Source organism: Oncorhynchus clarkii, unplaced genomic scaffold (genome assembly GCF_045791955.1).
Source record: "Oncorhynchus clarkii lewisi isolate Uvic-CL-2024 unplaced genomic scaffold, UVic_Ocla_1.0 unplaced_contig_13609_pilon_pilon, whole genome shotgun sequence".
Classification (NCBI taxonomy): domain Eukaryota; kingdom Metazoa; phylum Chordata; class Actinopteri; order Salmoniformes; family Salmonidae; genus Oncorhynchus; species Oncorhynchus clarkii.
Window position 1 is genome coordinate 1 of NW_027261096.1, and position 104,580 is coordinate 104,580.

Sequence of the window (104,580 nt, forward strand, 5' to 3'; positions counted from 1 at the left end):
CACCTGTTGTACTCAGCATTTCACTGTAAGGTCAACTACACCTGTTGTATTCAGCATTTCACTGTGAGGTCTACTACACCTGTTGTATTCAGCATTTCACTGTGAGGTCTACTACACCTGTTGTATTCAGCATTTCACTGTAAGGTCTACTACACCTGTTGTATTCAGCATTTCACTGTGAGGTCTACTACACCTGTTGTATTCAGCATTTCACTGTAAGGTCTACTACACCTGTTGTATTCAGCATTTCACGGTAAGGTCTACTACACCTGTTGTATTCAGCATTTCACTGTAAGGTCTACTACACCTGTTGTATTCAGCATTTCACTGTGAGGTCTACTACACCTGTTGTATTCAGCATTTCACTGTGAGGTCTACTACACCTGTTGTATTCAGCATTTCACTGTAAGGTCTACTACACCTGTTGTATTCAGCATTTCACTGTAAGGTCTACTACACCTGTTGTATTCAGCATTTCACTGTAAGGTCTATTACACCTGTTGTATTCAGCATTTCACTGTAAGGTCTACTACACCTGTTGTATTCAGCATTTCACTGTAAGGTCTACTACACCTGTTGTATTCAGCATTTCACTGTAAGGTCTACTACACCTGTTGTATTCAGCATTTCACTGTAAGGTCTACTACACCTGTTGTATTCAGCATTTCACTGTAAGGTCTACTACACCTGTTGTATTCAGCATTTCACTGTAAGGTCTACTACACCTGTTGTATTCAGCATTTCACTGTAAGGTCTACTACACCTGTTGTATTCAGCATTTCACTGTGAGGTCTACTACACCTGTTGTATTCAGCATTTCACTGTGAGGTCTACTACACCTGTTGTATTCAGCATTTCACTGTAAGGTCTACTACACCTGTTGTATTCAGCATTTCACTGTGAGGTCTACTACACCTGTTGTATTCAGCATTTCACTGTAAGGTCTACTACACCTGTTGTATTCAGCATTTCACTGTAAGGTCTACTACACCTGTTGTATTCAGCATTTCACTGTGAGGTCTACTACACCTGTTGTATTCAGCATTTCACTGTGAGGTCTACTACACCTGTTGTATTCAGCATTTCACTGTAAGGTCTACTACACCTGTTGTATTCAGCATTTCACTGTAAGGTCTACTACACCTGTTGTATTCAGCATTTCACTGTAAGGTCTACTACACCTGTTGTATTCAGCATTTCACTGTAAGGTCTACTACACCTGTTGTATTCAGCATTTCACTGTAAGGTCTACTACACCTGTTGTATTCAGCATTTCACTGTAAGGTCTACTACACCTGTTGTATTCAGCATTTCACTGTAAGGTCTACTACACCTGTTGTATTCAGCATTTCACTGTAAGGTCTACTACACCTGTTGTATTCAGCATTTCACTGTAAGGTCTACTACACCTGTTGTATTCAGCATTTCACTGTGAGGTCTACTACACCTGTTGTATTCAGCATTTCACTGTGAGGTCTACTACACCTGTTGTATTCAGCATTTCACTGTAAGGTCTACTACACCTGTTGTATTCAGCATTTCACTGTGAGGTCTACTACACCTGTTGTATTCAGCATTTCACTGTAAGGTCTACTACACCTGTTGTAATTCAGCATTTCACTGTAAGGTCTACTACACCTGTTGTATTCAGCATTTCACTGTAAGGTCTACTACACCTGTTGTATTCAGCATTTCACTGTAAGGTCTACTACACCTGTTGTATTCAGCATTTCACTGTAAGGTCTACTACACCTGTTGTATTCAGCATTTCACTGTAAGGTCTACTACACCTGTTGTATTCAGCATTTCACTGTAAGGTCTACTACACCTGTTGTATTCAGCATTTCACTGTAAGGTCTACTACACCTGTTGTATTCAGCATTTCACTGTAAGGTCTACTACACCTGTTGTATTCAGCATTTCACTGTAAGGTCTACTACACCTGTTGTATTCAGCACTTCACTGTGAGGTCTACTACACCTGTTGTATTCAGCATTTCACTGTAAGGTCTACCTACACCTGTTGTATTCATCATTTCACTGTAAGGTCTACCTACACCTGTTGTATTCAGCATTTCACTGTGAGGTCTACTACACCTGTTGTATTCATCATTTCACTGTAAGGTCTACTACACCTGTTGTATTCAGCATTTCACTGTAAGGTCTACTACACCTGTTGTATTCAGCATTTCACTGTAAGGTCTACTACACCTGTTGTATTCAGCATTTCACTGTGAGGTCTACTACACCTGTTGTATTCAGCATTTCACTGTGAGGTCTACTACACCTGTTGTATTCAGCATTTCACTGTGAGGTCTACTACACCTGTTGTATTCAGCATTTCACTGTGAGGTCTACTACACCTGTTGTATTCAGCATTTCACTGTGAGGTCTACTACACCTGTTGTATTCAGCATTTCACTGTGAGGTCTACTACACCTGTTGTATTCAGCATTTCACTGTAAGGTCTACTACACCTGTTGTATTCAGCATTTCACTGTGAGGTCTACTACACCTGTTGTATTCAGCATTTCACTGTAAGGTCTACTACACCTGTTGTATTCAGCATTTCACTGTGAGGTCTACTACACCTGTTGTATTCAGCATTTCACTGTGAGGTCTACTACACCTGTTGTATTCAGCATTTCACTGTGAGGTCTACTACACCTGTTGTATTCAGCATTTCACTGTAAGGTCTACTACACCTGTTGTATTCAGCATTTCACTGTGAGGTCTACTACACCTGTTGTATTCAGCATTTCACTGTAAGGTCTACTACACCTGTTGTATTCAGCATTTCACTGTGAGGTCTACTACACCTGTTGTATTCAGCATTTCACTGTAAGGTCTACTACACCTGTTGTATTCAGCATTTCACTGTGAGGTCTACTACACCTGTTGTATTCAGCATTTCACTGTAAGGTCTACTACACCTGTTGTATTCAGCATTTCACTGTGAGGTCTACTACACCTGTTGTATTCAGCATTTCACTGTAAGGTCTACTACACCTGTTGTATTCAGCATTTCACTGTGAGGTCTACTACACCTGTTGTATTCAGCATTTCACTGTGAGGTCTACTACACCTGTTGTATTCAGCATTTCACTGTAAGGTCTACTACACCTGTTGTATTCAGCATTTCACTGTGAGGTCTACTACACCTGTTGTATTCAGCATTTCACTGTAAGGTCTACTACACCTGTTGTATTCAGCATTTCACTGTGAGGTCTACTACACCTGTTGTATTCAGCATTTCACTGTAAGGTCTACTACACCTGTTGTATTCGGCATTTCACTGTGAGGTCTACTACACCTGTTGTATTCAGCATTTCACTGTGTGGTCTACTACACCTGTTGTATTCAGCATTTCACTGTAAGGTCTACTACACCTGTTGTATTCAGTATTTCACTGTAAGGTCTACTACACCTGTTGTATTCAGTATTTCACTGTGAGGTCTACTACACCTGTTGTATTCAGTATTTCACTGTGAGGTCTACTACACCTGTTGTATTCAGCATTTCACTGTAAGGTCTACTACACCTGTTGTATTCAGCATTTCACTGTGAGGTCTACTACAGTAATACATGTAGGAGTACTGTAGTGCATGTAGGAGTTCTGTAGTGCATGTAGGAGTTCTGTAGTGCATGTAGGAGTTCTGTAGTGCATGTAGGAGTTCTGTAGTGCATGTAGGAGTACTGTAGTACATGTGAAGTCAGATCAATGTTATTTCACCAGCAATGAAATCATAAACCTGATATACATCAAATGGCACAGTGAAACTATAACTAGCACTGTCAATGTGACCTCAGGCTAACCTCTCCTCTCCTCTCCCGCAGAGATCGTCGACGGCAATGCTAAAATGACCCTGGGAATGATCTGGATCTGTTTCACAGTGAAACTATAACTAGCACTGTCAATGTGACCTCAGGCTAACCTCTCCTCTCCTCTCCCGCAGAGATCGTCGACGGCAATGCTAAAATGACCCTGGGAATGATCTGGATCTGTTTCACAGTGAAACTATAACTAGCACTGTCAATGTGACCTCAGGCTAACCTCTCCTCTCCTCTCCCGCAGAGATCGTCGACGGCAATGCTAAAATGACCCTGGGAATGATCTGGATCTGTTTCACAGTGAAACTATAACTAGCACTGTCAATGTGACCTCAGGCTAACCTCTCCTCTCCTCTCCCGCAGAGATCGTCGACGGCAATGCTAAAATGACCCTGGGAATGATCTGGATCTGTTTCACAGTGAAACTATAACTAGCACTGTCAATGTGACCTCAGGCTAACCTCTCCTCTCCCGCAGAGATCGTCGACGGCAATGCTAAAATGACCCTGGGAATGATCTGGATCTGTTTCACAGTGAAACTATAACTAGCACTGTCAATGTGACCTCAGGCTAACCTCTCCTCTCCTCTCCCGCAGAGATCGTCGACGGCAATGCTAAAATGACCCTGGGAATGATCTGGATCTGTTTCACAGTGAAACTATAACTAGCACTGTCAATGTGACCTCAGGCTAACCTCTCCTCTCCTCTCCCGCAGAGATCGTCGACGGCAATGCTAAAATGACCCTGGGAATGATCTGGATCTGTTTCACAGTGAAACTATAACTAGCACTGTCAATGTGACCTCAGGCTAACCTCTCCTCTCCTCTCCCGCAGAGATCGTCGACGGCAATGCTAAAATGACCCTGGGAATGATCTGGATCTGTTTCACAGTGAAACTATAACTAGCACTGTCAATGTGACCTCAGGCTAACCTCTCCTCTCCTCTCCCGCAGAGATCGTCGACGGCAATGCTAAAATGACCCTGGGAATGATCTGGATCTGTTTCACAGTGAAACTATAACTAGCACTGTCAATGTGACCTCAGGCTAACCTCTCCTCTCCTCTCCCGCAGAGATCGTCGACGGCAATGCTAAAATGACCCTGGGAATGATCTGGATCTGTTTCACAGTGAAACTATAACTAGCACTGTCAATGTGACCTCAGGCTAACCTCTCCTCTCCTCTCCCGCAGAGATCGTCGACGGCAATGCTAAAATGACCCTGGGAATGATCTGGATCTGTTTCACAGTGAAACTATAACTAGCACTGTCAATGTGACCTCAGGCTAACCTCTCCTCTCCTCTCCCGCAGAGATCGTCGACGGCAATGCTAAAATGACCCTGGGAATGATCTGGATCTGTTTCACAGTGAAACTATAACTAGCACTGTCAATGTGACCTCAGGCTAACCTCTCCTCTCCTCTCCCGCAGAGATCGTCGACGGCAATGCTAAAATGACCCTGGGAATGATCTGGACCATAATCCTTCGCTTCGCCATCCAGGACATCTCTGTGGAAGGTACCAGGATGTAGACATTATAAAGGCTTATTCATGCTTACAACATGTTATAACACATTATATCCACATGGGTACAATCCACAGGGGTACTTGGCCTGTCCACAGGGGTACTTGGCCTGTCCACAGGGGTACTTGGCCTGTCCACAGGGGTACAATCCACAGGGGTACTTTGCCTGTCCACAGGGGTACAATCCACAGGGGTACTTGGCCTGTCCACAGGGGTACTTGGCCTGGCCACAGGGGTACTTGGCCTGTCCACAGGGGTACTTGGCCTGTCCACAGGGGTACTCTCTTTTTAAAACCCCCTACAGCCTCTCTTTTTAAAACCCCCTAGAGCCTCTCCTTTTAAAAACCCCTACAGCCTCTCCCTTTAAAACCCCCTACAGCCTCTCCTTTTAAAACCCCCTACAGCCTCTCTTTTTAAAACCCCCTACAGCCTCTCTTTTTAAAACCCCCTAGAGCCTCTCCTTTTAAAAACCCCTACAGCCTCTCCCTTTAAAACCCCCTACAGCCTCTCACTTTAAAACCCCCTACAGCCTCTCCCTTTAAAACCCCCTACAGCCTCTCTTTTTAAAACCCCCTACAGCCTCTCTTTTTAAAACCCCCTAGAGCCTCTCCTTTTAAAAACCCCTACAGCCTCTCCCTTTAAAACCCCCTACAGCCTCTCCTTTTAAAACCCCCTACAGCCTCTCATTTTAAAACCCCCTACAGCCTCTCATTTTAAAACCCCTTACAGCCTCTCCCTTTAAAACCCCCTACAGCCTCTCCTTTTAAAACCCCCTACAGCCTCTCCTTTTAAAACCCCCTACAGCCTCTCCTTTTAAAACCCCCTACAGCCTCTCATTTTAAAACCCCTTACAGCCTCTCCTTTTAAAACCCCCTACAGCCACAAATGTGATTAGTTTGAACTGGCTCAGCAGAAACAGTCCAGGTTAAGGATATGTGTCAAATGGGATGCCGTTTGGAACCAATCCTATGTCACAGCACGATTTTAACTAACTCATTTCTCATTGATTTGTTTTTCCGCCTACATCCTCCCTTCTCCTCTCCTCCCTTTTGCTCCTCTCCTCCTCCCCTCTCCTCCCTTCTGCTCCTCTCCTCCTCTCCTTCCCTCTCCCCCCTTCTGCCCCTCTCCTCCCCTCTGCTCCTCTCCTCCCCTCTCCCCCCTTCTGCCCCTCTCCTCCCCTCTCCCCCCTTCTGCTCCTCTCCTCCCCTCTCCTCCCTTCTGCTCCTCTCCTTCCCTCTCATCCCATCTCCTCCCTTCTGCTCCTCTCCTCCCCTCTCATCCCATCTCCTCCCTTCTGCTCCTCTCCTCCCTTCCTCTCTTCTCCTCTCCTACCTACAGAAACATCAGCCAAAGAGGGTCTTCTTCTGTGGTGCCAGAGGAAGACTGCTCCCTACAAGAATGTCAACATTCAGAACTTTCACATTAGGTAATAGAAGAACCCTACGTCCCAAATGGCACCCTATTATATAGCACTGGTTAAAAGTAGTGTACTATATAGGGAATAGGGTGCCATAGGGCCTTAGTTAAAAGTAGTGCACTATATAGGGAATAGGGTGCCATAGGGTCTTAGTTAAAAGTAAATCAAATCAAATCAAATTTTATTTGTCACATACACATGGTTAGCAGATGTTAATGCGAGTGTAGCGAAATGCTTGTGCTTCTAGTTCCGACAATGCAGTAATAACCAACAAGTAATCTAACTAACAATTCCAAAACTACTGTCTTGTACACAGTGTGAGGGGATAAAGAATATGTACATAAGGATATATGAATGAGTGATGGTACAGAGCAGCATAGGCAGATACAGTAGATTGTATCGAGTACAGTATATACATATGAGATGAGTATGTAAACAAAGTGGCATAGTTAAAGTGGCTAGTGATACATGTATTACATAAGGATACAGTCGATGATATAGAGTACAGTATATACGTATGCCAATGAGATGAATAATGTAGGGTAAGTAACATTATATAAGGTAGCATTGTTTAAAGTGGCTAGTGATATATTTACATCATTTCCCATCAATTCCCATTATTAAAGTGGCTGGAGTTGAGTCAGTGTCAGTGTGTTGGCAGCAGCCACTCAATGTTAGTGGTGGCTGTTTAACAGTCTGATAGCCTTGAGATAGAAGCTGTTTTTCAGTCTCTCGGTCCCAGCTTTGATGCACCTGTACTGACCTCGCCTTCTGGATGATAGCGGGGTGAACAGGCAGTGGCTCGGGTGGTTGATGTCCTTGATGATCTTTATGGCCTTCCTGTGACATCGGGTGGTGTAGGTGTCCTGGAGGGCAGGTAGTTTGCCCCCGGTGATGCGTTGTGCAGACCTCACTACCCTCTGGAGAGCCTTACGGTTGAGGGCGGAGCAGTTGCCGTACCAGGCGGTGATACAGCCCGCCAGGATGCTCTCGATTGTGCATCTGTAGAAGTTTGTGAGTGCTTTTGGTGACAAGCCGAATTTCTTCAGCCTCCTGAGGTTGAAGAGGCGCTGCTGCGCCTTCTTCACAATGCTGTCTGTGTGAGTGGACCAATTCAGTTTGTCTGTGATGTGTATGCCGAGGAACTTAAAACTTGCTACCCTCTCCACTACTGTTCCATCGATGTGGATAGGGGGGTGTTCCCTCTGCTGTTTCCTGAAGTCCACAATCATCTCCTTAGTTTTGTTGACGTTGAGTGTGAGGTTATTTTCCTGACACCACACTCCGAGGGCCCTCACCTCCTCCCTGTAGGCCGTCTCGTCGTTGTTGGTAATCAAGCCTGCCACTGTTGTGTCGTCCGCAAACTTGATGATTGAGTTGGAGGCGTGCGTGGCCACGCAGTCGTGGGTGAACAGGGAGTACAGGAGAGGGCTCAGAACGCACCCTTGTGGGGCCCCAGTGTTGAGGATCAGCGGGGAGGAGATGTTGTTGCCTACCCTCACCACCTGGGGGCGGCCCGTCAGGAAGTCCAGTACCCAGTTGCACAGGGCGGGGTCGAGACCCAGGGTCTCGAGCTTGATGACGAGCTTGGAGGGTACTATGGTGTTGAATGCCGAGCTGTAGTCAATGAACAGCATTCTCACATAGGTATTCCTCTTGTCCAGATGGGTTAGGGCAGTGTGCAGTGTGGTTGAGATTGCATCGTCTGTGGACCTATTTGGGCGGTAAGCAAATTGGAGTGGGTCTAGGGTGTCAGGTAGGGTGGAGGTGATATGGTCCTTGACTAGTCTCTCAAAGCACTTCATGATGACGGAAGTGAGTGCTACGGGGCGGTAGTCGTTTAGCTCAGTTACCTTAGCTTTCTTGGGAACAGGAACAATGATGGCCCTCTTGAAGCATGTGGGAACAGCAGACTGGTATAGGGATTGATTGAATATGTCCGTAAACACACCGGCCAGCTGGTCTGCGCATGCTCTGAGGGCGCGGCTGGGGATGCCGTCTGGGCCTGCAGCCTTGCGAGGGTTAACACGTTTAAATGTCTTACTCACCTCGGCTGCAGTGAAGGAGAGACCGCAAGTTTTCGTTGCAGGCCGTGTCAGTGGCACTGTATTGTCCTCAAAGCGGGCAAAAAAGTTATTTAGTCTGCCTGGGAGCAGGACATCCTGGTCCGTGACTGGGCTGGATTTCTTCCTGTAGTCCGTGATTGACTGTAGACCCTGCCACATGCCTCTTGTGTCTGAGCCGTTGAATTGAGATTCTACTTTGTCTCTGTACTGACGCTTAGCTTGTTTGATAGCCTTGCGGAGGGAATAGCTGCACTGTTTGTATTCGGTCATGTTACCAGACACCTTGCCCTGATTAAAAGCAGTGGTTCGCGCTTTCAGTTTCACACGAATGCTGCCATCAATCCACGGTTTCTGGTTAGGGAATGTTTTAATCGTTGCTATGGGAACGACATCTTCAACGCACGTTCTAATGAACTCGCACACCGAATCAGCGTATTCGTCAATGTTGTTGTCTGACGCAATACGAAACATGTCCCAGTCCACGTGATGGAAGCAGTCTTGGAGTGTGGAGTCAGCTTGGTCGGACCAGCGTTGGACAGACCTCAGCGTGGGAGCCTCTTGTTTTAGTTTCTGTCTGTAGGCAGGGATCAACAAAATGGAGTCGTGGTCAGCTTTTCCGAAAGGGGGGCGGGGCAGGGCCTTATATGCGTCGCGGAAGTTAGAGTAACAATGATCCAAGGTCTTTCCACCCCTGGTTGCGCAATCGATATGCTGATAAAATTTGGGGAGTCTTGTTTTCAGATTAGCCTTGTTAAAATCCCCAGCTACAATGAATGCAGCCTCCGGATAAATGGTTTCCAGTTTGCAAAGAGTCAAATAAAGTTCATTCAGAGCCAACGATGTGTCTGCTTGGGGGGGGATATATACGGCTGTGATTATAATCGAAGAGAATTCTCTTGGTAGATAATGCGGTCTACATTTGATTGTGAGGAATTCTAAATCAGGTGAACAGAAGGATTTGAGTTCCTGTATGTTTCTTTCATCACACCATGTCACGTTAGTCATAAGGCATACGCCCCCGCCCCTCTTTTTACCAGAAAGATGTTTTTTCCTGTCTGCGCGATGCGTGGAGAAACCTGTTGGCTGCACCGCTTCGGATAGCGTCTCTCCAGTAAGCCACGTTTCCGTGAAGCAAAGAACGTTACAGTCTCTGATGTCCCTCTGGAATGCTACCCTTGCTCGGATTTCATCAACCTTGTTGTCAAGAGACTGGACATTGGCAAGAAGAATGCTAGGGAATGGTGCACGATGTGCCCGTCTCCGGAGTCTGACCAGAAGACCGCCTCGTTTCCCTCTTTTTCGGAGTCGTTTTTTTGGGTCGCTGCATGGGATCCACTCCGTTGTCCTGTTTGTAAGGCAGAGCACAGGATCCGCGTCGCGAAAAGCGTATTCTTGGTCGTACTGATGGTGAGTTGACGCTGATCTTATATTCAGTAGTTCTTCTCGACTGTATGTGATGAAACCTAAGATGACCTGGGGTACTAATGTAAGAAATAACACGTAAAAAAACAAAAAACTGCATAGTTTCCTAGGAACGCGAAGCGAGGCGGCCATCTCTGTCGGCGCCGGAAGTTCAGTAGTGCACTATATAGGGAATAGGGTGCAATTTGGGACGCACACAAGGCCTCTGCTAGAGGTTTTACAGGCAGTGTGATTCAGCCTCAGGACTGGTGTTCATAAGATGGAGGACAATAATTGAACAGAGAAGGGGGAGGAGAGGAGAGGACTCAGAGGCTGGTCAGACCCGGCTCTATGAACACCAGTCCTGACTCCGAGGCTGGTCAGACCCGGCTCTATGAACACCAGTCCTGACTCCGAGGCTGGTCAGACCCGGCTCTATGAACACCAGTCCTGACTCCGAGGCTGGTCAGACCCGGCTCTATGAACACCAGTCTTGACTCCGAGGCTGGTCAGACCCGGCTCTATGAACACCAGTCCTGACTCCGAGGCTGGTCAGACCCGGCTCTATGAACACCAGTCCTGACTCCGAGGCTGGTCAGACCCGGCTCTATGAACACCAGTCCTGACTCCGAGGCTGGTCAGACCCGGCTCTATGAACACCAGTCCTGACTCCGAGGCTGGTCAGACCCGGCTCTATGAACACCAGTCCTGACTCCGAGGCTGGTCAGACCCGGCTCTATGAACACCAGTCCTGACTCCGAGGCTGGTCAGGCCCGGCTCTATGAACACCAGTCCTGACTCCGAGGCTGGTCAGGCCCGGCTCTATGAACACCAGTCCTGACTCCGAGGCTGGTCAGACCCGGCTCTATGAACACCAGTCCTGACTCCGAGGCTGGTCAGACCCGGCTCTATGAACACCAGTCCTGACTCCGAGGGTGGTCAGACCAACAATGTGTTCTGTGATGTGCATCAGAGTGTTAGAGCTCGTTGTTGTTTTAATGAGGACCTGATGGCACATGAATGTAGCTCATCTATCAGTCCACATAGGGTAGATTCTCTGCCATGGCAATGCCTTCTGGAAGGATGGACAGGGAGAGAAGGTCAAAGTGAATTTAAATAGTGTGTAGGTTTAGGGATTCCTCAGTGCTGCTCTATAGTATATGCTCCATGGTTTGGTGTGTTATGATTCATCCTAATGTTCTCTTATATCTCTCTCTCTGTCTCTCTCTGTCTCTCTCTCTCCCTCTCTTTGTCTCTCTCTCAGCTGGAAAGATGGGTTGGGATTCTGTGCTCTCATTCACAGACACCGTCCAGAGCTCATTGACTATGGCAAGCTGCGCAAGGTGAGGCTACTGCTACTGTTTTACCTTAGCAGTCTTTCCACCACTAATGCAAATCACGTCTAACGAGATGGAAATTATCCTCTATCTGTTTTTCCTCTCGCCTAATAACACGTCTGTATCGGGTCACAAGGCCAGACACAGACATGGCAGGCAGATGGAGGCAGATGCAGACAGATGGAGGCAGATGCAGACAGATGGAGGCAGATGGAGACAGATGGAGGCAGATGGACTCTTTGATATTTATTGTGATCCAAAAGGCAGTAGGCAAGAGAATGGTTGTGGACGGGCAGAAGGTCAAAACCAGTTCAGAGTTCAGGAGGTACCGAAGGGCAGGCAGGTTCGAGGTCAGGGCAGGCAGGTTCGAGGTCAGGGCAGGCAGACTGGTCAGGCAGGTGGGTATAGAGTCCAGAAACAGGCAAGGGTCAAAAGGAGGACGAGCAAAAGAGAGAATAGAAGAAGCAGGAGCGCGGGGAAAAACACGCTGGTTGACCTGAAACAGACAAGACGAACTGGCATAGAGAGACAGGAAACACAGGGATAAATACACTGGTACAGAGAGACAGGAAACACAGGGATAAATACACTGGTACAGAGAGACAGGAAAGACAGGGATAAATACACTGGCACAGAGAGACAGGAAACACAGGGATAAATACACTGGCACAGAGAGACAGGAAACACAGGGATAAATACACTGGTACAGAGAGACAGGAAACACAGGGATAAATACACTGGTACAGAGAGACAGGAAACACATGGATAAATACACTGGTACAGAGAGACAGGAAACACAGGGATAAATACACTGGTACAGAGAGACAGGAAACACAGGGATAAATACACTGGTACAGAGAGACAGGAAACACAGGGATAAATACACTGGTACAAAGAGACAGGAAACACAGGGATAAATACACTGGTACATAGAGACAGGAAACACAGGGATAAATACACTGGTACAGAGAGACAGGAAACACAGGGATAAATACACTGGTACAGAGAGACAGGAAACACAGGGATAAATACACTGGTACAGAGAGACAGGAAACACAGGGATAAATACACTGGTACAGAGAGACAGGAAACACAGGGATAAATACACTGGTACAGAGAGACAGGAAACACAGGGATAAATACACTGGTACAAAGAGACAGGAAACACAGGGATAAATACACTGGTAGAGAGAGACAGGAAACACAGGGATAAATACACTGGTACAGAGAGACAGGAAACACAGGGATAAATACACTGGTACAGAGAGACAGGAAACACAGGGATAAATACACTGGTACAGAGAGACAGGAAACACAGGGATAAATACACTGGTACAGAGAGACAGGAAACACAGGGATAAATACACTGGTACAGAGAGACAGGAAACACAGGGATAAATACACTGGCATAGAGAGACAGGAAACACAGGGATAAATACACTGGTAGAGAGAGACAGGAAACACAGGGATAAATACACTGGTACAGAGAGACAGGAAAGACAGGGATAAATACACTGGTACAGAGAGACAGGAAACACAGGGATAAATACACTGGTACAGAGAAACAGGAAACACAGGGATAAATACACTGGTACAGAGAGACAGGAAACACAGGGATAAATACACTGGTACAGAGAGACAGGAAACACAGGGATAAATACACTGGCACAGAGAGACAGGAAACACAGGGATAAATACACTGGCACAGAGAGACAGGAAACACAGGGATAAATACACTGGTACAGAGAGACAGGAAACACAGGGATAAATACACTGGCATAGAGAGACAGGAAACACAGGGATAAATACACTGGTACAGAGAGACAGGAAACACAGGGATAAATACACTGGTACAGAGAGACAGGAAACACAGGGATAAATACACTGGTACAGAGAGACAGGAAACACAGGGATAAATACACTGGTACAGGGAGACAGGAAACACAGGGATAAATACACTGGTACAGGGAGACAGGAAACACAGGGATAAATACACTAGTAGAGAGAGACAGGAAACACAGGGATAAATACACTGGGGAAAATAAGCGACACCTGTAAGGGGTGGAGACAATCACAAGGACAGGTGAAACAGATCAGGGTGTGACAGTATGTCTACCGGTCTGTGTACCTGTCTCTCTACCTGTCTGTCTGCCTACATGTCTACCTGTCTGTCTGCCTACATGTCTGTCTGTCCCTCTACCTGTCTGCCTACATGTCTGTCTGTCCCTCTACCTGTCTGCCTACATGTCTGTCTGTCCCTTTACCTGTCTGTCTACCTGTCTGTCTGTCTGTCTGTCCGTCTGTCCGTCTGTCCGTCTGTCCGTCTGTCCCTCTACCTGTCTGTACCACAGGTAGGTAGGTAGGTGGACGGACGGGAGGGCGGACTGTCTGTCTGTATTCCTCCTCCTCTCTCCTGTAGGATGACCCCTGACCTCTATCGCTCTGTCTCTCCTCTCACCTGTAGGATGACCCCTGACCTCTATCTCTGTCTCTCCTCTCACCTGTAGGATGACCCCTGACCTCTATCTCTGTCTCTCCTCTCTCCTGTAGGATGACCCCTGACCTCTATCTCTGTCTCTCCTGTAGGATGACCCCTGACCTCTATCTCTGTCTCTCCTCTCTCCTGTAGGATGACCCCTGACCTCTATCTATGTCTCTCCTCTCTCCTGTAGGATGACCCCATGACTAACCTGAACACAGCCTTCGACGTGGCAGAGAAGTACCTGGACATCCCCAAGATGTTGGACGCTGAGGGTAAGACCAGGAGGGTCCAGGGTCAAGGGTTAAGGAAGTGTTTCCCAAACCCTTTTATTATTTGAATCGGGTGTTAGTGCTAGGGCCAAAACGAACATGTGCACTCCTTTGGGTCCCCAGAACCAGGATGAAGAAACACTGGGCTAAGCAGACGGAAGTGGGGACTGACATTCATTAAAAATGACCTTAACAGTGTTGTTTGGTGTTTAACTAGATACAAATCAGAGCAGCTGGCACCCTATTCCCTATTAAGTGCACTACTTTTGACCAGCTTTGGTGAAAAGTAGTGCACTATATAGGGAATAGGGTCCCATTAGGGATGCTACCATTGTCTTTTTTTCAGTGGTATTTGTTTATACCAAGACATTTTGACCCCACAGAGGTTGTCTGGTCCTCTCATTTTTCAGGAAGCTGAACAGAGGAATACAGTCAGATGACAGACTGCTCTCTCTATTCCGTTCCTCTTGCCTTGTCCCAGTGTCTCTGGTTATCTCTGTACATAAATATACATGTCATAGAGGGTTAGAGAGAGAGAGAGAGTGTGTGTGTTTGTGTGCGAGTGCGTGCGTGTGTGTGTTTGCGTGCGAGTGCTTTTTTTTTCTAGAATTTTCCCTAGATTAGCACCCTGTCTGGAGTTACCCAAAGTGGAGTTTTTCTTCCTGGATATTATTATCCTGTTTATCAAGCTGTCATCGTGTTATCGTGGGGTGGAGGTTCTTTACCATAGAGTTGGATAGAGCAGGAGGTCTAAAAAAATAAAAAAAATGGGGGGGGGGACCGGGTACCCCCCCCCCCCCCCCTCATAATCAGAACACTTTTTTTTTTTTTTAAATAAATAAGAATAATAATTAAATGTAGAAACATAATTCCACTTTGACATTATGGGGTTTTATTGTGTGTAGACCAGTGACACAAAATCTAATCTTAAAACATTTTAAATTCAGGCTGTAGCACAATGTGGGAAAAGTCAAGAGGGCGTGTGAATACTTTCTGAAGGCTCTGCTGTCACTGAAGCTATTATTGCAAAGATCCGCCCTCTATTTCAACTCTATGGTCTTGACTCATTTTGTCTGTTGTGTGTTGAACCTGTCCAGAAGTAGTATACTGTATATAGAGAATAGGGTGTGTTTACCATTCACCCCCAGTCTTTACGACATGTCATTTATCTGTTGTGTTTAACATGATCATTACCATACCCCCTTCTCCCTCTCCTCGTTCCTCCACCCCCCCTCCCATCCACCCTTTCTCTCCACAGACATCGTAGGCACAGCCCGCCCAGATGAAAAGGCCATCATGACCTACGTGTCTAGCTTCTACCACGCATTCTCTGGCGCTCAGAAGGTATCCCAGGATGCAACGCTCCCCTCTCCTCCTCACCTCTTCCTCACCTCATCCTCCTCCTCACCTCTCATCCTCCTCCTCACCTCTCCCTCCTCCTCCTCTCCTCCTCACCACCTCCTGGTTGTTCGGTTCCTGCTCCTCTATCTGTCCTCTAACACTAACCATATTCTCTCTCTGCAGCTGCACCGCCCCACAACAGGAGGGAACCGCTCACGCTCTTCCTCCTCTCTCTCCGTATTGGTTCACAGTTTCACACTTTCCAAATGCATGATGGGAAAATAAATAGTCTATCTCTGGTGCTATAACAGGCACCAGTCAGACAGACCAGTCTACCACAACTAACTCAACTTCTAGTACACAAATAACTCAACTCCTAGCGCACAACTAACTCAACTCCTAGCACACAACTAACTCAACTCCTAGCACACAACTAACTCAACTCCTAGCACACAACTAACTCAACATGTAATTGTTTGATTGGATTCATTACTTTATGTAGTGAGGGAGGGAGGGAGGGGGGGAAGGGGGCTCCTTAACCTCAACTACCGCCAATGTGTACTTGGTCACCTTTGAGTTGAATGGGTCATGTTTTCATTGGATCTCTCTCCATCTGGTTCTGCAGTGGTTGATCTCTTATCTGATACCATCTGGTTCTACAATGGTTGATCTCTTATGTGAAACCATCTGGTTCTGCAGTGGTTGATCTCTTATCTGATACCATCTGGATCTGCAGTGGTTGATCTCTTATGTGAAACCATCTGGTTCTGCAGTGGTTGATCTCTTATGTGAAACCATCTGGTTCTGCAGTGGTTGATCTCCTATCTGATACCATCTGGTTCTACAGTGGTTGATCTCTTATCTGATACCAGAACTATAGAAGAAGAGTTGTGTAGTTATATAAGGACCAGAACTAAAGAAGAAGAGTTGTGTAGTTATATAAGGACCAGAACTAAAGAAGAAGAGTTGTGTAGTTATATAAGGACCAGAACTAAAGAAGAAGAGTTGTGTAGTTATATAAGGACCAGAACTAAAGAAGAAGAGTTGTGTAGTTATATAAGGACCAGAACTAACGAAGAAGAAGAAGAGTTGTGTAGTTATATAAGGACCAGAACTAAAGAAGAAGAGTTGTGTAGTTATATAAGGACCAGAACTAGAGAAGAAGAAGAGTTGTGTAGTTATATAAGGACCAGAACTAAAGAAGAAGAAGAGTTGTGTAGTTATATAAGGACCAGAACTAAAGAAGAGTTGTGTAGTTATATAAGGGCCAGAACTAAAGAAGAAGAGTTGTGTAGTTATATAAGGACCAGAACTAAAGAAGAAGAGTTGTGTAGTTATATAAGGACCAGAACTATAGAAGAAGAAGAAGAGTTGTGTAGTTATATAAGGACCAGAACTAAAGAAGAAGAAGAAGAGTTGTGTAGTTATATAAGGACCAGAACTAAAGAAGAAGAGTTGTGTAGTTATATAAGGACCAGAACTAAAGAAGAAGAGTTGTGTAGTTATATAAGGACCAGAACTAAAGAAGAAGAAGAGTTGTGTAGTTATATAAGGGCCAGAACTAAAGAAGAAGAGTTGTGTAGTTATATAAGGACCAGAACTAGAGAAGAAGAAGAAGAGTTGTGTAGTTATATAAGAACCAGAACTATAGAAGAAGAGTTGTGTAGTTATATAAGGACCAGAACTAAAGAAGAAGAGTTGTGTAGTTATATAAGGATCAGAACTAAAGAAGAAGAGTTGTGTAGTTATATAAGGACCAGAACTATAGAAGAAGAGTTGTGTAGTTATATAAGGACCAGAACTAAAGAAGAAGAGTTGTGTAGTTATATAAGGACCAGAACTAAAGAAGAAGAGTTGTGTAGTTATATAAGGACCAGAACTAAAGAAGAAGAGTTGTGTAGTTATATAAGGACCAGAACTATAGAAGAAGAGTTGTGTAGTTATATAAGGACCAGAACTAGAGAAGAAGAGTTGTGTAGTTATATAAGGACCAGAACTAAAGAAGAAGAGTTGTGTAGTTATATAAGGACCAGAACTAAAGAAGAAGAAGAGTTGTGTAGTTATATAAGGACCAGAACTAAAGAAGAAGAGTTGTGTAGTTATATAAGGACCAGAACTAAAGAAGAAGAAGAGTTGTGTAGTTATATAAGGACCAGAACTATAGAAGAAGAGTTGTGTAGTTATATAAGGACCAGAACTAAAGAAGAAGAAGAAGAGTTGTGTAGTTATATAAGGACCAGAACTATAGAAGAAGAAGAAGAGTTGTGTAGTTATATAAGGACCAGAACTAAAGAAGAAGAGTTGTGTAGTTATATAAGGACCAGAACTAAAGAAGAAGAAGAGTTGTGTAGTTATATAAGGACCAGAACTAAAGAAGAAGAGTTGTGTAGTTATATAAGGGCCAGAACTAAAGAAGAAGAGTTGTGTAGTTATATAAGGACCAGAACTAAAGAAGAAGAGTTGTGTAGTTATATAAGGACCAGAACTAAAGAAGAAGAGTTGTGTAGTTATATAAGGACCAGAACTAAAGAAGAAGAGTTGTGTAGTTATATAAGGGCCAGAACTAAAGAAGAAGAGTTGTGTAGTTATATAAGGGCCAGAACTAAAGAAGAAGAGTTGTGTAGTTATATAAGGACCAGAACTAAAGAAGAAGAGTTGTGTAGTTATATAAGGACCAGAACTAGAGAAGAAGAAGAGTTGTGTAGTTATATAAGGGCCAGAACTAAAGAAGAAGAGTTGTGTAGTTATATAAGGACCAGAACTAAAGAAGAAGAGTTGTGTAGTTATATAAGGACCAGAACTAAAGAAGAAGAGTTGTGTAGTTATATAAGGACCAGAACTAAAGAAGAAGAGTTGTGTAGTTATATAAGGACCAGAACTAGAGAAGAAGAAGAGTTGTGTAGTTATATAAGGACCAGAACTAAAGAAGAAGAGTTGTGTAGTTATATAAGGACCAGAACTAAAGAAGAAGAGTTGTGTAGTTATATAAGGACCAGAACTAAAGAAGAAGAGTTGTGTAGTTATATAAGGACCGGAACTAAAGAAGAAGAAGAAGAGTTGTGTAGTTATATAAGGATCAGAACTAACGAAGAAGAAGAGTTGTGTAGTTATATAAGGACCAGAACTATAGAAGAAGAGTTGTGTAGTTATATAAGGACCAGAACTAAAGAAGAAGAAGAAGAGTTGTGTAGTTATATAAGGACCAGAACTAAAGAAGAAGAGTTGTGTAGTTATATAAGGGCCAGAACTAAAGAAGAAGAGTTGTGTAGTTATATAAGGACCAGAACTAAAGAAGAAGAGTTGTGTAGTTATATAAGGATCCGAACTAGAGAAGAAGAAGAGTTGTGTAGTTATATAAGGGCCAGAACTAAAGAAGAAGAGTTGTGTAGTTATATAAGGACCAGAACTAACGAAGAAGAAAAAAATGTAAAAAAATATTCTCTCTATTTATAATTGGAAGAGAGGATTCAGACACTGCCTGCCTTTTATTATGGCATGTAGAAGAAGGGGAAGAATGGGGTCAAGATCAAGAGTATGAGCAGTATATAGTGAACCTCACATTACCTCACGTAGCTCAGATTACTGTATAAAGAAGGCTACATCAAACAAATTCACACTATCAACAAGTATGATGAATACAGTCAGAAATATTACTAAATGTGGACGAGCCAACTCCTACCCACCTGTTTAGTGGTGACACCAGGAATACTAACCATTGGGACAATAACAGCTAAACCGCCAATAGAATCCAAACAGACAGATAAACTAACAAACCAACCAACCTGATCAGACTGGTGCCTGTTGTCTCCTCTCTCCCTGGTGTCTGACAACCTGGTCAGACTGGTGCCTGTTGGCTCACACTTTTACTCTGCGCTTCTCTCTTTTTTCCATCTCTCCTTCCCTCTCCCCTTCTCCTCCTCCCTTTGTTCCCTGGGCAGACATCGTTAGCACGTTGAGGCCGGATGAGAAGGCCATCATGACTTATGTGTCGTGTTACTACCACGCTTTCTCAGGCAAGCAGAAGGTACAGTACCACAGTGTTACTACCAGGCCTTCTCAGGCAAGCAGAAGGTGTGCGCCTCCCTCTAGTCTCTAGTCCTTCTAGACCACTAGAGAGCATAATAGTCCTGTACCACTAGAGATCATAATAGTCCTATACCACTAGAGACCATAATAGTCCTGTACCACTAGACCACCATCCCATAGTCCTATACCACTAGACCACTATACCATAGTCCTATACCACTATATCATAGTCCTATACCATTATATCATAGTCCTATACCACTAGACCACTATACCATAGTCCTATACCACTATATCATAGTCCTATACCACTATATCATAGTCCTAAACCACTAGACCACCATACCATAGTCCTATACCACTAGACCACCATACAATAGTCCTATACAACTAGACCACCATACCATGGTCCTATACCACTATACCACTATACCATAGCCCTATACCACTATACCATAGTCCTATACCACTAGACACCTATACCATAGACCTATACCACTAGACCACCATACCATAGACCTATATCACTAGACCGCCATACCATAGACCTATACCACTAGACCGCCATACCATAGTCCTATACCACTAGACCACCATACCATGGTCCTATACCATAGTCCTATATACCACTATACCATAGTCCTATATACCACTATAGTCCTATACCACTAGACCACCATACCATAGTCCTATACCACTAGACCACCATAGAATAGTCCTATACCACTAGACCACCATACAATAGTCCTATACCACTAGACCACCATACCATAGTCCTATACCACTAGACCACTATACCATAGTCCTATACCATAGGCCTATACCATAGTCCTATACCACTATACCATAATCCTATACCACTATACCATAGCCCTATACCACTATACCACTATACAATAGTCCTATACCACTACACCACCATACCATAGTCATATACCACTATACCATACCACTATACCACTATACAATAGTCCTATACCACTACACCACCATACTATTATAGTCCGATACCAATAGACCACCATACCATAGTCCTATACCACTAGACCACCATACCATAGTCCTATACCACTACACCACCATACCATAGTCATATACCACTATACCATAGCACTATACCACTATACAATAGTCCTATACCACTACACCACCATACCATAGTCATATACCACTATACCATAGCACTATACCACTATACAATAGTCCTATACCACTACACCACCATACTATAGTCCGATACCAATAGACCACCATACCATAGTCCTATACCACTAGACCACCATACCATAGTCCTATACCACTACACCACCATACCATAGTCCGATACCAATAGACCACCATACCATAGTCCTATACCACTATTCTTTAGTTCTGGTCCTATACCATAGTCCTATACCACTATTCCATAGTCCTATACCACTATACCATAGCACTATACCACTATACCATAGTCCTATACCACTAGACCACCATACCATAGTCCTATACCACTATACCATAGCACTATACCACTATACAATAGTCCTATACCACTACACCACCATCCCATAGTCCTATACCACTACACCACCATACCATAGTCATATACCACTATACCATAGTCCTATACCACTACACCACCATACCATAGTCCGATATCAATAGACCACCATACCATAGTCCTATACCACTATACCATAGCACTATACCACTATACCATAGTCCTATACCACTAGACCACCATACCATAGTCCTATACCACTATACCATAGCACTATACCACTATACAATAGACCTATACCACTACACCACCATACCATAGTCCTATACCACTAGACCACCATACCATAGTCCTATACCACTAGACCACCATACCATAGTCCTATACCACTAGACCACCATACCATAGTCCTATACCACTAGACCACCATACCATAGTCCTATACCACTAGACCACCATACCATAGTCCTATACCACTAGACCACCATACCATAGTCCTATACCACTAGACCACTATACCATAGTCCTATACCACTATACCATAGTCCTATACCACTATACCATAGCCCTATACCACTATACCACTATACAATAGTCCTATACCACTACACCACCATACCATAGTCCGATACCAATAGACCACCATACCATAGTCCTATACCACTATACCACTATACAATAGTCCTATACCACTACACCACCATACCATAGTCCGATACCAATAGACCACCATACCATAGTCCTATACCACTATACCACTATACAATAGTCCTATACCACTACACCACCATACCATAGTCCGTTACCAATAGACCACCATCCCATAGTCCTATACCACTACACCACCATACCATAGTCATATACCACTATACCATAGTCCTATACCACTAGACCACCATACCATAGTCCTATACCACTACACCGCCATACCATAGTCCTATACCACTAGACCACGTTACCATAGTCCTATACCACTATACCACTATATCATAGACCTATACCACTATACCATAGTCCTAGACCACCATACCATAGTCCTATACCACTACACCATAGTCCTATATACCACCATACCATAGTCCTCTACCACTAGACCACCATCCATAGTTCTATACCACTAGACCACCATACCATGGTCCTATACCACTAGACCATAGTCATATACCTCCATACCGCAGTCCTATACCACTAGACCACCATACCATAGTCCAAATCCACTAGACCACCATCCATAGTTCTATACCACTAGACCACCATACAATAGTCCTATACCGCTAGACCACCATACCATGGTCCTATACCGCTAGACCACCATACCATAGTCCTATACCACTAGACCACCATACCATAGTCCTATACCACTAGACCACCATACCATAGTCCTATACCACTAGACCACCATACCATAGTCCTATACCACTAGACCACCATACCATAGTCCTATACCGCTAGACCACCATACCATAGTCCTATACCACTAGACCACCAGACCATAGACCTATACCACTAGACCACCATACCATGGTCCTATACCACTAGACCACCATACCATGGTCCTATACCACTAGACCACCATACCATAGTCCTATACCACTAGACCACCATACCATAGTCCTATACCACTAGACCACCATACCATGGTCCTATACCACCATACTATAGGGATCACGCTGTTTGTATGTGGCTTCTATGGAAGTGAAATGTGTTTGCGTGTGATCAGGGGTGTGTTCATTCCGCCGACTCTATTGAAAAACATTGAATCTCCTCAATGACAGGCCATGGATCAGCATGGTACCTGAGTGTCCTCAATCATGGATCAGCATGGTACCTGAGTGTCCTCAATCATGGATCAGCATGGTACCTGAGTGTCCTCAATCATGGATCAGCATGGTACCTGAGTGTCCTCAATGACAGGCCATGGATCAGCATGGTATCGGAGTGTCCTCAATGACAGGCCATGGATCAGCATGGTACCTGAGTGTCCTCAACCATGGATCAGCATGGTACCTGAGTGTCCTCAATCATGGATCAGCATGGTACCTGAGTGTCCTCAATGACAGGCCATGGATCAGCATAGTACCTGAGTGTCCTCAATGACAGGCCATGGATCAGCATGGTACCTGAATGTCCTCAATGACAGGCCATGGATCAGCATGGTACCTGAGTGTCCTCAATCATGGATCAGCATGGTACCTGAGTGTCCTCAATCATGGATCAGCATGGTACCTGAGTGTCCTCAATGACAGGCCATGGATCAGCATAGTACCTGAGTGTCCTCAATGACAGGCCATGGATCAGCATGGTACCTGAGTGTCCTCAATGACAGGCCCTGGATCAGCATGGTACCTGAGTGTCCTCAATCATGGATCAGCATGGCGTCGGAGCCGGTGTAGTATTATTCAATCTTAGTCCTATATTTACGTTATTCCTGTTTGATGGTTTATTTCAGGGCATAGCGGGATTTCTTATAAGCGTCTGGGTTAGAGGCCCGCTCCTTGAAAGCGGCAGCTCTACCCTTTAGTGCGGATATTGCCGGTAATCCATGGCTTCTGGTTGGGTTATGTACGTACGGTCACTGTGGGGACAACGTCATCGGAAATAGTTGTAGATGATCCACAACATCGGGTCTGCTGCTAGTAGCTACCAAGTAACAAAATGACCCATACATATAGCGTTAACATAGTATACCATAATACGTTTATAAACCAACAAAAAAGGTATCAAAATTCACAAATGAACAGGCTACGTGAGAAAAAGAGATACAATTGATTATGTGCTACGTTATCCAAAGGCCCTTGCGTATGATGTTGATGTCAGGCTTGCACGTGAGTGTCAATCATTTAAGTCCATGTGATCGAAACTTAAGTCTTCATATAAAGTAGTCCCGATGATGCTTCTCGGTGGTGCAGGAAGAATGAACCAGGTCCCGGTGCTTCTCGGTGGTGCAGGAAGAATGAACAAGGTCCCGGTGTGTCCGTTGACATGGAGCTGAACAGCTTCACTTGGCATTTTACAAGGTTTGATGTAATCCAATGGAAGTGAATTATCAACATAACAAAAATAAACTTAAACATGAAGTCCAACGTTGAACGGACAGCTATCTCGCCTGTCATATAGAAGAAACTGAGCTAACTGATGAGCACATACAGGCTACAAATAATATAAGGAAACTTAGCTGTTATGCTAGCTGCCATATTATTCACTTAGCTGTTATGCTAGCTGCCATATTATTCACTTAGCTGTTATGCTAGCTGCCATATTATTCACTTAGCTGTTATGCTAGCTGCCATATTATTCACTTAGCTGTTATGCTAGCTGCCATATTATTCACTTAGCTGTTATGCTAGCTGCCATATTATTCACTTAGCTGTTATGCTAGCTGCCATATTATTCACTTAGCTGTTATGCTAGCTGCCATATTATTCACTTAGCTGTTATGCTAGCTGCCATATTATTCACTTAGCTGTTATGCTAGCTGCCATATTATTCACTTAGCTGTTATGCTAGCTGCCATATTATTCACTTAGCTGTTATGCTAGCTGCCATATTATTCACTTAGCTGTTATGCTAGCTGCCATATTATTCACTTAGCTGTTATGCTAGCTGCCATATTATTCACTTAGCTGTTATGCTAGCTGCCATATTATTCACTTAGCTGTTATGCTAGCTGCCATATTATTCACTTAGCTGTTATGCTAGCTGCCATATTATTCACTTAGCTGTTATGCTAGCTGCCATATTATTCACTTAGCTGTTATGCTAGCTGCCATATTATTCACTTAGCTGTTATGCTAGCTGCAGTACTACAGTAGCAGCTAATACATTAGCTAATGTTAGTTAGCTTGCCAACAGTCACATAATCGAAGGTGGTTTAATTCTCCGTAGTCCAGAGTGGTGGTAAACTTGACAGCGGCAACATGACTATGAATAAGATTCACGCTGTATGCCACGGATGAACGCCTCGGTTTGAGACGGAGATTCAGACCCGTGTGACCGTCCATTGTAAGTCAGCTGTAGTTTAGCTGGGAAGGCTATTCCATAGGCAATGTTGAGGGACCTGGCGTTTGACCCCATCGTAGCCGTTGGAGGAGAGGGGTGGCCGGAGAGGGGTGGCCGGAGGAGAGGGGTGGCCGGAAGGAGCCGGAAGCAGACGGGCTCTTTCAATGCGTAGGGGGTCCGGAAAGTTGTCCATGCCTAATGCCTCGGGAAGGCATCTCTGGAGAAATGCAACTGCGTCACCATTTTCCACTTTTTCGGATAGATTAACCAGTCTCAAATTTGACCTGTGGTGAATCTTGAGCGAGTTTAGTTTTGAAGTAAGATCCGCCACCTGTTTTTCCAACTTTTCGGGGGAGAGTTTTTAGACAGAGAGGGGGAGAGTTAGATATCTAGACAGAGAGGGGGAGAGTTAGATATCTAGACAGAGAGGGGGAGAGTTAGATATCTAGACAGAGAGGGGGAGAGTTAGATATCTAGACAGAGAGGGGGAGAGTTAGATATCTAGACAGAGAGGGGGAGAGTTAGATATCTAGACAGAGAGGGGGAGAGTTAGATATCTAGACAGAGAGGGGGAGAGTTAGATATCTAGACAGAGAGGGAGAGTTAGACAGAGAGGGGGAGAGTTAGATTCTAGACAGAGAGGGGGAGAGGGAGAGTTAGATTTCTAGACAGAGAGGGGGAGAGGGAGAGTTAGATTTCTAGACAGAGAGAGGGAGAGGGAGAGTTAGATATCTATACAGAGAGAGGGAGAGTTAGATATCTGGAGAGAGGGGAAGAGTTAGACATCTAGAGAGAGGGGGAGAGAGTTAGATATCTAGAGTGAGAGTTAGATATCTAGAGAGAGAGTTAGATATCTAGAGAGGGAGAGAGAGTTAGATATCTAGAGAGAGGTTCGGCCAAGAGAGTTAGATATCTAGAGAGGGAGAGTGATAGATATCAACCATGACTGACAACACAGTAACAGTTCCCATGGCGATGATAGAATGTATTCACCATATTCCTTCCTGTTCCTCCCCCAGGCGGAGACTGCAGCCAATCGGATCTGCAAGGTGTTGGCTGTCAACCAGGAGAATGAGCAGCTGATGGAGGACTACGAGAAGCTGGCTAGTGATGTAAGTCCCCCTTCCCCCACAATCAAATCAATTCAAATGTTATTTGTCACATGCGCCCCAATACAACAGGTGTAGACCTTGTTGTAAACAGTGAAATGTTTACTTTCAGGCCCTTAACCAACAATGCTTTAAGAAGTTTTAAGGAAAAAAAGGGCTAAGTAAAATATAGATAAGTAAAACATTTTTAAATATAAGTAACAAATAATTAAACAGCACCAGTAAAATAACATTGTGGAGGCTATATACAGGGGGTACCAGTACAGAGTCAATGTGGAGGCTATATACAGGGGGTACCAGTACAGAGTCAATGTGGAGGCTATATACAGGGGGTACCAGTACAGAGTCAATGTGGAGGCTATATACAGGGGGTACCAGTACAGAGTCAATGTGGAGGCTATATACAGGGGGTACCAGTACAGAGTCAATGTGGAGGCTATATACAGGGGATACCAGTACAGAGTCAATGTGGAGGCTATATACAGGGGGTACCGGTACAGAGTCAATGTGGAGGCTATATACAGGGGGTACCAGTACAGAGTCAATGTGGAGGCTATATACAGGGGGTACCGGTACAGAGTCAATGTGGAGGCTATATACAGGGTGTTACGGTACAGAGTCAATGTGGAGGCTATATACAGGGGGTACTGGTACAGAGTCAATGTGGAGGCTATATACAGGTGGTACCAGTACAGAGTCAGTGTGGAGGCTATATACAGGGGGTACCAGTACATAGTCAATGTGGAGGCTATATACAGGGGGTACCAGTACAGAGTCAATGTGGAGGCTATATACAGGGTGTTACGGTACAGAGTCAATGTGGAGGCTATATACAGGGTGTTACGGTACAGAGTCAATGTGGAGGCTATATACAGGGTATTACGGTACAGAGTCAATGTGGAGGCTATATACAGGGGGTACCGGTACAGAGTCAGTGTGGAGGCTATATACAGGGGTTACCGGTACAGAGTCAGTGTGGAGGCTATATACAGGGTGTTACGGTACAGAGTCAATGTGGAGGCTATATACAGGGGGTATCGTTACAGAGTCAATGTGGAGGCTATATACAGGGGTTACCGGTACAGAGTCAGTGTGGAGGCTATATACAGGGGTTACCGGTACAGAGTCAGTGTGGAGGCTATATACAGGGGGTGCCGGTACAGAGTCAATGTGGAGGCTATATACAGGTGGTACTGGTACATCTGGTACCAGGCTAACAACAAATGAACAGTAGGCAGAATTGTGCTTGTTGAATTAGCTTCCTACATTCACACTGCTATATGTATTAGTCATTCACTATTAGTAACAAAAGTCTCTCTCTCTCGCTCTTTTTCTCATTGTGTTAACCTCACCTGCTCTACCTTTACTGTCCCTCTATACCTCTATACCTAATTCTCCCTCTCCTTCTGTCCCCCGTCACCTCTTACCCCTACTCCTTACCATCTACTCTCTCCTCCTGTTCCTCTCTCCCTCCTCCAATTCTCCCTCTCCTTCTGTCCCTCGTCACCTCTTACCCCTACTCCTTACCATCTACTCTCTCCTCCTGTTCCTTTCTCCCTCCTCTCCTCCAATTCTCCCTCTGCTTCTGTCCCTCGTCACCTCTTACCCCTACTCCTTACCATCTACTCTCTCCTCCTGTTCCTCTCTCCCTCCTCCAATTCTCCCTCTCCTTCTGTCCCTCGTCACCTCTTACCCCTACTCCTTACCATCTACTCTCTCCTCCTGTTCCTTTCTCCCTCCTCTCCTCCAATTCTCCCTCTGCTTCTGTCCCTCGTCACCTCTTACCCCTACTCCTTACCATCTACTCTCTCCTCCTGTTCCTTTCTCCCTCCTCCAATTCTCCCTCTCCTTCTGTCCCCCGTCACCTCTTACCCCTACTCCTTACCATCTACTCTCTCCTCCTGTTCCTTTCTCCCTCCTCCAATTCTCCCTCTCCTTCTGTCCCTCGTCACCTCTTACCCCTACTCCTTACCATCTACTCTCTCCTCCTGTTCCTTTCTCCCTCCTCCAATTCTCCCTCTATGCCTCTCCTCTTCCACCCCCCCCCCCCCATAGCTCCTGGAGTGGATCCGTCGCACCATCCCGTGGCTGGAGAACCGTGCTCCAGAGAACACCATGCAGGCGATGCAGCAGAAGCTGGAGGACTTCAGGGACTATCGGCGTCAACACAAGCCCCCCAAGGTTCTACACCCGCTTGTTATAATAACTGTCACTAATTCCTTTTATGAATCAGGGCTCCCTTGTTAACAGAGACATCGGTGTCAATGGGACTTCCCTGAATAGGTTTAATAATAACACAAACTATGTATGCATGTGTGACTCAAGTCATTTTGGATGGAAACGTCTGCTAAGTGGCAACTATAATTGTGATATTAAAAGGTCCAGGAGAAGTGTCAGCTGGAGATCAACTTCAACACCCTGCAGACCAAGCTGAGACTCAGCAACAGACCTGCCTTCATGCCCTCCGAGGGGAAGATGGTGTCGGTAGGTAGCCTACAGTATGAAGTACACTACACACACACCTCTCTATTTCTCTGTTTCTTTCTCTCTCTCAATTCAATTTAAGGTGCTTTATTGGGAAATGGGAAACATATGTTAAATTTGCCCAAAGCGAAGTGAAGTAGATAATAAACACAAGTGAAATAAACAATAAAACAGTAACAGGAAACATTACACTGACAGAAGTTTCCAGAATAATAAAGACATTTCAAATGTCAGTGTTGTAGCGATGTGCAAATAGGACAAATAAAAAAATATAGGTTGTATTTACAAATGGTGTTTGTCCTATACTGGTTACAAATCTTGCTGCTGTGATGCACACTGTGGTATTTCACCCAGTAGATATGGGAGTTTATCAAAATTGGATTTGTTTTCAAATTCTTTGTGTGTCTTTGTAGTCTGAGGGAAATATGTGTCTCTAATATGGTCATACATTGGGCAGGAGGTTAGGAAGTGCAGCTCAGTTTCCACCTCATTTTGTGGGCAGTGTGCACATAGCCTGTCTTCTCTTGAGAGCCATGTCTGTCTACGGCGGCCTTTCTCAATAGCAAGGCTATGCTCACTGAGTTGGTACATAGTCAAAGATTTCCTTAAGTTGGGTCAGTCACAGTGGTCAGGTATTCTGCCACTGTGTACTCTCTGTTTAGGGTCAGTCACAGTGGTCAGGTATTCTGCCACTGTGTACTCTCTGTGTAGGGCCAAATAGCATCCTAGTTTGCTCTGTTTTTTTTGTAAATTCTTTCCAATGTGTCAAGTAATTATCTTTTTGTTTTCTCATGATTTCTCTCTCTCTCGCTCTTTCTCTCTCATCACGCCCTCTGTTTAAGTCAGTTGCTATTTACACAGCACATTCGAGGAGATCAGCATCGGCTTTAGCAAGACGCTACTCAGATTCCCTGATTCTCAATCACAAAACGAGCAGCTACACTGAACACAAATATAAACGCAACATGTAAAGAGTTGGTTCCATGTTTCATGAGCTGAAATAAAAGATCCCAGAAATGTTCCACACAAAAAGCTTATTTCTCTCAAGTTTTGAGCCCAAATTAGTTTTACATCCCTGTTAGTGAGCCTTTCTCCTTTGCCAAGATAATCCATCCACCTGACAGGTGTGGCCTATCAAGAAGCTGATTAAACAGCATGATCATCACACAGGTGGACCTTGTGCTGGGGACAATAACTCTAAAATGTGCAGTTTTGTCACACAACACAATGCCACAGATGTCTCAAGTTTTGAGGGAGGATGCAATTGTCACGCTGACTGCAGGAATGTCCACCAGAGCTGTTGCCAGAGAATTGTATGTTCATTTCTCTACCATAAGCCGCTCAACCAACGTCATTTTAGAGAATTTGGCAGTACGTCCAACCGGCCTCACAGCCACAGACCACGTGTAACCACGACAGCCCAGGACCTCCACATCCGGCTTCTTCACCTGTGGGATCGTCTGAGAACAGCCACCCGGTCAGCTAATGAAACTGTGGGATCGTCTGAGAACAGCCACCCGGTCAGCTGATGAAACTGTGGGTTTGCATGAAGAACTTCAGTTGTGCAAACAATCCAGCCTGAAGCCTCGTTACCATCGGGACTTTAAATCAGCCCCCCCCTCGGACACGGCTGGAATTGGACTGGTGATTGTTGACTGTAAGCTGAACCTATATGTTAGTTGTTGTATTTGTGCAGGACGTCTCTAACGCCTGGGGCGGTCTAGAAGGGGCGGAGAAGGGTTATGAGGAGTGGCTCCTCAACGAGATACGCCGGCTGGAGAGACTCGACCACCTGGCCGAGAAGTTTCGTCAGAAAGCAGCCATCCACGAAACCTGGACTGAAGGTACCAGAACCATGAAACAGAAACCACATCTGTTTCCGTTTGACCATTTTTGTTTGAAGCTAGTATTATAAGTGACTTAATTGTAAACTGTATTGTTGGTTAAAAAAACTATTTGGGCTGAGATCCCACTAACGGGATCGATATGACAACAGCCAGTGAAAAGTGCAGGGCGCCAAATTAAAAACAACAGAAATCCCATAATTACAATTCCTCAAACATACAAGTATTTTACACCATTTTAAAGATACACTTCTTGTTAATCCCACCACAGTGTCTGATTTCAAAAAGGCTTTACGACGAAAGCAAACCAAACGATTATGTTAGATCAGCACCTAGTCACAGAAAAACACAGCCATTTTTCCAGCCGAAGAGAGGAGTCACAAAAAGCAGAAATAGAGATAAAATGAATCACTAACCTTTGAAGATCTTGATCAGATGACACTTATAGGACTTCATGTTACACAATACATGTATGCTTTGTTCGATAAAGTTCATATTAATATCCAGAAATCTCAGTATATATTGGCGTGTTACGTTCAGTAGTTCCAAAACATCCTGTGATTCTGCAGAGAGCCACATCAATTTACAGAAATACTCATAATAAACATTGATAAAAGATACAACTATTATGCACGGAATTATAGATACACTTCTCCTTAATGCAACCGCTGTGTCAGATTTTTAAAAAGCTTTATCGAAAAAGCACACCATGCAATAATCTGAGTACAGCGCTCAGACAACAAATCAAGCCAAACAGATATCCGCCATGTTGTGTCAACAGAAGTCAGAAATAGCATTATAAATATTCACTTACCTTTGATGATCTTCATCAGAATGCACTCCTAGGAATCCCAGTTCCACAATAAATGTTTGTTTTGTTCGATAACGTCCATCATTTATGTCTAAATATCTAATTTTGGTTCGCGCGTTTAGCCCAGTAAGCCAAATTCATGACGTGCGAAAAGTTCCGTTACATGTCAAACGATGTATAGAATCAATCTTTAGGATGTTTTTAACATAAATCTTCAATAATGTTCCAACCGGAGAATTCCTTTGTCTTCAGAAATGCAATGGAACTCAAGCTAACTCTCACGTGAACACGCGTGGCCAGCTCGTGGCTCTCTGGCAGACCTCTGACTCATTCAGCTCCCATTCCCCCTTCCTTCACAGTAGAAGCATCAAACAAGATTCTAAAGAGTGTTGACATCTAGTAGAAGCCTTGGGAAGTGCAATTTGACCCCATAGACACTGTGCATTCGATAGGGAATGAGTTGAAAACTACAAACCTCAGATTTCCCACTTCCTGGTTGGATTTTTTTCTCAGGTTTTCGCCTGCCATATGAGTTCTGTTATACTCACAGACATCATTCAAACAGTTTTAGAAACTTCAGAGTGTTTTATATCCAAATCTACTAATAATATGCATATATTAGCAACTGGGCCTGAGTAGCAGACAGTTTACTCTGGGCAACTTATTCAGCCAAGCTACTCAATACTGCCCCCAGCCATAACAAGTTAAGGGCTTGTCAAGTCAACATTTCACTGTAAGGTCTATACATGTTTTATTCAGCACACGCAACAAATAACGATTTGATTCGTTACCCAGAAATGATTGGATCACTGTGTGCAGCACCTTCTAAATATGTATCATGTCCTCTGTAATCTGTTTTTGTTCAACATACATTCTGTATTCGTGTATTTACCGTGTATACATTTTCCAGCGATGTCTGTGGTGTGTCTCCCCCTGCAGGTAAGGAGGTGATGCTGCAGGCGCGGGACTTTGAGACGGCCTCTCTGTCTGAGATCAAGGCTCTGCTGAAGAAACACGAGGCCTTCGAGAGCGACCTGGCCGCGCACCAGGACCGCGTAGAGCAGATAGCTGCCATCGCTCAGGAGTTAAAGTAAGGAGGGAGGAGGAATGGAGGGAGGAGGAATGGAGGGAGGAGGAATGGAGGGAGGAGGAATGGAGGGAGGAGGAATGGAAGGAGGAGGAATGGAGGGAGGAGGAATGGAGGGAGGAGGAATGGAGGAAAGAGGGATGGAGGAAAGAGGGATGGAGGAAAGGGATGGAGGGAGGAGGAATGGAGGGAGGAGGAATGGAGGAATGGAGGGAGGAGGAATGGAGGGAGGAGGAATGGAAGGAGGAGGAATGGAGGAAAGAGGGATGGAGGGAGGAGGAATGGAGGGAGGAGGAATGGAGGGAGGAGGAATGGAGGGAGGAGGAATGGAGGAAAGAGGGATGGAGGGAGGAGGAATGGAGGGAGGAGGAATGGATGGAGGGAGGAGGAATGGAGGAAAGAGGGATGGAGGGAGGAGGAATGGAGGGAGGAGGAATGGAGGAAAGAGGGATGGAGGAAAGAGGGATGGAGGAAAGAGGGATGGAGGGAGGAGGGATGGAGGAAAGAGGGATGGAGGAAAGAGGGATGGAGGGAGGAGGAATGGAGGAAAGAGGGATGGAGGGAGGAGGGAGGAGGGATGGAGGGAGGAGGGATGGAGGGAGGAGGAATGGAGGAAAGAGGGATGGAGGGAGGAGGAATGGAGGGAGGAGGAATGGAGGGAGGAGGAATGGAGGAAAGAGGTATGGAGGGAGGAGGTATGGAGGGAGGAGGAATGGAGGGAGGAGGAATGGAGGGAGGAGGAATGGAGGGAGGAGGAATGGAGGGAGGAGGAATGGAGGAAAGAGGGGAGGAGGGAGGAGGAATGGAGGGAGGAGGAATGGAGGAAAGAGGAATGGAGGGAGGAGGAATGGAGGGAGGATGAATGGAGGGAGGAGGAATGGAGGAAAGAGGGATGGAGGGAGGAGGGATGGAGGGAGGAGGGATGGAGGGAGGAGGAATGGAGGAAAGAGGAATGGAGGGAGGAGGAATGGAGGGAGGAGGAATGGAGGGAGGAGGAATGGAGGGAAGAGGGATGGAGGGAGGAGGAATGGAGGGAGGAGGAATGGAGGAAAGAGGAATGGAGGGAGGAGGAATGGAGGGAGGATGAATGGAGGGAGGAGGGATGGAGGGAGGAGGGAGGGATGGAGGGAGGAGGAATGGAGGGAGGAGGAATGGAGGGAGGAGGAATGGAGGAAAGAGGGATGGAGGGAGGAGGAATGGAGGGAGGAGGAATGGAGGGAAGAGGGATGGAGGGAGGAGGAATGGAGGAAAGAGGGATGGAGGGAGGAGGAATGGAGGAAAGAGGGATGGAGGAAAGAGGGATGGAGGAAAGAGGGATGGAGGGAGGAGGGATGGAGGAAAGAGGGATGGAGGAAAGAGGGATGGAGGGAGGAGGAATGGAGGAAAGAGGGATGGAGGGAGGAGGGATGGAGGGAGGAGGGATGGAGGGAGGAGGAATGGAGGAAAGAGGGATGGAGGGAGGAGGAATGGAGGGAGGAGGAATGGAGGAAAGAGGTATGGAGGGAGGAGGAATGGAGGGAGGAGGAATGGAGGGAGGAGGAATGGAGGGAGGAGGGATGGAGGGAAGAGGGATGGAGGAAAGAGGGGAGGAGGGAGGAGGAATGGAGGGAGGAGGAATGGAGGGAGGAGGGATGGAGGGAGGAGGAATGGAGGGAGGAGGAATGGAGGGAGGAGGAATGGAGGGAGGAGGAATGGAAGGAGGAGGAATGGAGGAAAGAGGGATGGAGGGAGGAGGAATGGAGGAAAGAGGGATGGAGGGAGGAGGAATGGAGGGAGGAGGAATGGAGGGAGGAGGAATGGAGGGAGGAGGAATGGAGGAAAGAGGGATGGAGGGAGGAGGAATGGAGGGAGGAGGAATGGAGGAAAGAGGAATGGAGGGAGGAGGAATGGAGGGAGGAGGAATGGAGGGAGGAGGAATGGAGGAAAGAGGGATGGAGGGAGGAGGGATGGAGGGAGGAGGAATGGAGGGAGGAGGAATGGAGGGAGGAGGAATGGAGGAAAGAGGGATGGAGGGAGGAGGAATGGAGGGAGGAGGAATGGAGGGAAGAGGGATGGAGGGAGGAGGAATGGAGGAAAGAGGGATGGAGGGAGGAGGAATGGAGGAAAGAGGGATGGAGGAAAGAGGGATGGAGGGAAGAGGGATGGAGGGAGGAGGGATGGAGGAAAGAGGGATGGAGGAAAGAGGGATGGAGGGAGGAGGAATGGAGGAAAGAGGGATGGAGGGAGGAGGAATGGAGGGAGGAGGGATGGAGGGAGGAGGAATGGAGGAAAGAGGGATGGAGGGAGGAGGAATGGAGGGAGGAGGAATGGAGGAAAGAGGTATGGAGGGAGGAGGAATGGAGGGAGGAGGAATGGAGGGAGGAGGAATGGAGGGAGGAGGGATGGAGGGAAGAGGGATGGGAGGAAAGAGGGAGGAGGGAGGAGGAATGGAGGGAGGAGGAATGGAGGGAGGAGGAATGGAGGGAGGAGGGATGGAGGGAGGAGGAATGGAGGGAGGAGGAATGGAGGGAGGAGGAATGGAGGGAGGAGGAATAGAAGGAGGAGGAATGGAGGAAAGAGGGATGGAGGGAGGAGGAATGGAGGAAAGAGGGATGGAGGGAGGAGGAATGGAGGGAGGAGGAATGGAGGGAGGAGGAATGGAGGGAGGAGGAATGGAGGAAAGAGGGATGGAGGGAGGAGGAATGGAGGGAGGAGGAATGGAGGAAAGAGGAATGGAGGGAGGAGGAATGGAGGGAGGATGAATGGAGGGAGGAGGAATGGAGGAAAGAGGGATGGAGGGAGGAGGGATGGAGGGAGGAGGAATGGAGGGAGGAGGGAAGAGGAATGGAGGGAGGAGGGAAGAGGAATGGAGGGAAGAGGAATGGAGGGAGGAGGAATGGAGGGAGGAGGAATGGAGGGAAGAGGGATGGAGGGAGGAGGAATGGAGGGAGGAGGAATGGAGGGAGGAGGAATGGATGGAGGAGGAATGGAGGGAGGAGGGATGGAGGGAGGAGGGATGGAGGAAAGAGGGATGGAGGGAGGAGGAATGGAGGAAAGAGGGATGGAGGGAGGAGGAATGGAGGGAGGAGGAATGGAGGGAGGAGGAATGGAGGGAGGAGGAATGGAGGGAAGAGGGAAAGAGGGATGTAGGAAAGAGGGATGTAGGAAAGAGGGATGGAGGAAAGAGGGATGGATGGATGGATGAAGGGAGGGAGGGATTGGGGGAGTGGAGGGAAGAGGGATGGAGGGAGGGGGGAAGAGGGAAGGAGGGATGGATGAAGGAGGGAAGAGGGATGGAGGGGGGAGGAAGAGAGGGATTGGGGGAGGGGGGGATGGAGGAAGGAGTGGAGGGAAGAGGGAGGGATGGGAGGGATGGATCTGTTTTGATTGAAGTTCCTCCACTATCGTTACAATATGGCTGCTATAACATAACATTGACCTGCTCTGTCTCGTACCCCTGTCTCGTTCCTCAGTGAGCTGGACTACTATGACTCCCCCAGTGTGAACGCTCGCTGCCAGAACATCTGTGACCAATGGGATGCCCTGGGAGCCTTGACTCAGAAACGCAGCGAGGCTCTGCAGGTACAGTAGGAGGGGCTTAGTGGGGCGGGGCTCTGCAGGTACTGTAGGAGGGGCTTAGTGGGGCGAGGCTCTGCAGGTACAGTAGGAGGGGCTTAGTGGGACGGGGCTCTGCAGGTACAGTAGGAGGGGCTTAGTGGGGAGCGGTTCTGCAGGAACAGTAGGAGGGGCTTAGTGGGGAGTGGTTCAACAGGTACAGTAGGAGGGGCTTAGTGGGGAATGGTCCAGCAGGTGCAGTTCGAGGGGCTTAGTGGGGTGGGGCTCTGCAGGTACAGTAGGAGGGGCTTAGTGGGGCGGGGCTCTGCAGGTACAGTAGGAGGGGCTTAGTGGGGCGGGGCTCTGCAGGTATAGTAGGAGGGGCTTAGTGGGGCGGGCCTCTGCAGGTACAGTAGGAGGGGCTTAGTGGGGCGGGGCTCTGCAGGTATAGTAGGAGGGGCTTAGTGGGGCGGGGCTCTGCAGGTACAGTAGGAGGGGCTTAGTGGGGCGGGGCTCTGCAGGTACAGTAGGAGGGGCTTAGTGGGGCAGGGCTCTGCCGGTACAGTAGGAGGGGCTTAGTGGGGCGAGGCTCTGCAGGTACAGTAGGAGGGGCTTAGTGTGGCGAGGCTCTGCAGGTACAGTAGGAAAAGCTTAGTGGGGAGGGGCTCTGCAGGTACAGTAGGAGGGGCTTAACAGGGTGTGTCTCTGTAGGATGGGCTTAGTGGGCGTGGTCTACAGGGAGGAGGTGCTTAGTGAGTAGTGGTCCTTTAAGTAGGAGGAGCTTATCATAGAGCATGGAAATGTAATTACTCGAAGGGACGAAGCCCAAGCCTCTGAGACCTCGGAACGTTCCCTTGAATGGGAATGTATTTCTATGGGGCAGACAGGAAGCACTGTCCTTCACAGGAAAGAGACAGTCCATTACTGATATATACTGTATATGTCAGGGATAAAAGCTCATGTTCTCTACATTACCTTGGAAACAATGGACGACGCAGGAGCCGAGTCCCTTTGCAGAGTCCATTTTTTTCCAAGGTAATGTACAAAACTGAGGAGTTTATCCCACTTATACCATGCCACACTTATACATGCTTGAAGACATGGCTAAAGGTCAATCAGATTTGTGAACATGGTCCCTAGCTGTGTGTTGCCGCTTTCCATGTTGTCTGTTTTCTGTAGCTAGTGAGGTGTGGAAACACTTTGTTGCTTTTATGAATTTTGTCTTACTGCTTTTTGTCCTATGTTGCTCTGTATGCTACGTCTTGCTTGTCCTATGTTGCTACGTCTTGCTTGTCCTATGTTGCTCTGTCTGTATGCTACGTCTTGCTTGTCCTATGTTGCTCTGTATGCTACGTCTTGCTTGTCCTATGTTGCTACGTCTTGCTTGTCCTATGTTGCTCTGTCTGTATGCTACGTCTTGCTTGTCCTATGTTGCTCTGTATGCTACGTCTTGCTTGTCCTATGTTGCTACGTCTTGCTTGTCCTATGTTGCTCTGTCTGTATGCTACGTCTTGCTTGTCCTATGTTGCTCTGTATGCTACGTCTTGCTTGTCCTATGTTGCTACGTCTTGCTTGTCCTATGTTGCTCTGTCTGTATGCTACGTCTTGCTTGTCCTATGTTGCTCTGTGTGCTACGTCTTGCTTGTCCTATGTTGCTCCGTCTGTATGCTACGTCTTGCTTGTTCTATGTTGCTCTGTCTGTATGCTACGTCTTGTTTGTCCTATGTTGCTCTGTCTGTATGCTACGTCTTGCTTGTTCTATGTTTCTCTGCGTGTGCTCACTGCTCAACGATGGTCTATATTGTAATTGTTTTTAATAACCTGCCCAGGGACTGCGGTTGAAAATTAGCCGGCTGGCTAAAACCGGCACTTTTACTGAAACGTTGATTAATGTGCCCTGTCCCTGTAAAAATAAAAATAAAAATAAACTCAAACTCAAAAAAGTTTCCAAAGAAAACACATATTTACTGGTATGAATACTTTTTTTTTTGGTTTATATTTTTTTGTTAAGTGAATCCATACTTTCTCATCTTTTGGGTGCGAGAGATGCGACCCAGTCGCTCGTTCTTCAAGTCCCGTCGCCATGCTCGCTAGCAACGTTCTTATCCCTTGTTTGCTAGTTAGCCAGCTAGCCACAGCTAACACAAACGTGACCTTTGCAGCCAGAATAACAGCGAAGTGGCCGTTTTCTGTTGGATACATCCATGACAATGAGCTGATCATTTAGTTTGTTGCTAAGCTAACCTGCCAATGTGACAACCTGAATCAAAAAAAAATACCAGAGTTGCTGAAAACGGCTGCTCAAACTATAAACGTTGGGAGGGGAGCGAGGACGTTCATGTTCATCACTCACCACGTTAGGTCATCAGATGCTACAAAACAATATGTCTCTGCAAAAAAAACTAAATCATCTTAAGTTTTTCCTTGTTGAACCTGCATCGATAATGTAGCCTATTTCAGTTTGTGTAGTTGTTGGTTTAGTACGTTCTCCATGTGTAGTCGTTGGTTTAGTACAGTCTATATGTGTAGTTGTTGGTGTAGTACAGTCTCCATGTGTAGTTGTTGGTGTAGTAGAGTCTCTATGTGTAGTTGTTGGTTTAGTACAGTCTATATGTGTAGTTGTTGGTGTAGTACAGTCTCCATGTGTAGTTGTTGGTGTAGTAGAGTCTCTATGTGTAGTTGTTGGTTTAGTACAGTCTATGTGTAGTTGTTGGTGTAGTACAGTCTCCATGTGTAGTACAGTCTCTGTGTAGTAGTTGGTTTAGTACAGTCTCTATGTGTAGTTGTTGGTGTAGTACAGTCTCTGTGTAGTTGTTGGTTTAGTACAGTCTCCATGTGTAGTACAGTCTCTATGTGTAGTTGTTGGTGTAGTACAGTCTCCATGTGTAGTTGTTGGTGTAGTACAGTCTATGTGTAGTTGTTGGTGTAGTACAGTCTCCATGTGTAGTTGTTGGTGTAGTACAGTCTCCATGTGTAGTTGTTGGTGTAGTACAGTCTCCATGTGTAGTTGTTGGTGTAGTACAGTCTCTATGTGTAGTTGTTGGTGCAGTACAGTCTGTGTAGTTGTTGGTGCAGTATAGTCTCTATGTGTAGTTGTTGGTGTAGTACAGTCTCTATGTGTAGGCACATATTGCGTCATGATTGCAAGTGATTTCCAAATGTCCCCATATGGTTCCTGGTTTTAATATCCCTTCTAAAACGCCCTTCTAGCCAATCAGAAATTAGTATTCAACAATGCTGTGATAGAAATATATATGAATGCGATCAATTAGATGGTCAATTAGATGGTCAATTAGATGATCAGTTAGATGATCAATTAGATGGTCAATTAGATGATCAATTAGATGGTCAATTAGATGGTCAATTAGATGATCAATTAGATGGTCAATTAGATGGTCAATTAGATGGTCAATTAGATGATCAGTTAGATGATCAATTAGATGATCAATTAGATGGTCAATTAGATGATCAATTAGATGGTCAATTAGATGGTCAATTAGATGATCAGTTAGATGATCAATTAGATGATCAATTAGATGGTCAATTAGATGGTCAATTAGATGATCAATTAGATGCTCAATTAGATGATCAATTAGATGGTCAATTAGATGATCAATTAGATGATCAATTAGATGATCAATTAGATGGTCAATTAGATGGTCAATTAGATGCTAAATTCAGTTTGATGGTCCATAGGTTTCATGCTTAATATGTGCCAGAACTGCTCATAGGCTCATGCACTCATACACTATTTTTCCTCTGTGTTTCCTCGTGGGAAACCGACAGAGAACTGAGAAGCTTCTGGAGACCATAGACCAGTTGTATCTGGAGTTTGCCAAGCGAGCTGCTCCGTTCAACAACTGGATGGAGGGAGCCATGGAGGATCTGCAGGACACCTTCATAGTTCACACCATAGAGGAGATACAGGTTAGTACTGGATGGAGGGAGCCATGGAGGATCTGCAGGACACCTTCATAGTTCACACTATAGAGGAGATACAGGTTAGTACTGGATGGAGGGAGCCATGGAGGATGTGCAGGACACCTTCATAGTTCACACTATAGAGGAGATACAGGTTAGTACTGGATGGAGGGAGCCATGGAGGATCTACAGGACACCTTCATAGTTCACACCATAGAGGAGATACAGGTTAGTACTGGATGGAGGGAGCCATGGAGGATCTGCAGGACACCTTCATAGTTCACACCATAGAGGAGATACAGGTTAGTACTGGATGGAGGGAGCCATGGAGGATCTGCAGGACACCTTCATAGTTCACACCATAGAGGAGATACAGGTTAGTACTGGATGGAGGGAGCCATGGAGGATCTGCAGCACACCTTCATAGTTCACACCATAGAGGAGATACAGGTTAGTACTGTAGAGGGGCACACACACACACACACATATACACACACATATAAACACACACACACACATACACACACATATAAACACACACGCACACATGCATAAACACACACACACACATATAAACACACACACAGGATCATAGTTCACACCATAGAGGAGATACAGGTTAGTACTGTAGAGGGGCACACATACATAAACACATAAACACACATATAAACACACACACACACAGATAAACACACACATAAACACACATAAACACAAGCACACACATAAACACACACACACACACACACAAACAGACGCACATACATACAAACATGTCCTGCTACGCACACACTGTACGTCTCACTTCCCAGCCGACAGAGATAGTGACCTTGTCCTTGAGACGCACTCCCTGTTCTCTCCCAAATCTCTAGTCAGGTCGGCACCGAGCTCAGACAGGCTGTGTTTAAAATACCATAAAGACGCATTGTTTTACCCTAATTCTGACTAGGACTACACATTTATTGATTATGATTTCATACATTCTAATCAATATGTTTCAGGGCGGAATATTCTAATCATTCAATTGACAGACAATTCTCACCTATCACACACACACACACACACACACATTTGATTGTGTGTGTGCGTGTGTCTTCGTCCGTTTGCAGGGTCTGAGTACAGCCCACGAGCAGTTTAAAGCCACTCTCCCTGATGCGGATAAGGAACGCGGTGCCATCCTGGGAATCCACAATGAGATCGCCAAGATAGTGGCCACCTATCATGTGAACATGGCTGGTACCAACCCTTACACCACCATCAACCCTCAGGACATCAACGCCAAGTGGGACAAGGTGTGGGACAGGGTGTGGGACAAGGTGTGGGACAGGGTGTGGGACAAGGTGTGGGACAAGGTGTGGGACAGGCAACACGTACAGGAGATCAACACTAAGTGTATGGGACAGGGTGTGGGACAAGGTGTGGGACAGGGTGTCTCTCCCCCACCACCCCAGGTGAGACACCCCTCTATGACTCTAACCCCTGTCTCTCCCCCCACCACCCCAGGTGAGACACCCCTCTATGACTCTAACCCCTGTCTCTCCCCCACCACCCCAGGTGAGACACCCCTCTATGACTCTAACCCCTGTCTCTCCCCCCACCACCCCAGGTGAGACACCCCTCTATGACTCTAACCCCTGTCTCTCCCCCACCACCCGAGGTGAGACACCCCTCTATGACTCTAACCCCTGTCTCTCCCCGCACCACCCCAGGTGATACACCCCTCTATGACTCTAACCCCTGTCTCTCCCCCCACCACCCCAGGTGAGACACCCCTTTATGACTCTAACCCCTGTTTCTCCCCCGGCCACCGCAGGTGAGACAGCTGGTGCCACAGAGGGACCAGGCCCTGATCGAGGAGCACGCCCGCCAGCAGAACAACGAACGTCTCCGGAGGCAGTTTGCCAACCAAGCCAATGTCATCGGGCCCTGGATACAAACCAAGATGGAGGTGAGTCTACACAGAGCAGAGCAGGTAGAGTTGGTACTGGACAGAACAGGTAGAGTTGGTACTGGACAGAACGGGTAGAGTTGGTTCTGGACAGAGCGGGTAGAGTTGGTACTGGACAGAATGGGTAGAGTTGGTACTGGACAGAATGGGTAGAGTTGGTACTGGACAGAATGGGTAGAGTTGGTACTGGACAGAATGGGTAGAGTTGGTACTGAACAGAATGGGTAGAGTTGGTACTGGACAGAACGGGTAGAGTTGGTACTGGACAGAACGGGTAGAGTTGGTACTGGACAGAACGGGTAGAGTTGGTTCTGGACAGAACGGGTAGAGTTGGTTCTGGACAGAACGGATAGAGTTGGTTCTGGACAGAATAGGTAGAGTTGGTTCTGGACAGAACGGGTAGAGTTGGTTCTGGACAGAACAGGTAGAGTTGGTTCTGGACAGAACAGGTAGAGTTGGTTCTGGACAGAACAGGTAGAGTTGGTTCTGGACAGAACAGGTAGAGTTGGTACTGGACAGAACAGAACAGGTAGAGTTGGTACTGGACAGAACAGAACAGGTAGAGTTGGTACTGGACAGAACAGGTAGAGTTGGTTCTGGACAGAACAGGTAGAGTTGGTTCTGGACAGAACAGGTAGAGTTGGTTCTGGACAGAACAGGTAGAGTTGGTTCTGGACAGAACAGGTAGAGTTGGTTCTGGACAGAACAGAACCGGTAGAGTTGGTTCTGGACAGAACAGAACCGGTAGAGTTGGTTCTGGACAGAACAGAACCGGTAGAGTCGGTTCTGGACAGAACAGAACCGGTAGAGTCGGTTCTGGACAGAACAGAACCGGTAGAGTCGGTTCTGGACAGAACAGAACCGGTAGAGTCGGTACTGGACAGAACAGAACCGGTAGAGTCGGTACTGGACAGAACAGAACCGGTAGAGTCGGTACTGGACAGAACAGGTAGAGTCGGTACTGGACAGAACAGGTAGAGTCGGTACTGGACAGAACAGGTAGAGTCGGTACTGGACAGAACAGGTAGAGTCGGTACTGGACAGAACAGGTAGAGTCGGTACTGGACAGAACAGGTAGAGTCGGTACTGGACAGAACAGGTAGAGTCGGTACTGGACAGAACAGAACAGGTAGAGTCGGTACTGGACAGAACAGGTAGAGTCGGTACTGGACAGAACAGAACAGGTAGAGTCGGTTCTGGACAGAACAGAACAGGTAGAGTCGGTTCTGGACAGAACAGGTAGAGTCGGTTCTGGACAGAACAGGTAGAGTCGGTTCTGGACAGAACAGACCCGGTAGAGTCGGTTCTGGACAGAACAGAACCGGTAGAGTCGGTTCTGGACAGAACAGAACAGGTAGAGTCGGTACTGGACAGAACAGGTAGAGTCGGTACTGGACAGAACAGAACAGGTAGAGTCGGTACTGGACAGAACAGAACAGGTAGAGTCGGTACTGGACAGAACAGGTAGACTTGGTACTGGACAGAACAGAACAGGTAGAGTTGGTACTGGACAGAACAGAACAGGTAGAGTTGGTACTGGACAGAACAGGTAGAGTTGGTACTGGACAGAACAGGTAGAGTTGGTTCTGGACAGAACATAACAGGTAGAGTTGGTTCTGGACAGAACAGAACAGGTAGAGTTGGATCTGGACAGAACAGAACAGGTAGAGTTGGTTCTGGACAGAACAGAACAGGTAGAGTTAGTACTGGACAGAACAGAACAGGTAGAGTTGGTACTGGACAGAACAGAACTGGTAGAGTTGGTTCTGGACAGAACAGAACAGGTAGAGTTGGTACTGGACAGAACAGAACAGGTAGAGTTGGTACTGGACAGAACAGAACAGGTAGAGTTGGTACTGGACAGAACAGAACTGGTAGAGTTGGTACTGGACAGAACAGAACAGGTAGAGTCGGTACTGGACAGAACAGGTAGAGTCGGTACTGGACAGAACAGGTAGAGTCGGTACTGGACAGAACAGGTAGAGTCGGTACTGGACAGAACAGGTAGAGTCGGTACTGGACAGAACAGGTAGAGTCGGTACTGGACAGAACAGGTAGAGTCGGTACTGGACAGAACAGGTAGAGTCGGTACTGGACAGAACAGGTAGAGTCGGTACTGGACAGAACAGGTAGAGTCGGTACTGGACAGAACAGGTAGAGTCGGTACTGGACAGAACAGGTAGAGTCGGTACTGGACAGAACAGGTAGAGTCGGTACTGGACAGAACAGAACAGGTAGAGTCGGTTCTGGACAGAACAGGTAGAGTCGGTTCTGGACAGAACAGGTAGAGTCGGTTCTGGACAGAACAGGTAGAGTCGGTTCTGGACAGAACAGGTAGAGTCGGTTCTGGACAGAACAGGTAGAGTCGGTTCTGGACAGAACAGAACCGGTAGAGTCGGTTCTGGACAGAACAGAACCGGTAGAGTCGGTTCTGGACAGAACAGGTAGACTTGGTACTGGACAGAACAGAACAGGTAGAGTTGGTACTGGACAGAACAGAACAGGTAGAGTTGGTACTGGACAGAACAGGTAGAGTTGGTACTGGACAGAACAGGTAGAGTTGGTTCTGGACAGAACATAACAGGTAGAGTTGGTTCTGGACAGAACAGAACAGGTAGAGTTGGATCTGGACAGAACAGAACAGGTAGAGTTGGTTCTGGACAGAACAGAACAGGTAGAGTTAGTACTGGACAGAACAGAACAGGTAGAGTTGGTACTGGACAGAACAGACCTGGTAGAGTTGGTTCTGGACAGAACAGAACAGGTAGAGTTGGTACTGGACAGAACAGAACAGGTAGAGTTGGTACTGGACAGAACAGAACAGGTAGAGTTGGTACTGGACAGAACAGAACTGGTAGAGTTGGTACTGGACAGAACAGAACTGGTAGAGTTGGTACTGGACAGAACAGGTAGAGTTGGTACTGGACAGAACAGGTAGAGTCGGTACTGGACAGAACAGGTAGAGTCGGTACTGGACAGAACAGGTAGAGTCGGTACTGGACAGAACAGGTAGAGTCGGTACTGGACAGAACAGGTAGAGTCGGTACTGGACAGAACAGGTAGAGTCGGTACTGGACAGAACAGGTAGAGTCGGTACTGGACAGAACAGGTAGAGTCGGTACTGGACAGAACAGGTAGAGTCGGTACTGGACAGAACAGGTAGAGTCGGTACTGGACAGAACAGGTAGAGTCGGTACTGGACAGAACAGGTAGAGTCGGTACTGGACAGAACAGGTAGAGTCGGTACTGGACAGAACAGGTAGAGTCGGTACTGGACAGAACAGAACCGGTAGAGTCGGTTCTGGACAGAACAGAACCGGTAGAGTCGGTTCTGGACAGAACAGGTAGACTTGGTACTGGACAGAACAGAACAGGTAGAGTTGGTACTGGACAGAACAGAACAGGTAGAGTTGGTACTGGACAGAACAGGTAGAGTTGGTACTGGACAGAACAGGTAGAGTTGGTTCTGGACAGAACATAACAGGTAGAGTTGGTTCTGGACAGAACAGAACAGGTAGAGTTGGATCTGGACAGAACAGAACAGGTAGAGTTGGTTCTGGACAGAACAGAACAGGTAGAGTTAGTACTGGACAGAACAGAACAGGTAGAGTTGGTACTGGACAGAACAGAACTGGTAGAGTTGGTTCTGGACAGAACAGAACAGGTAGAGTTGGTACTGGACAGAACAGAACAGGTAGAGTTGGTACTGGACAGAACAGAACAGGTAGAGTTGGTACTGGACAGAACAGAACTGGTAGAGTTGGTACTGGACAGAACAGAACTGGTAGAGTTGGTACTGGACAGAACAGGTAGAGTCGGTACTGGACAGAACAGGTAGAGTCGGTACTGGACAGAACAGGTAGAGTCGGTACTGGACAGAACAGGTAGAGTCGGTACTGGACAGAACAGGTAGAGTCGGTACTGGACAGAACAGGTAGAGTCGGTACTGGACAGAACAGGTAGAGTCGGTACTGGACAGAACAGAACAGGTAGAGTTGGTACTGGACAGAACAGGTAGAGTTGGTACTGGACAGAACAGAACTGGTAGAGTTGGTACTGGACAGAACAGAACTGGTAGAGTCGGTACTGGACAGAACAGGTAGAGTCGGTACTGGACAGAACAGGTAGAGTCGGTACTGGACAGAACAGGTAGAGTCGGTACTGGACAGAACAGGTAGAGTCGGTACTGGACAGAACAGGTAGAGTCGGTACTGGACAGAACAGGTAGAGTCGGTACTGGACAGAACAGGTAGAGTCGGTACTGGACAGAACAGGTAGAGTCGGTACTGGACAGAACAGAACAGGTAGAGTTGGTACTGGACAGAACAGGTAGAGTTGGTACTGGACAGAACAGAACTGGTAGAGTTGGTACTGGACAGAACAGAACTGGTAGAGTCGGTACTGGACAGAACAGGTAGAGTCGGTACTGGACAGAACAGGTAGAGTCGGTACTGGACAGAACAGGTAGAGTCGGTACTGGACAGAACAGGTAGAGTCGGTACTGGACAGAACAGGTAGAGTCGGTACTGGACAGAACAGGTAGAGTCGGTACTGGACAGAACAGGTAGAGTCGGTACTGGACAGAACAGGTAGAGTCGGTACTGGACAGAACAGGTAGAGTCGGTACTGGACAGAACAGGTAGAGTCGGTACTGGACAGAACAGGTAGAGTCGGTACTGGACAGAACAGGTAGAGTCGGTACTGGACAGAACAGGTAGAGTCGGTACTGGACAGAACAGAACAGGTAGAGTCGGTTCTGGACAGAACAGGTAGAGTCGGTTCTGGACAGAACAGGTAGAGTCGGTTCTGGACAGAACAGGTAGAGTCGGTTCTGGACAGAACAGGTAGAGTCGGTTCTGGACAGAACAGGTAGAGTCGGTTCTGGACAGAACAGGTAGAGTCGGTTCTGGACAGAACAGAACCGGTAGAGTCGGTTCTGGACAGAACAGAACCGGTAGAGTCGGTTCTGGACAGAACAGGTAGACTTGGTACTGGACAGAACAGAACAGGTAGAGTTGGTACTGGACAGAACAGAACAGGTAGAGTTGGTACTGGACAGAACAGGTAGAGTTGGTACTGGACAGAACAGGTAGAGTTGGTTCTGGACAGAACATAACAGGTAGAGTTGGTTCTGGACAGAACAGAACAGGTAGAGTTGGTTCTGGACAGAACAGAACAGGTAGAGTTAGTACTGGACAGAACAGAACAGGTAGAGTTGGTACTGGACAGAACAGACCTGGTAGAGTTGGTTCTGGACAGAACAGAACAGGTAGAGTTGGTACTGGACAGAACAGAACAGGTAGAGTTGGTACTGGACAGAACAGACCTGGTAGAGTTGGTTCTGGACAGAACAGAACAGGTAGAGTTGGTACTGGACAGAACAGAACAGGTAGAGTTGGTACTGGACAGAACAGAACAGGTAGAGTTGGTTCTGGACAGAACAGAACAGGTAGAGTTGGTACTGGACAGAACAGAACAGGTAGAGTTGGTACTGGACAGAACAGAACAGGTAGAGTTGGTACTGGACAGAACAGAACTGGTAGAGTTGGTACTGGACAGAACAGAACTGGTAGAGTTGGTACTGGACAGAACAGGTAGAGTCGGTACTGGACAGAACAGGTAGAGTCGGTACTGGACAGAACAGGTAGAGTCGGTACTGGACAGAACAGGTAGAGTCGGTACTGGACAGAACAGGTAGAGTCGGTACTGGACAGAACAGGTAGAGTCGGTACTGGACAGAACAGGTAGAGTCGGTACTGGACAGAACAGAACAGGTAGAGTTGGTACTGGACAGAACAGGTAGAGTTGGTACTGGACAGAACAGAACTGGTAGAGTTGGTACTGGACAGAACAGAACTGGTAGAGTCGGTACTGGACAGAACAGGTAGAGTCGGTACTGGACAGAACAGGTAGAGTCGGTACTGGACAGAACAGGTAGAGTCGGTACTGGACAGAACAGGTAGAGTCGGTACTGGACAGAACAGGTAGAGTCGGTACTGGACAGAACAGGTAGAGTCGGTACTGGACAGAACAGGTAGAGTCGGTACTGGACAGAACAGGTAGAGTCGGTACTGGACAGAACAGAACAGGTAGAGTTGGTACTGGACAGAACAGGTAGAGTTGGTACTGGACAGAACAGAACTGGTAGAGTTGGTACTGGACAGAACAGAACTGGTAGAGTCGGTACTGGACAGAACAGGTAGAGTCGGTACTGGACAGAACAGGTAGAGTCGGTACTGGACAGAACAGGTAGAGTCGGTACTGGACAGAACAGGTAGAGTCGGTACTGGACAGAACAGGTAGAGTCGGTACTGGACAGAACAGGTAGAGTCGGTACTGGACAGAACAGGTAGAGTCGGTACTGGACAGAACAGGTAGAGTCGGTACTGGACAGAACAGGTAGAGTCGGTACTGGACAGAACAGGTAGAGTCGGTACTGGACAGAACAGGTAGAGTCGGTACTGGACAGAACAGGTAGAGTCGGTACTGGACAGAACAGGTAGAGTCGGTACTGGACAGAACAGAACAGGTAGAGTCGGTTCTGGACAGAACAGGTAGAGTCGGTTCTGGACAGAACAGGTAGAGTCGGTTCTGGACAGAACAGGTAGAGTCGGTTCTGGACAGAACAGGTAGAGTCGGTTCTGGACAGAACAGGTAGAGTCGGTTCTGGACAGAACAGGTAGAGTCGGTTCTGGACAGAACAGAACCGGTAGAGTCGGTTCTGGACAGAACAGAACCGGTAGAGTCGGTTCTGGACAGAACAGGTAGACTTGGTACTGGACAGAACAGAACAGGTAGAGTTGGTACTGGACAGAACAGAACAGGTAGAGTTGGTACTGGACAGAACAGGTAGAGTTGGTACTGGACAGAACAGGTAGAGTTGGTTCTGGACAGAACATAACAGGTAGAGTTGGTTCTGGACAGAACAGAACAGGTAGAGTTGGTTCTGGACAGAACAGAACAGGTAGAGTTAGTACTGGACAGAACAGAACAGGTAGAGTTGGTACTGGACAGAACAGACCTGGTAGAGTTGGTTCTGGACAGAACAGAACAGGTAGAGTTGGTACTGGACAGAACAGAACAGGTAGAGTTGGTACTGGACAGAACAGACCTGGTAGAGTTGGTTCTGGACAGAACAGAACAGGTAGAGTTGGTACTGGACAGAACAGAACAGGTAGAGTTGGTACTGGACAGAACAGAACAGGTAGAGTTGGTTCTGGACAGAACAGAACAGGTAGAGTTGGTACTGGACAGAACAGAACAGGTAGAGTTGGTACTGGACAGAACAGAACAGGTAGAGTTGGTACTGGACAGAACAGAACTGGTAGAGTTGGTACTGGACAGAACAGAACTGGTAGAGTTGGTACTGGACAGAACAGGTAGAGTTGGTACTGGACAGAACAGGTAGAGTCGGTACTGGACAGAACAGGTAGAGTCGGTACTGGACAGAACAGGTAGAGTCGGTACTGGACAGAACAGGTAGAGTCGGTACTGGACAGAACAGGTAGAGTCGGTACTGGACAGAACAGGTAGAGTCGGTACTGGACAGAACAGGTAGAGTCGGTACTGGACAGAACAGGTAGAGTCGGTACTGGACAGAACAGGTAGAGTCGGTACTGGACAGAACAGGTAGAGTCGGTACTGGACAGAACAGGTAGAGTCGGTACTGGACAGAACAGGTAGAGTCGGTACTGGACAGAACAGGTAGAGTCGGTACTGGACAGAACAGGTAGAGTCGGTACTGGACAGAACAGAACCGGTAGAGTCGGTTCTGGACAGAACAGAACCGGTAGAGTCGGTTCTGGACAGAACAGGTAGACTTGGTACTGGACAGAACAGAACAGGTAGAGTTGGTACTGGACAGAACAGAACAGGTAGAGTTGGTACTGGACAGAACAGGTAGAGTTGGTACTGGACAGAACAGGTAGAGTTGGTACTGGACAGAACAGGTAGAGTTGGTTCTGGACAGAACATAACAGGTAGAGTTGGTTCTGGACAGAACAGAACAGGTAGAGTTGGATCTGGACAGAACAGAACAGGTAGAGTTGGTTCTGGACAGAACAGAACAGGTAGAGTTAGTACTGGACAGAACAGAACAGGTAGAGTTGGTACTGGACAGAACAGAACTGGTAGAGTTGGTTCTGGACAGAACAGAACAGGTAGAGTTGGTACTGGACAGAACAGAACAGGTAGAGTTGGTACTGGACAGAACAGAACAGGTAGAGTTGGTACTGGACAGAACAGAACTGGTAGAGTTGGTACTGGACAGAACAGAACTGGTAGAGTTGGTACTGGACAGAACAGGTAGAGTCGGTACTGGACAGAACAGGTAGAGTCGGTACTGGACAGAACAGGTAGAGTCGGTACTGGACAGAACAGGTAGAGTCGGTACTGGACAGAACAGGTAGAGTCGGTACTGGACAGAACAGGTAGAGTCGGTACTGGACAGAACAGGTAGAGTCGGTACTGGACAGAACAGGTAGAGTCGGTACTGGACAGAACAGGTAGAGTCGGTACTGGACAGAACAGGTAGAGTCGGTACTGGACAGAACAGGTAGAGTCGGTACTGGACAGAACAGGTAGAGTCGGTACTGGACAGAACAGGTAGAGTCGGTACTGGACAGAACAGAACAGGTAGAGTCGGTTCTGGACAGAACAGGTAGAGTCGGTTCTGGACAGAACAGGTAGAGTCGGTACTGGACAGAACAGGTAGAGTCGGTACTGGACAGAACAGGTAGAGTCGGTTCTGGACAGAACAGAACCGGTAGAGTCGGTTCTGGACAGAACAGAACAGGTAGAGTCGGTTCTGGACAGAACAGAACAGGTAAGAGTCGGTACTGGACAGAACAGAACAGGTAGAGTCGGTACTGGACAGAACAGAACAGGTAGAGTCGGTACTGGACAGAACAGGTAGACTTGGTACTGGACAGAACAGGTAGACTTGGTACTGGACAGAACAGAACAGGTAGAGTTGGTACTGGACAGAACAGGTAGAGTTGGTTCTGGACAGAACATAACAGGTAGAGTTGGTTCTGGACAGAACAGAACAGGTAGAGTTGGATCTGGACAGAACAGAACAGGTAGAGTTGGTTCTGGACAGAACAGAACAGGTAGAGTTGGTACTGGACAGAACAGAACAGGTAGAGTTGGTACTGGACAGAACAGAACAGGTAGAGTTGGTTCTGGACAGAACAGAACAGGTAGAGTTGGTACTGGACAGAACAGAACAGGTAGAGTTGGTACTGGACAGAACAGAACAGGTAGAGTTGGTACTGGACAGAACAGAACTGGTAGAGTTGGTACTGGACAGAACAGAACTGGTAGAGTTGGTACTGGACAGAACAGGTAGAGTTGGTACTGGACAGAACAGAACCAGGTAGAGTCGGTTCTGGACAGAACAGAACAGAACAGGTAGAGTCGGTACTGGACAGAACAGGTAGAGTCGGTACTGGACAGAACAGAACAGGTAGAGTCGGTACTGGACAGAACAGAACAGGTAGAGTCGGTACTGGACAGAACAGAACAGGTAGAGAACGGTACTGGACAGAACAGAACAGGTAGAGTCGGTACTGGACAGAACAGGTAGAGTCGGTTCTGGACAGAACAGGTAGAGTCGGTTCTGGACAGAACAGAACAGGTAGAGTCGGTTCTGGACAGAACAGAACAGGTAGAGTCGGTTCTGGACAGAACAGAACAGGTAGAGTCGGTTCTGGACAGAACAGAACAGGTAGAGTCGGTTCTGGACAGAACAGAACAGGTAGAGTCGGTACTGGACAGAACAGAACAGGTAGAGTCGGTACTGGACAGAACAGAACAGGTAGAGTCGGTACTGGACAGAACAGGTAGAGTCGGTACTGGACAGAACAGAACAGGTAGACTTGGTACTGGACAGAACAGAACAGGTAGAGTTGGTACTGGACAGAACAGAACAGGTAGAGTCGGTACTGGACAGAACAGAACAGGTAGAGTCGGTACTGGACAGAACAGGTAGAGTCGGTACTGGACAGAACAGGTAGAGTCGGTACTGGACAGAACAGGTAGAGTCGGTACTGGACAGAACAGGTAGAGTCGGTACTGGACAGAACAGGTAGAGTCGGTACTGGACAGAACAGAACAGGTAGAGTCGGTAATGGACAGAACAGAACAGGTAGAGTCGGTACTGGACAGAACAGAACAGGTAGAGTCGGTACTGGACAGAACAGAACAGGTAGAGTCGGTATTGGACAGAACAGAACAGGTAGAGTCGGTACTGGACAGAACAGAACAGGTAGAGTCGGTACTGGACAGAACAGAACAGGTAGAGTCGGTACTGGACAGAACAGGTAGAGTCGGTACTGGACAGAACAGAACAGGTAGAGTCGGTACTGGACAGAACAGAACAGGTAGAGTCGGTACTGGACAGAACAGGTAGAGTCGGTACTCAGGTAGAGTCGGTACTGGAACAGAACAGGTAGAGTCGGTACTGGACAGAACAGGTAGAGTCGGTACTGGACAGAACAGGTAGAGTCGGTACTGGACAGAACAGGTAGAGTCGGTACTGGACAGAACAGGTAGAGTCGGTACTGGACAGAACAGGTAGAGTCGGTACTGGACAGAACAGGTAGAGTCGGTACTGGACAGAACAGAACAGGTAGAGTTGGTACTGGACAGAACAGGTAGAGTTGGTACTGGACAGAACAGGTAGAGTCGGTACTGGACAGAACAGGTAGAGTCGGTACTGGACAGAACAGGTAGAGTCGGTACTGGACAGAACAGAACAGGTAGAGTCGGTACTGGACAGACAGAACAGGTAGAGTCGGTACTGGACAGAACAGAACAGGTAGAGTCGGTACTGGACAGAACAGAACAGGTAGAGTCGGTACTGGACAGAACAGGTAGATTCGGTACAGGACAGAACAGGTAGAGTAGGTAATGGACAGAACACGTAGAGTCGGTACTGGACAGAACAGGTAGAGTCGGTACTGGACAGAACAGGTAGAGTCGGTACTGGACAGAACAGGTAGAGTCGGTACTGGACAGAACAGGTAGAGTCGGTACTGGACAGAACAGGTAGAGTCGGTACTGGACAGAACAGGTAGAGTCGGTACTGGACAGAACAGAACAGGTAGAGTTGGTTCTGGACAGAACAGAACAGGTAGAGTTGGTTCTGGACAGAACAGAACAGGTAGAGTTGGTACTGGACAGAACAGAACAGGTAGAGTCGGTACTGGACAGAACAGAACAGGTAGAGTCGGTACTGGACAGAACAGAACAGGTAGAGTCGGTACTGGACAGAACAGAACAGGTAGAGTTGGTACTGGACAGAACAGAACAGGTAGAGTCGGTACTGGACAGAACAGAACTGGTAGAGTCGGTACTGGACAGAACAGGTAGAGTCGGTACTGGACAGAACAGGTAGAGTCGGTACTGGACAGAACAGGTAGAGTCGGTACTGGACAGAACAGAACAGGTAGAGTCGGTTCTGGACAGAACAGAACAGGTAGAGTCGGTTCTGGACAGAACAGAACAGGTAGAGTCGGTTCTGGACAGAACAGAACAGGTAGAGTCGGTTCTGGACAGAACAGAACAGGTAGAGTCGGTACTGGACAGAACAGAACAGGTAGAGTCGGTACTGGACAGAACAGAACAGGTAGAGTCGGTACTGGACAGAACAGAACAGGTAGAGTCGGTACTGGACAGAACAGAACAGGTAGAGTCGGTACTGGACAGAACAGAACAGGTTCTGGACAGAACAGAACAGGTAGAGTCGGTTACTGGACAGAACAGAACAGGTAGAGAACAGGTTCTGGACAGAACAGAACAGGTAGAGTCGGTTCTGGACAGAACAGAACAGGTAGAGTCGGTACTGGACAGAACAGAACAGGTAGAGTCGGTACTGGACAGAACAGAACAGGTAGAGTCGGTACTGGACAGAACAGAACAGGTAGAGTCGGTACTGGACAGAACAGGTAGAGTCGGTACTGGACAGAACAGAACAGGTAGAGTCGGTACTGGACAGAACAGAACAGGTAGAGTCGGTACTGGACAGAACAGAACAGGTAGAGTCGGTACTGGACAGGACAGGTAGAGTCGGTAACAGAACAGGTAGAGTCGGTACTGGACAGAACAGAACAGGTAGAGTCGGTACTGGACAGACAGAACAGGTAGAGTCGGTACTGGACAGAACAGGTAGAGTCGGTACTGGACAGAACAGGTAGAGTCGGTACTGGACAGAACAGGTAGAGTCGGTACTGGACAGAACAGGTAGAGTCGGTACTGGACAGAACAGAACAGGTAGAGTCGGTACTGGACAGAACAGGTAGAGTCGGTACTGGACAGAACAGGTAGAGTCGGTACTGGACAGACAGAACAGGTAGAGTCGGTACTGGACAGAACAGGTAGAGTCGGTACTGGACAGAACAGAACAGGTAGAGTTCGGTACTGGACAGAACAGGTAGAGTCGGTACTGGACAGAACAGAACAGGTAGAGTTGGTACTGGACAGAACAGAACAGGTAGAGTCGGTACTGGACAGAACAGGTAGAGTCGGTACTGGACAGAACAGGTAGAGTCGGTACTGGACAGAACAGGTAGAGTCGGTACTGGACAGAACAGGTAGAGTCGGTACTGGACAGAACAGGTAGAGTCGGTACTGGACAGAACAGGTAGAGTCGGTACTGGACAGAACAGGTAGAGTCGGTACTGGACAGAACAGGTAGAGTCGGTACTGGACAGAACAGGTAGAGTCGGTACTGGACAGAACAGGTAGAGTCGGTACTGGACAGAACAGAACAGGTAGAGTCGGTACTGGACAGAACAGAACAGGTAGAGTCGGTACTGGACAGAACAGAACAGGTTGAGTCGGTTCTGGACAGAACAGAACAGGTAGAGTCGGTACTGGACAGAACAGGTAGAGTCGGTACTGGACAGAACAGAACAGGTAGAGTCGGTACTGGACAGAACAGAACAGGTAGAGTCGGTACTGGACAGAACAGGTAGAGTCGGTACTGGACAGAACAGGTAGAGTCGGTACAGAACAGAACAGGTAGAGTCGGTACTGGACAGAACAGGTAGAGTCGGTAGAGAACAGGTAGAGTCGGTAGAACAGAACAGGTAGAGTCGGTACTCGGTTGGACAGAACAGAACAGGTAGAGTCGGTTCTGGACAGAACAGAACAGGTAGAGTCGGTTCTGGACAGAACAGAACAGGTAGAGTCGGTTCTGGACAGAACAGAACAGGTAGAGTCGGTTCTGGACAGAACAGAACAGGTAGAGTCGGTTCTGGACAGAACAGAACAGGTAGAGTCGGTACTGGACAGAACAGAACAGGTAGAGTCGGTACTGACAGAACAGAACAGGTAGAGTCGGTACTGGACAGAACAGAACAGGTAGAGTCGGTACTGGACAGAACAGAACAGGTAGAGTCGGTAGTCGGTTCTGGACAGAACAGAACAGGTAGAGTCGGTACTGGACAGAACAGAACAGGTAGAGTCGGTACTGGACAGAACAGAACAGGTAGAGTCGGTACTGGACAGAACAGGTAGAGTCGGTACTGGACAGAACAGAACAGGTAGAGTCGGTACTGGACAGAACAGGTAGAGTCGGTACTGGACAGAACAGGTAGAGTCGGTACTGGACAGAACAGAACAGGTAGAGTCGGTACTGGACAGAACAGGTAGAGTCGGTACTGGACAGAACAGGTAGAGTCGGTACTGGACAGAACAGGTAGAGTCGGTACTGGACAGAACAGGTAGAGTCGGTACTGGACAGAACAGGTAGAGTCGGTACTGGACAGAACAGGTAGAGTCGGTACTGGACAGAACAGGTAGAGTCGGTACTGGACAGAACAGAACAGGTAGAGTTGGTACTGGACAGAACAGAACTGGTAGAGTTGGTACTGGACAGAACAGAACTGGTAGAGTTGGTACTGGACAGAACAGGTAGAGTCGGTACTGGACAGAACAGGTAGAGTCGGTACTGGACAGAACAGGTAGAGTCGGTCCTGGACAGAACAGGTAGAGTCGGTACTGGACAGAACAGGTAGAGTCGGTACTGGACAGAACAGGTAGAGTCGGTACTGGACAGAACAGGTAGAGTCGGTACTGGACAGAACAGGTAGAGTCGGTACTGGACAGAACAGGTAGAGTCGGTACTGGACAGAACAGGTAGAGTCGGTACTGGACAGAACAGGTAGAGTCGGTACTGGACAGAACAGGTAGAGTCGGTACTGGACAGAACAGAACAGGTAGAGTCGGTACTGGACAGAACAGAACAGGTAGAGTCGGTTCTGGACAGAACAGGTAGAGTCGGTTCTGGACAGAACAGGTAGAGTCGGTTCTGGACAGAACAGGTAGAGTCGGTACTGGACAGAACAGGTAGAGTCGGTACTGGACAGAACAGGTAGAGTCGGTACTGGACAGAACAGGTAGAGTCGGTACTGGACAGAACAGGTAGAGTTGGTACTGGACAGAACAGAACAGGTAGAGTTGGTACTGGACAGAACAGAACAGGTAGAGTTGGTACTGGACAGAACAGAACTGGTAGAGTCGGTACTGGACAGAACAGAACTGGTAGAGTCGGTACTGGACAGAACAGGTAGAGTCGGTACTGGACAGAACAGGTAGAGTCGGTACTGGACAGAACAGGTAGAGTCGGTACTGGACAGAACAGGTAGAGTCGGTACTGGACAGAACAGGTAGAGTCGGTACTGGACAGAACAGGTAGAGTCGGTACTGGACAGAACAGGTAGAGTCGGTACTGGACAGAACAGGTAGAGTCGGTACTGGACAGAACAGGTAGAGTCGGTACTGGACAGAACAGGTAGAGTCGGTACTGGACAGAACAGGTAGAGTCGGTACTGGACAGAACAGGTAGAGTCGGTACTGGACAGAACAGGTAGAGTCGGTTCTGGACAGAACAGGTAGAGTCGGTTCTGGACAGAACAGGTAGAGTCGGTTCTGGACAGAACAGGTAGAGTCGGTTCTGGACAGAACAGAACCGGTAGAGTCGGTTCTGGACAGAACAGAACCGGTAGAGTCGGTTCTGGACAGAACAGAACAGGTAGAGTCGGTTCTGGACAGAACAGAACCGGTAGAGTCGGTACTGGACAGAACAGGTAGAGTCGGTACTGGACAGAACAGAACAGGTAGAGTCGGTACTGGACAGAACAGAACAGGTAGAGTCGGTACTGGACAGAACAGAACAGGAAGAGTCGGTACTGGACAGAACAGGTAGAGTTGGTTCTGGACAGAACATAACAGGTAGAGTTGGATCTGGACAGAACAGAACAGGTAGAGTTGGTTCTGGACAGAACAGAACAGGTAGAGTTGGTACTGGACAGAACAGAACAGGTAGAGTCGGTTCTGGACAGAACAGGTAGAGTCGGTTCTGGACAGAACAGGTAGAGTCGGTTCTGGACAGAACAGGTAGAGTCGGTTCTGGACAGAACAGAACCGGTAGAGTCGGTTCTGGACAGAACAGAACCGGTAGAGTCGGTTCTGGACAGAACAGAACCGGTAGAGTCGGTTCTGGACAGAACAGAACCGGTAGAGTCGGTACTGGACAGAACAGGTAGAGTCGGTACTGGACAGAACAGAACAGGTAGAGTCGGTACTGGACAGAACAGAACAGGTAGAGTCGGTACTGGACAGAACAGAACAGGTAGAGTCGGTACTGGACAGAACAGGTAGAGTTGGTTCTGGACAGAACATAACAGGTAGAGTTGGATCTGGACAGAACAGAACAGGTAGAGTTGGTTCTGGACAGAACAGAACAGGTAGAGTTGGTACTGGACAGAACAGAACAGGTAGAGATGGTACTGGACAGAACAGAACAGGTAGAGTTGGTTCTGGACAGAACAGAACAGGTAGAGTTGGTACTGGACAGAACAGAACAGGTAGAGTTGGTACTGGACAGAACAGAACAGGTAGAGTTGGTACTGGACAGAACAGAACTGGTAGAGTTGGTACTGGACAGAACAGAACTGGTAGAGTTGGTACTGGACAGAACAGGTAGAGTTGGTACTGGACAGAACAGAACCGGTAGAGTCGGTTCTGGACAGAACAGAACCGGTAGAGTCGGTACTGGACAGAACAGGTAGAGTCGGTACTGGACAGAACAGAACAGGTAGAGTCGGTACTGGACAGAACAGAACAGGTAGAGTCGGTACTGGACAGAACAGAACAGGTAGAGTCGGTACTGGACAGAACAGGTAGAGTCGGTACTGGACAGAACAGGTAGAGTCGGTACTGGACAGAACAGGTAGAGTCGGTACTGGACAGAACAGGTAGAGTCGGTACTGGACAGAACAGGTAGAGTCGGTTCTGGACAGAACAGGTAGAGTCGGTTCTGGACAGAACAGGTAGAGTCGGTTCTGGACAGAACAGGTAGAGTCGGTTCTGGACAGAACAGAACCGGTAGAGTCGGTTCTGGACAGAACAGAACCGGTAGAGTCGGTTCTGGACAGAACAGAACCGGTAGAGTCGGTTCTGGACAGAACAGAACCGGTAGAGTCGGTACTGGACAGAACAGGTAGAGTCGGTACTGGACAGAACAGAACAGGTAGAGTCGGTACTGGACAGAACAGAACAGGTAGAGTCGGTACTGGACAGAACAGAACAGGTAGAGTCGGTACTGGACAGAACAGGTAGAGTTGGTTCTGGACAGAACATAACAGGTAGAGTTGGATCTGGACAGAACAGAACAGGTAGAGTTGGTTCTGGACAGAACAGAACAGGTAGAGTTGGTACTGGACAGAACAGAACAGGTAGAGATGGTACTGGACAGAACAGAACAGGTAGAGTTGGTTCTGGACAGAACAGAACAGGTAGAGTTGGTACTGGACAGAACAGAACAGGTAGAGTTGGTACTGGACAGAACAGAACAGGTAGAGTTGGTACTGGACAGAACAGAACTGGTAGAGTTGGTACTGGACAGAACAGAACTGGTAGAGTTGGTACTGGACAGAACAGGTAGAGTTGGTACTGGACAGAACAGAACCGGTAGAGTCGGTTCTGGACAGAACAGAACCGGTAGAGTCGGTACTGGACAGAACAGGTAGAGTCGGTACTGGACAGAACAGAACAGGTAGAGTCGGTACTGGACAGAACAGAACAGGTAGAGTCGGTACTGGACAGAACAGAACAGGTAGAGTCGGTACTGGACAGAACAGGTAGAGTTGGTTCTGGACAGGACAGAACCGGTAGAGTCGGTTCTGGACAGAACAGAACAGGTAGAGTCGGTTCTGGACAGAACAGAACAGGTAGAGTCGGTTCTGGACAGAACAGAACAGGTAGAGTCGGTTCTGGACAGAACAGAACAGGTAGAGTCGGTTCTGGACAGAACAGAACAGGTAGAGTCGGTTCTGGACAGAACAGAACAGGTAGAGTCGGTACTGGACAGAACAGAACAGGTAGAGTCGGTACTGGACAGAACAGAACAGGTAGAGTCGGTACTGGACAGAACAGAACAGGTCGAGTCTGTACTGGACAGAACAGAACAGGTAGAGTCTGTACTGGACAGAACAGAACAGGTAGAGTCTGTACTGGACAGAACAGAACAGGTAGAGTTTGTACTGGACAGAACAGGTCGAGTTTGTACTGGACAGAACAGGTCGAGTTTGTACTGGACAGAACAGGTCGAGTTTGTACTGGACAGAACAGGTCGAGTTTGTATCACCCCTGTCATTCTTAACCGTATCACCCCTGTCATTCTTAACCGTATCACCCCTGTCATCCTCAATCGTATCACCCCTGTCATCCTCAATCGTATCATCCCTGTCATCCTTAATCGTATCACCCCTGTCATCCTCAATCGTATCACCCCTGTCATTCTTAACCGTATCACCCCTGTCATCCTCAATCGTATCACCCCTGTCATCCTCAATCGTATCACCCCTGTCATCCTTAATCGTATCACCCCTGTCATCCTCAATCGTATCACCCCTGTCATCCTCAAAAACAGTTTTGTTTGTGTTCTCACGCCTGTTTCTATTCACAATCTAATTCAAACATTCTTTCCAGTAGGTCTTGACTCACCTTCTCCTCATGTATTCTCCTCCCTCTTCTCCTCCCTGTGTTTCTCTCTCTGCAGGAGATTGGTCGTATCTCTATCGAGATGCATGGAACCCTGGAGGATCAGCTGACCCACCTCCGCCAATACGAGAAGAACATCGTTAACTACAAGCCAAAGATCGACCAATTGGAGGGAGACCACCAGCTGATTCAGGAAGCTCTGATCTTCGACAACAAACACACCAACTATACCATGGAGGTGAGAAGCGCACATCTACATAACAATACACTATGGATTTACTGTAAGTAGCACACAACAAGCGCATCAACTACATCATGGAAGGTAATGGAAAGAAATAGAAGTCCAACAGATCCCAAGAGAGGGTACAAGTTGATCTTTACTGATCACCGCTACAGATCCCAAGAGAGGGTACAAGTTGATCTTTACTGATCACCGATACAGATCCCAAGATAGGGTACACGTTGATCTTTACAGATCTCAAGAGAGGGTACAAGTTGATCTTTACTGATCACCGCTACAAATCCCAAGAGAGGGTACAAGTTGATCTTTACTGATCACCGCTACAGATCCCAAGAGAGGGTACAAGTTGATCTTTACAGATCCCAAGAGAGGGTACAAGTTGATCTTTACAGATCCCAAGAGAGGGTACAAGTTGATATTTACTGATCACCGCTACAGATCCCAAGAGAGGGTACAAGTTGATCTTTACAGATCACCGCTACAGATCCCAAGAGAGGGTACAAGTTGATCTTTACAGATCACAAGAGAGGGTACAAGTTGATCTTTACAGATCCCAAGAGAGGGTACAAGTTGATCTTTACTGATCACCGCTACAGATCCCAAGAGAGGGTACAAGTTGATCTTTACAGATCCCAAGAGAGGGTACAAGTTGATCTTTACAGATCCCAAGAGAGAGTACAAGTTGATCTTTACTGATCACCGCTACAGATCCCAAGAGAGGGTACAAGTTGATCTTTACTGATCACCGCTACAGATCCCAAGAGAGGGTACAAGTTGATCTTTACTGATCACCGCTACAGATCCCAAGAGAGGGTACACGTTGATCTTTACTGATCATCGCTACAGATCCCAAGAGAGGGTACAAGTTGATCTTTACTGATCATCGCTACAGATCCCAAGAGAGGGTACAAGTTGATCTTTACTGATCATCGCTACAGATCCCAAGAGAGGGTACAAGTTGATCTTTACTGATCACCGTTACAGATCCCAAGAGAGGGTACAAGTTGATCTTTACTGATCACCGATACAGATCCCAAGATAGGGTACACGTTGATCTTTACAGATCCCAAGAGAGGGTACAAGTTGATCTTTACTGATCACCGATACAGATCCCAAGATAGGGTACACGTTGATCTTTACAGATCCCAAGAGAGGGTACAAGTTGATCTTTACTGATCACCGATACAGATCCCAAGATAGGGTACACGTTGATCTTTACAGATCCCAAGAGAGGGTACAAGTTGATCTTTACTGATCACCGATACAGATCCCAAGATAGGGTACACGTTGATCTTTACAGATCCCAAGAGAGGGTACAAGTTGATCTTTACTGATCACCGATACAGATCCCAAGATAGGGTACACGTTGATCTTTACAGATCCCAAGAGAGGGTACAAGTTGATCTTTACTGATCACCGATACAGATCCCAAGATAGGGTACACGTTGATCTTTACAGATCCCAAGAGAGGGTACAAGTTGATCTTTACTGATCACCGATACAGATCCCAAGATAGGGTACACGTTGATCTTTACAGATCCCAAGAGAGGGTACAAGTTGATCTTTACTGATCACTGATACAGATCCCAAGATAGGGTACACGTTGATCTTTACAGATCCCAAGAGAGGGTACAAGTTGATCTTTACTGATCACCGATACAGATCCCAAGATAGGGTACACGTTGATCTTTACAGATCCCAAGAGAGGGTACAAGTTGATCTTTACTGATCACCGATACAGATCCCAAGATAGGGTACACGTTGATCTTTACAGATCCCAAGAGAGGGTACAAGTTGATCTTTACTGATCACCGATACAGATCCCAAGATAGGGTACACGTTGATCTTTACAGATCCCAAGAGAGGGTACAAGTTGATCTTTACTGATCACCGATACAGATCCCAAGATAGGGTACACGTTGATCTTTACAGATCCCAAGAGAGGGTACAAGTTGATCTTTACTGATCACCGATACAGATCCCAAGATAGGGTACACGTTGATCTTTACAGATCCCAAGAGAGGGTACAAGTTGATCTTTACTGATCACCGATACAGATCCCAAGATAGGGTACACGTTGATCTTTACAGATCCCAAGAGAGGGTACAAGTTGATCTTTACTGATCACCGATACAGATCCCAAGATAGGGTACACGTTGATCTTTACAGATCCCAAGAGAGGGTACAAGTTGATCTTTACTGATCACCGATACAGATCCCAAGAGAGGGTACAAGTTGATCTTTACTGATCACCGATACAGATCCCAAGATAGGGTACACGTTGATCTTTACAGATCCCAAGAGAGGGTACAAGTTGATCTTTACTGATCACCGATACAGATCCCAAGATAGGGTACACGTTGATCTTTACAGATCCCAAGAGAGGGTACAAGTTGATCTTTACTGATCACCGATACAGATCCCAAGATAGGGTACACGTTGATCTTTACAGATCCCAAGAGAGGGTACAAGTTGATCTTTACTGATCACCGATACAGATCCCAAGAGAGGGTACAAGTTGATTTTTACTGATCACCGATACAGATCCCAAGATAGGGTACACGTTGATCTTTACAGATCCCAAGAGAGGGTACAAGTTGATCTTTACTGATCACCGATACAGATCCCAAGATAGGGTACACGTTGATCTTTACAGATCCCAAGAGAGGGTACAAGTTGATCTTTACTGATCACCGATACAGATCCCAAGATAGGGTACACGTTGATCTTTACAGATCCCAAGAGAGGGTACAAGTTGATCTTTACTGATCACCGATACAGATCCCAAGAGAGGGTACACGTTGATCTTTACAGATCCCAAGAGAGGGTACACGTGGTATAGAATAGATGATCTGATCTTACGACGACCATCTTCAAACTTCTTGGTGTCTCAACTTCTTTCTTTAAATTCAATTTTCTCCCTCTCTCTCTTCCCCTCTCTCTACCTGTCTATCTGTTTCTCTCTTTCCTCTCTCTCCTCCTCTCCCTCTCTCTCTTCCCCTCTCTCTACCTGTCTGTTTCTCTCTTTCCTCTCTCTCCTCCTCTCCCTCTCTCTCTTCCCCTCTCTCTACCTGTCTATCTGTTTCTCTCTTTCCTCTCTCTCCTCCTCTCCCTCTCTCTCTTCCCCTCTCTCTACCTGTCTATCTGTTTCTCTCTTTCCTCTCTCTCCTCCTCTCCCTCTCTCTCTTCCCCTCTCTCTACCTGTCTATCTGTTTCTCTCTTTCCTCTCTCTCCTCCTCTCCCTCTCTCTCTTCCCCTCTCTCTACCTGTCTATCTGTTTCTCTCTTTCCTCTCTCTCCTCCTCTCCCTCTCTCTCTTCCCCTCTCTCTACCTGTCTATCTGTTTCTCTCTTTCCTCTCTCTCCTCCTCTCCCTCTCTCTTCCCCTCTCTCTACCTGTCTATCTGTTTCTCCCTCTCTCTCTCCTCCTCTCCCTCTCTCTCTTCCCCTCTCTCTACCTGTCTATCTGTTTCTCTCTTTCCTCTCTCTCCTCCTCTCCCTCTCTCTCTTCCCCTCTCTCTACCTGTCTATCTGTTTCTCTCTTTCCTCTCTCTCCTCCTCTCCCTCTCTCTCTTCCCCTCTCTCTACCTGTCTATCTGTTTCTCTCTTTCCTCTCTCTCCTCCTCTCCCTCTCTCTCTTCCCCTCTCTCTACCTGTCTATCTGTTTCTCTCTTTCCTCTCTCTCCTCCTCTCCCTCTCTCCTCCTCTCCCTCTCTCTCTTCCCCTCTCTCTACCTGTCTATCTGTTTCTCTCTTTCCTCTCTCTCCTCCTCTCCCTCTCTCTCTTCCCCTCTCTCTACCTGTCTATCTGTTTCTCTCTTTCCTCTCTCTCCTCCTCTCCCTCTCTCTCTTCCCCTCTCTCTACCTGTCTATCTGTTTCTCTCTTTCCTCTCTCTCCTCCTCTCCCTCTCTCTCTTCCCCTCTCTCTACCTGTCTATCTGTTTCTCTCTTTCCTCTCTCTCCTCCTCTCCCTCTCTCTCTTCCCCTCTCTCTACCTGTCTATCTGTTTCTCTCTTTCCTCTCTCTCCTCCTCTCCCTCTCTCCTCCTCTCCCTCTCTCTCTTCCCCTCTCTCTACCTGTCTATCTGTTTCTCTCTTCCTCCTCTCCTCTCTCTCCTCCTCTCCCTCTCTCTCTTCCCCTCTCTCTACCTGTCTATCTGTTTCTCTCTTTCCTCTCTCTCCTCCTCTCCCTCTCTCTCTTCCCCTCTCTCTACCTGTCTATCTGTTTCTCTCTTTCCTCTCTCTCCTCCTCTCCCTCTCTCTCTTCCCCTCTCTCTACCTGTCTATCTGTTTCTCTCTCTTCCCCTCTCTCTCTCTATCTCTCTCTCCCTCTCTCCTCCCTCTCTCTATCCTCTCTTTCCTCTCCTCTCTCTCTCTCTCCCCTCTCTCTACCTGTCTATCTGTTTCTCTCTTTCCTCTCTCTCCTCCTCTCCCTCTCTCTCTTCCCCTCTCTCTACCTGTCTATCTGTTTCTCTCTTTCCTCTCTCTCCTCCTCTCCCTCTCTCTCTTCCCCTCTCTCTACCTGTCTATCTGTTTCTCTCTTTCCTCTCTCTCCTCCTCTCCCTCTCTCTCTTCCCCTCTCTCTACCTGTCTATCTGTTTCTCTCTTTCCTCTCTCTCTCTCTCTCTCTCCTCTCTCTCTCTCCCCTCTCTCTACCTGTCTATCTGTTTCTCTCTCTACCTCTTTTCTCTCTCTCCTCCTCTCCTCTCTCTCTCTCTTCCCCTCTCTCTACCTGTCTATCTGTTTCTCTCTTTCCTCTCTCTCCTCCTCTCCCTCTCTCTCTTCCCCTCTCTCTACCTGTCTATCTGTTTCTCTCTTTCCTCTCTCTCCTCCTCTCCCTCTCTCTCTTCCCCTCTCTCTACCTGTCTATCTGTTTCTCTCTTTCCTCTCTCTCCTCCTCTCCCTCTCTCTCTTCCCCTCTCTCTACCTGTCTATCTGTTTCTCTCTCTCTTCCTCTCTCTCCTCCTCTCCCTCTCTCTCTTCCCCTCTCTCTACCTGTCTATCTGTTTCTCTCTTTCCTCTCTCTCCTCCTCTCCCTCTCTCTCTTCCCCTCTCTCTACCTGTCTATCTGTTTCTCTCTTTCCTCTCTCTCCTCCTCTCCCTCTCTCTCTTCCCCTCTCTCTACCTGTCTATCTGTTTCTCTCTCTCTCCCCTCTCTCTACCTCTATCTGTTTCTCTCTTTCCTCTCTCTCCCCTCTCTCTCCCCTCTCTCTACCTGTCTATCTGTTTCTCTCTTTCCTCTCTCTCCTCCTCTCCCTCTCTCTCTTCCCCTCTCTCTACCTGTCTATCTGTTTCTCTCTTTCCTCTCTCTCCTCCTCTCCCTCTCTCTCTTCCCCTCTCTCTACCTGTCTATCTGTTTCTCTCTTTCCTCTCTCTCCTCCTCTCCCTCTCTCTCTTCCCCTCTCTCTACCTGTCTATCTGTTTCTCTCTTTCCTCTCTCTCCTCCTCTCCCTCTCTCTCTTCCCCTCTCTCTACCTGTCTATCTGTTTCTCTCTTTCCTCTCTCTCCTCCTCTCCCTCTCTCTCTTCCCCTCTCTCTACCTGTCTATCTGTTTCTCTCTTTCCTCTCTCTCCTCCTCTCCCTCTCTCTCTTCCCCTCTCTCTACCTGTCTATCTGTTTCTCTCTTTCCTCTCTCTCCTCCTCTCCCTCTCTCTCTTCCCCCTCTCTACCTGTCTATCTGTTTCTCTCTTTCCTCTCTCTCCTCTCTCCTCCTCTCCCTCTCTCTCTTCCCCTCTCTCTACCTGTCTATCTGTTTCTCTCTTTCCTCTCTCTCCTCCTCTCCCTCTCCTCTCTCTCTTCCCCTCTCTCTACCTGTCTATCTGTTTCTCTCTTTCCTCTCTCTCCTCCTCTCCCTCTCTCCTCCTCTCCCTCTCTCTCTTCCCCTCTCTCTACCTGTCTATCTGTTTCTCTCTTTCCTCTCTCTCCTCCTCTCCCTCTCTCTCTTCCCCTCTCTCTACCTGTCTATCTGTTTCTCTCTTTCCTCTCTCTCCTCCTCTCCCTCTCTCTCTTCCCCTCTCTCTACCTGTCTATCTGTTTCTCTCTTTCCTCTCTCTCTCCTCCTCTCCCTCTCTCCTCCTCTCTCTCTCTCTTCCCCTCTCTCTACCTGTCTATCTGTTTCTCTCTTTCCTCTCTCTCCTCCTCTCCCTCTCTCTCTTCCCCTCTCTCTACCTGTCTATCTGTTTCTCTCATTCCACTCTCTCCTCCTCTCCCTCTCTCTCTTCCCCTCTCTCTACCTGTCTATCTGTTTCTCTCTTTCCTCTCTCTCCTCCTCTCCCTCTCTCTATCTGTTTCTCTCTTTCCTCTCTCTCCTCCTCTCCCTCTCTCTACCTGTCTATCTGTTTCTCTCTTTCCTCTCTCTCCTCCTCTCCCTCTCTCTCTTCCCCTCTCTCTACCTGTCTATCTGTTTCTCTCTTTCCTCTCTCTCCTCCTCTCCCTCTCTCTCTTCCCCTCTCTCTACCTGTCTATCTGTTTCTCTCTTTCCTCTCTCTCCTCCTCTCCCTCTCTCTCTTCCCCTCTCTCTACCTGTCTATCTGTTTCTCTCTTTCCTCTCTCTCCTCCTCTCCCTCTCTCTCTTCCCCTCTCTCTACCTGTCTATCTGTTTCTCTCTTTCCTCTCTCTCCTCCTCTCCCTCTCTCTCTTCCCCTCTCTCTACCTGTCTATCTGTTTCTCTCTTTCCTCTCTCTCCTCCTCTCCCTCTCTCTCTTCCCCTCTCTCTACCTGTCTGTTTCTCTCTTTCCTCTCTCTCCTCCTCTCCCTCTCTCTCTTCCCCTCTCTCTACCTGTCTATCTGTTTCTCTCTTTCCTCTCTCTCCTCCTCTCTCTCTCCTCCTCTCCCTCTCTCTCTTCCCCTCTCTCTACCTGTCTATCTGTTTCTCTCTTTCCTCTCTCTCCTCCTCTCCCTCTCTCTCTTCCCCTCTCTCTACCTGTCTATCTGTTTCTCTCTTTCCTCTCTCTCCTCCTCTCCCTCTCTCTCTTCCCCTCTCTCTACCTGTCTATCTGTTTCTCTCTTTCCTCTCTCTCCTCCTCTCCCTCTCTCTATCTGTTTCTCTCTTTCCTCTCTCTCCTCCTCTCCCTCTCTCTACCTGTCTATCTGTTTCTCTCTTTCCTCTCTCTCCTCCTCTCCCTCTCTCTCTTCCCCTCTCTCTACCTGTCTATCTGTTTCTCTCTTTCCTCTCTCTCCTCCTCTCCCTCTCTCTCTTCCCCTCTCTCTACCTGTCTATCTGTTTCTCTCTTTCCTCTCTCTCCTCCTCTCCCTCTCTCTCTTCCCCTCTCTCTACCTGTCTATCTGTTTCTCTCTTTCCTCTCTCTCCTCCTCTCCCTCTCTCTCTTCCCCTCTCTCTACCTGTCTATCTGTTTCTCTCTTTCCTCTCTCTCCTCCTCTCCCTCTCTCTCTTCCCCTCTCTCTACCTGTCTATCTGTTTCTCTCTTTCCTCTCTCTCCTCCTCTCCCTCTCTCTCTTCCCCTCTCTCTACCTGTCTATCTGTTTCTCTCTTTCCTCTCTCTCCTCCTCTCCCTCTCTCTCTTCCCCTCTCTCTACCTGTCTATCTGTTTCTCTCTTTCCTCTCTCTCCTCCTCTCCCTTTCTCCTCCTCTCCCTCTCTCGTCCTCCCTGCAGCATATCCGTGTGGGCTGGGAGCAGCTCCTGACCACCATCGCCAGAACCATCAACGAGATCGAGAACCAGATTCTGACGCGGGATGCCAAGGGCATCAGCCAGGACCAGATGAACGAGTTCAGAGCCTCCTTCAACCACTTCGACAGGGTCAGTTTCACAGAGAAGAGACCGTACAGGGAGGAAGAGGTGCTGTGGGGGGGTTAGACGTTTCAGGATCAGTTCCACAGAGAAGAGACCGTACAGGGAGGAAGAGGTGCTGTGGGGGGGTTAGACGTTTCAGGATCAGTTCCACAGAGAAGAGACCGTACAGGGAGGAAGAGGTGCTGTGGGGGGAGGGGGGGGGGGGAAGACTGTTTCAGGGTCAGTTTCACAGAGAAGAGACCGTACAGGGAGGAAGAGGTCCTGTGGGGGGGGGTTAGGGTTAGACTGTTTCAGGTCACATATACTGTACAGTACACTCATATTGCCTAACTGCTGAATAGTACGGATCTGAAAATCGTTATGGACGATGTGTTTTACACATATTTAGGCCGCATGAGCAAAGCGAGGAGGTTGAGGTGGACGGAGGATCGTTTGTTGGGTCATTGAACCATGTTATTCCTCTCATAGTGGCACTAACAAACTACAGGACGTGTATCATGTAGATAATCAACCAGGACCAACTGATAACATCGATAGTGGTGTTTGAACTAATCTAACTTTACCATATCTGTTGATGAAGAGAAAGGAGATGATACATTAAGAACACACGTGTCCCAGAGACTTTTACCTTAGTCCTACTGCACTGACGAGAGAGAGGAGATGATACATTATGTCCCAGAGACTTTACCTTAGTCCTACTGCACTGTCGAGAGAAAGGAGATGAGACTTTACCTTAGTCCTACTGCACTGTCGAGAGAAAGGAGATGAGACTTTACCTTAGTCCTACTGCACTGTCGAGAGAAAGGAGATGAGACTTTACCTTAGTCCTACTGCACTGACGAGAGAGAGGAGATGAGACTTTACCTTAGTCCTACTGCACTGACGAGAGAGAGGAGATGATACATTATGTCCCAGAGACTTTACCTTAGTCCTACTGCACTGACGAGAGAGAGGAGATGATACATTATGTCCCAGATACTTTACCTTAGTCCTACTGCACTGATGAGAGAGAGGAGATGATACATTATGTCCCAGAGACTTTACCTTAGTTCTACTGCACTGACGAGAGAGAGGAGATGATACATTATGTCCCAGAGACTTTACCTTAGTCCTACTGCACTGACGAGAGAGAGTATATGATACATTATGTCCCAGAGACTTTACCTTAGTCCTACTGCACTGACGAGAGAGAGGAGATGAGACTTTACCTTAGTCCTACTGCACCGACGAGAGAGAGGAGATGAGACTTTACCTTAGTCCTACTGCACTGACGAGAGAGAGGAGATGAGACTTTACCTTAGTCCTACTGCACTGACGAGAGAGAGGAAATGAGACTTTACCTTAGTCCTACTGCACTGACGAGAGAGAGGAGATGAGACTTTACCTTAGTCCTACTGCACTGACGTGAGAGAGGAAATGAGACTTTACCTTAGTCCTACTGCACTGACGAGAGAGAGGAGATGAGACTTTACCTTAGTCCTACTGCACTGACGAGAGAGAGGAAATGAGACTTTACCTTAGTCCTACTGCACTGACGAGAGAGAGGAGATGAGACTTTACCTTAGTCCTACTGCACTGACGTGAGAGAGGAGATGAGACTTTACCTTAGTCCTACTGCACTGACGAGAGAGAGGAGATGAGACTTTACCTTAGTCCTACTGCACTGACGTGAGAGAGGAGATGAGACTTTACCTTAGTCCTACTGCACTGACGAGAGAGAGGAGATGAGACTTTACCTTAGTCCTACTGCACTGACGAGAGAGAGCATTTACAAAGCCTTTTTTAGGGGTGGTGTCTTTCTCTTTGTGGATAAAAATATATAGGGGAACTTTTCCCATGAAAAATGGCTGTGACCCAGGGAGCCCCGCCCAGGCAACCCGGTGACCCCCGCCCAGGCAACCCGGTGACCCCCGCCCAGGCAACCCGGTGACCCCCGCCCAGGCAACCCGGTGACCCCCGCCCAGGCAACCCGGTGACCCCCGCCCAGGCAACCCGGTGACCCTCGCCCAGGCAACCCGGTGACCCCCGCCCAGGCAACCCGGTGACCCCCGCCCAGGCAACCCGGTGACCCCCGCCCAGGCAACCCGGTGACCCCCGCCCAGGCAACCCGGTGACCCCCGCCCAGGCAACCCGGTGACCCCCGCCCAGGCAACCCAGGGACCCCGCCCAGGCAAACTGGTGACCCCCGCCCAGGCAAACCGTTGACCCAGGGAGCCCCGTCCAGGCAAACCGGTGACCCAGGGACCCCCGCCCAGGCAAAACCGATCATATGTTACCAAAATATATATTGGCTGTTTGTCTGGGTCCCCCTAGCAGCCTCCGGGCCCTGAGTGTTATGTTGCATATTGGCAGGGCCGGCCCTGCTCGTGGGTGCTTTTTCTAAAAATCTACTGTCAGAAATTGTAATTCACTCCAATAGCTAGGTTTCCGTCCAATTGGCGACAGATTTTCATGCTAATATTGTAAAATCCTGATTAAAGAAAAATAGAAATGTTCCCACCAGTGGTGTGTTTCAGCCAAACAAGACTCGTTACAGATACAGATACAATATAGTACAAACTAGACTCGTTACAGATACAGTGCATCAGAGTACATAGTGACATAGTACACGCCGAATGAAAAATAAATCCACTTTCAACTCTACCAATAGTTTTTTTTCTCTCGCAATAATACCTACTCTGATCTTGGCACATGCCCTCTAGCCAACAGCTCACAGATACAGTATTTAACCAGGCAAGTCAGTTCAGAATGACGGTCTAGGAACAGTGGGTTAACTTCCTTGTTCAGGGGCAGAACGACAGATTTGTACCTTGTCAGCTCGGGGATTTGATCTTGCAACCTTCCGGTTACTAGTCCAACGCTCTAACCACTAGGCTACCCTGATAGACTAGTCTACATGATGAGCCAAGACCAAATTCTTATTTACAATGACGGCTTTCCCCCGACCAAACCCGGATGACCCTGTGCCAATTGTGCGCCGCCCTATGGGACTCCCGATCACGGCCGGTTGTGATACAGCCCGGGGATCGAACCAGGGTCTTTAGTGACGCCTTTAGCACTGAAATGCAGTGCCTTAGACATCTGCGCCACTCGTGAGGGTAGGCTAGTCAACATGATTAGATTATTATGGATGAGAGAGAGATATATATATATTTTTTTTTTTGAATTTTTTGGTCAAACGGCAGTCAAGCATCGATCGTCATGGTCACCACGGTCACCACGGTCACCACAATAAGAAGAATAAAGGTTAGGACTGTGAACTTTTACCACCCTGTGATAACACCCGAGTTAATCTGTAGCCTAATGAACATGGTTTCTACGACATCATAGTGGAGGAAGAACCCCCAAACACATCACATCATCTCGTGAATGTACTTCAATATTCATTCTTATTATATCAATATTTGTGCTATGCAAGGCATTTCCACCGCCATTTCTCGCATAATCAATTTTTATCTGTCGGCATTTATAAAATTGTACCCGAAAACGTCCTAATTCCATCTCCTCTGTCTTTTACGCATGAAAACATGTGGATGTAATTGTGGTCAGTGAGTGTAATTTCCATTAGGATAAAATAAAATAATCTACTTTTTTGTTTATTCTGTTGTTACTAGCGATAGGCCTATTCCTAAATAAAAAAACATGTTATAAAATAATTATGTGGACCCCCCTGAAGTACCTCTGTGGACCCCCCTGCAGTACCTCTGTGGACCCCCCCACCCCAGTTTGAATAATATAGTCCCCTATTGCTATTTAACCTATGTGGTGCTATGTACCCAAGCTCAGTCCCAGGGAACCCTGAGGGGGGGGGGGGGGGGGCGTTTTGGTTTTTGCCCTAGCACTACACAGCTGAATCAACTCATCATGAATTGAATCAGCTGTATAGTGCTAGGGCAAAAAAAACAAAATGTGCCCCCCTTTGGGGACCCCGGGACCAAGTTTGGGAAACACTGTGTTACTGTATATGATGTGAAATGAATGATACCTCGTACTGTCTACTATAGTCTGCTGGCCACACTGCACCTAACAGCTCTGAATGCCTCCATATGACACAGCACCTCACCTCAGGTCCTAATGTTTGGCACTGTTGTGTTTTCTGTCTCTTCTTGTGCATGGTCCCAACCCCTTATCAACCATCCCCAACCCCTTATCAACCATCCCCTCCTATCCCCAACCCCTTATCAACCATCCCCTCCTATCCCCAACCCCTTATCAACCATCCCCAACCCCTTATCAACCATCCCCTCCTATCCCCAACCCCTTATCAACCATCCCCAACCCCTTATCAACCATCCCCTCCTATCCCCAACCCCTTATCAACCCCCCCATCCCCAACCCCTTATCAACCATCTCCAACCCCTTATCAACCCCCCCATCTCAACCCCTTATCAACAATCCCCAACCCCTTATCAACCCCCCCATCCCCAACCCCTTATCAACCCCCCCCATCTCAACCCCTTATCAACAATCCCCAACCCCTTATCAACCCCCCCACCCCAACCCCTTATCAACCCCCCCATCCCCAACCCCTTATCAACCCCCCATCCCCAACCCCTTATCAACCCCCCCATCCCCATCCCCTTATCAACCATCCACCCCTACCCCCAACCCCTTATCAACCATCCCCTCCTATCCCCATCCCCTTATCAACCATCCACCCCTACCCCCAACCCCTTATCAACCATCCCCTCCTATCTCCAACCCCTTATCAACCCCCCATCCCCAACCCCTTATCAACCCCCCCATCCCCAACCCCTTATCAACCATCTCCAACCCCTTATCAACCCCCCCATCTCCAACCCCATATCAACAATCCCCAACCCCTTATCAACCCCCCCATCCCCAACACCTTATCAACCAACCCCCCATCCCCAACCCCTTATCAACCATCCACCCCTACCCCCAACCCCTTATCAACCATCCCCTCCTACCCCCAACCCCTTATCAACCATCCCCTCCTATCTCCAACCCCCCCATCCCCAACCCCCCCCATCCCCATCCCCTTATCAACCATCCACCCCTACCCCCAACCCCTTATCAACCATCCCCTCCTATCTCCAACCCCTTATCAACCCCCCCATCCCCAACCCCTTATCAACCCCCCCATCCCCAACCCCTTATCAACCATCTCCAACCCCTTATCAACCCCCCCATCTCCAACCCCATATCAACAATCCCCAACCCCTTATCAACCCCCCCATCCCCAACACCTTATCAACCAACCCCCCATCCCCAACCCCTTATCAACCATCCAACCCACCCCCAACCCCTTATCAACCATCCCCTCCGATCTCCAACCCCTTATCAACCCCCCCATCCCCAACCCCTTATCAACCATCCCCTCCTACCCCCAACCCCTTATCAACCATCCCCTCCTACCCCCAACCCCTTATCAACCAACCCCCCCATCCCCAACCCCTTATCAACCAACCCCCCCCCATCCCCAACCCCTTATCAACCATCCACCCCAACCCCTTATCAACCATCCACCCCTACCCCCTCTCCCTCTGCATGACGCACACCCACCCTCTCCAATCCACCCTGCTCCTCCTGCCCACCCCCACTTCACATGCACCTGGCCCACACTCACCTGGCCTTTGGTACCTGGCACACCTGGTTGGCACCCCCACCGCACCTGACACCCTAGGACCACTCAGGCACTCTGGGGGCTGAGGAGTTCAAGGCCTGCCTGATCAGCCTGGGCTTCGATATAGCCAACGATGCACAGGTACTGAGGTTAACAATGTTGGTTTGTTTTGTTCTCTTTCTTCCTCTACTCCTCTCTACTCCCCTCTACCTCTCTACTCCCCTCTACCTCTCTACTCCCCTCTACCTCTCTACTCCCCTCTACCTCTCTACTCTCCTCTACCTCCCTCTACTCTCCTCTACCTCCCTCTACTCCCCTCTACCTCTCTACTCCCCTCTACCTCTCTACTCCCCTCTACCTCTCTACTCCCCTCTACCTCTCTACTCTCCTCTACCTCCCTCTACTCTCCTCTACCTCCCTCTACTCTCCTCTACCTCCCTCTACTCCCCTCTACCTCTCTACTCCCCCCTACCTCCCTCTACTCTCCTCTACCTCTCTCTACTCCCCTCTACCTCTCTACTCCCCCCTACCTCTCTAACCCCCTCTACCTCTCTCTACTCCCCCTTACCTCCCTCTACTCCCCCCTACCTCCCTCTACTCCCCTCTACCTCTCTACTCCCCCCTACCTCCCTCTACTCTCCTCTACCTCTCTCTACTCCCCTCTACCTCTCTACTCCCCCCTACCTCTCTAACCCCCTCTACCTCTCTCTACTCCCCCTTACCTCCCTCTACTCCCCCCTACCTCCCTCTACTCCCCTCTACCTCTCTACTCCCCCCTACCTCCCTCTACTCCCCTCTACCTCTCTACTCCCCCCTACCTCCCTCTACTCCCCTCTACCTCTCTACTCCCCCCTACCTCCCTCTACTCCCCTCTACCTCTCTACTCCCCCCTACCTCCCTCTACTCCCCTCTACCTCTCTACTCCCCTCTACCTCTCTACTCCCCCCTACCTCCCTCTACTCCCCTCTACCTCCCTCTACTCCCCTCTACCTCTCTACTCCCCCCTACCTCCCTCTACTCTCCTCTACCTCCCTCTACTCCCCTCTACCTCTCTACTCCCCCCTACCTCCCTCTACTCTCCTCTACCTCTCTCTACTCCCCTCTACCTCTCTACTCCCCCCTACCTCCCTCTACTCTCCTCTACCTCTCTCTACTCCCCTCTACCTCTCTACTCCCCTCTACCTCTCTCTACTCCCCTCTACCACTCTACTCCCCTCTACCACTCTACTCCCCTCTACCACTCTACTCCCCCTACCTCCCTCTACTCTCCTCTACCTCTCTCTACTCCCCTCTACCTCTCTACTCCCCCCTACCTCCCTCTACTCCCCTCTACCTCCCTCAACTCCCCTCTACCTCTGTACTCCCCTCTACCTCTCTAACCCCCTCTACCTCTCTCTACTCCCCCTTACCTCCCTCTACTCCCCCCTACCTCCCTCTACTCCCCCCTACCTCCCTCTACTCCCCCCTACCTACCTCTACTCCCCCCTACCTCCCTCAACTCCCCTCTACCTCTCTACTCCCCTCTACCTCTCTAACCCCCTCTACCTCTCTCTACTCCCCCTTACCTCCCTCTACTCCCCCCTACCTCCCTCTACTCCCCCCTACCTCCCTCTACTCCCCCCTACCTCCCTCTACTCCCCCCTACCTCCCTCTACTTCCCCCTACCTCCCTATACTCCCCCCTACCTCCCTCTACTCCCCCCTACCTCTCTCTACTCCCCTCTACCTCTCTCTACTCCCCTCTACCTCTCTCTACTCCCCTCTACCTCTCTCTACTCCCCTCTACCTCTCTACTCCCCTCTACCTCTCTCTACTCCCCTCTACCTCTCTCTACCCTCCCCTACCTCCCTCTACTCTCCTCTACCTCTCTCTACTCTCCTCTACCTCTCTACTCCCCCCTACCTCTCTCTACTCCCCCCTACCTCCCTCTACTCCCCCTCCCTCTACTCTCCTCTAACCACCTCTACCCCTCCTCTACTCCCCCCACCTCTCTCTACTCCCCTCCACCCTCTCTACTCCCCCCTACCTCCCTCTACTCCCCCCCACCTCTCTCTACTCCCCCCCCCCCTACTCCCCCCTACCTCCCTCTACTCCCCCTCCCTCTACTCTCCTCTAACCACCTCTACCCCTCTACCTCTCTCTACTCCCCCCTACCTCCCTCTACTCCCCCCCTACCTCCCTCTACTCTCCTCTAACCACCTCTACCCCTCTACCTCTCTCTACTCCCCCCTACCTCCCTCTACTCCCCCCCTACCTCCCTCTACTCTCCTCTAACCACCTCTACTCTCCTCTAACCACCTCTACTCCCCCTACCTCCCTCTACTCTCCTCTAACCACCTCTACTCCCCCTACCTCCCTCTACTCTCCTCTAACCACCTCTACTCCCCCTACCTCCCTCTACTCTCCTCTAACCACCTCTACTCCCCCGACCTCCCTCTACTCTCCTCTAACCACCTCTACTCCTCCCTCTACTCTCCTCTAACCACCTCTACTCCTCCCTCTACTCTCCTCTAACCACCTCTACTCCCCCTACCTCCCTCTACTCTCCTCTAACCACCTCTACTCCTCCCTCTACTCTCCTCTAACCACCTCTACTCCCCCTACCTCCCTCTACTCTCCTCTAACCACCTCTACTCCTCCCTCTACTCTCCTCTAACCACCTCTACTCTCCTCTAACCACCTCTACTCCCCCTACCTCCCTCTACTCTCCTCTAACCACCTCTACTCCTCCCTCGACGCTCCTCTAACCACCTCTACTCCCCCTACCTCCCTCTACTCTCCTCTAACCACCTCTACTCCTCCCTCTACTCTCCTCTAACCACCTCTACTCCCCCTACCTCCCTCTACTCTCCTCTAACCACCTCTACTCCCCCTACCTCCCTCTACTCTCCTCTAACCACCTCTACTCCTCCCTCTACTCTCCTCTAACCACCTCTACTCTCCTCTAACCACCTCTACTCCCCCCCTACCTCCCTCTACTCTCCTCTAACCACCTCTACTCCCCCTACCTCCCTCTACTCTCCCTACCTCCCTCTACTCTCCTCTAACCACCTCTACTCCCCCTACCTCCCTCTACTCTCCTCTAACCACCTCTACTCCTCCCTCTACTCTCCTCTAACCACCTCTACTCTCCTCTAACCACCTCTACTCCCCCCCTACCTCCCTCTACTCTCCTCTAACCACCTCTACTCCCCCTACCTCCCTCTACTCTCCTCTAACCACCTCTACTCCCCCTACCTCCCTCTACTCCCCCCCTACCTCCCTCTACTCCCCCTACCTCCCTCTACTCCCCCCCTACCTCCATCTACTCCCCCCCTACCTCCCTCTACTCCCCCCTACCTCCCTCTACTCCCCCTACCTCCCTCTACTCCCCCTACCTCCCTCTACTCCCCCCCCTACCTCCCTCTACTCCCCCCCTACCTCCCTCTACTCCCCCCTACCTCCCTCTACTCCCCCTACCTCCCTCTACTCCCCCCCTACCTCCCTCTACTCCCCCCTACCTCCCTCTACTCCCCCTACCTCCCTCTACTCCCCCCTACCTCCCTCTACTCCCCCTACCTCCCTCTACTCCCCCTACCTCCCTCTACTCCCCCCTACCTCCCTCTACTCCCCCCTACCTCTCTCTACTCCCCCCTACCTCCCTCTACTCCCCCCCTACCTCCCTCTACTCTCCTCTAACCACCTCTACCCCTCTACCTCTCTCTACTCCCCCCTACCTCCCTCTACTCCCCCCCTACCTCCCTCTACTCTCCTCTAACCACCTCTACTCCTCCCTCTACTCTCCTCTAACCACCTCTACTCCCCCCCTACCTCCCTCTACTCTCCTCTAACCACCTCTACTCCCCCCCTACCTCCCTCTACTCTCCTCTAACCACCTCTACTCCTCCCTCTACTCTCCTCTAACCACCTCTACTCCTCCCTCTACTCTCCTCTAACCACCTCTACTCCCCCCCTACCTCCCTCTACTCTCCTCTAACCACCTCTACTCCCCCCCTACCTCCCTCTACTCTCCTCTAACCACCTCTACTCCCCCCCTACCTCCCTCTACTCTCCTCTAACCACCTCTACTCCTCCCTCTACTCTCCTCTAACCACCTCTACTCCTCCCTCTACTCTCCTCTAACCACCTCTACTCCCCCCCTACCTCCCTCTACTCTCCTCTAACCACCTCTACTCCCCCCCTACCTCCCTCTACTCTCCTCTAACCACCTCTACTCCTCCCTCTACTCTCCTCTAACCACCTCTACTCCTCCCTCTACTCTCCTCTAACCACCTCTACTCCCCCCCTACCTCCCTCTACTCTCCTCTAACCACCTCTACTCCCCCCCTACCTCCCTCTACTCTCCTCTAACCACCTCTACTCCCCCCCTACCTCCCTCTACTCTCCTCTAACCACCTCTACTCCCCCCTACCTCCCTCTACTCCCCCCCTACCTCCCTCTACTCTCCTCTAACCACCTCTACTCCTCCCTCTACTCTCCTCTAACCACCTCTACTCCTCCCTCTACTCTCCTCTAACCACCTCTACTCCTCCCTCTACTCTCCTCTAACCACCTCTACTCCTCCCTCTACTCTCCTCTAACCACCTCTACTCCCCCCCTACCTCCCTCTACTCTCCTCTAACCACCTCTACTCCCCCCCTACCTCCCTCTACTCTCCTCTAACCACCTCTACTCCTCCCTCTACTCTCCTCTAACCACCTCTACTCCTCCCTCTACTCTCCTCTAACCACCTCTACTCCTCCCTCTACTCTCCTCTAACCACCTCTACTCCCCCCCTACCTCCCTCTACTCTCCTCTAACCACCTCTACTCCCCCCCTACCTCCCTCTACTCTCCTCTAACCACCTCTACTCCTCCCTCTACTCTCCTCTAACCACCTCTACTCCTCCCTCTACTCTCCTCTAACCACCTCTACTCCTCCCTCTACTCTCCTCTAACCACCTCTACTCCCCCCCTACCTCCCTCTACTCTCCTCTAACCACCTCTACTCCCCCCCTACCTCCCTCTACTCTCCTCTAACCACCTCTACTCCTCCCTCTACTCTCCTCTAACCACCTCTACTCCTCCCTCTACTCTCCTCTAACCACCTCTACTCCTCCCTCTACTCTCCTCTAACCACCTCTACTCCTCCCTCTACTCTCCTCTAACCACCTCTACTCCCCCCCTACCTCCCTCTACTCTCCTCTCACCACCTCTCCTCCCCCTACCTCCCTCTACTCTCCTCTAACCACCTCTACTCCTCCCTCTACTCTCCTCTAACCACCTCTACTCCTCCCTCTACTCTCCTCTAACCACCTCTACTCCCCCTATCTCCCTCTACTCTCCTCTAACCACCTCTACTCCTCCTACCTCCCTCTACTCTCCTCTAACCACCTCTACTCCTCCCTCTACTCTCCTCTAACCACCTCTACTCCTCCCTCTACTCTCCTCTAACCACCTCTACTCCCCCCCTACCTCCCTCTACTCTCCTCTAACCACCTCTACTCCTCCCTCTACTCTCCTCTAACCACCTCTACTCCCCCTACCTCCCTCTACTCTCCTCTAACCACCTCTACTCCTCCCTCTACTCTCCTCTAACCACCTCTACTCCCCCCCTACCTCCCTCTACTCTCCTCTAACCACCTCTACTCCCCCCCTACCTCCCTCTACTCTCCTCTAACCACCTCTACTCCTCCCTCTACTCTCCTCTAACCACCTCTACTCCTCCCTCTACTCTCCTCTAACCACCTCTACTCCCCCCCTACCTCCCTCTACTCTCCTCTAACCACCTCTACTCCCCCTACCTCCCTCTACTCTCCTCTAACCACCTCTACTCCTCTCTCTACTCTCCTCTAACCACCTCTACTCCCCCTATCTCCCTCTACTCTCCTCTAACCACCTCTACTCCCCCCCTACCTCCCTCTACTCTCCTCTAACCACCTCTACTCCCCCCCTACCTCCCTCTACTCTCCTCTAACCACCTCTACTCCCCCCCTACCTCCCTCTACTCTCCTCTAACCACCTCTACTCCCCCCCTACCTCCCTCTACTCTCCTCTAACCACCTCTACTCCCCCTATCTCCCTCTACTCTCCTCTAACCACCTCTACTCCCCCCCTACCTCCCTCTACTCTCCTCTAACCACCTCTACTCCCCCCCTACCTCCCTCTACTCTCCTCTAACCACCTCTACTCCCCCTACCTCCCTCTACTCTCCTCTAACCACCTCTACTCCCCCTATCTCCCTCTACTCTCCTCTAACCACCTCTACTCCCCTACCTCCCTCTACTCCCCCTACCTCCCTCTACTCTCCTCTAACCACCTCTACTCCTCTCTCTACTCTCCTCTAACCACCTCTACTCCCCCTATCTCCCTCTACTCTCCTCTAACCACCTCTACTCCCCCCCTACCTCCCTCTACTCTCCTCTAACCACCTCTACTCCCCCCCTACCTCCCTCTACTCTCCTCTAACCACCTCTACTCCCCCCCTACCTCCCTCTACTCTCCTCTAACCACCTCTACTCCCCCTATCTCCCTCTACTCTCCTCTAACCACCTCTACTCCCCCCCTACCTCCCTCTACTCTCCTCTAACCACCTCTACTCCCCCCCTACCTCCCTCTACTCTCCTCTAACCACCTCTACTCCCCCCCTACCTCCCTCTACTCTCCTCTAACCACCTCTACTCCTCCCTCTACTCTCCTCTAACCACCTCTACTCCTCCCTCTACTCTCCTCTAACCACCTCTACTCCCCCCCTACCACCCTCTACTCTCCTCTAACCACCTCTACTCCCCCTACCTCCCTCTACTCTCCTCTAACCACCTCTACTCCTCTCTCTACTCTCCTCTAACCACCTCTACTCCCCCTATCTCCCTCTACTCTCCTCTAACCACCTCTACTCCCCCCCTACCTCCCTCTACTCTCCTCTAACCACCTCTACTCCCCCCCTACCTCCCTCTACTCTCCTCTAACCACCTCTACTCCCCCCCTACCTCCCTCTACTCTCCTCTAACCACCTCTACTCCCCCTATCTCCCTCTACTCTCCTCTAACCACCTCTACTCCCCCCCTACCTCCCTCTACTCTCCTCTAACCACCTCTACTCCCCCCCTACCTCCCTCTACTCTCCTCTAACCACCTCTACTCCCCCTACCTCCCTCTACTCTCCTCTAACCACCTCTACTCCCCCTACCTCCCTCTACTCTCCTCTAACCACCTCTACTCCCCCTATCTCCCTCTACTCTCCTCTAACCACCTCTACTCCCCCTACCTCCCTCTACTCCCCCTACCTCCCTCTACTCTCCTCTAACCACCTCTACTCTCCTCTAACCACCTCTACTCCTCCCTCTACTCTCCTCTAACCACCTCTACTCCCCCTATCTCCCTCTACTCTCCTCTAACCACCTCTACTCCCCCCCTACCTCCCTCTACTCTCCTCTAACCACCTCTACTCCCCCCCTACCTCCCTCTACTCTCCTCTAACCACCTCTACTCCCCCTACCTCCCTCTACTCCCCTCTAACCACCTCTACTCCCCCTACCTCCCTCTACTCCCCTCTAACCACCTCTACCCCCCTACCTTTATTCTTCTGATTCTTCTTCTACCCCCTTCTACCCCCTTCTACCCCCTTCTACCCCCTTCTACCCCCTTCTTACTATCCTTCCTCCAATTTTCCTTTCGCAATGTCGTGTGACATCCCTCTCCTACTCTATTTCCCCCTCAATACCTCCTCCTCCTCAATACCTCCTATCACTTTTCAATCTTCTTCCTCGTTCGTTCCTCCTCCGTACTGTTTGTCCCTCTCTGATACCTGTAGAAGAAAACAGGGATGATGGAAGCTGAAGACTTCAAAACCTGCCTTATCTCCCTCGGTTACAACATGGTAAAGCCTAAACATCCGCTCCAATCCCTCCCTCAGTCAAGTATCCTCCTATGGTTACTTATACAGTCTGCCTTGTAGTCATTTGTGGAAACTGTTCACTTGTCTCTTCAAGATCAGTCTGCATTGATTTGGAAAAGAAATGATTCACCAGTCATGATCACATGTGTTGTAAAAAACAGAAAATCGTCTATCGTCTCTGATTAACTGTATATTACTGTGTAAACATTCTAGTTTGTTTACTGTCTCTATAGCCTGGTCCCTGTCACATCTGTTTGTGCTGTCATACAATGACCATAGTTGGCAAGACAGCACAAACACATCTGGAAACCAGGCTATGTCTCAAATGGCCCTACATAGTGCACAACTTTTGACCAGAGCCCAAAAGGGCCCCACAATGGTTCCCGTGGTGACGGTGTTCGTGGCTCCTGTCCAATAGGGTGAAGCAGAGTTCTCTCGCATCATGAGCATCGTGGATCCCAACCGGGTGGGCGTGGTCACGTTCCAGGCCTTCATAGACTTCATGTCCCGGGAGACGGCCGACACAGACACCGCTGACCAGGTCATGGCCTCCTTCAAGGTCCTGGCTGGGGACAAGGTACTCCTCCAACTAGACCAGGGATGGGCAACTTTGATAGGGGTGGGAGCCACAAAAAAAATCTGAACTCATCATGAGGGGCCGCAGTGGCTTGTGGGTCTGTGTACCCACATCCATACACACACACATACAGTCAGAGCTGGCCCTAGCCTTTTGGGGGCCAAAATCGAAATCTTGACAGCGGAGAGTTTTAGAGTACATTTTCTGTAAATCTACACATTTTGCCATAAGGTAGAGACAAATGTTTGCAGTTTTTAAAGGCCCAGTACAGTCAAAAAACAGATTTTCCTCCATTTTATATATATATTTCCACACTGAGGTTTGAATAATAGTCAGTCAGTATCAGTCGGTCAATCAATCAATCAAATGTATTCATAAAGCTCACTGAAAGCCAGTCTAAGAAGCGGTAGATCGGTTCTACGTGCTCTATTTCTATGCTTCCCGTTAAGTTTAATTTTTGCATCTTACTTTTGGTTTTGTACACCAGTTTCAAACAGCTGAAAATACAATATTTTTGGTCATTGAAAATCTATTTCTCAGCGGTGTGGATGGTACAATGATTCTTTACATCCTGACTGCTTGTTTTGCCACATAAACTAAAATTAGGCAAATTATTAGAATTTATCCAACCAGGAAATGGCGGAGCAATTTTTGCTTATTGCACATTTTAAGTAGGTACTTACTTTGGCCACTGCCAAATCTTGCTTAGGGCCCCCAAAAGCCTAGAGGCGTTTTTGTCTGATGAGCTTCCCTGATATTTTCCGGAACATTCCGATACCTTTCTGATGCATTTCAGTGACTTACGGCTGCAAACACACCTTTCCCATATTTCCAAGTCATTTGAAACACATATTCAAGTTATTAGCCTTTACGAACATAGAAACTTGGTTGCAGTTTCTGTGCCACAACAGGTTTTTTTTTTTATACATTTAATACTGGTAATTAGAATGTGTTGTTTGGTGTCAAGTTATATGGCTACATTTTGTATGATTTTATGATTGCTTACTAAAAAGCTATTGTTTACCTTTTTTATTTATAAATACATAAACGTCTATTTGTGTGGCCCACGGCCAACCACTGATTTTATATTTTGGCCAAACGAGCCCAAAGGTTTGAGAACCCCTAGACTGTTCTTACCTTCTCGTTTCCCCTCCACCAGAACTACATCCTGGCCGATGAGCTTCGTCGTGAGTTGCCTCCTGACCAGGCAGAGTACTGTATTGCCCGCATGGCTCCCTACGCTGGCCCCGACGCGATACCCGGTGCCCTCGACTACATGTCCTTCTCCACCGCACTCTACGGAGAGAGTGACCTCTGAGTGACCTTTGACCCCTAACATGTGAGGTCGCTCACCAGCCTACCTGCTCTTACCACCGCCCCCCGCAAGACCCTCCTACTGCCCCAACACCGCAGCTCTGCTCTAGCATAGGTGCCAGATCTGTTTGTGTTGTCTTACCCAACTCATTGTTGTCACGCCAGTTTAGCAAAACACAGATCTGGCATCAGGCTAGCCCTGCTCTATAATGCTCAAAACAGCACAGACAAATCTGGCATCAGGCTAGCCCTGCTCTATAATGCTCAAAACAGCACAGACAAATCTGGCATCAGGCTAGCCCTGCTCTATAATGCTCAAAACAGCACAGACAAATCTGGCATCAGGCTAGCCCTGCTCTACAACGCTCATAACAGCACAGACAAATCTGGCATCAGGCTAGCCCTGCTCTACAACGCTCATAACAGCACAGACAAATCTGGCATCAGGCTAGCCCTGCTATACAACGCTCATAACAGCACAGACAAATCTGGCATCAGGCTAGCCCTGCTCTATAATGCTAACATGTTTTTTCTATGTTCCTGGCCTTATCTTATATGTCATAATCATCTTGTCTGCCCCCCCCCCCTTCCTTTTCCACTCATTCCCCCCTCCGCCAACCCCTTTACTGGTGTAGGCTGAAGTTGCCCCTAGATGCTGATCTGGGGTCAGTTTAGCACTTTCCCCACTCTAGTAGTTAGTTAGGATTGAGGGAGTGAAAGCTGATCCTAGATCTGTACCCAAGGGAAACTTCACCCCCGGACGGAGCAAGCCCCTTCCCTCCCTCATACTTTGTCTCAGTTGGACTCGCTTCCCATGCAGCAACACTCTCCAGGTTTACAAAAAGGGAGAGAAATGTGTTTTTATTTTTCTTGTTATTGTTTTTCTTCATAAAATGAATAAAGCTAACATATTTTATTATACAGAACAAAAAAAGGTATTTTTCTTCACCTGGTAAAAAAAAAAGAAAGAAACAACAATTGAAATAAAGATAAATTGCTATACTTGGTCCTTAATTTACCCATTGTTTTCTCCTTTGATAAGTACACAGTGACATTAATAACCGATGACGTTTATTGTGTCTGTGATGAAACTATATGTGATATTCAAAATGAACTATCTCCAGCATAAGTATGACATTGTGAAGCGATGTTGCTGAACATAAGACAATATCAAGCTGGAAAGTAGCTTTAGGTGCAGGTGTAATATGGTTCAATTTGGCACGAGGGGTTTGTGGTATATGGCCAATATACCACGGCTAAGGTCTGTTCTTAGTTACGACGCAACGCGGAGTGCCTGGATACAACCATTAGCCGTGGTATATTGGCCATATATCACAAACCCCTGTGTCTTATTGCTATTATCAACTGGTTACCAACGTAATTAGAGGAGTAAAAATACATGTTTTGTCATAGCCGTGGTATACGGTCTCATATACCACGGCTGTCAGCCAATCAGCATTCAGGGCCGGAACCACCCAGTTTATAATAAAAATGAATGGTAGCTGGGGTGATAGACTGGATGTAGATTGGCTATAGGGCAATGCTGAGGATACAAGAGGAATATGCAATATCATATTCTGACATTTGAGCCCTGGGAGGTTATATACCCAAGTTCAGTCCACCCTGCTAGCAAGAAGTAGTTCTATTACTTTGTGTTTGAGAAGAATCCTGTTCCTGTACAGCGTTTTCTTTGGGCTGCTGGCTCTGGTCGTCTGCCAGAAGAAGATCGAAGAATGGATTCAGAGGCTGATAAAGAAGAAGAGACTGGGAGAAGAGCTTATTCATTTCCTTGATTCACTTACATATTTATGTTGGATTCTGTAATCAAATTACAGTAATATGGACAATGGAAGAAATTAATTAAGTGGGTTTGGCATGTTATTTAGATCAATGTTATTTACAGAAACATGTAGCTAATGTGGGGCTTTTTTTTCTAAATATAACATGTGACTAAAGTAATATGCCCACATATCTCATACGTATGACCAATAATTCATCAGCCAAAATCATACAAATAACACTGCTTCAGTGTTTCTACCTCTGTCACTCCACATGCGGAACTAAAAATGGGAGTTTATGGAACATCCGGGAATTATAGGGAGTAGGACTTACTCGTCAGTGCGTCCGACAGAATTCACCTTCCGCAGTGAACAACAAGTAACATGGGGTTGTAGCGTTATCTGGGTCGAATAATCATGTTGACCTTCAAAGCATTACAGAGGAACAAAACCCTTAAATATGGAGTTCCCATGTTGGTGAGTCATAGGTTTGATACTGTCTTTTTCAGTTTCGTGACTAGACTTTTGCTCGCTAGAGAGAGGGTAGCTAGCTTAGCTATCAGTGGCTATTAGCTTATCAGCTAAAGTTAGCTAAAGTTGACTACATTAACTAGATAGCAGCTTGAGCATTAGCATCAACATGTAGGCTACAAACACGAAGAACAGTCATTATAAAATCCGATCAATTAACTCATAGCTAGCTAGTTAAGTGGTTTCGTGCCGTTAGCTGCTGAAGCGACTGACAAAATACAAGCCAATCTCCAAACAATGAAAGTACAAGTGACCTGAGACATCATGTTAACTAGAAGCACTAATAAATCGTCCGTCCTCTTGTTTAAACACATAACTGCATATTCATCCCTGACAGCATACAATTTTAGTTTCAATAGTTAGTGCAGTCAGAGATAGTATGAATGTACTGTATATTGATGACAATGCCTCATTATGAAACCAATTTATGGATTCTGTTTCTAAGTTGCTGGTAGTGGGAGGTTCCTTTGGGCTCCGGGAGTTCACACAGATCCGCTACGATGCTCAGAAGATCATGAAGAAGGTAAAGCAGCTGATCCAGCATAATGAAATCAACACTGTGTCCTCTGAAATGTCTGAAAAACTACCGTAGACACTGTGAAGAGGAGACCAACAGAACAGACAGGCAGTATCAGCCATCCTGAGGCGCTGAGGAGTATAACTCCCTTATAGTCCTCAGAGGTTATTTGATTCCTCAGCAATATCTTATATTCTAGAGGTATCAATTACCTTTTTATAATATAACATTTATTTTTTACATATATAATATTACCCGTTCAAATGTGTGCGTGTGTGTGAACGTTTGACTGATGATTTGATGGCACTGTGGCACCGGCACTGAGTGTTCGGCTGTAGCCCTACCCGGTAGACAGATTACCGCTCATGAGAGAGTCAGTCACGACACAGGTACGCTAGATCCTTTAGGTGTCAAAATAGCACAATGTTATCAGTGCTGCCCTCTAGGACTGGAATCGGTACATTATGTGACAGAATCATTATACCTCTATGCAGCTGGATATGCTATATACCACCTCTCACTAACTAGTATCTTTGATGGGGGAAAAAAACAGTGCTCTTATATGAATAGCTATGATGATAAAATTACCCCCTATTCCCTGGTTACCAAATGACCCAATATTCCCTGGTTACCAAATGACCCAATATTCCCTGGTTACCAAATGACACCCTATTCCCTGGTTACCAAATGAACCCCTATTCCCTGGTTACCAAATGACCCCTGGTTACCAAATGACCCCCTATTCCCTGGTTACCAAATGACCCCCTATTCCCTGAATACCAAATGACCCCCTATTCCCTGGATATCAAATGACACCCTATTCCCCAAATGACCCCCTATTCCCTGGATACCAAATTACCCCTATTCCCCTGGTTACCAAATGACCCCCTATTCCCTGAATACCAAATGACCCCCTATTCCCTGGTTACCAAATGACCCCCCTATTCCCTGGATACCAAATGACCCCCTATTCCCTGGATATCAAATGACACCCTATTCCCCAAATGACACCCTATTCCCTGGTTACCAAATTACACCCTATTCCTCAAATGACACCCTAGTCCCTGGATGTCAAATGACACGCTATTCCCTGGTTACCAAATGACACCCTATTCCCTGGTTACCAAATGACACCCTATTCCCTGGTTACCAAATGACACCCTATTCCCTGGTTACCAAATGACACCCTATTCCCTGGTTACCAAATGACACCCTATTCCCTGGTTACCAAATGACACCCTATTCCCTGGTTACCAAATGACACCCTATTCTGTATATAGTGCACTATTTTTGACCAGAGCTCTATGGGTGCCACTTGGTAGACAAGTGCCTGTTTTGTACTATGTTACTGTGACACCTAGAGAAAGCAACTGTGTTAGTTACCGTTGTGATAAATAGTGACGCGTGTCATCTGGGTGGGGGCAAGGTGGTAGTGCTTTTCTTCTTACTGTGTTCATAAGAGCTGACACTACGGCATCCCAAATGGAACACTGTTCCCTATATAGTGCTCTACTTTTGACTAGGGCTCATAGGGAATAGGGTGCCATTTGGGATGAACTCTAGGGCTGGAGCTGTGGGAGGACAGGGGGACATCTTCTCCCCCTTCTCTTCTTCTTCTCCCCCTTCTCTTCTTCTTCTTCCCCTTCTCTTCTTCTTCTTCCTCTTCTTCTTCTTCCTCTTCTCTTCTTCTTCTTCCCCATCTCTTCTTCTTCTTCCCCTTCTCTTCTTCTTCTTCCCCTTCTCTTCTTCTTCTTCCCCATCTCTCTTCTTCTTCCCCTTCTCTTCTTCTTCTTCCCCTTCTCTTCTTCTTCTTCCCCTTCTCTTCTTCTTCTTCCCCATCTCTTCTTCTTCTTCCCCTTCTCTTCTTCTTCTTCCCCTTCTCTTCTTCTTCTTCCCCTTCTCTTCTTCTTCTTCCCCTTCTCTTCTTCTTCTTCCCCTTCTCTTCTTCTTCTTCCCCTTCTCTTCTTCTTCTTCCCCTTCTCTTCTTCTTCTTCCCCATCTCTTCTTCTTCTTCCCCTTCTCTTCTTCTTCTTCCCCTTCTCTTCTTCTTCTTCTCTTCTTCTTCCCCATCTCTTCTTCTTCTTCACCATCTCTTCTTCTTCTTCCCCATCTCTTCTTCTTCTTCCCCTTCTCTTCTTCTTCTCCCCCATCTCTTCTTCTTCTTCCCCATCTCTTCTTCCCCATCTCTTCTTCTTCTTCCCCTTCTCTTCTTCTTCTTCCCCTTCTCTTCTTCTTCTCCCCCATCTCTTCTTCTTCTTCCCCATCTCTTCTTCCCCATCTCTTCTTCCCCATCTCTTCTTCTTCTCCCCCATCTCTTCTTCTTCTTCCCCATCTCTTCTTCCCCATCTCTTCTTCCCCATCTCTTCTTCCCCATCTCTTCTTCCCCATCTCTTCTTCTTCTTCCCCATCTCTTCTTCCCCTTCTCTTCTTCTTCTTCCCCTTCTCTTCTTCTTCTTCCCCTTCTCTTCTTCTTCTTCCCCTTCTCTTCTTCTTCTTCCCCTTCTCTTCTTCTTCTTCCCCTTCTCTTCTTCTTCTTCCCCTTCTCTTCTTCTTCTTCCCCTTCTCTTCTTCTTCTTCCCCATCTCTTCTTCTTCTTCCCCATCTCTTCTTCTTCTTCCCCATCTCTTCTTCTTCTTCCCCATCTCTTCTTCCCCTTCTCTTCTTCTTCTTCCCCTTCTCTTCTTCTTCTTCCCCTTCTCTTCTTCTTCTTCCCCTTCTCTTCTTCTTCTTCCCCATCTCTTCTTCTTCTTCCCCATCTCTTCTTCCCCTTCTCTTCTTCTTCTTCCCCTTCTCTTCTTCTTCTTCCCCTTCTCTTCATCTTCTTCCCCTTCTCTTCTTCTTCTTCCCCATCTCTTCTTCTTCTTCCCCTTCTCTTCTCCCCCTTCTCTTCTTCTTCTTCCCCATCTCTTCTTCTTCTTCCCCATCTCTTCTTCTTCTTCCCCTCTTCCTCTTCTCTTCTTTTTCCCCTCTTCCCCTTCTCTTCTTCTTCCACCCTTCTTCTTCCCCTCTTCCCCTTCTCTTCTTCTCCCCCTTCTCTTCTCCCGCTTCTCTTCTTCTCCCGCTTCTCTTCTTCTCCCGCTTCTCTTCTTCTCCCGCTTCTCTTCTTCTTCTTCCGCTTCTCTTCTTCTTCTCCCGCTTCTCTTCTTCTTCTCCCGCTTCTCTTCTTCTTCTCCCGCTTCTCTTCTTCTCCCGCTTCTCTTCTTCTCCCGCTTCTCTTCTTCTCCCGCTTCTCTTCTTCTCCCGCTTCTCTTCTTCTTCTCCCGCTTCTCTTCTTCTTCTCCCGCTTCTCTTCTTCTTCTCCCGCTTCTCTTCTTCTTCTCCCGCTTCTCTTCTTCTTCTCCCCCTTCTCTTCTTCTTCTCCCGCTTCTCTTCTTCTCCCCCTTCTCTTCTCCCGCTTCTCTTCTCCCGCTTCTCTTCTTCTCCCGCTTCTCTTCTTCTTCTTCCGCTTCTCTTCTTCTTCTCCCGCTTCTCTTCTTCTTCTCCCGCTTCTCTTCTTCTTCTCCCGCTTCTCTTCTTCTCCCGCTTCTCTTCTTCTTCTCCCGCTTCTCTTCTTCTTCTCCCGCTTCTCTTCTTCTTCTCCCCCTTCTCTTCTTCTTCTCCCCCTTCTCTTCTTCTTCTCCCCCTTCTCTTCTTCACCGCCGTTTATAACGGTAACGCTCACCGCCGTTTATAACGGTAACGATCACCGCCGTTTATAACGGTAACCCTCTAAACCCTGGGCCTCGGCAGTGACAGTCTCCCTCTAAACCCTGGACCTCGGCAGTGACAGTCTCCCTCTAAACCCTGGTCCTCGGCAGTGACACTCTCCCTCTAAACCCTGGGCCTCAGCAGTGACAGTCTCCCTCTAAACCCTGGGCCTCAGCAGTAACAGTCTCCCTCTAAACCCTGGGCCTCAGCAGTGACTGCTGCTTCTGTGATTGTGTGTTTTTAAGTTTGTGTGTGTGTGTGTGTGTGGCATCTGCGTGTGAGTGTGTGTGTGTGTGGCATCTGCGCGTGTGTGTGTGATAGAGAAATAATCTAATGTATGCCAAGGCCTGGCTAAATAGCCGTGGGTTGGAGTGCAGTTCACACACACACACACACACACACACACCCGTGTTAGCTACAGTGCGTTACTCTACAAACTACTCCATCTTCCCTCCCAGACAGCGACCTAGTTAAGTCTTACAGCCGCTGACTGTCTCTATGACCCAATTAGAGCTCTTTCTCAATGACTCATTCCATTGAAGCCCCTCCAGACCAACATGGGTTGAATCCCAAATGGCTCCCTATGTCAGGGGGGGTCCAACTCATTCTGTGGAGGGACTCGTGTCTATAGGTTTATTTTCTATTTTTTAATTCCCTTTCAATTAAGACCTAGACAATCAGGTGAGGGGAGTTCCTTACCAATTAGGGACCTTCATTAATCAATCAAGTAGGTAGCCGGCAGGGTAGTTTAGTGGTTAGAGCGTTGGGCCAGTAACCGAAAGGTTGCTAGATCAAATCCCCAAGGTTTAAAAAAATCTGTCGTTCTGCCCCCTGAACAAGGCAGTTAACCCCACTGTTCCTAGGCCGTCATTGTAAATAAGAATTTGTTCTTAACTGACTTGCCCAGTTAAATAAAAGGTTAAATAAAAACGTGGAAGTACAAGGGAGGAGCGAGAACCTGCAGACACAATGTCATTTGGGTTATGGTCTCTTCTTAGGGTTCCTTACCTCCCCTCTAGAGTTGGTCTCCCTTCAGGGTTCCTTCCCTCTAGAGTTGGTCTCCCCTCAGGGTTCCTTCCCTCCCATCTAGAGTTGGTCTCCCTTCAGGGTTCCTTCCCTCTAGAGTTGGTCTCCCCTCAGGGTTCCTTCCCTCCCATCTAGAGTTGGTCTCCCTTCAGGGTTCCTTACCTCCCTTCTAGAGTTGGTCTCCTCTCAGGGTTCCTTCCCATCTAGAGTTGGTCTCCCCTCACGGTTCCTTCCCTCCCATCTAGAGTTGGTCTCCCTTCAGGGTTCCTTACCTCCCCTCTAGAGTTGGTCTCCCCTCAGGGTTCCTTCCCTCCCATCTAGAGTTGGTCTCCCTTCAGGGTTCCTTACCTCCCCTCTAGAGTTGGTCTCCTCTCAGGGTTCCTTCCCATCTAGAGTTGTTCTCCTCTCAGGGTTCCTTCCCATCTAGAGTTGGTCTCCTCTCCGGGTTCCTTCCCTCCCCTCTAGAGTTGGTCTCCCCTCAGGGTTCCTCCCCATCTAGAGTTGGTCTCCTCTCAGGGTTCCTTCCCATCTAGAGTTGGTCTCCTCTCAGGGTTCCTCCCCATCTAGAGTTGGTCTCCTCTCAGGGTTCCTTCCCATCTAGAGTTGGTCTCCTCTCAAGGTTCCTTCCCATCTAGAGTTGGTCTCCTCTCAGGGTTCCTTCCCATCTAGAGTTGGTCTCCTCTCAGGGTTCCTTCCCATCTAGAGTTGGTCTCCTCTCAGGGTTCCTTCCCATCTAGAGTTGGTCTCCCATCAGGGTTCCTCCCCATCTAGAGTTGGTCTCCCATCAGGGTTCCTTACCTCCCCTCTAGAGTTGGTCTCCCTTCAGGGTTCCTTCCCTCTAGAGTTGGTCTCCCTTCAGGGTTCCTTCCCATCTAGAGTTGGTCTCCCCTCAGGGTTCCTTCCCTCCCATCTAGAGTTGGTCTCCCTTCAGGGTTCCTTACCTCCCCTCTAGAGTTGGTCTCCTCTCAGGGTTCCTTCCCATCTAGAGTTGTTCTCCTCTCAGGGTTCCTTCCCATCTAGAGTTGGTCTCCTCTCCGGGTTCCTTCCCTCCCCTCTAGAGTTGGTCTCCCCTCAGGGTTCCTCCCCATCTAGAGTTGGTCTCCTCTCAGGGTTCCTTCCCATCTAGAGTTGGTCTCCTCTCAAGGTTCCTTCCCATCTAGAGTTGGTCTCCTCTCAGGGTTCCTTCCCATCTAGAGTTGGTCTCCTCTCAGGGTTCCTTCCCATCTAGAGTTGGTCTCCTCTCAGGGTTCCTTCCCATCTAGAGTTGGTCTCCCATCAGGGTTCCTCCCCATCTAGAGTTGGTCTCCCATCAGGGTTCCTCCCCATCTAGAGTTGGTCTCCCATCAGGGTTCCTCCCCTCCCATCTAGAGTTGGTCTCCCATCAGGGTTCCTCCCCTCCCATCTAGAGTTGGTCTCCTCTCAAGGTTCCTCCCCTCCCATCTAGAGTTGGTCTCCTCTCAAGGTTCCTCCCCTCCCATCTAGAGTTGGTCTCCTCTCAGGGTTCCTCCCATCTAGAGTTGGTCTCCTCTCAGGGTTCCTCCCATCTAGAGTTGGTCTCCTCTCAGGGTTCCTCCCATCTAGAGTTGGTCTCCTCTCAGGGCCCCCCCCCCCCGGAGTCTGTTACACTACGCTCAGCCTTTTGGGGGTTTTAGTGTAATGTTTTGTTAAGTGCTCAGTGTCAAAGAGGTACACAAATTAAATTATGATTTGGCTTTATTTCAAAATTATTGTAATACGCTACAGCTAAGAAAAGACAGAAAGCGACCTCTCCCAAGTCATCTGGCTTGGCTGGTAAGCTGGCTGTTTTACTCAACCTGGTGACATTTCTCCAAATTAAGCTGAATAATTGATCAGGGAAACAGGGCCATTTGTAATTGTGCCAACTCTCTGGGTAGAGAAGAGACAGGGAAGAGGGGTGTAACTTCTGGGTGTGAATGAGTCAGCTTAGTGCTCATCTTTTCTACGCTGCCAGTTTTCTTCTCTCTGACTTGCCAGCTAGAAACTAGACTACCTCTGGCTTCTGTCATCATTTATACATTACAGAAATAATAGATGGAGAGAAGGGCATGGAGGGGAGGGGGGAGGGGGGAAGGGAGGAGGGAAGGGCATGAGGAGGAGGGAAGGGGAGGTAGGAGGAGGGGGTGGAGAAGGGCATGAGGAGGGAAGAGGGTGAGGGAAGGGCAATGAGGAGGGGGAGGAGGGAAGGGCATGAGAAAGGGAAGGTGGGGGGAGGAGGAGGCTGTCTCATTTTGATTGTCAAGAGTTTTTCTCCCCCCCTTCCCTCCTCCTCTTCCCCTTCCTCCCTCCCTCCTCCTCTCCCCCTTCCTCCCTCATGCCCTTCCCCCCCCCCCCCATTCAGTTGAGAGCTGTGATTTAGACCAGCTGTGTGTTTCAGAAAATGTACATGATCAAATATACAGTTTGTTCACCAGATCACAGTTCAGATCGGTGTGTCGGTCTGTGTGTGTGAATAAGGAGCTGCCTTGTGTGTGTGGCACAAACCATTCCTCTCTTCTTCTCTCTCCTCCAGCTGGATCCCACCCTAGAGGCCAAGGTGAACCCCCAGAAACAGTCTGTTATCCTGGAGGAGGAGTACCAGGTAGGTGTCTGATGGACGAGGGGAGTTGATCTGTGTTTGTACTGTAATGCTGTATTCTCTGATACCATCCTGGAAGACTCAAGGATATGATTCTTCCTTATCTTTAATCATTAAATATGTTATCTACTACACCCCCCCCCCCCCCTGGTGTTCTGTTATCCACTAAAACCTCCTGGTGTTCTGTTATCTACTAAAACCTCCTGGTGTTCTGTTATCTACTAAAACCTCCTGGTGTTCTGTTATCTACTAAAACCTCCTGGTGTTCTGTTATCTACTAAAACCTCCTGGTGTTCTGTTATCTACTAAAACCTCCTCCTGGTGTTCTGTTATCTACTAAAACCTCCTCCTGGTGTTCTGTTATCTACTAAAACCTCCTGCCCCCTGGTGTTCTGTTATCTACTAAAACCTCCTGGTGTTCTGTTATCTACTAAAACCTCCTGGTGTTCTGTTATCTACTAAAACCTCCTCCCGGTGTTCTGTTATCTACTAAAACCTCCTGGTGTTCTGTTATCTACTAAAACCTCCTGGTGTTCTGTTATCTACTAAAACCTCCTGGTGTTCTGTTATCTACTAAAACCTCCTGGTGTTCTGTTATCTACTAAAACCTCCTCCTGGTGTTCTGTTATCTACTAAAACCTCCTCCTGGTGTTCTGTTATCTACTAAAACCTCCTCCTGGTGTTCTGTTATCTACTAAAACCTCCTCCTGGTGTTCTGTTATCTACTAAAACCTCCTGGTGTTCTGTTATCTACTAAAACCTCCTGGTGTTCTGTTATCTACTAAAACCTCCTCCCTGGTGTTCTGTTATCTACTAAAACCTCCTCCCTGGTGTTCTGTTATCTACTAAAACCTCCTGGTGTTCTGTTATCTACTAAAACCTCCTGGTGTTCTGTTATCTACTAAAACCTCCTGGTGTTCTGTTATCTACTAAAACCTCCTCCCTGGTGTTCTGTTATCTACTAAAACCTCCTGGTGTTCTGTTATCTACTAAAACCTCCTGGTGTTCTGTTATCTACTAAAACCTCCTGGTGTTCTGTTATCTACTAAAACCTCCTGGTGTTCTGTTATCTACTAAAACCTCCTCCTGGTGTTCTGTTATCTACTAAAACCTCCTCCTGGTGTTCTGTTATCTACTAAAACCTCCTCCCGGTGTTCTGTTATCTACTAAAACCTCCTCCCGGTGTTCTGTTATCTACTAAAACCTCCTCCCGGTGTTCTGTTATCTACTAAAACCTCCTGGTGTTCTGTTATCTACTAAAACCTCCTCCTGGTGTTCTGTTATCTACTAAAACCTCCTCCTGGTGTTCTGTTATCTACTAAAACCTCCTCCCGGTGTTCTGTTATCTACTAAAACCTCCTGGTGTTCTGTTATCTACTAAAACCTCCTGGTGTTCTGTTATCTACTAAAACCTCCTCCCGGTGTTCTGTTATCTACTAAAACCTCCTCCCGGTGTTCTGTTATCTACTAAAACCTCCTCCCGGTGTTCTGTTATCTACTAAAACCTCCTCCCGGTGTTCTGTTATCTACTAAAACCTCCTCCCGGTGTTCTGTTATCTACTAAAACCTCCTGGTGTTCTGTTATCTACTAAAACCTCCTCCCGGTGTTCTGTTATCTACTAAAACCTCCTGGTGTTCTGTTATCTACTAAAACCTCCTGGTGTTCTGTTATCTACTAAAACCTCCTGGTGTTCTGTTATCTACTAAAACCTCCTCCCGGTGTTCTGTTATCTACTAAAACCTCCTGCCCCCTGGTGTTCTGTTATCTACTAAAACCTCCTGGTGTTCTGTTATCTACTAAAACCTCCTCCCGGTGTTCTGTTATCTACTAAAACCTCCTCCCGGTGTTCTGTTATCTACTAAAACCTCCTCCCGGTGTTCTGTTATCTACTAAAACCTCCTCCCGGTGTTCTGTTATCTACTAAAACCTCCTCCTGGTGTTCTGTTATCTAGTAAAACCTCCTGGTGTTCTGTTATCTACTAAAACCTCCTGGTGTTCTGTTATCTACTAAAACCTCCTCCCGGTGTTCTGTTATCTACTAAAACATCCTCCCTCCCTGGTGTTCTGTTATCTACTAAAACATCCTCCCTCCCTGGTGTTCTGTTATCTACTAAAACCTCCTGGTGTTCTGTTATCTACTAAAACCTCCTGGTGTTCTGTTATCTACTAAAACCTCCTGGTGTTCTGTTATCTACTAAAACCTCCTGGTGTTCTGTTATCTACTAAAACCTCCTCCCGGTGTTCTGTTATCTACTAAAACCTCCTGCCCCCTGGTGTTCTGTTATCTACTAAAACCTCCTGGTGTTCTGTTATCTACTAAAACCTCCTCCCGGTGTTCTGTTATCTACTAAAACCTCCTCCCGGTGTTCTGTTATCTACTAAAACCTCCTCCCGGTGTTCTGTTATCTACTAAAACCTCCTCCCGGTGTTCTGTTATCTACTAAAACCTCCTCCTGGTGTTCTGTTATCTAGTAAAACCTCCTGGTGTTCTGTTATCTACTAAAACCTCCTGGTGTTCTGTTATCTACTAAAACCTCCTCCCGGTGTTCTGTTATCTACTAAAACATCCTCCCTCCCTGGTGTTCTGTTATCTACTAAAACATCCTCCCTCCCTGGTGTTCTGTTATCTACTAAAACCTCCTGGTGTTCTGTTATCTACTAAAACCTCCTGGTGTTCTGTTATCTACTAAAACCTCCCGGTGTTCTGTTATCTACTAAAACCTCCTGGTGTTCTGTTATCTACTAAAACCTCCTGGTGTTCTGTTATCTACTAAAACCTCCTGGTGTTCTGTTATCTACTAAAACCTCCTGGTGTTCTGTTATCTACTAAAACCTCCTCCTGGTGTTCTGTTATCTACTAAAACCTCCTCCTGGTGTTCTGTTATCTACTAAAACCTCCTGGTGTTCTGTTATCTACTAAAACCTCCTCCTGGTGTTCTGTTATCTACTAAAACCTCCTGGTGTTCTGTTATCTACTAAAACCTCCTCCCGGTGTTCTGTTATCTACTAAAACCTCCTCCCGGTGTTCTGTTATCTACTAAAACCTCCTCCTCCTGGTGTGCTGTGGAGGTTTTCGTAAAACCTCCTCCTGGTGTTCAGTGTTGACCTGATCCTATCCCTGACGTGTAGAGTAAAGCCCCTAACCCTGTCCTGTTGTCTCTCTGTCCCAACAACAGAAGATGAAGGATATAAACCTGGAGGAGTGGAGGAACATCAGAGGTCCTCGTCCCTGGGAAGACTCCAAGGAATACCAAGAGCAGCAGCGTTCCAGACAGGGCAAGGCAGCGTGATGGAGATATGCCTCTGAATACCGCTGACCAGAGGCCCGTACGGTTTGCAACAGGATATACTGAGTGAGATGGGAAGACACAGGGCCAAGTTATCACCAAGACCACTGCAAGGCCAATGGCTTGAGGAATATAATATGTATTTATCGTGTAAACTCAAAGTAACGAAACCTCTGAGTCAATGAGAGTTTTGGAAATGGACAGTTGAATCTGTGATCCAATTGTATGTAAACAACAAATGTGCATGTCTTATATGTTATATTAAAAAATGTAATGTTTTGAAATACGAGTCTGTGTCCAATATGGCCACTAGGTGGCATAGTGGCTTGCCACTAGGTGGCATGTGCATTGGTACACATACCTGGTACATGCCTCGGCAATTGTCATGATGAGAAAATGAACCACTAGGCCTGTGTGGAGAGGTTATGATATGAACCACTAGGCCTGTGTGGAGCGGTTAGGATATGAACCACTAGGCCTGTGTGGAGAGGTTAGGATATGAACCACTAGGCCTGTGTGGAGAGGTTAGGATATGAACCACTAGGCCTGTGTGGAGCGGTTAGGATATGAACCACTAGGCCTGTGTGGAGAGGTTAGGATATGAACCACTAGGCCTGTGTGGTTAGGATATGAACGACTAGGCCTGTGTGGAGAGGTTAGGATATGAACCACTAGGCCTGTGTGGAGCGGTTAGGATATGAACCACTAGGCCTGTGTGGAGAGGTTAGAATATGAACCACTAGGCCTGTGTGGAGAGGTAAGAAAAGATGAACCACTAGGCCTGTGTGGAAAGGTTATGATATGAACCACTAGGCCTGTGTGGAGAGGTTAGGATATGAACCACTAGGCCTGTGTGGAGAGGTTAGTATATGAACCACTAGGCCTGTGTGGAGAGGTTAGAATATGAACCACTAGGCCTGTGTGGTTAGGATATGAACCACTAGGCCTGTGTGAAGAGGTTAGAATATGAACCACTAGGCCTGTGTGGTTAGAATATGAACCACTAGGCCTGTGTGGTTAGGATATGAACCACTAAGCCTGTGTGGAGAGGTTAGGATATGAACCACTAGGCCTGTGTGGTTAGAATATGAACCACTAGGCCTGTGTGGTTAGAATATGAACCAATAGGCCTGTGTGGTTAGGATATGAACCACTAAGCCTGTGTGGAGAGGTTAGGATATGAACCACTAGGCCTGTGTGGTTAGAATATGAACCACTAGGCCTGTGTGGTTAGAATATGAACCACTAGGCCTGTGTGGTTAGGATATGAACCATTAGGCCTGTGTGGAGAGGTTAGGATATGAACCACTAGGCCTGTGTGGTTAGAATATGAACCACTAGGCCTGTGTGGTTAGGATATGAACCACTAGGCCTGTGTGGAGAGGTTAGGATTTTTGGTATTTTCTTTCACTTTAAGTTCCAACCAAGTTCCAACCAAAGTATGACGATAACATTTCCATATTTGTGAGATGAAGGGACTCTTCACCTAGTGGACTCTTCACCTAGTGGACCCTTCACCTAGTGGACCCTTCACCTCGTGGACTCTTCACCTGCTGGACTCTTCACCTAGTGGACTCTTCACCTCGTGGACTCTTCACCTCGTGGACTCTTCACCCAGTGGACCCTTCACCTAGTGGACTCTTCACCTAGTGGACTCTTCACCTGCTGGACTCTTCACCTAGTGGACTCTTCACCTAGTGGACCCTTCACCTAGTGGACCCTTCACCTAGTGGACTCTTCACCTCGTGGACTCTTCACCTTGTGGACTCTTCACCCAGTGGACTCTTCACCTAGTGGACTCTTCACCTAGTGGACTCTTCACCTAGTGGACTCTTCACCTTGTGGACTCTTCACTTGCTGGACTCTTCACCTTGTGGACTCTTCGCCTAGTGGACTCTTCACCTAGTGGATTCTTCACCTAGTGGACTCTTCACCCAGCACTAGGCTGTTGGTAGGACTCTTCACCCAGTCCTAGGCTGTTGGTAGGACTCTTCACCCAGCACTAGGCTGTTGGTAGGACCCTTCACCCAGTCCTAGGCTGTTGGTAGGACTCTTCACCCAGTCCTAGGCTGTTGGTAGGACTCTTCACCCAGCACTAGGCTGTTGGTAGGACTCTTCACCCAGTCCTAGGCTGTTGGTAGGACTCTTCACCCAGCACTAGGCTGTTGGTAGGACTCTTCAGCCAGTCCTAGGCTGTTGGTAGGACTCTTCACCCAGTCCTAGGCTGTTGGTAGGACCCTTCACCCAGTCCTAGGCTGTTGGTAGGACTCTTCACCCAGCACTAGGCTGTTGGTAGGACTCTTCACCCAGTCCTAGGCTGTTGGTAGGACTCTTCACCCAGTCCTAGGCTGTTGGTAGGACTCTTCACCCAGTCCTAGGCTGTTGGTAGGACCCTTCACCCAGTCCTAGGCTGTTGGTAGGACTCTTCACCCAGCACTAGGCTGTTGGTAGGACTCTTCCCTCAGTTCTAGGCTGTTGGAAAAAGTACATGATACTTTTAGAGCTGTTCAGAGAGAAAAGAGAAGATGCATTGCTGGTCAAAAGTAGTGCACTATCTAGGGAATAGGGTGCCATCTGGTCAAAAGTAGTGCACTATCTAGGGAATAGGGTGCCATCTGGTCAAAAGTAGTGCACTACATTGGGAATTGGTTACCATTTGAGACGTAGCCAGGGACTCTGATGACTCAGAGTGTTAATGGAGAGACAATAAAGGGGATGATATACCTACCTGCTGCAACACGACCGGCTTTGTAGTGGTGCTCAGCACACACTCTTAAAAACACATTCACAAAGACACACTCACTCCTGTGACTCACTCGTTTTCGCTCTCTCTCTCTCGCTCTCTCTCTCCTCTTTCTCTGTTTCTACCTCTCCCCCTCTTTCTCCTCTCTCTCTCTCTCTCTCTCTCTCTCTCTCTCGCTCTCTCTCTCTCTTCTGTCTCTGTTTCTCTCTCTCTGTCTCTCTCTCTTCTGTCTGTTTCTCTCTCTCTCTTCTGTTTCTGTTTCTCTCTCTCTCTCTCTCTCTCTCTCTCTTCTGTCTCTGTTTCTCTCTCTCTCTGTCCCTCTCTCTCTCTGTCCCTATCTCTCTCTCTCTCTTTCTCTCTCTCTCTCTCTCTCTCTTCTGTCTCTGTTTGTCTCTCTCTCTCTCTCTCTCTCTCTCTCTCTCTCTCTCTCTCTCTCTCTCTCTCTCTTCTGTCTCTGTTTCTCCCTCTCCCCCTCTTTCTCCTCTCTCGCTCATACAGGGTAATTTATAGATATTAGAAAACATCACATCCTCCTTTCATGTTTTCCTAAGGTGTCGTAAAAGGCCTACCTCCCCCTTCCCTCTATGTCCCTGTCTGACTGGCTGGCTGTTGTGTTGGTGCTTTAAAATGGCAGACATTTCATCTGATTTTATTACAGTGATATTATGCAAATATAACAATTGTTCTTAAAATTATAATTGGGGTTTTATTTACATCAAGTAGATAACGTTGAGTGACTGCTAATGCTGCGCGCACACACACACACACGCACACACACACGCACGCACGCACGCACGCACGCACGCACACACACACACACACAAAGCACACAAAGCACACAAAGCACATAAACAAAGCAACCCTAATAACTGTTTACCAAGAGCTTTTTTTTATTTATTGTTTTAGCTCAGAGGATGACAACAGTGTCACAGCAACTAGCAGCTTTACATGAGAGGATTATAGTTCTACAAATCTGGATCTGACCCACTGTGTTGTCATTGGTCCCCGTATTGGGGCCCCTACCCTACCACCCAATGGCAAGCCAGTTGACAGAGTAACATAACATATTATACGTTACTGTACTAGGGGTGTAAAACGTCTGGTTACTTTCCATCCTATTTCCTGGTTTTCCTATTTCCTGGTTTTCCTATTTCCTGGTTTTCCTATTTCCTGGTTTTCCTATTTCCTGCTTTTCCTATTTCCTGGTTTTCCTATTTCTTGGTTTTCCTATTTCCTGGTTTTGGAGGATTCTGGATTTCCTGTTTCTTCCTTCCTGATTCCAGGATTTTGGGGGAAGACTACTGGAATTTGACAACCCTAAACTGTTTGTTTCTGTCTGTCATTGACAGTGCCCCCAGAAAGTATTCACATCCCTTGTCTTTTTCCACATTTTGTTGATTTAAAATGGATCAAATGTAGATTTGTTTTTGTCACTGATCTACACACAATACCCCATAATGTCAAGGTGGAATTATGTTTTTAGAAATGTTTACAGATTCATTAAAAATTAAAAGCTGAAATGTCTTGAGTCAATCAGTTTTAAAAAATGAAAATGAAATACTTAACAAGTCACATAATAAGTTGCATGGACTCACTCTGTGAGCAATAATAGTGTTTACCATGATTTTTGAATGACTACCTCATCTCTGTACCCCACACATCTGTAAGGTCCCTCATTCGAGGAGTGAATTTCAAACACAGATTCAACCACAAGGCTTCCTAAATTCTATCAGCATATCGAATGTGCTGCATGTGCTGGTAGCATTCTGGATCATTGCAACTCTAACTTCCACGATGTATACAAAGCCCTCCCCCACCATCCCTTTGGCAAATCTGACCATGACTCCATTTTGTAGCTCCCAGCCAGAAACTTACACAGGAAATGCCTGTGCTCAGGTCTATCCAACACTGGTCTGACCATTCGGAGTCCACGCTTCAAGATTGCTTTGATCACGTGGGACTGGGTTATGTTCCGGGTAGCCTCAGACAATAACATTGACGTATACTCGGTGAGCGAGTTTATTAGCAAGTGGATCGGTGACGTTGTACCCACTGTGACTATTAAAACATTCTCTAGCCAGAAGCCGTGGATTTATGGCAGCATTCGCACAAAACTGAAAGCGCGAACCATCGCTTTTAATCAGGGCAAAGCGACTGGAAACATGACAATACAAACAGTGCAGCTATTCCCTCCGCAAGGCAATCAAACAAGCAAAGCGTCAGTATAGAGACAAAATAAGTCACAATTCAACGGCTCAAACATGAGATGTATGTGGCAGGATATACAGACAATCACGGATTACAACAAGAAAACCGTCGCGGACATCGACGTCTTGCTCCCAGACAAATTAAACAACTTCTTTGCTCGCTTTGAGAACAATACAGTGCCACTGACACGGCCCGCTACCAAAGCCTGTGGGCTCTCCTTCACCGCAGCCAACGTGAATTAAACATTTAAACGTGTTAACCCTCGCAAGGCTGCCGACCCAGACGGCATCCCCAGCTGCGCCCTCAGAGCATACACAGACCAGCTGGCTTGTGTGTTTACGGACATGTTCAATCAATCCTTAACCCAGTCTGCTGTTCCCACATGCTTCAAGAGGGCCACCTGGTGAAGAGTCCACTAGGTGAAGGGGCCACTAGGTGAAGAGTCCACTGGGTGAAGAGTCCACAAGGTGAAGAGTCCAGCAGGTGAAGAGTCCACAAGGTGAAGAGTCCACTAGGTGAAGAGTCCACTAGGTGAAAAGTCCAGCAGGTGAAGAGTCCACAAGGTGAAGAGTCCACTAGGTGAAGAGTCCACAAGGTGAAGAGTCCACTAGGTGAAGAGTCCACTAGGTGAAGAGTCCACTAGGTGAAGAGTCCACTAGGTGAAGAGAATTATCCTGAGGCAGCAAAGCATCCCCAAAACCATCACACTACCACCACCACCACCACCACGCTGGACCGTTGGTATGAGGTTCTTACTGTGGAATGCACTGTTTGGTTTTCGCCTGACATAATGGGACCCATCTATACCATCTCGTCCAAAAAATAAAGAAGCAAAAGAGGAAAGAAACCTAGTAAGTTGACTCAACAACAAAAAAGGATGATAATCAAGGCTCTTGGAAGAATGTTCTATGGGACAGATGAGTCAAAAGTATAACTTTTTTCTACTTTCTCATTATGGGGTATTGTGTGTCGATGGAAAGAAGAAAAAAACACATTGAATCCATTTGGATTTCAATATGAAAGAAGTCAAGGGGTGTGAATATTTTCTGAAAGCTGGGTAGTTTGGGTTTCCTGTCTCCTAGTGTAGGATTCCTCTGATCAGATGTCATCTCTGTTTCTCCTGTAGAGTTTCAGAGTTTTTGGCTCGAAAACCAAACCTAGTGTTGGCTTCCAGCTTTGCACTGATCCTGTTTGGCTGTTGAGATAATTGACTTTTGGCCATTGTGGAAAGGGGAATGTAGAAATTCACCACTTTAAAAGCTTTTGGTAAAAACAGAGTACAAGTACTACTACCATGACAGGATGGCCCAGTTCCCGAGCTAGTCGACCATCCCCTGTCCCTCCCCTGATGTCCCCAAGCCCTCTTTATCTCACCCCCCTCTCTTTGCCTCTGCTATCCTTCTCTCTTGCTATCCTTCTTTCTTTCTTTCTTTCTTTCTTTCTTTCTTTCTTTCTTTCTTTCTTTCTTTCTTTCTTTCTTGCTCCTCCTCTCTCTCTCTCTCTCTCTCTCTCTCTCCCGCTTCTCCTTATCCTAATGTTGTCAGCCAGTCTCAACTCAACTCCAACCAGTCTGAGACAATAATACATTTCACATAATTCTCCCCGTGATCCCTCGGTACAGATGGTTCTTTCAGTATTCTAAGTGGACTTGACACTGGTAGTCAGAATGATACAACCCTTAATATGCAGTATGTAATACAATAATATAATATGGGCCATTTAGCAGACACTTTTATCCAAAGCCTTTTATTCACGCATACATTATAATGCCCATTGAATAGAGCAGGAGAAGCCTGCTGGTCCCAGATCTGTTTGTGTTGTCTTGACAACTTCTGTGGTCGATTAGCTTGGTCCTGAACATCCATAGGAGTTGGTAAGAAAGAACAAACAGATCTGGGACCAGGTTATAACAGGTCTCATAGTGATCCAGATAACCTGGGTCAACCTAGTCCGGGTTAGTTCGTTAACATAAACGTGTGGTCAGGATGCACGGCATGGGTTGGCAGGGACCAACCAGTCGTTCCTGAAACCGATCCGATTTGAGAAGTTCGTTATTCCCCCCCCCCCCCCCCCCCCCCCCCCCCAGTCACGTGCTCTTACATTTTTTTATTGTGAAAATGCACGAAAAAAAGTTATCAAATATTCATGACGAGGCTAAGAAAAGAAGAAATCAAATTCAATATTTACCACATCTAGACGCTGCTGCTACACAGGGAGAGGATAACTAATTAACTCCTCAAGAGGAGAGAGCGAGCCAAGCTGGCTCTCTACATTTTAAAGCTACAGTCTGGGATCAGCATGATGGCAGCTCCGGCTCAAAACATTTGTTTTGCCACACAGCCATGGATTGGATGGGGAAATGTTCTGTCGTCTGTCTCAAACTAGACAACTCAAGGTTAATCCATAAGAATCAATGGGAAGAATAAAGAAATGAAGTGATGACCGGGTATCCTGATTTTCCAGATCCCCCGACTGCACCTTCAACTGTTGCAGGTCTCTAAAACCATAATACTGTCTGACTGCTGTAGGTCTCTATACCGTAGTCCTGGCTGACTGCTGCAGGTCTTTATACCGTAGTCCTGGCTGACTGCTGCAGGTCTCTATACCGTAGTCCTGTCTGACTGCTGCAGGTCTCTATGCCGTAGTCCTGTCTGACTGCTGTAGGTCTCTATACCGTAGTCCTGTCTGACTGCTGCAGGTCTTTATACCGTAGTCCTGTCTGACTGCTGCAGGTCTCTATGCCGTAGTCCTGTCTGACTGCTGCAGGTCTTTATACCGTAGTCCTGTCTGACTGCTGTGGGTCTCTATATGGTAGTCCTGTCTGACTGCTGTAGGTCTCTATACCGTAGTCCTGTCTGACTGCTGCAGGTCTCTATGCCGTAGTCCTGTCTGACTGCTGTAGGTCTCTATACCGTAGTCCTGTCTGACTGCTGTGGGTCTCTATAT

At 47.8% G+C, this 104,580-nt stretch overlaps 2 protein-coding genes across 2 annotated transcripts; both read left to right on the forward strand.

The window, feature by feature from the left end:
* Positions 1-5,269: 5,269 nt before the first annotated feature.
* LOC139404748 (alpha-actinin-1) lies at positions 5,270-84,270 on the forward strand. The gene is made up of 19 exons (XM_071147351.1): positions 5,270-5,346; positions 6,692-6,779; positions 11,502-11,580; positions 14,247-14,328; positions 15,584-15,669; positions 26,191-26,283; positions 28,336-28,461; positions 28,660-28,764; positions 30,461-30,608; positions 32,359-32,509; positions 35,959-36,067; positions 39,827-39,967; positions 41,071-41,253; positions 41,775-41,909; positions 59,977-60,156; positions 67,769-67,915; positions 73,557-73,637; positions 81,788-81,946; positions 83,106-84,270. The coding sequence occupies exons 1-19, from the start codon at positions 5,283-5,285 to the stop codon at positions 83,262-83,264; spliced, it is 2,316 nt and encodes a 771-aa protein (XP_071003452.1). The 5' UTR covers positions 5,270-5,282; the 3' UTR covers positions 83,265-84,270.
* Positions 84,271-85,373: 1,103 nt separating this feature from the next.
* On the forward strand, positions 85,374-96,967 carry LOC139404749 (cytochrome c oxidase assembly protein COX16 homolog, mitochondrial-like). The gene is made up of 4 exons (XM_071147352.1): positions 85,374-85,515; positions 86,015-86,092; positions 93,330-93,398; positions 96,573-96,967. The coding sequence occupies exons 1-4, from the start codon at positions 85,456-85,458 to the stop codon at positions 96,684-96,686; spliced, it is 321 nt and encodes a 106-aa protein (XP_071003453.1). The 5' UTR covers positions 85,374-85,455; the 3' UTR covers positions 96,687-96,967.
* Positions 96,968-104,580: the final 7,613 nt, after the last annotated feature.

What these genes read in the sequence shown, in the direction of transcription:
- LOC139404749 (XM_071147352.1), top strand. Translation starts at nt 85,456, where the DNA reads ATGTTGACCTTCAAAGCATTACAGAGGAACAAAACCCTTAAATATGGA. An exon ending in AATATGGAGTTCCCATGTTG is followed by an intron (nt 85,516 to 86,014) that starts GTGAGTCATAGG and finishes TCTGTTTCTAAG; the next exon opens with TTGCTGGTAGTGGGAGGTTC. An exon ending in CTCAGAAGATCATGAAGAAG is followed by an intron (nt 86,093 to 93,329) that starts GTAAAGCAGCTG and finishes TCTCTCCTCCAG; the next exon opens with CTGGATCCCACCCTAGAGGC.
- LOC139404748 (XM_071147351.1), top strand. Translation starts at nt 5,283, where the DNA reads ATGACCCTGGGAATGATCTGGACCATAATCCTTCGCTTCGCCATCCAG. An exon ending in ACACCATAGAGGAGATACAG is followed by an intron (nt 39,968 to 41,070) that starts GTTAGTACTGGA and finishes GTCCGTTTGCAG; the next exon opens with GGTCTGAGTACAGCCCACGA. An exon ending in TCAACGCCAAGTGGGACAAG is followed by an intron (nt 41,254 to 41,774) that starts GTGTGGGACAGG and finishes CGGCCACCGCAG; the next exon opens with GTGAGACAGCTGGTGCCACA.